This window comes from Anabrus simplex, chromosome 11 (assembly GCF_040414725.1).
Source record: "Anabrus simplex isolate iqAnaSimp1 chromosome 11, ASM4041472v1, whole genome shotgun sequence".
NCBI lineage: Eukaryota > Metazoa > Arthropoda > Insecta > Orthoptera > Tettigoniidae > Anabrus > Anabrus simplex.
Window position 1 is genome coordinate 105,045,438 of NC_090275.1, and position 144,179 is coordinate 105,189,616.

General features: G+C 39.9%; 1 protein-coding gene across 1 annotated transcript; it reads left to right on the top strand.

The window, feature by feature from the left end:
• The first annotated feature begins 34,754 nt into the window (after nucleotides 1-34,754).
• On the top strand, nucleotides 34,755-101,654 carry LOC136883362 (uncharacterized). The gene is made up of 6 exons (XM_068229619.1): nucleotides 34,755-34,934; nucleotides 41,297-41,405; nucleotides 59,789-59,874; nucleotides 67,687-67,852; nucleotides 76,044-76,204; nucleotides 100,782-101,654. Exons 1-5 carry the CDS (start codon nucleotides 34,755-34,757, stop codon nucleotides 76,163-76,165), a joined length of 663 nt encoding a protein of 220 aa, XP_068085720.1. The 3' UTR covers nucleotides 76,166-76,204; nucleotides 100,782-101,654.
• Nucleotides 101,655-144,179: the final 42,525 nt, after the last annotated feature.

Consider the following 144,179-nt stretch of genomic DNA (forward strand, 5'->3'; position numbering starts at 1 on the left):
CATTTCCTATCTCATCGTCGCCTTAAGACTTGTCTGTGTCGGTGCGGCGTAAAGCCAATTGTAAAAAAATTAGTCAAAAGTTTTTTTTCAGTTTGTCTACGTCGCACTGACACAGGCAGGTCTTAAGGCGACGATGGGATAGGAAATGTTTTGGAGTGAGAAGGAAGCGGCCGTGGCCTTAATTAAGGTACTGCCTAGTGTGAAAATGGGAAACCACGGAAAACCACCTTCAGGACTGCCGACGGTGCGGTTCGAACCCTCTATCTACCGAATGCAAGATCACAGCTGTGCGACCCTAACCGCAAGGCTAACTCGCTCGGTAAGTCAAAAAGAGGATTTAAAAGTAACTTATTCGTGCAGTCAAGGGAACATTCTCAGACTTCTCAAATAAAATCAGAATTAAAAATCACATTGGAAAATGTTATATATAGACAACTGAACGAACTGTAAATGTGCTCATGTGCTGGAAAGGAAGATCAATTTACCTTGTTGTAAGCTGTGCATGTGCTAGTGCGTGCCCTCTCTCACCGCCCCAACAAGTACAGCACTGAAGATAAAATATTTCTCCTGTCCTACTTTCCATGTATGTTGTATGTTGGGTATTCAGCCCGAAGGCTGGTTTGATCCTCCACATCTCCGCCAAAGCTATCATAGACAGCCTAGGCATCACTGAAGGGGCATACTAGGAAAATGAGGTGTGAGGTATTTTCCGTTACTTTTCTCACCGAGCCAGAAGTTGCTATTACATATCAGTCTGCCAAGCCCACTGAAATGCATGCACCAACCGACCCTATGAGCGATATTTTCACACTATTCATAGCAAGGACTGGCTGCATAAGGAATGACATTACTAGCATCGCTCATACCTCAGTCACTTTCATATTGCCAAAGCCAAGGATAAGACATAGATCAATGAAAGTAACAAAATTATTCTAGCCCATACCAGGAGACATAATGCACTGTAAACCCTACATCTCGACAGCAGATGCATCACTTTCCAATCCCGAGTAAAATGTTTTGGTCTTGTTGCTTGATCTTTAAACGGGCCTAACATCTAAGGTCATCGGCCCTTTTGTTCTTGTTATCGACCCTACAATTCGCTTCGATATTAAGCACACGAAGGGAAGCGAGCAATTTATCAACCGTGTTGTCAAGATCTGCGGGCAAAGTACGACATAAATCGATAAAAACTTGTTGAGCTGATGTTTGGTACGAGAGGCACTATACCTCGTAGAACGCTGGAGTTCTGAAAAGACGGAAAAAAGGTCGAGAACACAATCGAAGAAATTGCATTTTCAGAACTGTTTTCCCCCCAGAATATTAAAAATCATCACTTGTACTCTGTAGTCTCACACTGATACGTGATCGTTACATATAAAACACGATCAAAGATATAAGCGCCGGCGGTGCAGAGTGGGCTTTGGCCTACAGGTTACCCCGGCTGGTCCGTGGTTCGACAGCTCTGCACTCCGACCGGCCACTCGAGCAGTGGAGGGAGGGGTGGCCGCGGCTCTACGCCTCCGTAATCGGGACAGCCTACGGTGGGGATAATGGTTTTCCGTGGTATTCCCTGCTTTTCCATTCCCTGCACTACGGCGAATTCCGAGACAGTTTCTAGTTTAAGCCACGGCCGCCAAGCCTCTCATTTTCTCCGAACATCTCCCTGGCATGAAAAACGGCGTTACCGCCTAGGAGCCCCTCCTCCCCCCTTCAGGGATGGAATGAAAAAGTTTTAGTAGTATATATAAACTAGTTTTCTCCTAAGCTCTTGTTCTGATTAATTGATTAGGAGGCAAGTCCTTGGTTATTCACCTGCCTGTTGTAAGGGAGACTAAAAGGAGCTCTGAACTTTGGAGCGTGGGTGGGCGACTATGGGCCCCTGGCATTGCTTCCACGTAGTTGCGCCAGATTCCTCATTTTCTCCTACCCTACCCGTTCCGTTGGTCAACTCTTGTTCTTTTCCCATCCCGACGGTATTAGGTATCGAATCCTAGGGAGTCTTTCATTTCGACGCCCTTCGTGCCCCTTGTCTTTTTTTTTGGCTGATATCTTCATTCGAAGTGTCGGATCCCTTCCATTTTTTCTCTCTGATTAGTGTTATATAGAGGATGGATGCCTAGTTGTACTTCCTCTTAAAATAACTATCACCACCAGCACCTTAGCTGTTCATTGTACTCTTAATGTTTGTACATTGCAAAGTGGTGATGGTTTCTCAAGTTCAAACTCCTTTATTTTATTTTAGAAGAAAAATCTCCGCATACACACATCTTCATTATAGTCTGTTTGGCCTTTCAACGGTCACTCTGCAAGCCTTTGTGAATGACCTACGCACATCTGTGGCCACATTTAGTGTTGCACCTTTTATCATTAAATCAATAACATGTGAGTCCTTGTTCTACTGCTTCTCTCACCCTCCAGCGCCAAGTCAATTATTCCTCTCCTTCTACATAACCGAACTTCCTATGACTCCACGGCCCAACTCGCTGCTCGCGCACAGCTTAAGCCATCGAGTTCATTTCTATCTTAGCCTTTATCTCCACATTGCGAGGGCCCTTCTGCCAATGTTACCATCTGTGCCTACTCGATTCTCATGTATGTTAATTCCAACTCAAGATATCCTGAGTTCATCCAGATTCACCTCCGTTCGACCGGTGTAAAGATAATTTTGTTCCGGTGCTGACTTCTTTCTGACAAAGTACTGAGCTGGGAGCTCGCTGCATTAGCTTTGCTACACCTAGATTCGACTTCATCCTGGGAGAATACACACTCTAATTACTTCAAATGATCCATCTTCGTATTCTCTACTTCACATTCAACTCTCTCCCAACTTTACGGGTAGAACCCCACATTTTCAGACCAACTCATTGCACCTCTTTTCAGATTCCAAGGTTGCAGTTCAAGTTTTCAGCATAATCTGCCATTAAGGCCAAGTCATCCAAATACGCCAGACTGCTTACTACATTTCTTCCAGGGCTGTAAGCAAAGTAGTAAGAACGTAGTCCAGACTCTCGCCGGAGATCGGGCATGCGCAAATAGGATATGGGAGCGGTCAGATGGCGCTGTGCTTTTGACGGGCATCCATTTGTAAGTATTGTTTCTGTGTGGCGTTGAAATAAAGAGTGTCGATTTCACCGCTCTAAAGCATGTTTTAAAAAGTTGATCATCGTTCATGGATTAAAATTGAGGTTGTCCGTGACAAAAATCCATCAGAATGTTATCCAGAATTACGTGAAGCCTGTGGTAACAATGTACATTGCCGTGCAAATCTTAAGGATGAGATAGATAACACAACATAACTAAAGTTTGTGATTTTTAGCATTTGCGATAAATGCGAAATATGTCGAAACTTTGTCAGTGTATGTGCCTTCATCTTATATGACCCGTACGAGTGGTTTCTAGCGATTTCAAATTAGCGATAAAATGCGAAATTGATTCAAAATGCGAAATTATACAATTTATGCGAAATAGATGCGAAACTCGCAGTTTTATACGAAATAAAAATATATCTTTTTAAAAACGATGCATTTTTCTTAAAAATAAGATATATGTTGTTATTTATTTCAGGAGAAATAATTATTACGGCGCCCATTGCGATAGTAAAGCGGTAACATGCTTTGACGGACACTTCCGACCTGCTGCACGGGATATTTATAAGTTCATTATCGCAATTAGCTGGTCGGAGAGATTTATGCTCTTTGTTTTCAGCCTACCCGATTGATGTCAGATGATACCTGAAACTATTTTCTCTACATTCAATCCCAACCCATCTCCTCAAGAAAGAAAGAAAGAAAGAAAGAAAGAAAGAAAGAAAGCTATTTTCTCTGTGTAAATAGTAACTCTGAGCTGAAATACGGAAAATAAAAAGCACCTCATTTTGCCGCTCGTTGCAAACAATCATGGCGGCATCCAAGCGCGGCATGGGTGAGTTTTTTCGTAACTGGTTTGAAAATAGTGATGTTGAAAGTGGAAATGATTTTCTGGAAAGTGGAAAATACTTCTTCTTCTTCAACTGAGTGATGAAAGTGATTCCGATTTCAGTTCCGAGATGATAGTGCCAACTGAAACTACGTGACAAAACCAGAATGCAACAAGAACGAGTGAGAAGTCTAGTTTTTTTTGTTTTGTTGTTTTGCTAGTTGCTTTACGTCGCACCGACACAGATAGGCCTTACGACGACGATGGGACAGGAAAGGCTTAGGAATAGGAAGGAAGTGGCCGTGGCCTTAATTAAGGTACAGTCCCAGCACTTGCCTAGTGTGAAAATGGGAAACCGCGGAAAATCATCTTCAGGGCTACCGACAGTGGGGCTCGAACCCACTCTCTCCCGGATGCGAGCTCACAGCTGCGCGCTCCTAACCGCACGGCCAACTCGCCCGGTGAAAAGTATAGTAAAATGATACTTGGAATTATGATCTTGTTGAGAATAAGCCTCTTTCTGTAACATGTAAACCAGTTTTTGAAATTCACTCTATAGTGGGGAGGGGGTGGGTAATAATCCGAAAAAATGGACGTAGGGAATGAATTTCTGACCCCACAGTTCTGGGATCACGTTACTAAGGAAACCAATGCCTATGATTCTACATTTCTTGCTAATTTATCTGCTTCCCTTGAAACCAGTAATACTTACGAACAAAAACATTGGTTTCCTGTTACTATAGACGAGCTAAAAGCTCACTTTGCTTTGTGTATTCTTATGTAGCCTATGTGATTAATCAAATTTATGTTAAAGTGACGAAAAAATAAATGGTATGTAAGGGAATATTTCCTTTCACAAGTAATGGTAGGCCAAAGGGTTAAATCATTCAATGTGTGGAATTTCTTTCACTGGCTAAAGAGCACTGCAAAGAACAATCAAACAGCAAATACAGTTTCAAGCACCACGTTCATTCTCTTTGTGTGTTGACCCTTGATCATAGTCGGTTATTTTTGACATTGGTGTTGAGTAGTAGTTCCGTTTAAAAGTACGGTAGCGATTTATTTTATTGTCTGGTAGCCGATCAAACAGCATGCCGAAAGTCACAAATCGGGACATTTTTATGTAAGCGATACAGATGGCCTATATTGATGTGCCAACTCTGCAATCAAAGACTTAAAGAAAAAAAAAGTTTTGCAGTCCTTCCTTTGCCTTGGCAGCACTTCTGTCCCTTTGGGCCTCTACGAACAGTGTCGATGTAGAGTTGTTTTAGCAACTACAACATAACTGTAACTGATAAGCGGTCTCAAATGAAGGAGGACACCTTTTAAGCAATTGGCATGTTGTACTTTAACCATCATTGGAATTCCTCTTCCTTGTAGGTGTGTTGTACTGTGATAAATAAGTACTTTCAGAATAGTACTTTTCACTTTGAAATTGTGTTTGTAAATTTGAAAATAAGCATATTCTTGTGTGTGCGTTAATACTTCTTGCAGTCTTATGTTGATGTTTGTGTTATTTTCCTAAAGTGAATTCAAAACTGCATGACGAGCAATGTGTGATTAAACAGTATGATTTTACTCCCAACTGTTGTGTGTGCAGTTTAGCAAATTATGCCTATTTTTAACCAATTTGCTACAAAACACTAAATTTGAGAAGTTTAGATGCTACAAAACGCTAAATTGGAAAATCAAAACGCTAAATCTCGGATTTTTAAATGCTATAAACCACGAACTCTAAACATAACATATCAACTACTTGGTGGAAATGAATGAAACTGCGGTAACATGTTGTCAGAGGTTCCCCACACGTGCATAAAAACTTGGCGTGGGGTCAGCGCGACTATAGCGCCAAATGGGCCTGGTTCCACAAAACGAGGCAGTTGAAGGAACGGGACAAGACAGTGTGAATGAAGCAGCTAAAGTGCACTGTGGTGGTATTATTCATTACAACATGGCCCGGAGACAAAATGTGCATGCCTTGATACGGGGAAGAATCATGGAGAAATTGAAAGAAGGACGAAGTGTGACGAGTGTAGTCCAGGAGATTGGTATTGCTTACAGCATTGTTCACGTGCATGAAGAGCATTCCGAACCACATGCACTGCCGCCCGAAGGAGAGGAGGGGGTCAACCACGGTCAAACTACAGCAGCAGATGGCCGCTACATTGTGCAACAGGCAAGAAGATACATCAAACAGCGAGTGTAATTGCAACCAAATTAACGGGACTGCAAGGCACCCAATCTTACGTTCCACAGTGGCACGGTGACTGCATGGGGGTGGCTTGTTTGCCCGACGACCATTACGTTGTGTTCCGTTGACACCCGAAGATCGCCCGCACCGTTTGCATTTGTGCCAAGAGCATCAGGTCTGGACCGACGAAGAGTGGGGTCGCGTGTTCTTCTCATATGAGAGCGAATTGAGACTCAGTAATGATTCTAGGACTTACCCTCATCTGACGAGATGTAGGTAAGGTAACGGCGTATTCTGCCCGAAGGCAGGTCCGAACCTCCGCAGAGGTGTGCCTTAGCCGGAGTTTACGTGCGGTAGGGTGGCCAGTTCCTTTCCGCTCCTCCATTCCCTTACCCCCACCAACAGCGAGTGGCAACCCAACGAAATCTTGACCATGCCCGAAGTATCTTAACTTCGGAGATTTCACGGGATCCGGTGTTTCAACACGGCTACGGCCGTTGGCTGACGAGAAGTGGGAACACATAATACACCCAAGAACATTGTCGATCATGATCATTTTGGTGGTCCAAGTGTTATGGTGTAGAGAGGCATAATGTTGCATTGGCGTACCGACCTCCTAATCTTTGAACGGAGTACACTCACCGGTCAACGTTATTGTAACAGTGTACTCCTTCCCCATGTGCGTCTTTTCAGGAGTGCATTTGTCCCTGACAGCGTAGGTGGTGGTGCTTTTGGAAGGAGAAGAATGGCCTGCCCGTTCCCCCGGCTTAAATCCCACCGAGCACGTGTGAGAGATGTTGGGCAGACGTATTGGAGCAAGTCCACATGCACCAACGACCATCCCGCAGTTGTCATCAGCGCTGGTGGAGGAATGGAACGTCCTACCACAAGAACTCCTTATCAATCTTGTGGCCATCATGGGAACACATTACAGAGCATGAAACATCGCCTGTGGTGATCACACACCCTTTTAAGAACGTTGTCATGTCCGGGAGACTATCACGAGTCGGAATGACTTACATGGAATTTATTGTCTCTGTACAAAAGTGTAATTTCTGTTCATTTCATCGCATATTCCTTCCAGTTGGCTACCGTACCATACTGTAGCAGTTCCCCCAATGTATGGTTCAAGTTTCATCGAGCTATGTTACCCGCACTTGGCAGTGACACAACAAGTGGAAGTTACTTTCATCCTTACGTTTTTAACAGCAGTATACCTTGTATTATCGTATGGGACGGTTGCATGATGGGTCGATGTGGGGCGGAATGAGACCAACCTCCACGGATAATTCCCGACAATTCGTCGAGAGTCTACGGAAACTAGAGCACTCACGATGCCAATCTGATCTTGACGAATGGACAGCGGTGCAAATCAGCAGTCTCATTCCGTCCTATACAGTAATGCATTCCCGTCACAGGCTTCACGTAATCCTCGATAACACTGATGCATTTTTGTCAGGGGCAACCTCGATTTTAATCCACGAACGATGATCACCTTTTGAAAACATGCTTTAGAGCGGTTATTTATTTATTTATCGTTTGATGAATCTATGTACACACATGTATATAGTTCAGGGTAAATGTGCGTAGTCACAAGTCCGTAAAATACTATAACTCTAGGTCTAGCATTTTGACCCAATTAACTGCTTCATCCGATGTGCGGTGAATGCCTATCAGCGTTCCTTTGAAAGCTCGAATTGGGCAGTCAGCAACAATGTGGTGGATTGACTGAGAACATGCACCACAATCACAATCTGCAGACCTAGTCCAACCCTATTTGCACAACAGATAACCACATCTGCCTTGTCCAGTTCTTATCCGATTGATGATTCTCCACTGTCGTCTTGGAAGATCAAATCCTTGTACTCGTTTAGAAGGATTCTCAACCAGATGTTTGTTCACTACCAAAGACTGATCCCACTGGGCTTTCCATGAACTGTTAACAAGAAAAGAGGTTCTTTCAAGATCCATTGCTGTACGCCAGGGTGGTTTCCTTGATTTCAGTCGTTGATGTTCAGTGTGCGTAATATCTTGATGGATGGGTAGTTGGGGGTTGTGCTGAATGTTCTTCCAAACCTTTAGGAGAGCTTCTGATCGTCCACACTCTTCACTTCAATGCCACTCAGCAACAACACCCACCCCCTCCCCCCAGATGGCTGCCCGTCAAATGCATACTTCACGTCTTCAACAGCGCCACCTGACCGCTCCCATATCATATTTGCGCATGCCCGATCTCCTGCGAGTGTCTGTACTATGTTGCCAACACTTTATTTACAACCCTCATATCCAACTAAATCTCTCCCTGCCATTGTGTACAAGATATGTGTAAAAAAGTAGAGTGATAGACCTAATCGCAATGACAACGTGTGGAACACTGCGTGCATGCGCGTGTGAATCGAGAGGCACCACGAGGGGCGGCGCGTAGCGTTAGAAACATGGAGTGTCGGCCAGTCGAACCTAGTGTATAGTGCAATGGAGCAACGTACAAACATCAAGTTTTGTTACAAATTGGGAGAAATAGCGACGGAGACTCATACGATGTCGGTGCAAGTGTACGGAGCAGAAGCCATGTGGCGTATCATCAAGTGTTTTCAGTCCATCGCGAAAGCGTTTGAACCAGTCGTAAACACATTTTCTCTTGGAACCAAGAACTCGTTTTACCATCAACTCTACCTGTGACTCGATTGTCTTTGATTGCTATAATCCCATATTCCCTCATTACGACCAACATCTTCTTCCTAGGTACTCTGTCGATGTCTTCTCTGCATCTACGAAAATAGATAGCCTATTCCTTCGTAGCCTTATTGAGTTACTTCACTCTGGTGGCACCTCTGTGGTCTCAAGACACACTGGGTTTCATCCAGTGATCGCACTCTTCTTTCCAAAATGCATGTGAACTGCTTGTCTTGTAAATTGATCAATGAAATACCGGTATTTCGATAGTTGCTACAGTCCACTCTTTTCTCTTGCTAAAAGATAGGTGCAATTACTGCCTTCGTCGAATCAGAAGATACTTTGCTCAAATTCCAAGCTAATCATATTACTCTACGAAACCAGTTCATCCCAGCCTCCCCAATATATTTCGCCATTTCAGATCTAATTTAATCCACTCCTGCTACTTTATGACAATACAGTTTATTTACCATCCTTTCCACTTCATCGGACATAATTTAACTACCAACGTTGTCTTCCTTCTCATGAATTCCATTGCTCGGAATTTAAACAGAGAAATTTCCCCTTACGTTCAGAAGATTTTCTAAACATCCCTGAACTAGAGATTCCTTCGGATCTACATTTTCACCTGATTTACTCAAAACTGCTGTTAATTTCCCTTTTTCCTCCCTTTCTAAGATTATTACAGTCCAAACAACTTTCCTTGCCGTTTGATCTAGCCTTACAAAGTTATTTCCAAAATCTTCTCATGATTCCTTCTTGAACTCTATATTGTCTACTTAGTACTCTCTCTTTACATTTCAATGTCTACATCAATTCTCTTTGGGATCAAATTTGATACGTCGTCTACGTTTACATGTATCCTGACTTCATTATTCCACCAAGTTGATTTTTCCTATATTTATACACGGTTCTTTCAAGGGCATTCCTTTCCGTTTGTACTACAGCGTACCTATATGTCACCCTTCACTTTCTATGTCCTGAGTCTGTTTAATCTCTGTTGCTTCGATCTTTTCACGAATCATACTCACGTACTTTTGTTTAATTTCATCGTCCTGGATATTTTTCCACTCTTACCTGTTTTCAGTCAGACTTCACTATCTCTATCCCAGGCACAGTGATACTATGTGTTCTCTATCATCGAAAATCGACCGTAATACCTGTATATTGTTAAGAGATTTTCTGGATTCAAAGTCGGTTAGTCTATTATGGATCCGGTGCCTCTACTCTCTCATGTGAATCTGTGACTAGCCTCAAGCTAATCAAATGGTGGAAAACATGAAAATCCACAGCCTGTTTCCGCTCATTCGACAGATCTAGCGGCGAGGATAGGAACTGTGCCGGCTGCCGAAGTCTGTCGCATTCCTCTGGGGCAATAATTAATGAATGACAGATGAAATGAAATGATATTGGAGAGTTTTGTTGGAATTAAATATGACAGGGAAAACCGGAGTACCCGGAGAAAAATCTCTCCCACCTCCGCTTTGTCCAACACAAATCTCACATGGAGTGACCGGGATATGAACCACGAAACACAGCAGTGAGAGGCCGGCGCGCTGCCATCTGAGCCACGGAGGCTCTAATCGAATGGTATCACACCATTAAACGCGCCCCGTTCCTATTATCTTCCATATCCTCTGCATATTTACCCACCGTCTCCCCAAATATATTGACGAAATGAATATCCCTTCTGTACACCCTGAATACGAAATTTCACTCACTACTTCATCCTCATCGGCACCCACACACGATGAGCACACTGAGATGGTTCTCGTCCAAATTGCTCCAACCATTAAATAACTCGTTCACTTGGATGCACCTAACAAAAGCTCTTTTGCGTGCTATCGCTTCCCGAATTAAAAATCACATCCCAAATTCTGCCCTTCCCTTTTTAATACCTGTCAAGAACAGCTTATAATCTCATATCTCTTCCTTGTTATCTCCCCTTACCCAAACTTCATTAACCTCCCTAACACATTCTCTTCACCGACAGTCAGTTCAACATTACTTATCCCACAAGCCACACTAATAATGAGAGCACCCCCAGCTTTTTCCAAGGAGTTCTTGTTCTGTCAAATGGAAGCGGGACCCCGTCACTGCTACAGGTCCGAGGCTTGCTAAATCATTCTGAGCGTGCTCAGTAAATTTCTGTGAAGCAGGACGTTAGCCTTACTCACGCAAAGTTTCAGCCGAGAATTTTCACGCTAACGATGAAATGAAATGGCGTATGGCTTTTAGAGCCGGGAGTGCCCTAGGACAAGTTCGGCTCGCCAGATGCAGGTTTTTGACTTGACGCCCGTAGGCGACCCGCGCGTCGTGATGAGGATGAAATGATGATGAAGACGACACATACACCCAGCCCCAGTGCCAGCGGAATTAACCAATTATAGTTAAAATTTCAGACCCTGTCGGGAATCGAACCCGGGACCTCTGTGACCAAAGTACAGCACGCCAATCATTTAGCCATGGAGCCGGACACGCTAACGATTAAGAGACCATTGGTGGATTGGACTGCCCTAGCCACCTGAGCACGAAAAGGATCATGACTCAGAATCAATTCTGGGATTCGAATGAAAACTACCGAATCATTCGCTAGTCGTCAACTACCGTTACAACCAATTGTTTCCGTTTGCATTCGGGTTTTCATTCGGATCGCAAATTCCAACTGCTTCCACTAGTCAGCGCTGAAATCGGCCTCCTCTTTCGTTATGCAGTGAAGTCAAAGTCATTTATTATAATTGGATAGATATCTGACTCAGTCCGCCTCTATGGTGTAGTGGTTAGCGTGATTAGCTGCCACCCCCGGAGGTCCGGGTTCGATTCCCGGCTCTGCCACGAAATTTGAAAAGTGGTACGAGGGCTGGAACGGGGTCCACTCAGCCTCGGGAGGTCAACTGAGTAGAGGTGGGTTCGATTCCCACCTCAGCCATCCTGGAAGTGGTTTTCCGTGGTTTCCCACTTCTCCTCCAGGCAAATGCCGGGATGGTACCTCACTTAAGGCCACGGCCGCTTCTTTCCCTCTTCCTTGCCTGTCCCATCCAATCTTCTACCCCTCCACAAGGCCCCTGCTCAGTATAACAGGTGAGGCCGCCTGGGCGCGGTACTGGTCATTCTCCCCAGTTGTATCCTCCGACCCAAAGTCTGAAGCTCCAGAACACTGCCCTTGAGGCGGTAGAGGTGGGATCCCTCGCTGAGTCCGAGGGAAAAGCCAACCCTGGAGGGTAAACAAATCAAGATAGATAGATCTGACTCAAAGTTGTATAATAATAAATGCAATGTTATTATTGTGTACTTTATCAATAGACAATCATGTTATAGTTGTTATAAATACTTTCCATATACTAACCATGAACCTCTAATAATTGAACATTAATCTTAAATGATTGGGATTATTTTAAAATTAATATATGCATTATTACTTGGTCCTAAGCAAATATGATACTTTATCATTTAGTTAGTTTGCTGTATTCACATTTCTTTAATATGTGGTGGAATTGCAATAACGCGTAAACCTAACCTTCGTCTAAAATAGCCTAACATTTGTTATTTTAGGAACAAACGATCTAACATTCATTAACTTGTGGTTAGGGACACAAAATGCATGTTATTTAAAACGAAACGTAATGACCACAATTACTTTAATCGGGACATTAATTTTATCTTATTTTGTAGACCAAGGTAGGTATTGCAGTTTCCAACCTCTTCACTCGAACATTGTGTAACGTTTGTTACTAGTCTCAATATTTCCGCTTAGAGATGGGCACTATCGATTGATAACTATCGAACTAGTCGATAGTTAAAACTATCGTAACAGTCGACTACTTTAAAAAACAAGTCGACTGAATTCAGCCACAGTCCCCGTCACACATCTCTCCACGTTTCACTGTCCAGTCAGCACAAAACAAGTCGACTGAATTCAGTCGCATTCCCGTCACACATCTCTCCACGTTTCACTGTCCAGTCAGCACAAAACAAGTCGACTGAATTCAGTCGCACTCCCGTCACAGCGACGCGGAAGCGAATGGAACTATCGGTTTATGGTCACATCGGATATGTAATAATTATATAATGTTAACTGTATATGTACCTACTTAATATGGCGATTTTCTCTTGTCGTTTATGTGCTCTTTATTTCGTTACATATTTGTTTATATTAATCACGTTATTCGAAAATAAGGCATAACTATAAAATAATCTGCATAACTATAATAATCTAGAAAATACAGTAGTAGTGTGTTTGGCTATTCTCATATATATATCTTGATTGAGTACTACAGCAACGAGTTTTACATATTATTATTGTTAGCATTGTTCGGGAATAGAGTCTCGTTGTCGTCTTTCTACGTTTCACTGTCCATTTAGCACCAAGAAAGGCCATTCGTATCATGTTGGTTCGTATTAAGGGCATCTGTTTATTTATTAGCCCCGTGTACGGACGAGTGCGTAAATCGGATTTTAACCTGCGCAACTGTGAATTCCTCGATAGTGTGATTATATAATCCGGGATTGGGGTATGCGCCCAAGGTACAGTACTATTGCGGCATTTGCCAGGAATGAATGTAGAAAACCCCACGGAAAACTGCATTAAGGATATGGTATCCGCTGTCAGTGAATGGAATACGAACCTAGTATATCAAGGTGGTGCAGCTTCTTATTCCTAATGTGGAGCGGAGTGGACTCCTCGGTTGCGAACGTGAATAAATTTGTAAGTCACTTAATATAACATTAATTTTGTTCTAATGAGTGTCTATATAAGTGATTTCTAATTATTGGTAAATTGCGTTAAAAAGAGTCGAATTCGTAAAAGTACGACTCTCCTCTTTTGATATGGAAAGAACTAATTGGCTGATGATGACACTTGAAATGTGTTGAAACCGGTCCCAATAAACAGGTTGTAACTACTTTTTACTACGGAGTATTGAAAGGTGGATCCTTCCCTATAATATTGTACATCTTATTTCTCTATTCAATACGGAACAATCATGAAGTTTTTAACTTTAAATGGAAAGTTTCGACTGGAAACATTCGAATGTTTTTCATGGACTGACTCCTTGCGTTATATGAATACTTTCATTCGACTGTTCAGTCTTCTCGACAGGAGGCAATGAATACTTTTGTTCGACTGAAAACATTCGACTATTCAGTCGATAGTTCGAAGGGACTATCGCCCGACTAGTCGATAGTGGTCTTCAGTCGATAGTGCCCATCTCTATTTCCGCTTATGTCACTGCCAACAAAAGAAACACGCTACAAAAATCGGTAGTATAATGCAACAATCCACATTTCGGTAGTTACCAGCAAATGACTTGTTACTAGTTACTAGTACTACTGCAGATCTCTGCACATGGTTCTGAGGGTGTTTAGGGGTTGTAGTAAGGATGTAACGGAGAGGGCGTATAAGTCTCTGGTAAGACCCCCAACTAGAGTATGGTTCCAGTGTATGAGAACCACACCAGGATTACTTGATTCAAGACCTGGAAAAAATCCAAAGAAAAGAAGCTCGATTTGTTCTGGGTGATTTCCGACAAAAGAGTAGTGTTACAAAAATGTTCCAAAGTTTGGGCTGGGAAGAACTGGGAGAAAGAGGACGAGCTGCTCGACTAAATGGTATGTTACGAGCTGTCAGCGGAGAGATGGCGTGGAATGACATTAGTAGACGAATAAGTTTGAGTGGCGTCTTTAAAAGTAGGAAAGATCACAATATGAAAATAAAGTTGGGATTCAAGGGGACAAATTGGGGCAAATATTCATTTATAGGAAGGGGAGTTAGGGATTGGAATAACTTACTAAGGGAGATGTTCAATAAATTTCTAATTTCTTTGAAATCATTTAAGAAAAGGCTAGGAAAACAACAGACAAGGAATCTGCCACCTGAGCGACTGCCCTAAATGCAGATCAGTATTGATTGATTGACTGAGTACAAAACGTACCTCGTATATTACTACTTTATAACCGATTTTAAACCGAATGAAAACTATCGAATTTTTCCATTCGATAGTCACGCTTCACAATCGGTAGTCTACCGATAGATTAAAACATTCAATATTCCCACCACTACTCAGAATATCTCGTATTCCACAACAATTGGTATCCGGACTTTCGGATCACTTCCTACGTCACTGAGCCGTTGCTCATAGTTCACAAAATAGAACACGACTATAAGTTACACACGCCCTTAATCATAAAAAGTATATATACAGGGCGATGCCTTGATTATGATACACACTTATTAATCACCACCAACACCACCATAAGGAACGCCGTAGAAGGGAACGTGTTTGAGTTTGAGATAGTGAACCCTGGCCAGGAAACATCTCAGCCGCTGGGTATAAACCAAACTGATTTTGGGATACTTATGAATTTTTTTTGTTTTTGTTTTTTGTTTTTAGTCACCTCCGTACAGGCCATCAAGGCCCTTGGAGGAGTTGAAGGTAAAGGCTTCCACCATTGTTAACCTCGGCACTTGATGGGGTTGAGTGGTTAGCTCTACGCCCGGCCGCCTTTGCCCCCAGGAATTAACCTGGTACTCATTTTTGGTGTAGGCTGAGTGAACCTCAGGGCCATATGCACCTCCGGAAGTGGAAATCTCGTTTCTTAAATTTTACGACTTCCTGACGGGGATTCGAACCCACTCCTTCCGGGCGAACCGAGCACGCCTTTACCGCCTCGGCCAGGCAGCCCCTTACTTATGGACGTAGAATTTAGAAATTTCATAATCATCGTGTGGAGATGTAAGACCTTTATTTACCTGTGCACGCTACGAGGGCAGTCACAACAGCTGTTCAAATAGCGTCCACCAGCTTCGACAACGTTGCAGTAAGTTCTGATATATCCGGTCGAACATCTCTGACATCGTTCTAACAATGTCCTATTTGGCAGGAGATCTTCTTCAGTCCCTGCAAGTGTCCCATGACACCACAAGAAGAAATCAGATCAGGTAGCCGAGATGGCCACATAACAGAATCCCCTCTTCCTATTCACTTTTCCGGAGACGTCTGATTTAAGTGTTCTCGAGTATAATGTAAAACGTGGGCTGCAGGTGCATCATGCTCAACCCACATGCGTTGACAAACCTGCATCCTACTAAAAACATCGCTGGGGTATAAGATAGGACTGTGGTGTTTCCGGACCGGTGTTTTTAATCTGAAATTGATACATGCGCACTTTTCCAGCATTCCTAAAAGACTTTACTATCAGTACAATAATCTACTGTATAAATGAACTCATCACAGAGCCTAGTAAAGTTCTATGCGATTAAAAGCCGAATTTACTGTGATATCTTTTGGCTTCAACAGAAGTTCCGGGAATATGATGACGGAAAGGCATGTTTTTGGAACATGTGGACGTATTAGACATATAAAGAGAGGCTGTTACAAAGCAATGGCGAATAATTTTAGCGGGAAAACATTAATTAAAATTCTGAACACTGAGAAAGGAAGAGAAATAAAAATGAAACGCCCTGGACCAATAGCAGGTCATATTTCTCATAATACGAATCTTGCTAGTATTTATGGCCATAAAATTGTGTACTAAATCAGCGACCGTTTTGTTGGACGTAGATCTTGATAGGTAGAGCTATCTCGTGACATGACATTGGAATGTTGTGTGCTGGATCAGCTGCCATATTGTTGGACGTAGTCCTTGATATGTGGGGCTACCTTGTGACATGACATGGGGATGTTGTGTGCTGGATCAGCTGCCATATTGTTGGACGTAGAACTTGATAGGCGGGGCTACCTTGTGACATGACATGGGGATGTTGTGTGCTGGAGCAGCTGCCATATTGTTGGATGTAGATCTTGATAGGTGGGGCTATCTTGTGACATGACATGGGAATGTTGTGTGCTGGAGCAGCTGCCATGTTGTTGGACGTAGACCTTGATTGGTGGGACTACCTTTTAACATGGTATGGGAATGTTGTGAGCCGGATCATCTGCCATATTGTTGGATGTAGATCTTGATGGATGCGGCGATCCTGTGACATAAACATGGGAATGTTGTATGCTGGATCAGCTGCCATATTTTTGGACGTAGACCTTGATAGGTGGGGCTATCTTGTGACATGACATGGGAGTGTTGTGTGCTGGATCAGCTGCCATATTGTTGGACGTAGATCTTGATGGGTGCGGCTATCTTGTGACATGACATGGAAATGTTGTATGCTGCATCAGCTGCCATATTGTTGGACGTAGACCTTGATAGGTGGGGCTATCTTGATAGGTGGAGCTGTCTTGTGACAAGACATGGGAATGTTGTGTGCTGGAGCAGCTGCCATGTTGCTGGACGTAGACCTTGATAGGTGGCGCTATCTCGATAGGTGGAGCTGTCTTGTGACGTGACATGGGAATGTTGTGTGCTGGATCAACTGCCATGTTGTTGGACGTAGATCTTGATAGGTGGAGCTGTCTTGTGATATGTCATGGGAATGATGTGTGCTGGATCAGCTGCCATGTTGTTGGACGTAGATCTTGATAGGTGGCGCTATCTTGATAGGTGGAGCTGTCTTGTGACATGACATGGGAATGTTGTGTGCTGGATCAGCTGCCATGTTGTTGGACGTAGATCTTGATAGGTGGAGCTGTCTTGTGATATGTCATGGGAATGATGTGTGCTGGATCAGCTGCCATGTTGTTGGACGTAGATCTTGATAGGTGGCGCTATCTTGATAGGTGGAGCTGTCTTGTGACATGACATGGGAATGTTGTGTGCTGGATCAGCTGCCATGTTGTTGGACGTAGATCTTGATAGGTGGAGCTGTCTTGTGATATGTCATGGGAATGTTGTGTGCTGGATCAGCTGCCATGTTGTTGGACGTAGACCTTGATAGGTGGGGCTATCTTGTGACATGACATGGGAATGTTGTGTGCTGGATCAGCTGCCATATTGTTGGACGTAAATGATGATGTTATATATGTCTTTCGTTTTATCGGAACTCTTCATCTCCCCTGTGGGTGGAGTAAAACAAATCATTATTCGTACCCCCTGCATGTCGTAAGAGGCCACTAAGTGGGGAACAACTAATAAATCTGTACTCGCTCCTCGTCTTCTAAGCCCAAAAATATATCTATGCTTCTATGCTTTTCCGGATAGCGGAGAGGTTTACATATATATTTTGTTGTTCTCAGGCGAAGTTGATAAAGGTTGTGAACATTATGTGTACTCCAATTATCTTAGCCATAAGCAGGAAGCAACGAAGATGGAAGTGGCGACAACGCTTCCCACTAAGGGCTGGTGAGAACAATTCCAAAGTAGAAGGAATACAGTTCCGGGACCTGTGCTATGACCTTGCTTAGATCACGAGATCATACGATAAACATGAAGGAAAATAGATTAGCTAAGGGAATAATGAGCTTTAAAACAGAAGGTAAGAAACAGAGTGAGTCGAGAATATCAGGCTGGGAAATGACTTGAAGATAAGGAGCATGTAAGGGAATTTATTTTCCTTTTATTACAATTTGCTTATCGTCGCAGCGACAGAGATAGGTGTTACGTCGACGATGGGCTAGGAGTGGGAAGGAACCGACCATGGGCCTAATTAAGGTACAGTCCCAACCTTTGCATACTATGAAAAAGGAAAACCACGGATAAACACCTTCAGGGCTGCCGATATTGGGGGTTCGAACCCACTGGTAGCTACGAGACTCAAACTGCGCAGTTACTTGTTCGGTAAAGGAATTTTCCGTGATTGGGTTATGGACGTCTATATCGCCCTCGCTGAGACTTGATTTTTGAAGTTAAAACAGGCTATAATTAAATATATTTACGGTATCCGGCAAGACAAACGACATTGCTCACCTGTTGACCAAGTGAATTTAGTGTTTTGTTTGTACCGGGGGTACACCTTCTTCATCCAGTTAAACTGCGCACCTTCCATAGGGCCACCTATGTGATTGAACTCGAACTAATGTTGTGCAAGATACTTGGATTTCAACCGCTAGATGTCTGTAACTTTGGCCTAAGTGACCCCCCCCCTCCTTTGGCGGATTAAGGACAATTAATTCTTAAGGGAAAGTTTATTTTCACAGTTGGCAAGCCTTAGCTTTTGAAGATTGTTTTGTTCTTGTGTCAAGGTTGTCAACAGTTCTGCGCCCTCAATCTCTGTCAACCAATCAGACATTTTATGAATGTTTTCTCTAGCCAATTAAAATTGGGGGAGCGTAGAGGTATCCAGTCTATCTGTAAAGAGTTCTGGAAACTTCCCCTCAAAATATTATAAAAGCTGGGCACTTTAGGGCTGTGTCGTCTTCTTCATCGCTCCAGTTTGGTGAGTGCGGCGTGTTCTTCTGGGGCAAGAGGCGCAGTCCGGAAGGCCCAGCAACTCAAGGTAATGGCGGAAATTTCTTAACATGTGATAGCTCCGACAGATAGCTTGAGGGGAAGATTTCAAACTTCTTTATTATTATTATTATTATTATTATTATTATTATTATTATTATTATTATTATTATCATTGTGCTTTTACGGCCGCATTGGACCACTGTAGTCAATTTCTGTCCGGTCTTCTATGATGCTTTGTTTTTTTATTCTGATCTTCCAGTATTTCTTCATTCTATCTGATCTTCGTTGTCGTTCTTCTTCTGGAAATACTCTTTTAGTTGTTTCTTTTTTTATCACATTTTGGTAGGAATCTAACTTTACTAATTTCTAATTTCATGGTTTAAGTGTAAATTTTCGGCAAGTCTGAGGACTCTGTTCAAATCCCTGCTGGGACACATGGAATGTAAGGGAACAAAGAGTGATCATCCTCTGTTGATTCTCATTCAACTTGTTATGGGGTGACTAAAATTTCTAAACACTTAAAACTTTTAACACTGTTTTGGAATTTAATTTTTTTCATGTAGTCACCCCGGCGTAGAATAAGCTTAGACTCTGTATCATCGGCCCATAAGCCCACTTAGGGTTTTAAAAACTTCTGGAAGGAGTGCAACTGTATTGCCTCCTACCCTTTTGTTCATGGTCAATCATGTTCAGCCTTTTCCTTTTTTCATTAAGGCCATTCAGTAGGGGCACTTATTGCCCCTGGTTAGGTTTCTGGAAATGAAAGTGAAAACTGTTGAGCAGAAGATAAGCCCAAAACAGGGCTAAGTGTCTGCAAATACCTTATTTGAAGATTGTCAGATATAACCTTGCACGCCTCTTGAGAGGCTGGACTGTATTAATTTTGGAGTTCAGGTAGTAGAGCAAACAATTTCCTTATAAAATAGTGTACCTGTTTCAGAGCTGAAATGCTCATTCCTTCGTGTATTATCATGTTGATAATTCATTCTAGTTCTGTACCCGATTTTGGACTTTAAGTCATTGTTGTTGAAGCTGACGAGCTAATTATTATAACGTCATTGTTCATTCAGATCTTCTATCTATCAAATTTTAAGCTAAATAGTGGAAATAAAGTAAAATCTCAAAATTTAGTGAATTAACTTATGTTATGGTCAATTCCTTGTCCTCCCATTCACCCCAGCACCTTCTTACACGTCTGTGATCCACGATATTCCCGTCACAGTGTTGATTTCTGTAAGTATGGTTTTCAGAACTGAGTGGAAGGTATTTATCGTGGAAAATTATTTCCAGTCATACGGAGTGGCGCGTAATATGTGGATATTACCGACTGAAATGGAAACGCCACTCGAACGGGTCAGCTAATCTTTGTATTAGAAAAGTTTACCAAACACAGCTTTGTGCAGTCCATCTGGCCGTTCTACTGGACAGATTTGTTTTATTCTTTGGTTATTTTCTCTTAAATAAACTGCCGGTGAATCATCAGACATTGACAGGTCTGTAAGTTCTGTCAACTTCGAATAATCCTAAAATCATCATCATCATTTTACAGTTCCAGTTTCCCGGTTACTATTGGCGAGCCTCTTCCAATCTGTCTTATGGAGATACGTTCTCTTGTTAATGACGTTGTCCAGTGTCCTTCTCCGATCTGCAATGTCCATTTTGACGATGTCCATCCAGTGGGTTCTTGGTCTTCCCACCATCCGTTTCCCTGCCACATGTCTCTCCAAGTTAACATATGCTGTCCTTGTTAGCTCCATCCTCATTACGTGCCCAAACCACCTCAGTCTGGACATGCTGATCCGATCTAGCAATGATGCAACAATCCCAGCTTCCTTCCTAACCGCATCATTCCTCAACTTGTCCAGTTTGGTTTTCTGAATTGTGGACCTAAGGAGCTTCATCTCGGATGCCTGCGACCTTGATGTGTCTTTCTTCGTGAGGGTGCAGGTTTCAATACCATAGGTTAAGACTGGTATGAAGTACTGATTGAACGTCACCAGCTTTGATTTTGTTGGTACTTTGGGATCCCAGAGGAGTGTACGTATTTGCTGGTAAAAGTGAGAGCTCCTCTGCACTCTACACGTCACCTCCTTTGTGGCTAGTGTATCTCGAGATATTACACTGCTGAGGTATGTAAAGCTTTCCACACTTTCTAGTGGATGGTTTCCTAGCATGTTGTTCGCTGGTCGTCCCTCACTGTTTATTGCCATCACTACTGTTTTGAGTTTGCTTATCTTGAGATTGAACTCCTGGAACTTAACCTTCCATCCATTGAGTCTGGACTGTGCTTGTTCCTCAGTTTCTCCCCAGATCATAACATCATCAGCGAAGACCATTGCACTTAGTTCACCAGAGGTTTTCTTGATGTTATTATGTCACCCATGATGGTGATAAACAATAATGGGGATAGTGACTGCCTTGCTGGATTCCACTTTCATTTTTGAACCAGAATGAATGTCCGTACACAGCTGGTACAGTTCTCATACAGCATCTGAACTTTCTTCACAAGTCCCTCTGACACATTCCTTTTTCTCAGGCATTCCCATATCTTCTCTCTTGCAATGCTGTCATTGCCTTCTCAATGTCAAGGAAAACCATAAACAGATCTTTGCCTTTTTTCCAATATTTGTCCATTGAAATGAAATGTCGCAGGGCTTTTAGTGCCGGGATATCCCAGGACGGGTTCGGCTCGCCAGGTGCAGGTCTTTCTGTTTGACGGCCGTAGGCGACCTGCGCGTCGTGATGAGGATGAAATGATGATGAAGACAACACATACACCCAGCCCCCGTGCCATTCGAATTAACCAATTAAGATTAAAATCCCCGACCCGGGACCCTCTGAACCGAAGGGCAGTACGCTGACCGTTCAGCCAACGAGTCGGATTTGTTCATTAATATATGGACACTGAAGATTAAGTCTGTTGTGGGCCTGTTAGACCTGTTAGGCCTGAAGCCATACTGTTCCTCTTCAAACTGTGCCTCTAAGATCCTAAAATCAAATCACTAAATGACACTCCAATAATTACAGGCGAAGGTTTACCCTATATTGCAATACATTCTGCACTTGGCGGGTTACAAAGCGACTAACACTTTCATTAACATTCTGATGTAATGTCATTGCATGCAGCAATTTTTAATTACCTACTCTCAAGCCAGAGAGTATATACTTCATCAGATCATGGAAGAATACTATCCTCTGCCAGATACTCTTTGATACTCTAACCTTCTCCAGCTTCTGAATATAATCAACAGGTGGCAGAAGTAACATTCCTAATAACTTACATGCTGTTAATAGAAAACCGTCTACATACGTACAGAGTTGAAGGCATCAAGTCGACTAGCCTTCTGTATGACTATTAATAAAGCGCAGGGACAAACTCTTGAAACAGTGGGTAGCCTGCTTACCCGAACCAGTATTCGGCCACGGCACTATCTCGGCCAATATTGTTTGCATGTTCAGATCCAGATAGGCCCGAATGGTGGAAGAGCAGTGAATATTGTATGGAAATAAGTGATATAAGCTACATTACGAATGAATCATTATTATGTATCGGTGTAAAATGTTCCTAAAATTATTGAAAACGGGAGGCAAGACAATATGACTGCGACAGGCATTTCAAGACGCATTATCTAACCTATTTTTAACGAATGCTTGTAGTGAATACTCCATAATGTAATTAATGGTTAAATTGCATGTAATGGGTCAGGGTCCAATAGGGAGAATGTTTCTTCCTCAGCTGCTGGGGTTCAGTAGCTGTAAGATGACAACATTAATTCACTCATTCAGTCATTCATTGTCCCATTCATTCATTCATTCATTCATTCATTCATTCATTCATTCAGTTATTTGATAATGAGGACTCTCCGCAGTTACTGGTTATCCGTTACTGGGTGTGAAGAGTTTATTCATTCATGCATGCACGAATACAATTCAGCCACGCAATCATTAATTAATTAATTAATTAATTAATTAATTCATTCATTCATTCATTCATTCATTCATTCATTCATTCATTCATTCATTCATTCATTCATTCATTCATCTAGCCATTCAGTTATTCAGTTCATGCATGGTGTCCGTTAAATGTGAAGGAGAACTCTGTACAGACTAATGACAAATAAATACAACGAATGTTGCGGAGCAGGACGAGCCCTCAAGTAAGATCCTAATACGAGAAAAGCACAGGTAAATAAAGTCAAAGTTGCCAATAAACTGAGTTACTCTTTCAGGACAGGAAAATGTGTCCCTCAAGGCTCTGTGCTGAGCCCTATATTATTTGATGTCTGCCAAGAATGGATAACGAGTAAATCAATGGACAACTGGCATGGCGTTATCCAAATGCTAGGTGGAAAAATAACTTAAAACAATATAATGACTGACGACACCACAGTAACAGTTTCCCGAGAAGTTGATATGTGCAGTCTCCTTCGCAGAGCTGGAAAGGTAAGCAATGAAATGGGCTTACAAATTAGCAGAGAGATGACCAAGGTAAAAAAAAAAAAAAAGAAATGGTGTATGGCTTATAGTGCCGGGAGTGTCCGAGGACAAGGTCTCTTGATTTGACTCCCACCGAGCCCGATAGCTGCAGTCGCTTAAGTGCGGCCAGTATCCAGTATTCGGGAGATAGTAGGTTCGAACCCCACTGTCGGCAGCCCTGAAAATGGTTTTCCGTGGTTTCCCCATTTTCACACCAGGCAAATGCTGGGGCTGTACCTTAATTAAGGCCACGGCCGCTTCGTTCCCACTCCTAGCCCTTTCATGTCCCATCGTCGCCGTAAGACCTATCTGTGTCGGTGCGAAGTAAAACAACTAGCAAGATTTGACTCCCATAGGTGACCTGCGTGTCATGATGATGATGATGATGATGAAGACGACATATACAAACAGCCTCCCGTGCCAGCAGAATTAACCAATTGTGGTTAAAACTCCCGACGCTGCCGGAAATCGAATCAGGGACCCCTGAAACCAAAGGCCAGCACGCTAACCATTTAACCATGGAGCCGGACATGACCAAGGTGATAATCATCGACAAATCAAACCGGTTTAAAAACGTGAAACAGTTGAACAACTTTCAGGTAGTGAAAAACTGTCTTTATCTAGACTCACTTATTACCAACACAGTTGGCTGCACTGCCGAAATAATAATGCCTTTATCTAGACTCACTTATTATCAACACAGTTGGCTGCACTGCCGAAATAATAATGTCTTTATCTAGACTCACTTATTATCAACACAGTTGGCTGCACTGCCGCAATAAAAGAACTGGCAGTAGGCTGTCCCTACAGTAACGGCCACAGTGTTTTGAGGGTTTCTTTCGCAGACTGACTTACAAGAAAAAAGAAAACACAAATTTATTCAGTAGAACGTGGTACACAATAAATGTGGGTACTCGGTGTCTGCGATATGAGATATAGGAGATATCATTCAAGAGTTCAGGAGTAATATTACGAGCAAAAGTACGATCAATAAATGAATTGCCCAATGTTCTGGGATAGTTGCTGGGCACAACATTCAAATTAAAGAGATGTTTGAGAAAATCAACCCCCAGCTAAAGGCGCGAGTCAACACAGTGTCACCTTATAGCAAGAGTATGCGTGTGACGTCACAGATCTACCATTAATTTCCCCTTTCTTTGTAGCGGCTGTGGATTTGTGTAAATAGTGTGTATAGAAATGTCCGTGACGTCACATTAGATAGGCATTGGTCGCCAAGGATCCTGCGGCTATCGTTATCAATATTTGCGTTTCATTTACTGAAAGACATATACATGATCATTAGCTTTTTGCAAAGGGAAAAGTTTATTTTTATCTTCCAAATTAGTTGAGTTGTTTCATATTAAGAGACCAACTCCTGAAACTTCTGGCCCAATTTTAGAGTTTTATATTTCTTTCCTTCTGCTGTAAATTGAGAATACGTGATATACGTTTTAAAAGTCTATGTAGATTCTGTCCATAGGAATTCGCTATTCCTAACTCGTTATTCTAAGATTAATGATATAATCGGGAGAGAGGAGATTTGTTCTGGTTTTAAATTAATAAAATAATGCATTTCTGGTATTCTTACTGTTCTAATAAAAGTAATTATTATACTAACTAATGACTAGCGCATAACCATTGCCGGCCCCGGTGGTGAATGGGATAGCGTGCCTACCTCTTACTCGGAATCCCGGGCTCGATTCCCGGAGAGATGAAGGATTTTTACCTGGATCTGAGGTCTGGTTCGACATCCACTTAGCGTACTTGAATACAACTGAGGTGAAAAAGTGGCCTTGCTCTAGAAAGACAAGAATAATGGCCGAGAGGATTCGTTGGGTTGACCACACGACACCTCGTAATCTGCAGGCCTTTGGGATGAACAGCAGTCGCTTGATTGGCCAAGGCCCTTAGGGGCTGCTGTACCATGGTGGGGAGTATAATTCTTTATACTAAATTATTTTCTTACTCATAATGAGGATGAAAACGGAAAAAACTACATCGCATAACTATGTTGTTGTTGTTGTTGTTGTTGTTGGTGGTGGTGGTGGTGGTGGTGGTGGTACGATTCTACCTGAAAGGACGCATTTCACACAGACAGAAAGGACTGAACATCAACAGACTTGCCCGGATCTGCCATCCTCTACTGCGGTATGCAACACTGCTTTACAGAAGTGTTTGGCGGCTTGCCGAAACAGCTGGGCAACAGACTATTTCATTTAATCTATGGTCTTCATACCCTGTCACGCGCGGCTGTACAGTATGCACCGAAATGCTAAGCGAAAAAGCCGGCCACTAACGAATTGCAGTATTAAGCCATAATGTGCAATTATTTTGTCTTCATGCACCTAGTGCTGGTGACTTGCTGCCACGCACAATCGCTTGAAGGGTGGCATACACCAAGCCCCTACGTAATCCGATGTCACTGTTGTTACAAAGCTGTCTACGACTTTTTATACGGCCTACTATAAGAATATTTTGCTGTTTTGTATGGCTTACCCCTCACATACAAGTTCTAGTCAGTCATAGGACTTCAAACACGTTCAATACTGATTGATAATGCGTGTCCTGTCTATCCCTACAACAACACAAAAGACTGAATGAAGAGAGATAGATAGATAGATAGATAGATAGATAGATAGATAGATAGATAGATAGATAGATAGATAGATAGATAGATAGATAGATATCTTTATTGGCGTAGTTAAGGCTGTTAGGCCTTCTCTTACACTGAACATGGAATCAAAGCTAACACTATCGTAATTAATACTAAATATAGCGCAGTTAAACACAATCGAAATATTTTATAACAGAAATAAAATTACACCCCAGTGAGATATACATACTTACAGTAATAATAATAATAATAATAATAATAATAATAATAATAATAATAATAATAATAATAATAATAATAATAAAACAATAATAATAACCGTGCCAGGTCAGCTTGCGTGGGAGTTTGGCTCTGAACCGAGTATGAGCTAAGCATAACCCTGCGTGAGACACTGGGGTGGGGGCCCTTAAACCCGACACGACATGTTCAAATGGCTCATAGGGGAAGTTCTAGTAGATATGCAGGACAGGTGTGAATAAGGCATGCCCAAATTAGCACCCGCGGATCAACTGAGGTAAAGGGAAAATGGTCAACGGCTTGGAATGCAGAGGAGGGCATATCCTAATGGCAGATAGGACGGAAGAGCCAACTCAAATCCACTTCGCGTCTGACCTGCAGCAAGCGGTAAAGTGGTCAGCGTCTGATCACCGGAGGTGCGGTTGGAAATTCATGTTCTGGAACTCATCACTCCAGCCCTAAGAACTGGACCTAGGTCCAAACTTGTGATAATCAAGTACCACGAGGCGTGTTAGAAATCCCAGATGGTAACCAATCCACTGCTGTCAAGAACAGTAAAACCAGATTGTCGTATTCTGGGGAGTCTGAACTGACACGCAAACAGAGGGAGTCGGAGACCTTTGACCAAATTCTCCCAGACAGCAAAACCTTTTTCGGAACACTAAAATACTCTCATGCGAGCAGGAAAATTGTATGAATTAGAGCAAACCTTAAACGAACAAGAAATACAGATACTGGCACTACAAGAAACAAGACTGACTGACGAAAATACAATGGATTTCGGGAACTACAGACTCTTCAAAAGTAAAACAGACAAACGAATTCTCAAAAACACGCCACTTTTAGGAGTCACTTTTGCAATCAAGGAAAACATACTCAACTCAATAACAAATGTGAAGCCTGTAAACGATGGACTAATGACAATCACCATAAAGTGTGAAAATAAAATATACTCACTATTTAATGCACACATTCCAATCAATGAGGACAAAAAAACTGACCGCGGAAAGGTAGAGAAATCCTGGGAAACTCTAGAAGAAATAACATCCAAAATTCCTCCAAACCACGTCGACATCTCACTAGGTGACTTCAATGCGCAACTAAGCTAAGAATGAAAATACAGAAAAACAATTGAAAAATTCCAAACACATAAATGGACCAACCAAAATGGACAAAGACTAGTCGAACTCTGCGGGATATTCAACCTTAAAATCATGTCAACACACTTCAAAAAGGAACCTTCAAAAGAAATGACATGGAGATCACTGAGCACACTCATCAGCGAATTCCAAATTGACCATGTAGCAATCTCTTATTCAAACCACAGAGAAATTATGAATGTTCAAGTCAGGAGGGGTGCAAACATAGACTCAGATAGTTACCTGATAAGAATCAAACTACAGTTGAAACCTCAGAGATTCACAAAGAAGAAACCAAAGCAAAGCGAGGTCATCCCCGTCCAGGCCATGAAGGCCCTTGGAGTGGTGGAAGGTAAAGGCTTCCTCTATACGTAACCTCGGCACTTGATGAGGTAGAGTGTTTAGCTCTACTCCTGGCCGCCTTTGCCTCCAGGAATTAACCTGGTACTCATTTTTTGTGTAGGCTGAGTGAAACTCAGGGTCATGTGCACCTCCGGAAGTGGAAATTCGTTTCTTAAATTTTACGACTTCCTGAAGGGGATTCGAACCCACGTCCTTCCGGACGAACCGAGCACGCCTTTACCGCCTCAGCCAGGCAGCCCCTCTAAAGAAGAAACCATTGATCTCAAAATTTGACCCCACTAGGATCCAACCATTCCTCACAGAAGAATTAGAGAAAAAGGAGGCAAAAATTGGCAACAACTCAAAAGCAAACTGATTACAACAGCACAAACACTAATTCCTCTGCAGAAAAAGAAGAGACACCCTTGGTGAAATGAGGAGTGTGAACAATCTCGACAGAAGGCATACAACAACTGGAATAGCAGAAAGACGGAGAATAACCACAAAACATTCCTGGCAGTGAGGAAAGAGACAGCTCAATTGATAAGACAGACCAAAAGGAAATTTGAAAAGGATCAACTACTTGAAATCGCGAAAGACTTTGAGAAAAACAACACACGAAATTTCTACAAGAACTTCAAAACTAAGCTTGCGGGATACCAACAACAAAGTCTCTGCTTAAGAAAGAAAATGGAAAGTTGATACTAAACAACCAGGAAAACTGTGAGGAACTCGTCAGATACTTTAAATAATGACTGAACTCTCCAAAACCAACACAAAGATTTTTTCCACGAGAACCTGAAAATACTAATCCAAAATAATTTCCACCAAATGAAGAAGAAATCACAAGACAGATCAAAAGAACAACAAAGCATCGGGTAAGGATAGAATAATAGCAGAAGTACACAAATCAGCAAGCCCAAACACCATAAAAGAAATCAAAAAAATAACGCAAGACATTTCGAAAACAGAACAAATCCCAGTAGACTGGAAAAATGCATTAATTCACCCGCTACACAAGAAGGGAGACAAAACAGATGTTAATAACTACAGAGGAATTTCACTATTATCGGTTGCATATAAAAGTCTATCCCAATGTCTTCTTTACAGAGTACAACAACAACTAAAACCACAAATTGGAGATATCAGGCAGGATTCGGACTAGTCCGATCGTGTCCAGAGCAAATATTGAACCTAAAACTAACCGTAAGACATCAGAGAATTTATAGCAAAAATGTAGTCTGCACATTTCTTCATTTCAAAAAAGCCTATGATTCAGTGAATCGCAAATCACTCTTTCAGATACCGCAAGAACAAGGTTTAGACATGAAAACACTTTCAATCATAAAACAGACACTGACAGACACGAAGTCCAAGGTTAAATTCATGGGAGAAACCTTAGATCCCTTTGAAATCAAAACGGGAGTAAGACAAGGAGATGGACTCTCGCCTTTACTCTTCAACTGTGTCCTGGAAAAAGTTATACAAGAATGGCGCAAACAGAAATTGGTCCTCAAAATTCACCAACCAATCGCTTTAGGCTGAGGAAAACCAGCGATGGATTACCTAGCATTTGCGAATGACCTAGCAATACTAACCCGAGACATTTTAACAGCCCAAAATCAGACTGAACTCCTGAAAGAAATCGCGGAAAAAGTCGGCCTTCAGATACATTCTGAAAAGAGAGAATACGTGACCTGCAAAAAACATGGACCAAAATTCATGGAAGCAAAATGTGGTAAAATTAAAAGAGTATCACAATTTAAGTATTTTGGTGAAACAATTCCGTAAAATGGACTCGAAACAAAAGCCAAATAAATTAGATACCAAAAGATGGAAACTGCACATCGACTAACCGAAAATATCTATAACAAAAATGCATATCCAAGCATACAAAAGTGAGACAGTACAGAAGACAGAAAAGAAGCTCACAGTAAAAGAATGAAAGAAATATGGGCACAAAGAAAGGAAAATGTGCGCCTCTAAGTACTTTACGTAGTCTTAATGGGCTTATTCGCAAATATATTTATACAGGATGAAGCGAAATTTGTGCACTCGGGCGTCGCAGCGCGACTCCTCACATGCCAGCAATAAAAAAATGTATCTCACAAAAGTTCGTCCTGCGAGAAAAAGGACGTTGAAGAGCGGCAATCTGGCAACACTGTAACCACATGTAGGGTAACTACCTCTGTCAGCACGTATTAGTCGTGCTGAACAGTTGGTGAAGTGGCTAGAGTTTTGGGTTAGCAAGCAGGAGGTCGAAGGGTTCGATACATGTGACCTAAGGAACGGTGTCTTACTGTATTACAGTATGTAATGTCCGATGGAAATTAGCAAATAAAAAAGTGCGCCTCAACCCAGGATCGAACCCTCGAGCTCCTGTACGTCAACCCATGAGTCTATCTACTGCATCAACTGTACACCACGAGAAGTATGTGCTGACAGAGATACTTACCCTACATGTGGTTACAGTGTTGCCAGATTGCCACTCTTCAACTTTCTTTTTCTGCCGGATATACTCGCAGGACGAACTTTTGTGAGAGACATTTTTTATTGCTGGCATGTGAGGAGTCGCGCTGCGACGCCCAAGTGCGCGAATTTCGCTTCATCCTCTATATAATAAGTATGTCAAGTATGCCGAAGGATGGCAGTTTCACCATTACCAACTATCATAGACAGTCAAGGAATCACTGAAGTGGTATAATAAAGAAATGAATGAGGTCGTTTCACGTTGCTTTCCAATTTTTTTACAATTTACTTTACGCCGCACCAACACAGATAGGACTTACGGTGACGATGGGACAGGAAAGGGCTAAGGAAGCAGCCGTGTCCTTAATTAAGGTACAGCCTGGTGTGAAAATGGGGAAGTACGGAAGAAATCTTCAGGGCTGCCGACAAGGGGGTTCGAACCTATTATCTCCCACATGCAACCTCACAGCTGTGCGACCCCAAACCGCACGGCCAACTTGCTCGGCCGTTGTTTTCCTCCCTGAGGTCGACGTGGTATTACACATGGGCTGTCCTTACTCCCAACCACATTGTACTCGAAACTGTAAATCCATTAGTTAGTTAACACGAGAGCGGTCATAATGCTTCTCTGGAAAGATACTGCAACATTCTTTCATAATTTTAAGTTGCTTGATTAATATACATTATGTTTTTTTTTATACATACGCTAAATATTTCTGTTTCCTCCACAGACACAAGATGGTCTACGTTGTGAAGAACTGTTGTGGAATCCTGTCCCTGAAGAAAGGAACCATTCTTATTGGTGTTATACAAGCGGTAAGAAATATCCTACCAAGTCTTTTCTTATACTGTAATTGTCATAAAGGCCAATGTAGGTTTTAGGTGATGCTGGGAGTAGTAGCAGGTTATTGTATACAATCAAGTTACAGCAGTCAAAAGTTTATTAAAATGTATTAAAGTATCTGCGCAGTAGCAGTTTAACCATTTTGATTGGTTCAGACTGGTAGTTTTGTCGCATAGAAAGGCTTGAATCTCCTTCTTCTTCCTCCTCAAGTTCCCCCTGTTCTTAATTAGAAATCACTGTTCCTAATTTTCTTCTTGAGTGCGCCTTTCTTCTCCCTCATGTCCTCTGCCACACAGTCTTTCAATTCTTCCTCGGCCTCCCTCTTGCTCGTCTTCCCACCACTTGCAGACTGCTTACACTCGTTCTCTCTTCTGGTAACGTGTTCAAACAATAACAGTATTTTCTTTTGTGTCTTCCTTGATCTTCCACAACACCTCACACATTTCGCATCCTCTCATTCCGTATGTTCTCCTTCCATGTCTTTCCTACTATGCACTTCAATATCTTCATTTCTGCCACATTTAGCTCGTGGACTTTCTTCGCTGGCCATGTTTCACCACTTTCTGTCTCAGCTGACTCACAACCTATTTGAATGCCCATCCCTTCCACGTATCAATCAGTGCTTCTGTAATCTTCTTCATATTTCTCATTCCAGCCTAAATCACGTGAATTATCTTCCATTCTTCAATGATTTACGAGCCAAGATTCTGAAACACTCTGGTTGATGGTAAGCTATCCGCAAGTAGCCTAACATTTTCAAAGCTATCTTCACCTCCGAACCACATATACAGCATTCAGTCTTTCCTCTGCTAATTGTAAATCCTCCTTCCTCAAGGACCATTCATTCATTCAATCAATCAATGATCTGCATTGCGGGCTGTCGCCCAGGTGGCAGATTCCCTATCAATTGTTTACCTAGCTTTTCCTTAAATGCTTTTTGAAGAATTTGGAAATTTATTGAACATTTCCCTTGATAAATTATTTGAATCCCAACTTTATCTTCATATTTTGATCTTTCCTACTTTTAAAAGCTCCGCTCAAACTTGCTTATCTACTAATGTCATGGCACGCCATCCCTCCATTGACAGTTCAGAACATACCGCTTAGTTGAGCAGATCGTCTCCTCACTCCCAAGTCTTCCCGGTCTAAAGTTTGCAAAATTTTATTTTGTCAGAAATCACGAAGAATAAATCGTGCTCCTTTCCTTTGAATATTTTCCAGTTCTCGTATCAAGTAGTCCTGGTGAGAGTTCCATGCACTAGAACTGTACTGAAACTGGGGGCGTACCAGAGACTTACACGTCCTCTCCTTTACATCCTTACCACAAACACTAAATACTCTCATAACCATGTGAAGAGATCTATAACCTTTATTTGTTACTACCCCAATGAAGGTCTTTCCTTCAATTAACACCTAGGTACTTACAGTGGTCCTCATAAGGTACTTTCACCACATCAACAGTAATTAAAACTGAGGAGACTTTTCTTATTGGTGAAACTTACAAGATCTTGTTCCAGGTTTTCCTCATATCTCCTGTTGTTCTCATCTACAAACACAGTATCATCGGCAATGAACATAGACCAGGACGTTGGATCACTTACACCTTCAGTCAGTCCATCTCTTAAAGTGTTGAATATGTATGGACCTAGAGCTGAACCTTGGAGCAGGCCTGCCATGAAAGGGAAACTTCTTGTGGGTCCTACACTGGTTCTTACCTTGAAGTGGATTCCATCATACATCTCCATCACCACTTTTCTGGCACACCTTTCCTTTTCATGCTCATAATAATAATAATAATAATAATAATAATAATAATAATAATAATAATAATAATAATAATAATCGTATGACCTCAGCTACCGTGTGCAGACATTTCAATTTGACGCCATTTGGCTGTCTGCTCGTCAATTTCGACGTTCCGTTTTACTCTAGGCCCACTAGATGGCAGACCGAGTAAACCGAAACTCCTTTGGTGTCTATGGCTGAGATTTAATGAATTTTGTCGGGTAAACACCAAATGTGTCACCAGAAATCTTTTACATGCCGACATCGTACGACATGGAATGTCGAATGGACTTTTTTTCCGCCCTTCAAAAATCCGACTACCTCTGCCAGGTTTGAACCCACTATCTTGACATCCAGAAGCCGACACTCTACCACTGATCCACAGAGGAAGCTTTTCTTTTCCTTTTCATGCTATTCCATAGTTTTTTCTTTGTACACTATCGTAAGTTTCCTCTAGATCTATGAAAATTATGTGCAGATCATTTTTGCATCTCCTCATCATTTTTCTAACAACCGTCATAGCGTATAGGTTGTTCCTTTCCCTGGAATGAATCTAAACTTTCCTGTTCCTATCTCTTTTTATTCTGTTATCTGTTCCCAAAACTTCATGGTGTGTGATAGTAGCCTTATTTCTTCTTCTTCTTTATCTGTTTACCCTCCAGGGTCGGTTTTTACCTCGGACTCAGCGAGAGATCCCACCTCTACCGCCTCAAGGGCAGTGTCCTGGAGCTTCAAACTCTGATTCGGGGGGATACGACTGGGAAGGATGACCAGTACCTCGCCCAGGCGGCCTCACCTGCTATGCTGAACAAGGCCTTGTGGGAGGATGGGAAGATTGGAAGGGATGGGCAGAGAACGGGGATGGAAGCGGCCATGGCCGTAAGTTAGGTACCATCCCGGCATTTGCCTGGAGGATAAGTGGGAAAGACGGAAAACCACTTCCAGGATGGCTGAGGTGGGAATTGAACCCATCTCTACTCAGTTTACCTTCCGAGGCTGAGTGGACGCCATTCCAGCCCTCGTACCACTTTTCAAATTTAGTGGCAGAGCCGGGAATCAAACCCGGGTCTCCGGGGGTGGCAGCCAATCACACTAACCGCTACACCACAGAGGCGGCGTAGCCTTATTCCTCTATAGTTTATACACTGATCAGCCAGAACACTATGACCACCTACCTTCCATCGATATAAACCCGTCCAGACGATAGCAGAGTCAGCTTACGAGGAATGACTGCTTATCAGACACGCACGGTGCATGTAGTATCAGTGAGTGTGCTGTCCGTGGGTAGAACGGGGAAGGCGCGCGATCTATCTGAGTTTGACCGAGGGCAGATTGTGATGGCCCAGAGGCTCGGCACGAGCATTTCGGAAACTGCATGACTTGTTAGATGTTAGAGGAGTGCTGTGGTGAGTGTCTTCAACAAGTGACGAAACCGAGGTGAAATCACGTCCAAACGTCGAGCGGTTGGGCCGCCACCCCATCATTACAAATGTCGGACGTCGTAGGCAAGGCAGACTTGTAAAACAGGACAGGTGGCGAACTGTGGCAGAACTAACATCAGACTTTAATACTGGGCAGAGTACAAGTGTGTCTGAATGCACAGTGCACCGAACACTCCTAAGGATGAACCTCCACAGCTGACGACCCATGCATGTGCCAAAGTTAACATCACGACAGCGGCAACTACGGCTGAAATGGGCACGTGACCATCGTCACTGGACGTTGGCGCAGTGGCAGAGCGTTGCATGGTCTGATGAATCCTGATACCTTCTTCATCTTGCCGAGGGGAGGATGCGAATCTGTCGTCTTCCAGGGGAACAGCTCCTTGACACCTGTACTGCGGGACGGAGACATGCTGGTGGCGGCTCAATTATGCTCTGGGGAACATCCGCGTGGGCACACATAGGTCTAGTAGAGCTCGTGCAAGGCACCATGACAGCCAAGAAGTATCGTCAACTGTTTGCAGACCACGTACACCCCTTCATAACGATCATGTTTCCCAACGGCAGTGGCATTTTTCAACAAGATAATGCGCCGTGTCACAAGGCCAGGAATGTGATGGAGTGGTTCGAGGAACACTGTGATGCGCTGGCCCCCCAACTCGCCAGATCTTAACCCGATCGAACACCTCTGGGATGTGATTGAACGTGCTGTCAGAACTCATCCCCCCCTCCCCTCCCTGGAATTTATGGGAATCAGGTGACTTGTGTGTGCAGATGTGGTGCCAACTCCCTCCAGAATTGTTTCCAGGTCAAGACGCGTCGCCGCTGCTATCCGTGTCAAAGGTGAACATACCGGCTATTAGGTAGGTGGTCATAATGTTCTGGCTGATCAGTGTACATTTCTGGATTCTTCCCTTTGTATATGGGAAGAGAGTTTCTTCCTTGTCTATTGGCATCAATACAGTAAAATAGAATTCACACCCATCACCCAGTTCCCTGAGTGGAACAGCGTAGCTCCGACTCAATGGCAGACACTTTTCAATTATAAGAATCTTCCAGCTGGCTTTGATTTGCCCCGTAAGACATGGGTAGCCCTGAACAGAGTCCGTACTAACGACGGGAGATGTGGATCAATTATGTTTAAATGGGGTATGAGTTCTTCTCCAACCTGTGACTGTGGTGCAGTTAAGCAGACTATCGACCATATTGTCACCGAATGCAATGGAAGGGCATTTGCTGGATCCAGCCAGGACTTTGTGGTGGCTTCTGCTGAGGCCATACATTGGCTTGAGAATTTAGATCTAACTCTTTGAACCCTTTTGCTTGCATGATTGTTTTCAATGTTATAATGTGTATATCTTGTAATTTTGTATTTAATAGTTTGTACTTGCTGTTCATGTAGCTCTCTACCACTCCTTCCAACAATGAGGATGTTAATCTTTAGTACTACTTCCTTTAGTGCTCTCCATGTGTTACGCAGCCACACTCACTCACTTATTGGAGGAATCAGGCAAAGCCTCAGTTTATGGCGGACCCTCTAGCGTTTACTCCATTCTCCAATATATCACCCCCTCCCCAAATTTGTTCTTACAAAACAAAATACTTGCCAGGTGCCCTTTCTGCCCCAAGCCCCCAACTTACAGGACCACAGCTGCCATTGTCTTAGTTGATCAGCAGGTGCTCATTAGATCAAACCTTATTCACACCTGTCCTGTATATCTACAGGAGCGTTCCCTAGCAACCATTTGGGGCATGTCGTTTTGGCACTGAAGCTCCCAGTCTCATATTGCTCCATGTAGGTTAAGACCAACTCTTACTAGATTCAGCATCAAGGCTTATTAATGAAAGAGATCGGGATACATCCCCAGATTACAGAAGAAGTAAAAGGACTAGTATATGTTTTCAGTGATATTACAAAGCCTTATTTCTCCAAATTTTATGACAGTAGAAATGAAAGTCACAACATCGTGAATAAAGGTAGGATTTGAATTTCGGTTAACATTTGTCAATGCACCTTAACTGGATCACTTTTTATTAATGTTGATGAATCACTTTGTAAGAGATGTGTTAGTTTCACCTTTTCAATATAAATTGTAATATTCATTAAATAACCAAGGATAACAAGTCATGTTAAAGTGTAGGACACGTTTCGTTCCTCTTTTGCAATGTCTTCGCCGAGCAAGTTGACCATGCAGTTAGGGTCATGCAGCTGTGAGCTTGCATTTGGGAGATGGTGGGTAGGAACCTCACTGTTGGCAGCCCTGAAGATGAGGTTTCCCATTTTCACACAAGGCTGTATCTTAATTATGGCCATGGTTGCTTCCTTCCCACTCCTAGACCTTTCTTATCCCATCATTGATATAAGAGGTATCTGTATCGGTGTGATGTAAAGCAAGTTGTAAACTGGGACGTCTTCAGCTACACATATGAATAAAAAGTGCACTGTGTTGCATTAAAACTGAAAGTTTGTCAAAAAATCCACCCATTGTCTGAGGTGTACTAAATAAATATGTGTGAACGAAGATGCCACTGCACTATAAAATACAGCACTGTCACAAGACACACGTAGCAACATGAGAAATACCGATCTGTTTAATTCGTATGGAATGTTTTTATCATTGAAGTTATATGATTATAACACGACTTGTTATCCAAGTTGGAAGCAGATATCAGCCATAGCATCTATACCTCAGAGAGGGGGCTACAACAGCATCTGCTTCCTATGTTAAGGGTGGCTGATGAATAGCCTGAAATAGCATCAAGGAAGGCAATGGGAAACCATCTCAATTCATTTTCCCCAGGATACCATGTTTGGACCTGCCGAAAGGAAGAACAACCTATGATGGTAATAATGATGATGATGATGATGATAATTATGTTTTCCTTGGTCATTTAATGTATAGCACAATTTCTATTGAAAAGGTGGAACTAATACATTCCTTAAAAAGTGATTAGTAGACATCAACACAGAATTCATAAATTAACATCCAGTTATTTTACATTTTATGGCCTACATTGGACCACCTTAGTCAATTATACAAAGGATTTCTTGATTTTCTATCAGCCCAATATGTTTCATTCTGAGAGATGCTGCCTTTCTTTGTTCTGCTGAAAATACCCTCCCATTAAACCTTTTACTGACCTTGGTGTGTAGCCTGGTGTGTGTGTCTTAAAGTATCTTTATTTTTTCCATTTTTTTTTTTTTTTTTTTGAGATTGTCTATTGTTATTTGTAGTTCTTTAATATCCTCCTTAATCTTCATGACCCATTTAATCTTGGTCTTGCAATTCCATAATTTTTCAATTCTTCTTCTGCTAATTCTGGTGTCAGGTGTTCTGATAAGATATCCAAAGAATGATATATGTTTTTTCCTAATCGTGCTCAATATTGGTTCAATTTAATTAAAAACTCTTTTATTTGATGCTATTCTCCACTGTCCATTAACTTGATACTGTTTATTTAAATTAGCATCCAATATTCTAAATGAAATTACAAACTTCAACTCAATGTAATGTGGTCAGACCTCTTCTGGTTCATCAATAGATTTTCCCACCCATTTTGGAGTCCAGCATCACATTGTGCTCGTGAGAAGATAGGAAAACCACACAGTGTACAGGACACCAGCTCATAGCGATTGTTGTCTCAATGAAGACACAAGCCATCACTTTAAACAGAGAAGAGCCTTGATAAGGCAGTATGCCAGGAGCAATCACTGTATTAAGGCTAGAGTAGTGCTTTTGTGAACACATGTGTGTATGGTAGTCTGCAATTACATCACGGGCAGAAAAGTGAAGTAATGAGCCAATGTGATTTTAACGTAGACTTATGTTCCTCGAAAACAGGTACATGTAAAGAAACATTTTTAAAATGCTTTTAGTGTTTGGGTAGTTTTCAAGAAATAGTGCTTGAAAGTAAGGCAGCATTTGTGCTAAATATGTGGTGACACACAAGATGGCACTGTGTTGACTCGCTCACTCAGGTGGAGGTCAGCTGTCGTTGTGAAAATGTTGTGGCCAGGTGTATAGAATAACAAATTTAATAATGGGAAAGTAAGGTTTGATTAGGATTATTATCCACATAATATTTGTCTTTTATTTTTAATAAGTAAGTCTATGCAGGTGATACTGGTTTGGTTGGTGAGTCATCTCAGGAGGTTGAAGCAGTCTTGGAATGATGGCGAGTAATTTTAGAGGCAAATGGATTAAGAATAAGTCGCAAGAAGACAGAGTACATGTTATTCAACTTTACGCAGCCAGGGCAAGCGGGCCCACACAACACTGTCTTCCTTGCTGGGGAACCACTGATGGTAACCGCCAAGTTGTAACATCTTGGATCAGTCATCACAACTGATGGTAATGTCGACGCAGATGTCAAGCACCGCATCAGTGTTGGTTGGATGAAATGGTGGTCTCTTGCTGTGTGATAAGCAGATGTCAGTCAAATTAAAGGGCAAAGGGTACAAAAGCACTGTCCGGCCTGCCCTCACGTACGGCTCTGCATGTTGGGCAAGGCAGAAAAAGCATGATCAGAGAAGATGCGAATGTTGCGATGGTCGGCGGGAATTAGTCTGCATGACAAAGTGTGCAATGAACAGTGTGAGGATCCTTAGCGATTTCGCTGACAATAATGAAGATTATTAAATGAACAGTTTTACATTATTTACGTTTTAATTTGGAACACCCACTGACTCAAATATGTATTAATATTATGTAACAAGCATATATTTAGCCGGCCCCCTGGTGTAGGGGTAGCGTGTCTGTTTCTTACCCAGAGGCCCCGGGTTCAATTTCTGGCCAGGTCAGGGATTTTTACCTGGATCCGAGGGCTGGCTCGAGGTACAGAATTGAGGAGCTATTGGACGGTGAGGTAGCGGTTCCAGTCTAGAAAGCCAAGAATAACGGCCGAGAGGGTTTGTTGTGCTGACCACATGACACCTTGTAATCTGCAAGCCTTCAGGCTGAGCAACGGTCGCTTGGTAGGCCAAGGCCTTTCAAGGCTGTAGTGCCATGGGGTTAGGTTAGGTTAGCATATATTTAGGTTATGTTAGCTAGGAGGTCTGTAAAAATGGCAGCTCATTAAAAAGATCTTAAGGAGAACACTGCAAATACCATAGTTCCAATGTAATTTAAAACAAAAACCTTCACAACCCACACAGTATGAACCAAAATATGGATCACTCAGTATTAGCTACTTCTGTGAATGATAAAATATGGATATGACTAATTCACTCGCATCAGCTAAGTTTGTAATGTTATCATCATCACAGTGGCATGCACTGAACCCCATCTACCCCAGCGCTGCTGGGGAAAACATTTTTGATTTACATTTTCTTATTATTCCATAGAATGTTTCTTTATCAAGTTAAATACACTGAAGACATCTAAGTCAAGGCAAGTACAGCTGTCTCGATAACCTGTTTGCTCTACTGCAGTTTCTTTGCCAGCACGAAACCAGTCCAGGTCTCTCCAGCGAGCTGGGCTCATTTCGCCGGTGCAAAAGGGAGCTACCCCAGCAAAAGTCAAGTTGTTTGGTTGACGTACCATGAGCTTTAAGCTTCCTTTTCTTGGGGAGGTGGGGTGATAGCTACTGGCCTCGCTCGAGATTCACAGCGTCTTACAGCGGGGGAGCAGCTTGGGTACATGTCAGTCATAATAGTTAACACTCGAAGTGTTCAGCGCCACACACACGAAGCTACAGGACAAAAATAGTGTAGACACTTGCACGTAGTCTTGCTAATAAAAACAACCATTTTATGAAATCAATTGTAATAAATATATATACGGTATGAATATTTTGAATTTTGTTTGGGAGCGATTCATTGATGGCACGTGTAGAGGATGTTTTCTGATACACGCCGAAAAATAATTAGCTTGCCCAGCATGAACACTGAGCCAAGCGCAAATTACAAAACATGTTGTATTTGGTTGCTCTGTACGAGTAGGTTTGCCAGTAATGGTGGTATAATGTGAATTTTTGTAGCATTCCTCTTGGATTAAAGGTGAAGTTTTTGCAAGTTATGCATCATTCTTTGTGAATATAACAGTGGTATAGGTCATGAGGAACATTTTCTCTAGTTTGTCGTCGTTATACCTATGCTCAGTAAGCTAGTGAAACTGTAAAACTTTGGCGACGGTAAAATACCTGCTAAATTTTGCTCATTCAGTTTAGGTTACACTTTTTAAAGTTAAAAACAAAAAGTTAGTGACAGTATATTTCTGTGAAAAGCATCACTTTACTATGGCGAAGCGTCAGCGGGTGAAACTGTAAGTAAACAGTTTAAAATTTGCTGTAGCTGAAGTTATGATGGTGCTGACACTGTCGTGGTTACCAATTAGGAAATATGTGTGAGTATGCGGTTGAAAATTCAAATGAGATATCATTTCATAAATTCTTTAATACCTGATTAGTTGTTTGTCATATGCCCTCTTATTTATCGAGTGAGTTTATAAAAGAGTAATGTTGGCTTTAGAGAGAGAGGAGGGAATGCCATTGCTTCTTCTTCTTTTTTTTTTGTTTTTTTTTGTTTTTGCGGCTGGTTAATGAATCTGTTCATCGCATACCACTGCATCATCCTTTCCCTTTATCCAGCTACTGCTATGTCGGGTCATTTATGGCATTTCTCCACCTTCCTCTCTATTTCCACTATTCCTCTTTCATTATTTTGTCCGAGTCCAGGCTTCTTCTTCTTCTTGCAGTCCTCTTTGTTGAATCAATCGACCTTGTCTAGGTCTCCCTCTCCCTCTCTTGAACTTCATATCCATCATAACTTTTGGTATTTTTATCTCATCCATCCTCTTTACATCTACTATCAATTCTCTCACTTAGGTATTTTATTGACTAAGTTTGCAATGTATTATGTCAAATCAAATCATGAATCTTTGTTTGTTCTAGATCTTGGGCTTCTGTTTGATGGTCAATGAGGCTCGATATGCAGTTGAAGTTAAGGTTTATAAAGAGGACAACTTCGGCGTCCCGTTGCCTTCACTCCATTATGATCAAGGTATGATCTTCATGATTTAAGACAAACACAAAATGTATTTCAATAAAAACTACAAAGACTGTAAATAAAGTAGTCCAGACACTTGCAGGAGATCGGGCATGGGAGCGGTCAGGTGGTGCTGTTGTCGGTGTGTAGTACACATTCGACGGGCATCCAGTTGAGAGTGTTGCTGCTGTGCAGTGTTAAAGTGAAGAGTAGCAATTTCGCAGTTTTAAAGCATGTTTCCAAAAGGTGATCAGCATTCATGGATTAAAATCGAGGTTGCTTGTGACAAAAATGCATCAGAATGTTATTGAGGATTACATGAAGCCTGTGGTGAAAACGCATTACCGTATAGCACGTTTGCACAATGGGCCAAGGCGTTTAGCATGGATTGGAATGAGACTGCAGATTTGCCCCACATACGTCCGCTGTCCGTTCCTCAAGATCAGATTGACATTGTGAGTGGTATTGTTTCCTTCCGTTGGGATCCACATCAACTCACCGATCTACAAAAATGGCACCAGTACGCATTGGCTGATATCCACCTGGACAGATACCGCAATGAAGGTGACGCATTTCTGCAGTGTATTGTCGCCATTCATGCGACGTGGGCACAAGCCTATGGGCCTGAATTAAAGCATAAATTGAATGAATGGGGTCAGTGGTGGTGGTGGTGGTGGTGGTGGTGGTGATTAGTGTTTTAAGAGGAAGTACAACTAGGCAACCATCCTCTATATAATAATCAGAGAGAAAAAATGGAAGGGGTCCGACACTTCAAAAAATGAAGGTATCAGCCAAAGGGAGACAAGGGCCACGAAGGGCATGAAAATGAAAGACTCCCTAAGCCTCCATACGTAATACCGTCGGGATCTGAAAAGAACAAGAGTTGACCAAGTGAGGTCGGATAGGATAGATGAAAGTGAGGAGCCTGGCACAAGTAAGTGGAAGCAATGCCAGGACTGAGCTGAGGGTTCCGTGGTCGCCAATCCACGCTCTAAAGTTCAGAGCCCCTGAGGCCCCTTTTAGTTGCCTCTTATGACAGGCAGGGGGTACCGTGGGTGTTATTCTACTGCCCCCACCCACAGGGGTGAATGGCGTCACGTCCAGAGAAATTTCCACAGAAACCCAGTCAGGCGTTGTGGCATACGACTATGAAGTGTTATTCTTACGCATGCAAACTGTCAACAGTTTCCAATTTCTGGAGCAACATCTGCATCTGGCTATGGGAAGCAAGCATCCACATTTATTGTGAGACGATCGCCCTATTGTGTTGCAAACAGTGAGAAGCTCTTATTGCAACGGTAGCGTTGGGAGGTCTTGGAACACACTTTGTACTCACCAGACATGAGTCCTTGTGACTTCAACCTGTTTCGAAAGTTGAAGAAACCCCTCCTGATGTGGCATCTATACTCCATGCAGTAGGGTGCTCCGTCATAGTCATCAACAGAGAACACCTTGTCAATGGTCCCCTATGGCTTCCCGACATTTGGCAAAAGGTAGTAGACTTTGTAGGTGATTACACTACAGGAATGTAATGCAATTGTACTTGTCATCTATATACAGTATATAAAAACAAATCGGTCTGGAGCGATCTATATATAAAGAAATAAAAATGAAAATAGACGTCAATTAATACGGCACTTCTAGAAATCTCAGAAATTTGGTACCGGAGAAGCTAATGACCCCAGAATCACTAGAAAAATCGAAAATTCTCAAAATTCCCCAAAGGGGACATGATGGGGGGCTTCAAATTTTGGGCTAAGCATAAGAACACAGTCGTATAATTTTTCCAAAGCAACAACCTATCGGTTTCGTGGACTAAAAAAAATTTGTGATTTTCCTAATGTTTATCCCCCTTACCCCCAAATCAAGATCACGGCACAATCTGCCAGACGAGCTAGAAAATTTGAAATTTGCCAAAATTATAGCTTTTAGCCTTTATCCAACGGAAAAATTCTAAGATGTTCAAATTTTTCACTTTTTACCTGCAAAAATATCGAAATATGGAGGCAATTTTAATGACTGTGCAGACATTCCTTTTGAGCTATTTGTTGGCTAAACAGTAAGTTGTATCACAAAATGGATGGTACAATCTCCGTTCAATTGGAGTGATCTACAACTTTGGTCCTATGACATTTTGTCGTATCTCTCTCCCTTATACGTTAGATTTGGCTGTATTTCTGGATTGTTCATAAATTTGGTGATTTTTACATGCATATTTCATTGTTTGACACACTTATAGGAAAGATAGAGTCATCAAGTTTGGTGCGCACAATGGCACAATCAAACGCCATTCTACCTTATACATAAGTATGCAAAAAATAATGTAAAGCATTAAAAATGTACTCAAATTTCACGCTATTCAAAGTTTTGAACTCAATTTAATCCATAAATTTGGGAGACATGAGAAAATATTTTTAGAACCAAACATGTAGAAGGATAAAGGGGGCGCAGATGGTGCAAACTGTTTGTTAATATGATGTACCATTTAGGAGTAGTGAACCTCGAATTGGAGGGCTGCACTTTAATAAATTTAATAAAATCTCAATTACCGCACGTAAATTAATTTATTTAGAAATTCGTATACGATGTAAAAAACCATGGCAAAGCCCGGGCATTTGCTAGTTTCATTGAATATTGTGTTCTATCAATATTGCCACTTCTCTCTTTACAGCCCTTGTAAAATGAGAGAGAGGTTCCTTTAATTCAGCTAGGTGAATTAATGCAGGTCAAACTAAGAGTGTGGCTTGTAGGCTTATACTTATATTTGGAGTTGGAGTATATTTGAAAAGTTAAATGGAAATACAAAACTGAATTAACTATAGTAGAATAGTTACTGAGACAAAGTATTATTAAAAAATGAAGAAATAGAGGATCTGAATAAATATATTTTTAAATAACCATGCTTTTTCGTTTAGTGATAATAATTTTGTATTTCTTAAACTAGGGCCAACAGGTAATGTTTTGAATTCTATTAAAATAGTTGGTCTTATATTCTATCTATATATAGGCTTACACATGAATTTCATAACTGTGTACTCCTACACAAGGCCACACATAGGTCAGCCGAGCCAGTGAGAGATAGGCAAAGGAGTAAGAACTCGGACACTTCTATTATTATTATTATTATTATTATTATTATTATTATTATTATTATTATTATTATTATTATTATTATTATTATTATTATTATTATTATTATTATTATTATTATTATTATTATTATTATAGGTGCAATGAGTATGGAATGAAAATTAGCCTTTTGAAGAATAAATTGATGTCAGTAGATACGAAATTAAACAGAATTGGATGTCAGATTGGTGATACAAAGCTGGAACAGGAAGATAATTTCAAGTATTTAGGTTGTCTGTTCTCCCAGGATGGTAATATATTAAGTGAGATTGAATCAAGGTGTAGTAAAGCTAATGCAGTAAGCTCGCATTTGCGATCAACAGTATTCTGCAAGAAGGAAGTCAGCTCCTGGACGAAACTATCGGTCAGTTTTCAGACCAACTTTGCAAAAGCTGGGTGGACTCAGGATATCTTATTCATAAGTTAGAAGTAACAGACACGAAAATAGCGAGAATGATTGCTGGTACAATCAGGTGGGAACAATGGCAGGAGGGTACTATGAATGATGAGATAAGGGCTAAGTTAGGAATGAACTTGATGTACGCATAAACCGGCTTCGGTGGTGGGGTCATGTGAGGTGAATGGAGGAGATAGGTTACCGAGGAGAATAATTGATTCTGTTATGGAGGGTAAAAGAAGTGGAGGGAGCCCAAGACGACGATGGTTAGACTCATTTTCTAACGATTTAAAGATAAAAGATATAGAACTAAATGAGGCCACAGCACTAGTTGCAAATAGAGGATTGTGGCGACGTTTAGTAAATTCAGAGAGGTTTGCAGACTGAACGCTGAAAGGCATAACAGTCCTTAATGATTATGTATGTGTGTTTGAGTCATCAGTCCATAGACTGGTTTGATGCAGCTCTCCATGTCACCCTATCCTGTGCTAACATTTTCATTTCTACATAACTATTGCATCCTACATCTGCTCTAATCTGTTTGTCATATTCATACCTTGGTCTACCCCTACCGTTCTTACCACCTACACTTCCTTCAAAAACCAACTGAACAAGTCCTGTGTGTCTTAAGATGTGTCCAATCATTTTATCTCTTCTTCTCGTCAAATTTAGCCAAATCGATCTCCTCTCACCAATTCGATTCAGTATCTCTTCATTCCTGATTCGATCTATCCATCTCACCTTCAGCATTCTTCTGTAACACCACATTTCAAAAGCTTCTATTCTCTTTCTTTCTGAGCTAGTTATCGTCCATCTTTCACTTCCATACAATGCCACGCTCCACACAAAAGTCTTCAAAAACATCTTTATAATTCCGATATCAATGTTTGAAGTGAGTAAATTTCTTTTCTTAAGAAAGCTCTACCTTGCTTGTGCTAGTCTGCATTTTATGTCCTCCTTACTTCTGCCATCGTTAGTTATTTTACTACCCAAGTAAGAATATTCATCTACTTCCTTTAAGACTTCATTTCCTAATGTAATATTTCCCACGTCACCTGTCTTCGTTCGACTGCACTCCATTACTTTTGTTTTGGACAGGTTGTAGATAATTCTTCGTTCTCGGTATCTGATTCTATCATCTTCAGAATCATAAATAGCTTGTTCCAATCAACATAATCGAATGCCTTTTCTAGATCTACAAATGCCATGTATGTGGGCTTGTCCTTCTTGATTATGTATGTATGTTGTTATTATTATTATTATTATTATGATTATTATGATTATTATTATTATTATTATTATTATTATTATTATTATTATTATTATTATTATTATTATTATTATTATTATTATTATTCACAAACTTCATTCTTACCAATTTTTTCTAATATTTTCTTTTTCTTTCTAGATTTCTCTTACCTTTAAACTACTCTATAACATACAGAACCATTAGACCAACCCAGCAATTCAACTTTTTCATTTTGAGAGCATTTTCTACTGATTCAGCTTATTTCTAACTTAATATCAGAACATCAAGAATAATAACTCATCAGCTAAGTAGTGGACTATCGACCAGTGTTTTTAATTGAGTATTAGCTGTTACCCGTAGCTTTGCTCTCATGAATTTCATAATTCGACAAAAGTAATTGTTCCTCCGTACTGCATTAAGACATTATCTGTAAATCCCTAAAATACAAAAAACCCACTGAAAAATTGAAATTCATTTACCCCAGTACCTCTTTGTAAATCATGTTTTTGGTATTGCTTTTCGGGGCTAAGATGACCAGGCTTCTGGTAGAGCTAACTCTGAAACATGCAACATAGAACTGTAGAGAAACAGACATCTCTCAAGTTGAAAAAAAAAAAGGGAAAAAAATGAGGAGATTCCAAATACCAATTTCCACTTCTGTAACATCTTCAGTTTTTGAGATAGAAGTTCTCCCGCACCTATGTGGCTATTCCAAAAACAAAAAATATGTGTTCCTTCATTTTTAAAGGAGATTCCAAGTACTAATTTTCACGTCTGTGACTTGTTCAGTTTTTGAGATAAATGTATCATCATAAAAACTATTCATCTCCTTCTTCACATCTTTCACCCCCACCCCCACCCCAACAGGTTTTCCAAAATCAAGAAAAGGCATGTTTATTTATTTTTAAAGTAGATTCCAAATACTAATTTTCACATTTGCAACATCTTCAGTTTTTGAGATGTAAGTTCTGCCCACTTAAGTGGCTTTTCCAAAAACAAAAAGTTCATGTTCTTTTATTTTTAAAGGATATTTCAAATACCTTATTTCACATCTGTAATATCTTCAGTTTTTGAGATATAACTACCTCATAAAAGAATGCAACTTCTTCTTCACTTCTTTTCACTCCACCACTCCACTAAGTGTACTAGGAGATCCCAAATAACAGTTTTCACACCTGTAACATCTTCAGTTTTTTGAGATAAAAAGGATTCAACCCCTTATTCAGTCCTTTCCACCCCCCTTAGGTGGATTTTTCAAAAACAAAACAGTTTGTGTTTCTTTACTTTTAAAGCAGATTCCAAATACCAATGTTTACATCTGAAACATGTAAAGTCTTTGAGATGTACGCACTTTAAAAATTCACCCACTTTTTCACTTCCTTTCAACCTCCCTTAAGTGGATTTTCTGGAAACGAAAAACATATATTTCTTTATTTTTGCAGGAGATTCCAGATACTGGTACCAAGTTTTACATCTATAACATGTTATGTTATTGAGATATACTCATTTTAAAAAACTCATCCCCTTTTCCTCTTCTCTGCATCCCTTAAATGGATTTTCTGAAAACCAGAAACTATGTGTTTCTTTATTTTTACAGGAGATTCCATGTACTAATTTTCACATCTGTAACAACTTTATTTCTTGAGATATAAGTATCCTCCTAAAAAGTATTCAACCCCTTTTCACTTCTTTTTTACCCCCATCAATGAGATTTTCTGAAAACAAAAAAATAAATGTTTCTTTATTTCAAAGGAGATTCCAAATATCAATGTTCAAGTCTTTAAACGGTTAAGTTTTTGAGATATAGATATACTCACTTTTAAAATTCATCCCCTCCCCCTGTTTATCCCCTTACTGATGCAATATCCAACAATCCTTTCTTAGTGAACACCTATACTGTAAAATAAATATATCCTTAAAATTTCATTTCTTTAAATTCAATAGTTTTGGTTTGGTGATGATGAGTCAATCAGGATATGTTATTTATATAGATTTAACAAGGTCCAAAAAACTACCATCATGATCCATAAAACAATGCAACTCATATTAACTTTATAATCTTCTCTGTAGACATAACATTTTATTTATAAATACACATTTTAAGTAGGCCTGTTGAAGTGTATACTGGTATTTTTAATTGTGGCATTTGACTGAGTTCTTATTGTATAACTCGAGAAAGCATGGGTTACATCTGAATGGTAATGGAAAAGCAACTCTCTGTAGACAAATTGCTACAATTATCAACAGAGATTTGCAAACTAATCTGTACTTAAGAAAACCCATACCACTAAACTGGCACATACAGGGAAACTTGCCAGAAAACCCAGACCCTTAAATCAAGATCTATGTACAAGGATCTGGGTTCCAGGGAGGTTCTCAACTCACGAGTCAAACGTTACCCAATTGCAACAGTCAAGTTTTAGCGAGGAAGGAGGTCTGAGATTGTTCTCGGTAAACTGTCAGAGTGTAGTAAATAAACAATTAAAATTCAGTACATTGATGGACTCTTATGAGACGGATGTGGTGATAGGAGTGGATTCGTGGTTGAGAGAAGGGGTGGGTAATACAGAAGTATTTCCAGAAGGGTATACAGTCTATCGTAGAGACCGAGGAGATAAAAAGGGAGGGGGGAGGGTATTTATTCTGGCGAAGGAAACTTATTGTTCACGTGAATGGTTTAGTAATGAAAGGGATGAAATATTAGGGATAAAATTAGTTTGTGATAATATGAAGGAGGTGGGAATTATAGGAACATATAGGCCTGGAAGAGAGGAAAGAGACATGGAAATATTTGAAAAAATAATAGATTATACTCATAAAAACAATAATGATACGGTAATAATTGGGGGAGATCTAAACTTGCCTGAAGTTGAATGGAATGGAGCTGCAAGTGAAGCCCATGAACAGAAACTGGCAAATAAGTTAATTTGGGAGGGAGGATTTACACAAGTAGTACAAGAACCAACTCGTCTCAATAACTTGCTAGATGTATTCTTGGTTAAACCATGGGAAATTGTTGATAAAACTTAGGTAATTGAAGGAATAGGTGACCATAAGGCTGTAATAATGGATGTAGGACTCGTACCAAAAATGCTTAATAAGAGGGTCACAAAAGACAAGAAATTATACAGAAAAACTAAAGTTGATGAATTTGGGACTTACCTTAAATCACAATTCAGTTGTTGGATAAGTGAAGGGAATAATGTGGATACACTTTGGGCTAAATTTAAAGGAATCATTTGGGAAGGAGAGAAGAGATTTATACCTGTTAAGAAGGGTAAAATGACCTCAGACCCTGTTTATTATACAAGGGAAATAAGAAAATTAAAAAGAAAATGTAGAATAGTAAACAGGAAAATCAAAGAGGGTAGGAAGAATAGAGAAACTAGAAAAAAGCTAATGAGGGAACTGAATAGAGTGAAAAAGGAAGCAAAAGAGAATTATATGAATGGCATTCTTCAAGAGGGTAATGACCACAAAGGGAAATGGAAAAAGCTGTATTCATATACACTGACTGACAGAGCAAATGCAACACCAAGAAGGAGTGGTCAGAACTTTATGCCAATTGCAGGGTAGACTGACGTCACTGAGGTATGCTCATGATGTGAAATGCGCCGCTGTGCTGCGCACGTAGCGAACGATAAATGGGACACGGCGTTGGCGAATGGCCCACTTCGTACCGTGATTTCTCAGCCGACAGTCATTGTAGAACGTGTTGTCGTGTGCCACAGGACACGTGTATAGCTAAGAATGCCAGGCCGCCGTCAACGGAGGCATTTCCAGCAGACAGACGACTTTACGAGGGGTATGGTGATCGGGCTGAGAAGGGCAGGTTGGTCGCTTCTTCAAATCGCAGCCGATACCCATAGGGATGTGTCCACGGTGCAGCGCCTGTGGCGAAGATGGTTGGCGCAGGGACATGTGGCACGTGCGAGGGGTCCAGGCGCAGCCCGAGTGACGTCAGCACGCGAGGATCGGCGCATCCGCCGCCAAGCGGTGGCAGCCCCGCACGCCACGTCAACCGCCATTCTTCAGCATGTGCAAGACACCCTGGCTGTTCCAATATCGACCAGAACAATTTCCCGTCGATTGGTTGAAGGAGGCCTGCACTCCCGGTGTCCGCTCAGAAGACTACCATTGACTCCACAGCATAGACGTGCACGCCTGGCATGGTGCCGGGCTAGAGCGACTTGGATGAGGGAATGGCGGAACGTCGTGTTCTCCGATGAGTCGCGCTTCTGTTCTGTCAGTGATAGTCACCGCAGACGAGTGTGGCGTCGGCGTGGAGAAAGGTCAAATCCGGCAGTAACTGTGGAGCGCCCTACCGCTAGACAACGCGGCATCATGGTTTGGGGCGCTATTGCGTATGATTCCACGTCACCTCTAGTGCGTATTCAAGGCACGTTAAATGCCCACCGCTACGTGCAGCATGTGCTGCGGCCGGTGGCACTCCCGTACCTTCAGGGACTGCCCAATGCTCTGTTTCAGCAGGATAATGCCCGCCCACATACTGCTCGCATCTCCCAACAGGCTCTACGAGGTGTACAGATGCTTCCGTGGCCAGCGTACTCTCCGGATCTCTCACCAATCGAACACGTGTGGGATCTTATTGGACGCCGTTTGCAAACTCTGCCCCAGCCTCGTACGGACGACAGACTGTGGCAAATGGTTGACAGAGAATGGAGAACCATCCCTCAGGACACCATCCGCACTCTTATTGACTCTGTACCTCGACGTGTTTCTGCGTGCATCGCCGCTCGCGGTGGTCCTACATCCTACTGAGTCGATGCCGTGCGCATTGTGTAACCTGCATATCGGTTTGAAATAAACATCAATTATTCATCCATGCCGTCTCTGTTTTTTCCCCAACTTTCATCCCTTTCGAACCACTCCTTCTTGGTGTTGCATTTGCTCTGTCAGTCAGTGTATTAGGAATCAAAAAGGAAAAGTAATCCAAATTCCTAAAATGGTAGGAGAAGGGGGTGAACACTATTTAACAGATACTGAGAAAGCAAACCTCTTTAGTAGGGAATTCAGAGATTCAGTAGAAGATTGTCAGGACTTGGAAACCATAACAGAAGATAGAGAGGGAGAGACACACAGGGAAAAAAGAAGCCTCTCATTCAGAAATGAAGATATTTTCAGAGAAATCCAACTGCTTCAGCAAGGAAAAGCAGCAGGAAGTGATCAAATTACTGGGGAGGTATTAAAGACAATGGGGTGGTATATAGTGCCTTATTTAAAATTTCTCTTTGACTATGTCATAAATAATAGTGTAATACCAAGGAGCAGGTAGCAGGTAGGACAGGTAGCAGGTAGGGACCCTCTTCGGAGGCAGCCCTACCCAGGGAATGGCGCCCCTGCCTATGTGAGTCCCAGAGCACACTGACCCGGTGTGTAACATCTGGTATGGGTCCCAGCTCAGGGTTACGAGTGAAGACCTTAACGGCATCTACGGCGGAGAAGGTGGACTTCGGTATGGCAGAGATGGCGGAAGGGGCATACCCGTAGCGTCTGTACTCCAGAGGAGCAGCTACGAAAGGCGTCTGTCTCCATGTTAGGGGCGGCCTAATTTTGAACCTGGCAGTAGGTATAAAATGCCTTTGGGTGTGGCAAGCCCATCGTAACAATAGCCTATATGGACAAAGCAGATATGGTGCATCGGAAAAGGTTAGGGCGTCCCCTGCTAAAAGCGACGCGCAGCTCTTCAGGTGCTGGGGGAACTGTGAAAAATGGGCAACCAGCACCAAACAACATCAAAATTGCAACAGTTAATGTACTGACACTGACGGGAAAGACAGAAGAACTGGTTGACTTCATGATAGAAAAAGATTTAGCCATACTTGGACTGTGCGAGACCAAGAAGAGGGGTACAGGGGAGATCCCTCTGAGAGAAGGATACAGGCTGTATTACAGCGGAGGACCTGAAGCAAAAAATGGAGTGGCCATCATACTTAGAAGAGAAATCCAAGAATATCTGGAATATACAAAGTACCTCAGCGATAGGATGATGATGATGAGAATCCAGTTTGAAAATGGCGTGAAAGATCTATTTCAGTTGTATTCCCCACAAACTGGTTGCATAGATGAACATCTAGAGGACTTCTTAGAGGAAGTGGAGAGACAGATAGAAGATAAGGAAGTACTATTGATGGGAGATCTAAATGCACAAGTTGGAATGGAAAGACAAGGAAAGGAAGATGTTGTAGGGCCCTTTGGATATGGAAATGTAAATCCAGAAGGCGAGTTGTTGGTGGATTTTTGCATGAGGAATCAAATGATTGTTGGAAACACCTGGTTTAGGAAGAAGAACAGTCAGAAGATTACAAGGTATGGTTGGGGAGACAGACAAACAAAGACCATGATTGATTATATAATCATAGAGAAAGAACACCGGAAGAACCTTGTAGATGTAACAGCCATGCCTGAAGAAGCCTTTGGTGAAGATCATAGAGTTGTGATAGGAAAATTGAAAGTTGGAAACATTGAAAATCCCCACTTAAGAAGAGAGAAAAGAATTAAAGTATGGAAGTTGAAGGAGAAAAGCATACAAGAAGAATTTCAAAGGGAAATAATACCCTTGGTACCCAGGACAGAGGTGGGGAATGTTGAAGAGGAATGGAAAAGTTTTAAGGAAGCACTGGTTGGATAAGCAGAAAAGATGTGTGGTAGAACATCAGGAAATGTGAAAGACAAAGAAACACACTGGTGGAATGATGGGGTAAAGATTAAAGTGAAGGAAAAGAAAATGGCATGGAAAGCATGGAAAACATCTCAGACTGAAGAAAGTAGAAGAAAATATGTGGAGGCAAAGAATTTGGCCAAGAAAGTAGTGGAGGAAGAAAAGAGGAAAAGCTGGGCCTTATTCACACAGAAATTGAGAGATGATACGCAGGGCAGCAAGAAATTACTGTATGGTATCTTAAGAAACAAAAAGAGAGATCAAGTAAACACCAGATTTGTGAAGGATGAAGGTGGCATAATTTTAACAAAACCACAAGAAATAAGAAAGAGATGGAGAGAGTATTTTCAGAAACTGCTGAACATAAGAACGGATGACAGTCATTCAATGGACGACCAGGAAAGGCAATTAGTTGATGAAGAAATGGATAAAGAAATTACAATGAATGAAATTGAAATGGCATAAGAAAGATGAAGAATGGAGAAACTGCTGGAATAGATGAAATTTCAGTGGAGATGATAAAGGCAGCTGGAGCTGTAGGCCTGCAGTGGACATATCGGATTCTCAGGAATGTCTGGGAGAATAAGGAGGTCCCTGAGGGTTGGCAAAAAGGAATAATCATCCCAATTTTCAAGAAAGGTGATAAGAAAGTTTTGAAGAACTACAGGGGAATTACTCTAATATCCCATGTTGCTAAGATAATGGAAAGGATACTGGAAAGTAGAATAAGGTTGAGGGTTGAGAAGCAGATACAGGAAAATCAGTTTGGTTTCAGAAGTGGAAGGTCAACAATAGAGCCCATTTTCATTATGAGACAACTAATGGAAAAGCATTGGGAGTACTGGAATGATATGGTGATGACATTCATTGATATTGAAAAGGCATATGACAGTGTCCCCAGGAAGAAAGTTTGGGACAGTCTGGTGCAAAAAGGAGATCATGGCATTGTATAAGAAATGTTGTAGTTGCGTGCAAACACAAGTTGGCAGGACAAGTTGGTTCAAAATAACTAGTGGGCTGAGACAGGGAAGTGTTCTATTACCAATCCTGTTTACAATAGTAATGGATGACATCATGACAACAGCAAAAGCAGCATATGGAGGAAGAGAAATGAACATGATGTTATTTGCAGATGATATTGTGATTTGGGGAGAAGAGGATATGAAGGTTCAAGAACAGTTGAATGTGGTGAATGGGAAGATTGAAGAATGTGGATTGAAAGTAAGTGTAGAAAAGAGTAAAACTCTTGTTATGACTAGAGGGGAGAAAGAAGGGAAAGGTCAGATTAGACTTGCAGACAAGCCCCTGGAAGTAGTGGAAACGTTTAAATACCTGGGGAGTGAAGTAATGGAGAATGCTCGACTGGATACTGAGATTAGTAAAAGGATTCAAGCTGGAAGTTGTTTCTATCATAGTGTAAAAAACATGTTATGGGAAAAAGATGTGCCAATGGAAGCAAAGGATACTATGTACAAGATGTATTACGTACCCATAACAACTTACGGAGCAGAAACTTGGACAATGACAAAGAAGGATGAGAGTCGAATACAGGCAGCCGAAATGAAATTCTTGAGGAGTATGATACAGAAGAGTAGAAGAGACAAAATAAGGAATGAGAAAATCCAGGAAGAAATTGGAGTGGAAAGAATGAATGATAGAATAGAGAAGAGCCGACTAAGATGATTTGGGCACATAAAGCGAATGAGCGACGAAAGAATGCCAAAAAAGGTAATGGAAATGCAAATCCAAGGAAGGAGAGGCCATGGACGACCACGATTGAGATGGAAGGATACCATCCAACGCAGCATTATAGAAAGAAACCTGGACTGGGACACAGTGTTGGAGGAGGAGTGGTGGAAAGACCGAAGAAAGTGGAGAGGAACCATATTTGCCCCTACCCGGCTACAGCTGGATAAAGGGAAATGATGATGATGATGAATACCAAAGGAATGGAAGGAATCTATAATAATACCAATTTATAAAGGAAAGGGTGATAATAGGAAACCAGAGAACTACAGACCAATCAGCCTGACAAGTATAGTTTGTAAAATACTGGAGAGTTTGATAGCAAAGTACATCAGAGGGATATGTGATGATAAAAATTGGTTCATGAGGAGCCAGTATGGATTTAGAAAGAAATTTTCTTGCGAGGCACAACTGGTGGGATTTCAGCAGGACATATCAGATCAGTTGGATTCAGGAGGCCAGTTAGATTGCATAGCCATAGATCTTTCCAAAGCCTTTGATAGAGTGGAACATGGAATATTATTAAAGAAATTGGAGGGAATAGGATTGGACGTAAGGGTTATACGTTGGATAAGAACATTTCTAAATTCAAGGGTTCAGAAAGTCAAAGTAGGAAATAATATATCACACGAAGAGAAAGTTTGGAAGGGAATTGCACAGGGTAGTATAATCAGTCCACTACTTTTCTTAATATACACAAATGATTTAGGGATCAATATAACATCAAAAATAAGATTGTATGCAGATGACATAATTGTTTATAGGGAAATAAATAAAATTGAGGACTATTCATAATTACAAAGGGACCTTGAGAGTATCTAACAATGGGTTGAAGAAAATAATATGAAGGTTAATGGAGGCAAATCAACTGTAACAACATTTACAAACAGGAGCTTTAAAACTGAATTTGAATATACTTTGGATGAGGTAGTTATCCCAAAAGATGGGAAGTGCAAATACTTAGGTGTGAGATTTGAAAGTACTTTGCACTGGAAGGGTCATGTTAATGACATTGTTGGGAAAGCATACAGATTGTTACATGTCATAATGAGGCTACTTAAAGAATACAATGAAGAAATAAAAGAAAAAAGTTACTTAAGTATGGTTCGTCCACTATTGGAATATGCAAACAGTGTTTGGGATCCTCACCAAGAATACCTAATAAAAGAAATAGATAGTGTGCAGAGGAAAGCAGCAAGATTTGTAACAGGGGATTTCAGGAGAAACAGTAGTGTATCAGAAATGTTAGAGGAACTTGGGTGGGAAACTGTAAGTAAGAGAAGGGAGAAAACTAGACTTATAGGATTATATAGAGCCTATACAGGAGAAGAAGCATGGGGAGAAATTCGTGAGAGGCTTCAGTTGGAAAATAATTATATCAGCAGAATTGACCACAAGTACAAATTTAGAAGGAATTTTAGCAGTAGCGATTGGGGGTAAATTTTCATTCATTGGGAAGGGCGTGAAGGAGTGGAACAGTTTACCAGGGGTAGTGTTTGAACCTTTTCCAAAATCTGTACAGATATTCAAGAAGAGAATAAACAGCAACAGGGAAAATAAATGAAAAGTTAGAGGGCATTAGACCAGTGGAGGCTATTGTAAATAAAAAATGTGTGTGAAAAAATTAATTCCATCCCCTGGTCCATGAAGTTTGGACAGCCAAAGTAGGGGACTGCCTGTAGGGGTGAAGTACAGTGGGGACTTCGAGGGCATTGGGACCGCTACGGTAGCTGTGAAGGCCCTTCATGAACTCTGAAAAGTGGTGGCAAAAGGGGCTCTGGTTAAGACGCAGCAGGTCGTTATGCTACTTAGGTTCCAAAATGGGTATATAAAAAAAATTGTAAATAAATGCAATGTAAATTTTAATCTTATACCAGTTTCATAGTATTATTTGAAGTAATTCCACATACTGTATATGAGTTGACTATGTTTGTAAGTATAGGAGAAATTATAAATATAATTTTGTAAACAATATAAATTTATTAAAGATGATCTGTTTGTTTAATAGAAAAATTGTTAGCATAAATTGTGTATTATTGTATTCTAGAAAAATTTTCTTCTTCTCTTGTTAATTTAAAATTTAGTACTTGACAATAATGTATTTTAGTGTACCATTTGCCGCCAAGGTAGACACATCATTTGCAAATAAAGGGATTTTGATTTGATTTTGAACACTGCGTAGAGGATTGGAAGTGAATCCAGGCTTTTAGCATGCAAACTTGCTCTCGTACTATCTGCATCTCACAAGAAGTCATGGCAGCTTGTCAGTATGGCATGAGTAACAGATACAACACTAAGCTACAAACATTAGTCATGACTAGGTCGCGGATTTTAAAAAAATGCATATGTGCATATTTTTAACATTAGTGCATAAACAGGCATATTTTTCTCCTATATGTGATCGATTATCTAAGATTTCGGAATGAAATTAAAAATCTAATAAACTATAATCAAGTGAAAGTTGTAGTTAAATGTATTTTACTGCATGTGTTCGTGAAGCAAAATGCGCATTTGAATCTGAAACTGTATATAAAGATGTCAGTTTCATCCGTTGTGCATTATTCATCACTTTCGAAGGAGATGAAGGGCGTAAAAACTTGTGGTGCACCCCTATACGAATACCTTCAGTTAATTTGAAACACTGTTAGTTCTTTAAATAGTGTCCCTGGTGAAAATGGAGAAAATTTAAAAGGAAACTGAGTGTGGTGTTGGACTCAAACCTAGACCTGAAGAAATTTCAATCCATAAGCAAATGCATAAGTGGAATCAGGCAGTCTTTGCCAGAAGAACGTTCTGATCAGTCAGTGCACTGTACAAGTATTGACCAGTTACGTTACGTCTGCCGATGTAGAACAACCATTTTCAGTATATAATTAATTCTGTCCTACTGAGAAAGTTTGAAAAAATTGAAAACCTGTTGATAACCTACTGCCATGCATCATTCTGCAAGGAATGTAAACCAATTTAACATTGGGTTAAAATTAAATAATGCAATTGGTAAATGTATTTTGTTTTATTTTTAGTACATATTTTTGTGCATATTTACAGCATTTTTATTGCATATGTGCATGCATATTTTTGGAGTTTTTAGTTCATATGAATCCAGGCCCTGTCACGGCAGACAGTGTGAACTCTCTGAAACAGATGCATGTTCACTTTTAACTTGTTCATATGCAGTACTTGTAATTATAGCAGGCTAAATGTGTAACTAGAGCACAGTTGCGCTACCACTTTGAAGTTTCAGAACAGCACTTCATTTCGCAAGAGTAACCACGAACAGAACAGATGCTCACTATCAGGCCTTGAGTCTTGAGATAGGCACATGTGCGGCAGCCAGGAGGCTTCTCGTCTGATGACCATAGTATGCTGCCGACCAACATTCTGATGGTGAACAACCAATGGGACTCAAAATGTGGTGGGTGGTCTTACATTGACCTATTTTCACTGAGGCCTCCATGATATGCACTATCCATGTATCTTGGTAGGTGTGTTATTTACCAACTGATGAGCCCAACTTAGCACACTGGGGTGCAACTGGCAACCAGGAATGAGTTAGCTGGAAAATTTATAATGTTCAATAAGGGACCAACTACATTGGTACTATTTTCACTGAACACTCCAATCCATTTCCCCTTGCCTAACAAAGAAAAACGTGCTTTCACATCCAGAGCTAAAACTGATGATGGTGATTATTGTTTCAAGAAGAAGTACAACTGGACATTCATCCTCTATTAACACTAATGAGGAGGAAAATGGAAGAGGTCCAGTCATTTTAAGAATGATGCTATCAGCAAAAGAAAGACAAGGGCCATGAAGGGGATGAAAATTAATGTCTCCCTGGGTCTTGCAAACTTAATACCGGTGGGGGTCAAAAGAGAACAAGAATTGACCAAGGGAGGTCAGATAACAAAGATGAAGGCAAGGAGCCTGATGCAAGTTAAGTGTAACCAATGCCAGGCTCAGAGAGGACGTGTGGTTTCCAAGCCATGCTTTGATATCCGCTCTTGTTTGATGTGAAAATTGCAAACCACAGAAAACCATCTTCAGGACTGCCAACAGTGGGGTTCAAACCCAATATCTCCCGAATGCAAGCTGATAGCTACGCGAACCAAACCACGCAGCCACTCACTCAGTTCTTTGAAGCAAATGCTGGGGTTGTACCTTAATTAAGGTACAGTCTTCCTTTCCTTTCCACTCCTAGCCCTTTCCTATCCCACTGTCATCATGAGACCTGTATGTGATAGCTGCAGTTGCTTAAGTGCGGCCAGTATCCAGTATTCGGGAGATAGTAGGTTCGAACCCCACCGTCGGCAGCTCTGAAAATGGTTTTCTGTGGTTTCCCATTTTCACACCAGGCAAATGCTGGGGCTGTACCTTAATTAAGGCCATGGCCGCTTCCTTCCCACTCATAGCCCTTTCCTGTCCCATCGTCGCCGCAAGACCTATCTGTGTCGGTGCGACGTAAATCAACTACAAAAAAAAAAAAAAAGAAAGAAAGAAACCTGTCTGTATAAAGACGTTAAAAAAATTGTAAAATTTAAAAAGAAAAATGAAGAAAAGCTGAGGTCTCAGTCAGCAAAAAGAAAACTGAATATCCATAACTTGGTAACAGCTATTGGGTAATCAACCTACCAGTATTTCATAGGAACTTAGTTCTTTTTTAAATTTTTTAATTACTGCTGTACTGAGAATGCTATGAACATCATGAATATCATGGATGTATGGAAAGAAGACATTAATGTTCAAGAGAGTTTCTCATCCTTATATTACCTATGAATCCTGCAGTTCTTCAGATGGATCATTTGATGACATGAGAATAACTTAGAGAAAATTATTCTTCACAAGGTTAAAGTTCACACAAAGGATAGCAGCTGATCCAAGAATTAGTAGTAGACTGAAGTTCTTTTCATTTATTGTCATTTTTAAAATGTCATACCAATACAGAAAGGTCTTACAGCGACAATGGGATATGATAGAGCTAGGACTGGGACAGAAGTGTCTGTGGCCTTAATTTAAGTATAACTCTAGCATTTGAGCTGCCAGCTATGGACTTCAAACCCCCTACTCCTGAATGCAAGCTCGTAGCTACATAACCCAAATGAATGCCAACTTATTCGGTTTTGTTAGTTTGTTTAAAGCTTTTACAGTGATAATTTCCTAAATCCTTGAACTTAACATAGCATGCTTACTTCCAGAAAGCAGAGTGTTTCATCTGATCCTGTCCATTTCTGGTGCCCTCAACATGGTGCTCAGCTTACTGCTCGTGCATGGAGCTAAGAATGTGAGTGTCACTGGTCTTTATTTATTATTAGAACATAGAATTGTAAATGAAGGGAAGAGGAGGCTGCAAGGACTTGAAATGAATGATCATAACAAAGGTCTATTCCATAAACATATTAAATGTTCATTTCAATATTACTTAAAATAAAGTGTTCATCTAAATTTGTTATAATTTCAAATAACAAAATTTAATTTTCCAGAAGGTAACCATAATTTAATTTCAATGATCGCAAGTATTAAAGTGTTCATGCTCCTTCAGCTTTTTCAGTTGAAGGGCTTATTTTTGAAGTGATGTAACTCCACTCTTTTTTAATTTCAAGCTGAATATGCAAATGTATACCCATAATAGTACTTTATCATATGGAAATGTATTTATTTCCAAAGTGGAGTATATCTTGGCTAAAATAACATCTAAACATTGTATTTATTCCCATTGTCACCTAACTACTCATTGACTTTATTTTCAAATTGCCACAAGTCCATACCACCAATAGCCTGGCGCAGGCATATCACGTGACTGCTTACTGGTTGTGGTGAGACTTCGCTCTTTTGCTCATGGTTTTGCCCTTTTTCTACTGTTTCTGTAATGTTGGTGCAAATGGCAACATCTGATGAAGAAATTGAGAGGCAGGCAAATTGCTACGCATGGGAAAAGGGACCAATTACCTGCAGAATGGCAGAAAAATAAGGAAAAGTTGAGAAGATATCGAAGTGATGGTTGGCAGCAGCCATCATGTGTGGTCATAATGTTCAGCTTAGGGAATGAATAAGACAGACTGTGCCAGGTATCATCAGGCTTTTTATGAACTCAAAAGCAAGGGTTGGAAGCTTTAAGTAAGAGAAGGGAGAAAACTAGACTTATAAGATTAAATAGAGCCTATACAGAAGAAGAAGCATGAGTGGAAATCCATGAGAGGCTTTAGTTGGAAAATAATTGTATCAGCAGGGCTGACCACAAATATAAAATTAGACTGGATTTTAGCAGAAGCGATTGGGATAAATTTTCATTCAATGGGAAGGGCATGAAGGAGTAGAACAGTTTACCAGGGGAAGTGTTTGATCTGTACAGATATTCAAGAAACGATTAAACAGCAACAGAGAAAAACAAGTTAGAGGACATTAATTTGATCTGTGCAGGTTATTGTATATAAAGAATTTTTGTGAATAAATTAATCCATCCCCTTGTCTATGGGGATTGAACAGCCGAAGTAGGGGACTGCCTATAGAGATGATGTACAGTGGCGACTTTGAGGGTGTTGGGACCACTACCGTAGCTGTGAAGGCCCTTCAGGAACTCTGAAAAGCGGTGGCAAAAGGGGCTCTGGTTAAGACGCAGCAGGTCATTATGCAAGTTAGGTTCCAAAATGGGTACGGAAAAAATAAATAATGTAATAAAATCTTATAACAGTTGTATAGTATTATTTGAAGTTATTCTACATATTGTATATGAGTTGAGTATGTGTGTAAGTACAGAAGATATTGTGCGTAGAATGTTGTAAATAATTTATAAATTTATTAAGGATGAGTTGTGTGTTTAATAGAAAATTTTTTAGCATAAGTTGTATAGTAGTATAGTATGTTCTTGTTTATTTTTTTTAATTTAAAAACATAGTGCTTGATCATAATGAATTTATGTGCATCATTTGCCACTGAGGCAGACAACTCATTTGCAAGTAAAGTGATTTTGATTTGATTCGATTTGATTTGATTTGATTTGATTTGAAGTAGAGCAACACAATTTCATATTGAGTGCAGTATGCTAAAAGGTAGCGTGCAACACAAGACAAGATAGGATGACAGCTTTCTATTACTTACAGTGCATAAACATGTAACTGCATCAACGTTTAAGTGTGTTGTAAAAAACATTTTGTAGCACTTTACGGCCACTTTAAATGGCGTGCAATTTGTGAATAAATACAGCATTTGTGAAGTATTTGATAAAATATGTCATTAAGCATTATATCTGAAAGTAACCTAGTCTACACTGAAGAATCCACAGCATGTTACCAGTCATTGTTTCGGATACTTCGCATTTATAGCTCTACTTTAGTTTCAAAATGATGTAAATCCAAGAAACCACTCCCAATTTGGAGGTAGGCCTATCCTTTGCACTAGAATTTTGGCCACCATGACAAGCAAATTTTGTTTGAAGTGATGTATATGAATAGAAAAAATTGGAATCTCCATCTTATTAGCACTCCATTTGACGAATGCAATTTTATAGACATCTCCTACATATGAATCAAGTAAGGCTGACTCAAAAACTTGTTACACATTTTGAAGGGGAAAAAAATTGTTCCCAGGTGTTTTATGGTGATACCTGCTGATATGGAGAGAATGGGCATTAGTCATGAAGACATCCAAAACAGTAACTACTTTCGACAATGAGTTTCAAACTTCAGAAGCTTCCGAGAAGGAGGAGAAAAGAAATCTTCAACATTGAGTTTTTCAGAAGAAAGAAGGAAGCAGATCCAGGTGAGGGAAAAGATGATCCAGGATACCATGGTTGTTACCCCATGGTCCATAATGGACAAAATTGAACAGAAGAAGAAGCAATCCGTTTATTAAAAAATGAATTTCCTGAAAAAATGTATTTCTTGGTGATACATCACTTTGAAAATAAGCCCTTCAATTGTGAAATTACCAGCATTTTGCTCCAGAGTGACTGCAGGCTCATCAACAGGATTTCCACACCTTCCTGGAAAGCTGGCAGCTAGTAAGCTGAAGAACCCCTTTGTCATTATTCCTTACTGATCAGGAAGATAACAAATGAGAAGAAAATCATGAAGATATGATCACTCAAAGAATGAGGAAAAAAATTAATCAAAAAGAATGGATTAGCTGCCTGGGCCTCAAATGTTTTAGTATCACTGAGCCGGAAGAAAACCAAATGTGATAATCTACAATGTTCTAAGTCCCTGAAACTAATGAACAATTGCGGTAAACTGACTGACTGTTGTTAGGAGTTGAGCTGTGCTGTCTCTTCTGTTGTCAGTCATCTTGACTAGATGGCATAGAAATACTACCCCATCAAAGACGGGTATGACAGCTCGCCTTCTTCTCCTGCTCTGAGGAGGGGTCTGCTACTTTGTCTCTATGTCGCCATTTCGTACAGTCATGGGTTTGGCCAAGGTGTAGGCCTGCAATCCTGAGGTTACTGTGTTCCTACTGATCCTTTACCATCGACTTTGCAGTGCAAAAGCCCTATTTGCCACAGTTGATTCCTCTGCTCGAAGTACATTATCATACTTGTGCAGACAGCTTTTCCTCATCTCTATGATCGGAGTCACTGCATACGTCCATGTACTTCTTCGTTTGTTGTATGATCAGGCCATACATCTACCACAGCATCTTTGTATCCATCATAGTGAATCGTTGCTCCACTTCCTTGGGAACTAGCCAGTGTTCATCCCAAGGGGAACAACTGGCTGAATCACAGAGCAGTATATTTTTGTCAGCTAGTTATATTATAGAAATATCTTTTTTTTTTTTTTTTTTTTTTGCTAGGGGCTTTACGTCGCACCGACACAGATAGGTCTTATGGCGACGATGGGATAGGAAAGGCCTAGGAGTTGGAAGGAAGCGGCCGTGGCCTTAATTAAGGTACAGCCCCAGCATTTGCCTGGTGTGAAAATGGGAAACCACGGAAAACAATCTTCAGGGCTGCCGATAGTGGGATTCGAACCTACTATCTCCCGGATCCAAGCTCACAGCCGCGCGCCTCTACGTGCACGGCCAACTCGCCCGGTTATAGAAATATCTTTGTAATTGTTGATAATAGACACAGAATGAGAAGTAATCCTATCCCAGGAAATAAAATTGCTGGCAGCAGCTGCTGTCAAATTATCTGAAGCACTCCAGTGAGGTTGGGATCCTTTCATCCTATTGTGCTTGACCTATATTCCTACTCCCATATCATCTGTATTCATCTTTTCCATGTATTCCTATCCCTTTTCCTATGTTTATCTGGCTTCATTCCCATCCCACATCAAGAATGAAGATCTGTCACGATGGCCTCTCAGTGAGTGTCAATGCCCATCCTCCCTATGGAGCTGAGAAGTAGAAATGAGCTTGTCAAGGGCTGAAAGGAACTGGAATTGATGAGGAGACAGTGACAGCATTGACAAAGATGCAGCGATGTAGAAAAATAAAACCACTACTATCCTTAACCATGAATATATATGTTTTTACTTAACACAAATACAATATGATCAGTGGCAGCGGTGGTTGATTTAACTCATTTCCGAGTATTTAACTTCTTCCAATAAATTCACTTCTGTCTGTGGATGCACTTTCGATGGTTGAACAGACCAATTCTATCTAGCATGGAATAAGCGTCCACACAGATTGCACAGAATTGTTGGAGATGGGTGTGGTTATGCTGCAAAGAGTTTTTGTGCTTCCCTCCTGGCCTCTTCACATTTACATCGTTCCCGTTCAAACAGATTGACAGCAGCAGGGATGGTCTGTCGCCATATTGCATGGTCTGGAGCAAGCGTATCCCAGATTTGTGGATTGAGACCTGTCATCTACATAGTGTGCTTACGCTGGTCCTTGTAGCGCCTCATGGGGGCTCCACGAGGTCTCGTGCCAGAACAAGGTTCACCGTACAGGATTTGGCATGGAAATCTGGTATCACTCATCTGACGGACATGACTAATCCATCTAAGCTGATGGCCAATGATGGACGATTCTAATACTCTTGGCATATGCTTTTTCAAGAACAGCAATATTGGGGACAGGGTCTTCCCTCTTGATCCTATGGATGGACCAAAGTTTTTGCTGGTGGAAACGCTCAAGCTTTTTCAAGTCACGCTCCAGAGTTCATGTAAGTCAACACACATACAACAGCAAATTTCCTCAGTGACTTGGAATTTTTGAAAGATTATTTACAAGTGATAAGCACGATGTAACTTCAATCCAGAGTTCTCAGGTCATCACATGTGATAACACTTAGAAATACACTGACTGACAGTGACAATGCAACACCAAGGAGGAGTGGTTTGAAAGGGATGAAAGTTGGGGAAAAAACAGTGTCGGCACGGAAGAATAATTGATGTTTATTTCAAACCGATATGCAGGTTACACAATGCGCACGGCATCGACTCAGTAGGATGTAGGACCACCGCGAGCGGCGATGCACGCAGAAACACGTCGAGGTACAGAGTCAATAAGAGTGCGGATGGTGTCCTGAGGGATGGTTCTCCATTCTCTGTCAACCATTTGCCACAGTTGGTCGTCCGTACGAGGCTGGGGCAGAGTTTGCAAATGGCGTCCAATGAGATCCCACACGTGTTCGATTGGTGAAAAAATGAAATGTCGTATGGCTTTTAGTGCCGGGATATCCCAGGACGGGTTCGGCTCGCCAGGTGCAGGTCTTTCTATTTGACACCCGTAGGTGACCTGCGCGTCGTGATGAGGATGAAATGATGATGAAGACAACACAGACACCCAGCCCCCGTGCCATTGGAATTAACCAATTAAGGTTAAAATCCCTGACCCGACTGGGAATCGAACCCAGGACCCTCTGAACCGAAGGCCAGTATGCTGACCGTTCAGCCAACGAGTCGGACTGTTCGATTGGTGAGAGATCCGGAGAGTACGCTGGCCACGGAAGCATCTGTACACCTCGTAGAGCCTGTTGGGAGATGCGAGCAGTGTGTGGGCGGGCATTATCCTGCTGAAACAGAGCATTGGGCAGCCCCTGAAGGTACGGGACTGCCACCGACCGCAGCACATGCTGCACGTAGCGGTGGGCATTTAACGTGCCTTGAATACGCACTAGAGGTGACGTGGAATCATACGCAATAGCGCCCCAAACCACGATGCCGCGTTGTCAAGCGGTAGGGCGCTCCACAGTTACTGCCGGATTTGACCTTTCTCCACGCCGACGCCACACGCATCTGCAGTGACTATCACTGACAGAACAGAAGCGTGACTCATCGGAGAACACGACGTTCCGCCATTCCCTCATCCAAGTCGCTCTAGCCCGGCACCATGCCAGGCGTGCACGTCTATGCTGTGGAGTCAATGGTAGTCTTCTGAGCGGACGCCGGGAGTGCAGACCTTCTTCAACCAATCGACGGGAAAATTGTTCTGGTCGATATTGGAACAGCCAGGGTGTCTTGCACATGCTGAAGAATGGCGGTTGACGTGGCGTGCGGGGCTGCCACCGCTTGGTGGCGGATGCGCCGATCCTCGCGTGCTGACGTCACTCGGGCTGCGCCTGGACCCCTCGCACGTGCCACATATCCCTGCGCCAACCATCTTCGCCACAGGCGCTGCACCGTGGACACATCCCTATGGGTATCGGCTGCGATTTGACGAAGCGACCAACCTACCCTTCTCAGCCCGATCACCATACCCCTCGTAAAGTCGTCTGTCTGCTGGAAATGCCTCCGTTGATGGCGGCCTGGCATTCTTAGCTATACACGTGTCCTGTGGCACACGACAACACGTTCTACAATGACTGTCAGCTGAGAAATCACGGTACGAAGTGGGCCATTCGCCAACGCCGTGTCCCATTTATCGTTCGCTACGTGCGCAGCACAGCGGCGCATTTCACATCATGAGCATACCTCAGTGACGTCAGTCTACCCTGCAATTGGCATAAAGTTCTGACCACTCCTTCTTGGTGTTGCATTTGCTCTGTCAGCCAGTGTATATACATAATAATTGACAACTGATTTGTCAAGCAGTACCAAAATAAATGAACTATTACAACTCACTACATAGCATTAATTGAACTCACTGAACTTCAACTTCTTCAATTTCTGCTTATGCAGGTCATTCACAGAGCCTCTTCCAATCTTCTCTGTTTTCTCCCATTCTATCGTTCATCACTCTCTCCCACTGTAGTCCTCTCCAGTTTACATCATCCTCCACCTGATCCCTCCATCTTGTTCGTGGTCTTCCAATTGGTTTTCTTCCAGATTCTGTCCATTCCAGAGCTCTTCTTGGTAATCTTTCTTGTCCCATTCTTTTGACGTGGCCAAACCATTTCACCCTATTTCTCTCTCACCTACAACTGATTGACTGAATTGAACTGTATTCGTACAAAATGCATAGTGGGTCACGATTGATCCGCTATCATGGTATCAATATAGCTGATCTATGTTTACTCATAGCATAACATCAACAGCACTACAACTTCCTGAACTTTCATGACTCACTAACTCACTTCATAATACCAACATCTCACTAACTGACACTATTACACACTCTTTATATATATTCTGGCTATGCTTCTGGATAATTCTGCTTTCTTACAACATACCATTAATAAGAGATACCTGGAAGGTTCTACAGTTAACATCCAGAAATCCTTGGTAAGTTCCTGCTCTAGAATTGTCTTGAAACAACTTTGTCATTACCACATATTACTTAAGGATAGCTAGAACTACTTAGAATACTCTACAGATGTCCTTGTTACATCAAGATTCCAAGGTTCATATAAGTCAACGCACATACAACTGAACATTTCCTGAGTGACTTGGAATACATAAATGATTATTGAGAAATGATAAGCATGATGTAACCTCAATCCAGAGTTCTCAGGTTAAGACACATACAACTAGAAGCTTCCTGAACAACTTAGAGCACATGAAAGATTATTTACATTTAGTAAACAAAGTCTACATGAGCAAATGTATATCACTAAACATAAATCCATAACCTAGCCTGTAACATATGGAAAATTGTTTTCATTTATACACACTCATAACCTAACTTGCATCAGTGTATGGATATGGAGGACAAAATATGACTTCTGGTATAAGTTTATTTCAGCCTGATACCTATCAACTGTTTGCAGGAGAATCCAAGACTGATGAAGCCATGGTTAACACTGATGACCTGTGTGACCATCTTCACTGTCCTCGTGTTCCTATTTTTCATCATCCGAGCAGCCACAGAGGAAGGCTTTGGAGTTTACTTGATCTACTCCTTCAGCTCACTCATCTTTGTCCTGCCTAGCATGGGTGAGTTTCTTTCTTGACTCTCTTCATAAAATTGTTGATTCCGATCAATTTTGTTGAAGTAAACTTTCAACGTATCAGGTCACAACCAGTACATATCGCACTAGTGCGATCTGAACTCACAACCTCCCAAATTGGCTTGAAACAGGTGACTTAGCTCTTAGAGGGCAGAATTTTGTATCAAAAATCCCATAACAGGTTGCCCATGAGTGGAATTTAATATATTAAATGGTCAGAGATCCAGATTTATAGGCACAAGTAGTAATAAACAAACTCAACAAATGGCAGTAAATTATACTTTTAGTTCTGGCTGGAAGGGAAATCTTCAAATAGAATTGTGTTATCTCCCTGCTAGCATTTTACAAGTTGTGAGAGGCTATCATGTTCCGTCAAGCATATGTCACGAGTTTTGAGACTGGCTTTTTGTGATTTATATAGCTATTTTGCAATGTGGTTAGTAAGAAGAGAATCAGTGAGCAATAGATTGCTTCCATTTTGGACTCAACAGATGTAGATATAAGACTCCAAAGACCTAAATTGAAGTAGTGAGCCTTCTCAGTGCAAGAGCAACTCAAGTGCCCTGGAGAACAAAAGATGACGAAAAGACTGACGTGAGTAACTTAGACACAGGACCTTCAAGTATCATTCTGATATTCAATATTTATCAGGGACCAATTTTATATTTTGACATTCACTATTTTAGGATACCAAAATTTTGACATAATTCACCAGAAAGCAGTCCGCCTCCATAGCATAACGGTTAGTGTTATTAGCTTCCATCCTCTGGGGCCTGGGTTTGATTCTCGGTACTGCCAGAACTTTAAGAATGGCAGGAGAGCTGGTATGTGGTTGGAATGGTACATGCAGCTCACCTCCATTGAGAGTGTGCCTGAAAAGAGCTGCACCACCTCAGGATGAGGACATGAGTTTGCATTTTCTTTTAACCAGAAAACAGTAATTAAAAAAAAACAAATGGAAACAACAGGTAACAACTAAAACCAGAAGATGTAGAATCAAAGATTTATCATCTCCAAGGGATTTGATTGGCGTAATAAGTTATTTGTGGAATGAGTCTTAAGCCTTTTATGCGCTAACATGCTGCCATGAAAAAGTCTTTGTGATGGAGTAAATCCAATATTCAAGGTAAATCATTAATATTATGTACATATGCATATTTATGGCTAGTGTTCAATAATTTTGGGTGAGTTTTAATTTGTCATATTTCCTGTCTGCGTACAGTGATAAAACACTTCCGCCCGTGTAAAGTTATACACCCTCTACAGGTGCGATGGCAGCGGTGCGAGACCTATATCTTAGATCAAGGATGGTGAACCTATGCCACGCATGTCACTTGGTGACACGTGAACACGATTTCAGTGGCAGGCCACATGAACATAACGTTTTATATACGTCTTGTACTACAGAACATACATATCTCATAGTGTTGGCCGTATAAGAAATAAATATCGAAAATCTAAATACTAGTTCCATCCGGACGTGCAAAATGGCAACACTGCTACATGGATAGGTCCGAAAGTCTAGTGAGATAACAGTGTCATTTTCTGGTGGTTTTGTATACGGACCTCGCAAACATTTTTCGGTGCTGAAAAGAACAGAAATTTAACAAAAGTAGTGACCGGATTTTTCAAGAACAGTGGACAGTGGAATTCGGACTGATAGAACGATGTGTTGCCAGTGTTTGGAAACAATAAATGTTATCCCTCACATCTTATGTAAAGTGATATTTCAACACTAATCACTCAAATGTTTGGGTTCCATGCCAAATGCAGAAAGAAGAGAGTTCGTGTCACAAAATATTGAACATTACTCAAAACAAACTAGTTCTTTTGTATCACCTTTTCGGCCAAGGAATAACATCAGTGCGGCTGTTTCAATCTGTCTCACTGCGTAGTACAGCATGCATGGGAAACTGCTTTCTGACGGATAGTTCTTAAAATAAACTTCCTTATTGATGTCAGACACATTGTTTGAAAACTTCCCTAACAAACAACAAATAATTAATGGAATGAAAGGAATGCCAGCCAGCTGAACTGTTGTTAAGGATAGAATAATAAGAATGAGTGATGAAGTTTCAGAGCAATTGAAAGCTAATTTGGATAACTCCCAGATGTATGCAGTACAGTATGTTTTGATGAAAGCATGGATATGACCTTACAAGCAAGGATAGTTGTTTTCTTCTGATTTCCTTGTGGAAATGTGATGAGGTAGAAATTAGTTAAATTGCTGAGCATACAAACTATGACAGCATGGAAAGATAATGAAGCTAATGGAGGATGTGAAGTCCACTGGCACAGATGGGTCTCATGGCGACGATGGGATAGTAAAGCTTACGAATGGGAAGGAAACCGCCGTGGCCTTAATTGATATATAGCCCCAGCATTTGGCTGGTGTGAAAATGGGAAACCATGGAAAGCCATCTTCAGGGATTCCGACAGTGGAGCTCAAACCCACTATCTCCCGGATGCAAGCTCACAGCTGCGCGCCCCTACCCGTGTGGCCAACTCACCTGCTAATAATATTTAATGACGAAGTGTGTTACAATGGGGCTTATTATTTATTTATTTATTTATTTATTTGTTTATTTATTTATTTATTTATTTATTTATTTATTTATTTATTTATTTATTTACAAATAATAATATGTATTCTCAAAACTTACGTATTTAAAAAATGTATTATTTGCAGTATTTGCAAAATACGACCACGGAACATGCAATCAAATGTTTTTACAAGACATATATCTAATAAATAAATAAATAAATAAATAAATAAATAAATAAATAAATAAATAAATAAATAAATAAATAAATAACATTTTATGAGACATAATTAGGAATTTGGAATGGAAGTCGCATGGGAGGGGGGGGGGTATTGTAGAGTGTAGCCATTCCTTAAAGGAAAATAATAAGTGGCACAGTCAACAGTTGAGAATAATAAACCATACTTAAAATGGCACACTAGTTAGAAAAGGTTCGCCATCCCTGTCTTAGATCCTGTCCAACAGAACAAATATGATCTAAGCCACCATTTGGATCCCACTGATCTCTGGTTGCTGATTTTTGTTCCGTACCTAACATCACTTCGATATGTACTGGACATGACCTAATATGTTGAAAGTTTATTTAAAGTAAAATGCTGTTGTGAAAACTATATATTTATCCATTTTCTTATCTTTCCAATATAGTTCTCAGTGGTTTTGTTTATTACTTTTTGGCTGTGTTCAAAAAATAGGTTTCCAGCAAGAAACTATCTTATTTTCACCCTTGAGAATATCAATTAATCAAAATTGATAGAGTTCAGGCTTTTCAATCTTCAACAATCCAGCATTTTACCTCAGTGTGGCAGCGAGCTTGTTAGTCGGGTATTTTCAAGAGTCCCATGAAGTTTGTCTTTGTTTAAATGTATTGTCCAGTATGTTCAAATCTAGGGCCTGCCTCTGTGGATCCGTGGTAGAGTGTCGGCCTCCGGATCCCAAGATAGCGGGTTCAAACCCGGCAGAGGTAGTCGGATTTTTGAAGGGCGGAAAAAAGTCCATTCGACACTCCATGTCGTACGATGTCGGCATGTAAAAGAACTCTGGTGATACATTTGGTATTTACCCGACAAAATTAATTAAATCTCAGCCACAGACGCCCAAGAGAGATCCGGTTTACATGGTCCGCTAGATGGCAGACAGAGTAAACCGGAACGTCGAAATTGACGAGCAGACAGCCAGATGGCGTCAAATCGAAATGTCTGCAAATGGTAGCTGAGGCCATACGATTATTATTATTATTATTATTATTTTCAAATCTAGGCAATTAGAAAAAGTACCTATGCATTGGATTGTGATTCTAAAACTATCCCTAAGTGTTCACACTAAAGATTTGGAAATTGTAATTGTAACATTTTACGGCCACCATAGGACCACTCCAGTCAATTAATTTATCTCTTCTTTGCTTCCAATATTTCTTCATCCTCTCAGATGCCGACATCCTTTCTTCAGTTAAGAACACTCTACCTTTTGTCCTTTTGTAACGGATCAAACACCCAATATAGATAATTAACAACAGTTGCACGCTGGACGCCAGGCTTCGAAATTAAATGTAATTTGAAACTGAATTTAGATCTAAAAAGTACTAAACTTAATTTAATGAGACTATCCCGGTCGTGGGGTATAAGGATACTTACCATTAAATACCATGTGGAAAAACATAGGGAACCTACTAAAAAGTCAGTTATTTAACGATGTAAAAAGAAAAAAGTTTTATTCCAAAAAAAGATTAATTTACGTAAAAACGAGTTTTTACCAAAATTAAAAAATTACTGACTGAGATTACATTTCAATACTACACACGTGGACTTGTGATAACAGGGATAACTCATGCTCACTGGAGGTTGATATTCGTTGTCTGCTTCCGTGGTTGATCATTGTCATCCCTCTTCCACCAGCATCATCCTTGGCATCTGCTTCATGGAATGGATTCTACCCTGAATTTATCACTCCCTATTGTGCTGAGTACCAAAAACATAGTACCAGCCTTACAATGTGAAATTCCACATCGGAATTAATTGAATAGAGAGAACGGAAAACATCCAGTCTTTCTATATTATATGAACTTGTCTTTCTAAATAATCTGAGTAAGTCTCACAGAGCCGATAAGAAATGTTGAATATAAGCACATCGTAAGCGATGCACTTAGATAGCAGAGTGACTCTAAAAGCCCGTGGACTACCTGAGAATGGAGACTCAAGAAAGCTGGATGCAGAATCAGACTCAGAATCAGAATGATTTTCACCATGTCGTGTAGATCTATATAAATCCTCTTCATATTCCCTCTTCCTCCCTTGTCACATGACATCTCATTCCAATGAGAGCTGATATACGTCATCACCCTGTCGATATATAGATGAAGTGTCTGTCCTTGACAGAAAAAGCCCTCCTGATAGGAGCACGTGATATGGGGTAATTTAGCGTCCCAACAATGAAATTATGAATCTTCCTCTTGCTGTTGCATATATTTCCAAGAACCATCCAAAATTAACCTTCCTGGACTATTGCGAGACACCAAGTGCAAGACCTGTCTTGACATTACCACGGAATATTCTAATATATTACAATTAAAAATTATTTCTCGTTCTTACGTACAATTACATAAATGATGATGATGGACGTTAATAATGAATAAAATTACATATGATGCATGATACATATATATACAATTAATTCGGGTGCGGAATCAAATTATGTAAATGTCGTGGTGACCACGATTATTACACTTTTATTAATTTGTGTTACGGGGTTTTGTGGATTTGCAGAGGTGAAAGAAGGTGCTGGGTGGAATAGGTCTCAACATACGAAATTAAAGTTAATTTAAAACTTTAACCAAGGTTATATTTTCTTTTCAAAATCAACAGATAACAATAGAATAACAGGTACCAAGTAGCAGGAAAACAATTTAAGAAATTACAATAGTTACAAGACTTGGGCTTCGAGCCCCAAGATTAATTTCTGAGCTCTCAGCTCACCACCACCATAGCTACAGGGCAAAAAAACCCCTTAAGTACAAGGAGCACTTGCTCCTAATTACAATGTTAAGAGGGAAAGAGCAGACCAGCTCTCAATTTTACAAGCCTATCAAAGGCTACAACAAACTTCTTTCCTAACTGCCCTTAAGGCACACCAAGAAACAGGGGTATTTGATACCCAACCTACAGGGCCTTTACATGAGGAAAATAAAACATCAGGTTAAGTTACTGGCCCATAATACAAAATAGAGACGAAACTTGCACTCCTAATACACTTTTGAAACCTACTTGGCACTAGGCCGCTTACGCAAGGGCTAATCCCATACTAAGGAGGTGACACGATAAGAAAACTTTATTACATTACGAAGAGAAGAAAAACGGTTATGAAAACGTAGTCACCTCAAAACAATATGAGTGGGAGCTTGAGAGGGCTAGGCACTCTCTATCCCAATTTATAGATAACCCATTGAGCCCTGCATATTTGTTGGATTGAAACTGCATTGGCGCTGGGATTATTTTGGAGGAAATATAGTGTCGCTTCATATCATGAGAAATTTCTTAGTTACAAGACCATTAAAGATTTAAATATACATGAACACAAAAGGCTTCCATTCCACAAACTGCGGAACAAGGAATACAGTAAAACACTTTATTTTATTAGCATCACGGGACCGTAGGCCTACTCAGTCCGCCTGCTGAGCAGTAACCCAGTTTTCTCTTTGCACTTTCTCTTCGATTTCCACATCTATTTGTTATTCGGGAGCATTGCTCACACTAGTACTAATATTACTACTAATTTCACTGAAAAAATTACATTCCTAATTATCATTACTTCCTAAAGGGTTATATATCTGTAAATATCAGTTCTATACTGGCAGCCATCTTGTTTACAAGCAAATCTGAAAGGTAGAGATAGCCCACTTCAAACTAATATTACCAAGCACACTATCGATACATATTACCAAAGAGCATATAACATTGCAAAGAAAGAGTCACTACACAAATCACAAATGCAACTCACTCTGCCATCTCTTGAGGAAAAGTATAATTACGTAGTAAAATGAGACAACGGAACAGTTCCGTGGTCCGGCGTTTGGTCCACCAAGACGAAGCACGGAATGGTTCCGTGGCTCGGGCCCAATGAGTTAAAGAGACGAAATTTTACCAAATGTCTATTACATTTTAAAGATAGGTTACATGAGAAAAGTTTTGAACCTGCCCTGAGGGTTAAACTGCTGAGCTAGCAAGAAATAAAGTTATTAAACGGCCATTACCTTGTGGATGAACTGCTGCCCGAAGAAAGAGGCGCTTCCCGCCCCCTGCTACATAATCACACACTAAGCAAGATGTCGATGAAGTGGCACCGAGACAAGAAAATCAGCAGATTAAATACCCTCGTGGAACATTCGAGACCTTTCAAGAATGAGTACCCGCACCCCCCTCAACTTTATTGGATAGCTTAAAGCAACATCTCCATATCGGAGAAGACATATGTTATTGGTCAAAAATTAATTAAAGAAATTCGGGATTGGCTAAATTCAAAACAAGCGGAAAGAGAAGGGTTATACTGCCAACCCAAAAAATGACTGAAAGAAATTTAACAAAGAACAAACTTATGAATACAAAATTTCTTCATAAAAACAGTTCCTTCACTTCGCACTAGGGTGCACAATTATAGTTCTTAAGTAGTGCCATCTAGAAGAGAATGTCCACACTTCTTGCTACAGAGCAAACAAATACGAATCGAAATAGACATAGTTCAGAACACTTCAAAATTTACAGTAGAGGCATCTTCCAGGAAACCTTTGATTTAATACAGTTTTTAAAGTTCAGAATTTCTCCTGTAGAGAGGTTTCAACTGGCGCAATATTTAAATTCGCGGCGTGGAGGTGTACCGCCCGGTACAATTTGGTTTGTAGTCTCACATGTGAGTCGTTGAGAATCTTTATTTTGTCTGTTTTGTTCTTGAGTTTGTTTAAAGTTGTTCAGACCATAGTTCATTAATACCATATTTCATATCTGTGATCCATTTAATCCCGGTATTGCTATTCCATCATTTTTCTACTAATTCTAGTTTCTGGTGTTTTTATAAGATGTCCAAAAAATCAGATGCGCTTCTTTCTAATTTTGCTCAATACTGGTACGATTTCCTTATAAACTGTGTTATTTGAACCTATTCTCAAAACCAAACCAAACCCCATGGCACTACAGCCCTTGAAGGGCCTTGGCCTACCAAGCGACTGCTGCTCAGCCCGATGGCCTGCAGATTACGAGGTGTCATGTGGTCAGCATGACGAATCCTCTCGGCCGTTATTCTTGGCTTTCTAGACCGGAAGCTATTCTCCAATGGCCATTAATTTGATATTGTTTATTTATACAAGTTCTAATTATTATCCTTTATATCATAAGTATTTTATCTATTTCAACTGTATTAGTAGTTTTCAAAATGGTGACTGTTTTATAATGTCTTAATTTTGCTGCAATCGATAAGTTTTTTTTTTTTGTATGTGTTTTATGTGACATAATTTGCTGTGTTTAATTTATTTCTTCTATATTGCCAGGTTGGTTTTTCATTTAGATTACAAGTTATTATTTCACCTAAATACTTAAATTTATCAAGAATAAATTATAATTATGGCAATAATTTTCTGTTATCCTCTTCCAGTGCTGACTGCATACTGTATCCTGGTCGTGCAGAGCTTCAGGAAGGAACTAGTGGAAGCTGTGACACAATGCTACACAGAAACAACTTGTATTACCAAGCACATCAGTCCCGAATCAGAGTAAAGTGCAAGAATTCCTCTTCTCAAGAAGATGTATGACCAGGTGAGTCATTACACTGGTGCTCAAAAATTGATTCTGTTTGGGAAAAAGAGAAAATCATCAAGGGATAGCCATCCTTAGTCAAGAGTTACTATGAAGTAAATCGAAGAATTAGTTTGCAAGTAAATGATCATACAGTAAAATTTTCTTAGTTATGAATAGGTTTTGGAAGTTTATGACCTAAAGAAGGAGAATATACAAGCAAATATGCTCAAAAAACTAGCTAAATATGACCAATAAAAGGTAAAATACGACTTACAGAATTTTGTGATAGGTAACAAATATGACATTATTATTATTATTATTATTATTATTATTATTATTATTATTATTATTATTATTATTATTATTATTATTATTATTATTATTATTATCATCATCGTCATCACATTAATTGCTGTACTGATATGTAGGCCTAACTTAGTCTTAGAATTATCTGTCTGTAGTATTATTTCTTTTTAGAATTTCTATGTCCTTTTACGTTTACATTTTTATATTTTGTTTATAGTAGTTAAGTGTAAGAGAGAGCCGTGAGCCCTAACTTCGCCACAAATGTAAGTCAGGAAATAAATAAAATATGACAGTATCATTAAACGTCTTAAGTACAAAAAAAAGTGATTAGTGACAATACAGCAGACAGATTAAATCACGCAGGCTGACAGAGCTACATATGCAGGGGCAAATTTAACTAATGCAACACCTCTGGGCCCAAATAATTTTGTGCCACCTTCCTTAAACTTGGTAATTACTATTATATTTGTATAATAAATAAACTAATACAGTAGAATGCCTCCAAGGTAAAATATCAAATGTTTATACCATTAAAAAATAATAATAATATGGCCACGTAGAAGCAAAAACCTCTTCACCGGAAATACCCCCACAAACTGGATCAGCCACATATCGACAAACCTGCATCACACACTTGGCTGACCTGCTCTGATCTTTTCCCAGAAACAAAAGGGTTTGTTTTGGCCATCCAAGATCAAGTAATTGCTACATGGAATTACCGTAAATTCATCATGAATGATCCAACAGTTGTCACAGACAACTGCCACTGCTGTTCCAGAACTGCAGAGAGCCTACAGCACATCACCTCTGGCTGCCTACACTTGGCCAACACTGATTGTAAGCACCGACATGATCAAGTAGCTAAAATCATTCACCAGAAACTTTCTGTAAAATGTGGATTTCTTCAGTCATCAACTGCATATTGGAAATACACACCTTGAAAACTCTTCATACAAACTTCTATGGGACCGAGAAGTTATAACCAATGTCACGCTCAGCAACAATAGGCCAGATTTCATTCTAATTGAAAATCAAAAAGATCCGCATCCCTTATAGAAATTGCTTGTCCACACACCTCCAATCTGCAAACAAGATTAGCCACAAAGATATCAAAATACACAGAACTGGCAATAGAAATACAAAGCCTGTGGAAACTAGAATCAGTTATCACAGTTCCAGTAGTAATATCTTGTACTGGAGTTATTCCAAAAAGCTTGCACAGTTCTCTGGCCGCATTAAACCTGCATCATCACACATACGTTGAACTACAGAAAGCCACACTCCTGAGCACCTTTTACACTGTGAGAAATTTCTAGGAATGACCTTTCCTCTGAGTTAAGCCAAACAGCATGAAGTTCCAGGCCGCAGTTCCAGTAATACTAAAGAACAGATTCCCAAAACAGGGAGATAAATAGTTGTGTGGTGACATCATCTGTGTATATTCATTGTATAAATGTATATGTTGTAATTATTTCTGTTGTAAATATTTGTAGATATTTGTACCTACAGTTTCATATTCAAGAGGGTGACTCCTTGCTTAGGCCGAGTCAGCCCATTATGTTACTGGCACAAGCCGAGCCTTCCTAAATAATAATAATAATAATAATAATAATAATAATAATAATAATAATAATAATAATAATAATAATAATAATAATAATAATAATAATCCCATGGGGGGTTTGCCTGTTCCCCTATCGGGCGCGTCCCAGGTGGCGGATCGGGGGGCTCGCCGGACTTGTCCGGAGGGCTTGAGGGAAATAAAATACCTCTCGCGGACCAAAAACAGGCACAGTCAGAAAACATCTTGAGGCAACCTCTGAGGCTCAATACCTTAGTTGTAACTATGAGATTGACAAAGATCAATCTCCCCATTATCTTCAACTTACTAGCATGATGGCAACGTCAGTTAATGATACTACTACCCCAGGCCCTAGTATTCATACTAGGTTTTCTCGGTCATCGGATTCTGGGGGACCGAGAACATCATGCGGGAATGTATCGGAGCTTCCCAAATCTCTTCGCCCAAAGGAAAAACATTTTATTGGCACTTTAAACATCAACACGCTTCGCAAAATTGGAAAGTTGAAGCACTTAACAGACACATTAGACCAACTCAACATCCAAATTCTGGCACTCCAAGAAACTAGGTACAGTGACGAAAATCATTTTGAATCAGGAAACTATAGAATTTATAAAGGTAAACCAGCTACCCTCCTCCCTAACAAAATATTACAATTTGGCACTGGTTTTGCAGTGAGAAAAAATATCACAAATTCGGTATTATACTTTTCATCTCCTTCTGAAAGAATTTCGCTAATGACAATCAAATCAGGAAACAAAGCTTATACACTAATCAATGCACATGCACCTACAAACAATTACAATCAAAAAGACCCACAGAAGGTAGATGACTTCTGGGAATTACTAGAAGAAACTACAGCCAAAGTTCCAAAACATCATGTCAAAATTCTGCTGGGGGACTTCAATGCACAAATTGGCAAAGAGAAGAAATTTAGGACCACTGTAGGACTTTACCCTGCTCACAAAAGAACCAATAAAAATGGAGAACGTTTAATTGGCTTCTGCAAGAATTTTGATCTAAAATTGATGTCAACCCATTTCCTGGCACTTCCACAAAAGAAAATGACATGGAGATCCCCGAACATGCATTTAGGAGAATTTCAACTAGACCATGTGGCTATTTCCAAGAAAAACCAAAAAGAAATTATGAACGTTAAAGTCAAAAAGGGAATTATTGACTCCGACCACCACCTATCTCTTGTTAAAGTAAAGTTTCAACCCAACAGGAAGAAAACCAAAACAATCAGGAACCCAAGAATCGACCCTGAATTTCTGAGACAGAACTCAGACAATTTCCTTGCGAATATCTCCAACGATGCTCCTTCAAACTGGCTAGAACTCAAGGACACACTCTTGAAAGCTTCACAAAACATCAGCAATCCCCCAAGGAAACGCAAACACAGGTGGTGGAATGACACCTGTGACAAGGCCATAGAAGTCAGAATTAGGTCCTGGCTAAACTGGAGTTCCCATAAAACTGATCAAAATCGTGATGAATTCTTCAAAACACAGAAACAAACCTCAAAAATCATCAGATCTGAAAAACGAAAATATGATCAAAACAGACTGGTAGAAATAGAAGATGATTTCAAGAAAAACAATACACGGAACTTCTACAGAACATTCAGAGAAGAATTATCCAATTACCAGGCACCTAGTCTCTGTTTCAAACGTACAGATGGGACTTTGGAAACAAGTAATAAGGGAAATTGTGAACTCCTAGCAAACCATTTCATGGACCTTTTAAACTGTGAATCTCCAAAGGAACAATTCACCTATGAAAAACCAACACCTAATCCAGATTCAGAACCCCCCACATTACAAGAAGTCAAACAAATAATCAGAGATTTAAAAGACAACAAAGCACCAGGAGAAGATGGAATAATCGCTAAAATGTTGAAAATTGGTGGTGACAAACTGGCCCAGAGTATTCAAAAAATCTTACAGGACATTTGGTTTTCTGAAGAAATTCTGGAGGATTGGAAATGTGCATTGATTCACCCACTTCACAAGAAAGGAGACAAATCAGATATTAACAACTACAGAGGAATTTCTCTCCTCTCACTCGTATATAAAATCTTCTCTAAAGCTCTACTTAATAGATTAGAGAAACAAACAGACCACCTGATTGGAGATTATCAGGCTGGATTCCGAAAAGGGAGATCCTGCGCAGAACAAATCCTAAACCTAAAAACCATACTACAGATTCGCAAAACCAAACAAACAGTAATCATCTTTGTTGACTTCAAAAAAGCGTATGATTCCATAGATCGGCAGACCCTGTTCAACATACTAGAGGAATTTCAAGTCGACAGGAAAACGAGGGAATTGATTAAACAAACTCTGACCAACACAACATCAAAAGTTAAGTTCTTGGGAGAAATTTCTGAACCGTTCGAAATCAGAACTGGCGTCCGACAGGGAGATGGACTATCCCCACTACTATTCAATTTAGTTTTGGAAAAAGTGATTCGTGAATAGAGAAAAGAAACTAAAGGTATAAACATTGGCAGACTTCTTAAAGACAAAATTCACCTTGACTGCTTAGCTTTCGCAGATGACCTTGCGATCCTTTCAAACAACAGACAAGAAGCAATCCAATCCATAGAAAAGTTGAATGAAATAGCCGCAAAAACCGGACTTCAAATTTCATTTGAAAAGACGCAGTTTATGGAAGGAACTAAATCAAGATTCGACAATCAACCATTAATCACCAACTGTGGAATAATTTCCCAAGTAGACAAATTCAAATATCTAGGTGAAATTATTCAGCCAGCAGGGTTAAATCAGGAAGCTAACAAAGAAAGAACTGCTAAACTGCAAAGGGCTTACAAAATCACATGGAACAGATACAACAAAAGATGTATATCAAAAAATGCAAAATTACGACACTACAATACAGTCATCAAACCAGAGGCACTTTATGCATCTGAAACACTGATCATTGGCGGCAGGTCACAAATGAAAAGCATTGAGAAACAAGAGAGGAAAATTCTCAGAAAAATCCTAGGACCAAAGTTCGAAAATGGAATTTGGATGAAAAAGAAACCACACGAAATTTTTCAATTCACAGAAAAAATCACAGATACCATCAGAAAGAGACGACTAAAATTCTACGGACACCTACACAGAATGGATAACAACAGGCTGACAAAGAAAATTCTAAATCTAGCTCTAACCCTGAAAATCCGCAACAATTGGTTAGCAGAAATTCATGAAGATCTACAAGAAATGGGTATTGAGGACGAAACCATTCAAGATAGAATGAAATTTAGAAGCTTAGTAAACAAACATAAATTTGCAGAGAAACCAACAAGAAAAAATACAGGCTGGACAGAAACACGCAGAAAGGAACACAGTGAAAAAATGAAGAAATATTGGGAAGAAAAGAAGAAGAAACATTGTGCAAAATAAGTTCAAACGCGCTCCACAGCTGGGCACAATGAATCAAAAAAAAAATAATAATAATAATAATACCGGGCAAGTTGGCTGTCCGGTTAGAGTCACACGGCTGTGAGCTTGCATCCGGGAGATAGTGGGTTCGAATCCCACTGTCGGCAGCCCTGAAGATGGTTTTCTGTGATTTCCCATTTTCACACCAGGCAAATGCTGGGGCTGTACCTTAATTAAGGCCACGGCCACTTCTTTACCACTCCTAGGCCTTCCCTATCCCATTGTCGCCATAAGACCTGTCTGTGTCAGTGCGACGTAAAGCAACTAGCATAAAAATAATAATAATATTCTTATTTATGAAGAGGTTTTGGAAGTTTATGACCTAAAGAAGTTCAAAATATGCAAGCAAATATGTCCCAAAATCTAGCTAAATATATATATATATATATATATATATATATATATATATTTTTTGCTAGTTGCTTTACGTCACACTGACACATATAGGTCTTATGGCGATGATGGGACAGGGAAGGGCTAGGAGTGGGAAGGAAACGGCCGTGGCCATAATTAAGGTACAGCCCCAGCATTTGCCTGGTGTGAAAATGAGAAACCACGAAAAACTATCTTCAGGGCTGCCGACAGTGGGGTTTGAACCTACTATCCCTCGAATACTGGATACTGGCCACACTTAAGTGACTGCAGCTATCGAGCTCGGTTATTATATATATATAAATCGCTGGGGCCATCAAGGACCACGTTAATTCTTGTTGCATTTGACACTGAACTTGGCCTTCTTTAGAGCCCAAATTTCCCTCATTCTTTGTGAGTGGGCCTGCTTACGCTCCTCTGTCCAAGGGGCACCGTGTCTTCTCTTCGGTTGCTCGTCTCGGTTTAGCCCGTTCGTCAATATTTTCTTGCGGAAGAGATCTCTGTTAAAGGCGTCTTCAGCTGAGATATGTAGCATTTGCAGGTCTTCTTTGGTATTTCTAAACCAGGGAATTGTGGTTTTGGGGCTTGAATCAAAAAAGTGAAAGATTTCTTTAGTTAACTTTCTTCTGTCCATTCTTTTCAGATGACCGTAAAATCGTGCCCGTCTTTTTCTGATTGTGTCGGTAATTTTCTCTATTTTGCTGTAGACTTCCTTGTTGGATCTCTTTTGATGGATTCCATTTCTGTACTTTGATCCCAAGATTCCTCTCACAATTTTGCGTTCTCTTTTCTCCAGTTCTTCAAGGAGTCCTTTGTTGGCATTTAGAGACAGGGTTTTAGCTGCATATAGAACTACTGGCTTCAGAACTGTTTCATAGTGACGTATCTTGGTGTTTTGGGAAAGGCATTTTTTGTTGTAGATTGTGCGGGATGTTTGGTAGGCTATTTCCAGTTTGCGTACTCGCTCCTGAAGTGCTTCTTTGTCCAGTCCATTTTTCATGATGATCTCACCCAGGTATTTGAATTTGTCTACTCGGGTGATGTCCCCGTATTTTGTATGGAGTTTTGGGGGAGCCTCTTTGATGTTAGTCATTACTTCTGTTTTCTCAAACGATATCTGCAAACCAGTTTGTTCGGCAATTTCCTTTAAAATTTCAACTTGAGCTCTAGCGGTTTCTATGTCGGTTGAGAGAACAGCAATATCATCAGCAAATGCTAAGCAAATGGAAATTCTAAGTTCCCATAGAGGGAATTAGATGCTAAGCAGTCTGTTGCGATCCCCTTGAATTTGGTTCCTATTCTCAATGGACAATCTCACCCGCCAGGTTCTGATGATCTTTTCAAGAACACAGTTGAAGAGTATCGGGGATAGCCCATCACCTTGTCGGACTCCTGTTTTGATGTCAAAGGAATGCGAGAGACATCCGTGGAACTTCACCTTGGATTTTGTATCGGTCAGGGTGGCTCTAATTAATGCCAGCAGTTTCAAATCAACTCCAAATTCATTTAAGATGTTTGGCAGGACTTCCCGGTCAATGGAGTCGTACACTTTCTTAAAGTCCACAAAGACAGACACATACTGCTTGGACCTTAGTGTACAATATCTGATGATCGTTTTGAGATTTTGGATCTGTTCAGCTGTTGAGCGACCTTTTCTGAACCCTCCTTGGTATTCACCTATTTCATGTTCGACTTGTGCTTCCAAACGCTCCAGGATGGCAAGTGATAGAATTTTGTAAGTCACGGACGGGTAACAAAGATATTCCTCTGTAGTTGTTGATGTTCTTCATGCTGCCTTTTTTGTGTAATGGATGGATCAAAGCTATTTTCCAATCTTCGGGTAGGGTCTCCTTGTTCCAAATTTCTTCTATTTGCTTTTGCAAGATATCAAGTGATTCTTCTGGGGCATATTTCCATAGTTCTGCTACTACTGAGTCTTCCCCCGACGCTTTGTTATTTTTGAGACGGGCAATGTGGCACTTGATTTCATCTCTGTCGGGTGGTCTGGAATCTGGGTACCTGAGTAAGGGTTCCTTGGTCTCAATGGCGCTTTGCGGTTTAGAGCAATTAAGTAAATTCTTGAAGTAATCTGCCAGAATGCTGCAATTTTCTTCATTTGATGTCGCCAGTGTGCCGTCCGTTCGCTCAAAGCATAGAGATGGTGGTTTATAGCCAGTGAGTTTGCGTTTGAAGGCTCTGTAGTACTCTCTGCTTTCATTCTTCCTAAAGTTTTGTTCTACCTTTTCAATGAGAGATTTTTCGTATTTACGTTTCTCAGTTCTGAACACCCTAGCAGCTTGGGCACGTTGGGTTTTGTAGGTTTCCCAATCATTTTCTGATTTCGTAGAGTTGTACTGTTTCCACGCATTGAATCTTTCTTGGAGGACTGATTCGCAGGTACTATTCCACCAGGCATGCTTTTTGCTTCTCTTGATTTCTGCAATGTCTTTGGCGGCCTCAACAAGGAGACTTTTGGCGTTGTTAAAGTCACAGTCATTTGGTCTAGCCTTCTCCTGGAACTCCTCAAACCTTTGCTGAAGTTTATCATTGTCGAAGCGTGTGATCTGTTTGGTTGTCTTCCTTGTGTTTGCGGGAATTGGTTTGAATTTGATAAGAGACATATAATGATCTGAGGCCACATTGATGCCTTTCTTTACCTTTACATTCATAATCTCAGGGCTGTTTCTCCTGGAGATCACAACATGATCAATTTGGAACTCTCCGAGAGCTTGGACGGGAGAACGCCAAGTCATTTGCTTTCTGGGTAGATGGCGAAAGTGGGTGGACATGACCTGCAGGTTGTGATTTTCGCAAATGGTCACCAGTCTTTTGCCGTTGGGATTGGTTCTTTTGTGAGCAGGGTAATTTCCTATAACTTTCTTGTACTTCTGCTCATGACCTAGTTGGGCATTGAACTCACCCAAAAGAAGCTTGACTATTATTATTATTATTATTATTATTATTATTATTATTATTATTATTATTATTATTATTATTATTATTATTGGAGCCTCCGTGGCTCAGACGGCAGCATGTCGGCCTCTCACCGCTGGATACCATGGTTCAAATCCCGGTCATTCCATGTGAGATTTTTGCTGGACAAAACGGAGGCGGGACAAGTTTTTCTCCGGGTACTCCGGTTTTCCCTGTCATCTTTCATTCCAGCAACACTCTCCATTCTCATTTCGTAGCATCTATCATTCATTAATATATCACTTTGGGAGTGGCGACCCCATCGTAATAACAGCCTATATATGATTCATTCATTACATCCCTGACCCGGTCACTGACTGGAAAACAGGTTGTAGGTTTTATTATTATTATTATTATTATTATTATTATTATTATTATTATTATTATTATTATTATTATTATTATTATTATTGTATTATCTCCAGAAATATCTGCCAGTGAATCATGAGACATTGATAGGTATCTAAGTTCAGCCAGCTTTGAGTAATCATAAAATCAAATCATTAAATGATCACTCCAATAATTGCAGGTGAAGGCTCACCCTAATCTGCAATACTTTCTGTACTTAGCAGGTTGCTGAAAGACTAACATTTTCATTAATATTCTGATGTAGGCCTATGTGATTTTCTTCCTAAGTAGGCCTAATGTTATTGCATGCAACCATGTTTGATTATTACCTGTCAAGCCAGAGAGTATACACTTCCTCTGATCACAGAAGAATACCATTCCCTGCTAGATACTCTTTGATTCTCTAACCTTTTCCAGCAACAGATGGCAGAGCATTCCTAATAACTTACATACTGCTAAGAGAAAAAAGTCTACGTACAAACAGACCCCATCAAGACATACACCTTATACATTGTTTGGGAACACCTATCAAAGGGTAACCTAGCTACACTAGAAAGAGTGAAGGCCGTGTATTTTAAAAAGGTTCTCCCCTTCAAGGCTACCAATAAGCTCATAAGACAACCGTTCTATACATAAGAACTGCAATTAATTTTCCGTCATTATGGTCGAAGTTTAATGTATCCTCTATTTGCTGGGATATCCGTTAAGCAGACCTTAAGGTCCAGCAGCCAATTTCGTTGCTTACTTAGCACCACCCAGGAGACACGTGTAGGGTAATTTAAGGTTATACCTAAGGACGTAAAGAAATATGTATTTATCTGTATTTATAATGTAAATAAATAAACTGCAATTAAAAATACCATTGCCTTCTATATCTGAATACCAAGTTTAACATCAAGAACTGCAGGATAAAAATGTGAATATATGGATGGATTTTTACCAAACAGACGGCATGATGATGTCAGAATGGATGAATTCTGACTACGAACTGCAGCATAAGGTGTGTCATGTTAAATGTTCATAAAACCATTGAAAAGGGCAGGCAAAGCAATACGATTATGACAGGCATATCAAGACGAGTTACCTGACCTATTTATAACGAATGCTGTGCAAGTAGCACGGTTCCTCTAGTTATTCTTACGCCAACTGAGAGACCAGACAGCTGCGAACTCTGCACAATTCGCTACCACATAATCACAATGAGAGTGGAAATTCTAATGTTCCGTTAACCACAGATTTCCGTGCTTCCAAACATTGAAGACAGTTGTTGCAAATTGGGATGTCCCTTCAAAACGTTTTTCAAGGGGCACAGAAACAGATCGTTGGCTGCAGGAATAAACCAGATATTCATGTTTTATAATGTCTTCATTTAAAAGCTTTCTTTCAAACAGCACTTTTGTCAGAAATCGCTAATTGTCTGGATACATCCCCATAGAATTATAGTAATTGTTCTGAATCTGTTTCACTCCACTTTCAGCATAGTAGTCAGTAGTAACAGTATTCATGAGTCAAAAATAAGGGTAATTGTTTGGTTTAAAATACCTTCTCTTGGTACTAGATTGTCTTCACGATTTTCACTTGCAGTTCCAACAACAGACCTATGGAAACACAAATTAAAGTGACGATACACTCATCAAAGTTTTCTGTGCTGGTACCATAATTTTTATTTTCTTCAGTGCATGAGAAATTGTTTCAGATATAATTTGGATCCTGTGGAAAACAAGTCTAATTTTGGTGTTTGAGAGAGCAATTCACTTCCCCTCCTCTTCTTCTCTTCTGCTAATCTGCAGTTGTGTCACTTACCATAATTGTTTACGACCATCCATATTGTATGAATAATAACACAGTAAAGGTTTCCACCTATTCAATACTATTATGTATTTACAATATTTTAAATTACATGGAACTAGTTTCGACCCACCTAGGGGTCATCATCAGCCATATTAAAGCATAAACAACTCTTGTTGAATCCTAAAACATGTTATTTTAACGGTAAGAATCTTATGGATTTAAAATTTATAAAGTGAAGTGTGGTGATGAAATGAGAAATGTTAGTGTGGTACAGGTGAGTAATAATTAATATATTCCTCGTATTATTATTAATTATTGTGTACATAACATGAGAAATACTTATAAATGCTTATAAAAACTCTCCAAAAATTAATAAAAATGACTTTCACACACTTCTCTGGAACTCTTGGTATTATGAGTTGTCACTAAGTGGTGTTGATTTACCCGTATACAGAACTGAGGTAGCTGTGTTTCAACACTGAGGTGGTATTTATCATATAACCAACAGCTTTCACATAAGTGGAACGAAAATTCCGTTATTCCTAGTTTGGAGCTTTCACTTTTGAATACTACAAAAGTGCATGTGTTCTAAAAACTCATCTTCAAACTATTAGACCTTTTCATTTTTGCTTCCCCATAAATTTGCTGCCCTGGTCCCAGGCTCATAAGGTCCATGCTGTACATACATATTCACATTAAATAGCATTACTGCTGTTTCCTTGACTTCAGATGCTTTACAAAAGAGAATTGTTTCATCAGTACTGAAGATCTCTTCACCGAACTCTTTCATATAATTTCTTAATTTTGCACCTTCACTGTACTTCACTTTAGATATGATAGGGTTCAGTGTAGTGCTAGAAGTGTGACCAATCTGTTGAAATTCATTGGTGGTGAAAGGGGAAGACAGCTGTAACTAGACCCATCAAGGATGAAAAAGCAAAGTCATCTCTGTACAGGCCATGAAGGCCTTTGGAGGAGTGGAAGGTAAAGGCTTCCACTATCTGTAACCTCAGCACGTGATGGGGTACAGTGGTTAACTATAAGCCCGGCCGCCTTTGCCCCCAGGAAATAACCTGGCATTCATTTTTGGTGTAGGCTGAGTGAACCTCAGGGCCATGTGCACCTCTGGAAGTGGAAGTCTCGTTTCTTAAATTTGACGACTTGCTGACGGGGATTCAAACTCTACATCCTTCCGGGTGAACCGAGCATGGCTTTACTGCCTCAACCAGGTAGCCCCACCATCAAGGATGAACTGAATAGAGTTTCCTTGTTTGCTAATTGCTTGTGAGCAAAATATATCTACTGAAGTGACATCCTCCTCATACATCAGCTCCTTCTAGGTATCAGGTCTTCTAAATCTGCTAGCTATCTGTCCTGAGAAGAGAAAGAAAAGTATGTCTACTACAGTATTTGGAAATCCTGTGCTCAAAACTCAATACAGGTAACATGTACCTTGTTAAAACGATGCCTCATTGTAAACAAAAGTGCTCAAAATTTAACAAAATATGTTCTTATATAATTAAAATGAGCTAAATATGACCAAAACAATCAAAACAGCCAAAATATGCATTTATAAGCAACACAAAATTCCTTCAAACGGGGTCAGGGACACGTCACTCACACTTATTTTTCATTTTTCTGGTAAAATGAGCTCAGGAAAGAAATGCGACTTTTCTTTAACATATTAAAATTATACAATTATTTTATTTATAACCACCTATTCAATACACTCATTGAATTGTAATATAATCATGAAAAAGCAAAGTCATCTCCATACAGGCCATGAAGGCCTTTGGAGGGGTGGAAGGTAATGGCTTGCACTATCTGTAACCTTAATTATGAACAAGAAATTGCTGCAGGTCTAAAATTTATATATGATCTGTCCAAAATTCTTTCATTTGAACAGTCATGAACGTATACTTTTCAAACAATTGCAACACAGAAAAGACATAAAACCCCTGAGCTTTTAACAGTGCAAAGGACGTGAGTGATGTAAGCATGGTCTTCAATAAGGAATGATTTGCCTTTTCTGTATATTTATTAGCATCACACTTGGATGATGATGATGATAATGATGATTTTCAGAGAGTTGGCAGGACTGTATGTATATTACAATTTCTGCTTCAAAGTAGGCTACTTAGGGACAGACATTTTCGGGTATTGGAACACACAACTGTTAATACTACTGCAATGAAAACTGCTGAGCCTAAGAAATGTTTCTCGACCTTAAAATGCATTAAAACGTTTTTTAGAAATAATACAGGATTTTCAACAAAGGACATTTATACCCAGCATTCAGCAAAGATAGACATGTGGATTAAAAGCATCGCTCTTTTTTCTTTTCGTATGTATGTCAGACGATAATTGGTTATTGCATATACTCTTCAGCAATCTGTTGTACATTCTGGTCAACTGTATGAAAACTAAATTGTGTAGTTTGATATCTATGTGCAAAACAAAGGCTTTGCTACAGCTTAGGAATAGTACATTATTTGAATGACACTCCACAGATGATCACTGGACACACATGTCTTTGTTGTAGGGCAGACAATCCATATTACAGGAAGGTTTTTAATTGTTTTCACTATGATGCAATTGCCAGAGAGTATCACGAATGAAACAATCTATATATAAAATTATTTTTGTCTGTACATTGATCAGAATTTTAAAAAATTGTATTTCTGCATCAGTCGTGTCCACAGTAACAAGGAAATGCAGTTTTTTATTTTCGTCATCTCTGATTGCATGTATATATATGTACGCACATACACAAGAAAATGACTGATGAGAATTTCATGAAAATCGGTATGTAAAGTACAGGAATGAGGCACTACAGTCTAGATTATAAATAATTTATTCACGCTGAATGAAATGGTAGTTTAGAGGAAGACCTGAAATTCAATTCTCAAATATTGATGTTATTCGTGTTAATATCAATAAATACTGCATAAATTAACTAAAGTTATATAGAATTAAATTTCCAATTATTTATGTTATACATTTTTACCATACTGGATATGATAACAGAGATATTTGATGAATTTTGATTTTTGTTAGTAAATCCATAGCAATGCTGAACCACAAGAAAATGGGAGACAGAATTTAATGAAAATTGGTATGCAAAGGAATAAGGCACTACAGTCTAGGCTATAAATAATTTTATTCATGCTGGATGAAATGGTAGTTTAGGGGAAAATGCATACATACATACATACATTATCATTATAGACTGTTATGCCTTTCAGTGTTCAGTCTGCAAGCCTCTGTGGAATTATTATACGTCGCCACAACCCTTGATTTGCAACTAGTGTTGTGGCCTCATTAAGTTCTATACCTCTTATCTTTAAATCGTTACAAACCGAGTCTAACCATCGTCGTCTTGGTCTCCCTCTATTTCTCTTACCCTCCATAACAGAGTCCATTATTCTCCTAGGTAACCTATCCATTCGCCTCACATGACTCCACCACCGAAGCCAGTTTATGTGTACATCTTCATCCATCGAGGTCATTCCTAACTGAGCCTTTAGCTCCTCATTCCAAGTACCCTCCTGCCATTGTTCCCAACTGTTTGTACCAGCAATCATTCTTGCTACTTTCATGTCTGTTACTTCTAACTTATGAATAAGATATCCTGAGTCCACCCTGCTTTCGCTCCAGTAAAGCAAAGTTGGTCTGAAAACAGACCGATGTAAAGATAGTTTCGTCTGGGAGCTGACTTCCTTCTTACAGAATAATGTTGATCGTAACTGCGAGCTCACTGCATTAGCTTTACGACAACTTGAATCAATCTCACTTACTATATTACCATCCTGGAGAACACACAACCTAAATACTTGAAATTATCGGCCTGTTCTAGTTTTGTATCACCAATCTGACATTCAATTCTGTTGAATTTCTTACCTACTGACATCAATTTAGTCTTCGAGAGGCTAATTTTCATACCATACTCATTGCACCTCTTTGCAAGTTCCAAGATATTAGACTGCAGGCTTTCGGCACAATCTGCCATTAAGACCAAGTTGTCAGCATAGGCCAGACTGCTTACTGCATTTCCACCTAACTGAATCCCTCCCTGCCATTTTTTATCTTTCAACAGATGATCAACTACGAACAGCAAAGGTGAAAGATTACAGCCTTGCCTAACCCCTGTAAGTATCCTGAACCAAGAACTCATTCTACCATCAATTCTCACTGAAGCCCAATTGTCAACATAAATGCCTTTGATTGATTTTAATAATCTACCTTTAATTCCATAGTCCCCCAGTATCACGAACATCTTTTCCCTCGGTACCCTGTCATATGCTTTCTCTAGATCTACGAAACATAAACACAACTGCCTATTCCTCTCGTAGCATTTTTCAATTACCTGGCGCATACTGAAAATCTGATCCAGACAGCCTCTCAGTGGTCTGAAACCACACTGGTTTTTCATCCAACTTCCTCTCAATGACTGATCGCACCCTCCCTTCCAAGATGCCAGTGAGAACTTTGCCTGGTATACTAATCATTGAGATACCTCAATAGTTGTTGCAATCCTTCCTGTTCCCTTGCTTATAGATAGGTGTAATTACTGCTTTTGTCCAATCTGATGGTACCTTACCAACACTCCATGCTAATTTTACTACTCTATGAAGCCATTTCATCCCTGCCTTCCCACTATACTTCACCATTTCAGGTCTAATTTCATCTATTCCTGCTGCTTTATGACAATGGAGTTCATTTACCATCCTTTCCACTTCCTCAAGCGTAATTTCACCAACATCATTTTCCTCCTTCCCATGAGCTTGGCTGTTCACAACACTACCAGGATGATTTCCTTTTACATTGAGAAGATGTTCAAAATATTCCCTCCACCTCTCCAGTGATTCCCTGGGATCTATTGTGAGTTCACTTGAATTACTCAAAACACTGTTGTTTTGCTTCTTTCCTCCCTTCCTAAGATTCTTTATTACTGTCTGGAAAGGTTTTCCTGCTGCTTGACCTAGCCTTTCCAGATTATTACCAAAATCTTCCCACGACTTCTTTCTGGATTCAACAACTATTTGTTTTGATCTGTTTCTTTCATCTACGTACAAATCCCTGTCTGCCTCAGCCCTTATTTGGAGCTAAAATTTAATTTTTAAATACCTATATTATTGGTCCTATCGAAAAGTAGTGTATAACAAAAGTTATAGAGGATACAATTTCTGATCATGGGAGTAATAAAGGAAGGACTCCCTTTATATTAAATGCCTTAATACAGTGGAACCTCAATTATACGTTCCCAGAAACTACGATTTCCCCTATTATCCATCCAATTTACGTGGTCCCGCGAGCATCCTAATTAAATAACGTTGTAAAAATCCCACATTATCTGTTCCTCGAAGAAACGATTTCCCGGATCAACCATCCAGAAATTTCGGTCCCATCAATGCTAAATCCTCGATTGCGCGTTTTTCAAGAAAAGGTATTTCACGAAAGGACAGCTACGGCATACTTATGTATCATGATGTTAACATCCCGTCATTGCGGTAATTTGAGGAAGTAGCCTACTGTACTGGAAAAGCGATCAGCAGTGAACTTGCATAAGGAACCATCTTAGCATCGCATTCGGATGGTATTGTTTAGAGAATCCTTGGAAATCATAAAGCAGCAGTTGATTTATTTATGCACATTACATTAAAAAACTTTGTATCATTTTGCACTCGAACCAACTTGTACAGCGAGCATGCTTTCCAGTTGAGCTCAAGGTCACGAATAGCCGTAATTTCGGAAGTGTTATTGATAGTTTTTCTCTTTCCAATTTGATTGTGATTAGTGACGGACAGAATTGAATATAATGCATTAGAGAACTTCAGAATCGATACTTATATTTGAAAACATATTCTCGAGTTCAACATAACCTTAAAAGTCGATGTAGGCCTAATTTACACGGTACGAGATTTCCATCAACTGACTATGAACAGTATACCGGTGACCAAATTACAATGAAAGATAAAATAAAGGGGATTTTGCCATCATGTTGGACACTTTTGTATCTAATGTGCTTTATTTTATTAGATTAGAGAATTAAAAACTACTTGTGGTAGACTGTTGTTTGGCTTGGCGTTACGGGTATTAGATTTTTCGAAGAGTTTGGTTGATCAAAGTTGCTGAACTGAAAGAAGTTTTCATAGGAAACTGATGAAGTTTCCCCGGTAAAACTGAATGCAAAGTTTCGAGATTTTTAAGTCGCGTTCCGGTAATTAATCTTTGAAGCTGGCTCTGCGGTCTAACTTGCCTGCCTCTTACCCGCAGGGCCTGGGTTCAATTCTCTGGATATGAGGGCTGGTTGCAGGTTCACTTGGTTCTGCGATTACCTTTAATTGAGGAGCTATTTAATGGTGAGATGGCGACCCCGGTCTAGAGAGCCAGGAATAACGGCCAAAAGGATTCATCACACTGACCATGCATCACCTCGTAATCTGCAGGCCTTCGGACCAAGCATCAGTCGCTTGGTAGGCGGAAGGCCCATTGGGGCTGTAGTTTGGTTTGGTTTAAGGGTGTTTGTAAGGTTATTGTACATATTTCATTTTTGTGATGTTTAGCCAAATTGTTGATGGTTCATTCGTTCCCGGATTTTCCGTTTTCTCGTTTTTTTTCCGTGACTCCTCCAAAAATGGAGAATTGAGGTTCCACTGTATCACAGAGTCATAAGAAAAGTAAATGTGAGGGCCTACAAATTGAAAGCTCATAAAATTGATCAACAATGTCATTACATTGACCATTGTTATGATGTTGCTTGTCTCTTCTGCTGCCACTCATCTCTAGTAAATGGGATTACTGCTGCATCCCGAATAAGTTAGATAATTTTGCACGTGCTATATGATAGTCCCATCAACAATGGGTACTACAGCTAGTATACACTATGGTTGCCATGGCTTGAGGGCCACAGACCAAATGGTTATTCAACTACTGATCAAAAGCCCAGAAAATATACAAGTTTGCAAATATCCCACACATCCCTGATATTTTGAAGAATTCTTCTACCCCAGGTTTTGCAGAGATGCACTTTGGTCCAATCAATCGTCAATAAATCATCAATGATCTGCATTTATGACCATTGCCCAGGTGGTAGACTCCCTATCAGTTGTTTACCTAGCCATTCCTTAAATGTTTTCAAAGAACTTCAAAATTTATCAATTCCTGCTGCTTTTCTAGCTTTAACTTTTGTCATCATCATCACAACTGTAATTGATGAATATTATGTTTGTTCCATATTGGCTGTAACTAATAAAATAATTATTCTTCTAAATGGAAAGTTTTACGAGGGGGGATATCAAATATAAATGGGTTTTCATATTTTATTTAAATTCATTTTTTGAAAAACACAAGGCAATTACAATTTATTTTTCCATATATTTTCCTGCTTTGGAAATGCATTTGTAGCAGTGTATGGCCAGCTCTTTGATACCCTCATCGTAAAAAGAACAGGGTCGTGTCACCAGCCAGTTTTGCACGAAGTCTTCCTCACTCTCGTCATTGTCAAATCGTTGCCCTCATAGAGCTTCTTTAAGCGGTCCGAACAAATAGAAATCGCAGGGCGATAAATCTGGGCTGTAAGGATGATGATCAAGTGTAGTCCAGTGCATTTCCTGTAGCTTGGACACAGTTAGAGCTGCAGTGTGGGGCCATGCATTGTCGAATCGGTCTCGTCTTTTGTGGCGATATGCAACCCTCGCCTTGTTCAACATCTCGCAGTAGTAAGCAACATTGATTGCATCGCTCATGCAAAAAATCAATCGGCAAAATGCCTTGCCAATAAAAAAAACCGTTGCAAGAACCTTGCCAGCTGACAGTCGAGTCTTGGCTTTCACTGGTACTGCCTCCCCTTTCCTCCGCCACTCCTTACACACGTGTCCTTGACAATGTTTGATCACCGAACTGTGCAGTCAATCTGTGGCAAATTTGTGTTGCTGTAGCTCCTTCACGAGCAAGAAATTTTATAATTATGCGTTGTGCAGTGGAGGGGTGCACCTGTTACTCCGACATCGTGAGCGTTACTGACGAAACGGCAGGAAATATCTATCAGCATGCTCTCCCCAATCCTGACAGTCCTGCCTAAGCATAGCAGAAGCGCAGGACCTGTTCTACCAACTGTTGATGTTCAGGAACAAAAATCCCATTTATGTTTGATATCTTCTGTAAGTACTGAATGGTGGAAAATATAAAACACTCCATTTAAAGGAATAATTATTTTATCAACAACACAAACTGATTTACTTATTTCTGAGTATCTTGACCCCACTGACGTTATCCTTGCTCGTTACATCTCTGCTGTAGCTTCCCCATCCCAGACGATCTTCAATTTTCTTCACAGCATGTTGGAAAGATAAGCCAGTGATATTCTTCACTTGTCCTGTCCTTCCCTGTGGTCTACTACCCTCAGCCTTCCCTTCCATGATAACGTCTCTAGATTTTCTCCAAGTCGTCTCACAATGTGTCCAAAGAACTGCAGTATTCTTTCACCGATACGAGAAGAAAAGCATTTTAAAATCACCTCTTGAAGAATGGACACATTGGTTCTTCTCTCGGTCCAAGGCACGAGAAGTATTTGTAACTTAAAAAAAAAAAATATCTTTGTTGTCATAAGTGGATTTCAGTACTTTGCTAGAATTAGTCACTTCCTCTATTTGGATGTTATCCTTACACTCAACTAACTACCTTTATATACTGCTGACTGAGTCCGACTCGTTGGCTGAATGGTCAGCGTACTAGCCTTTGGTTCAGAGGGTCCCGGGTTCGATTCCCAGCCAGGATGGGGATTTTAACCTTAATTGGTTAATTCCAATGGCTCAGGGGCTGGGTGTGTGTGGCGTATTCAACATTAGAAATCATCCTAGGTAGGGCCCTCATCTTCACAGACATGCAGGTTGCCTAATAGGCCGTCTACTAGAAAAAGACCTGCACCAGGCCTCTCTGGAGGCCATACGCCATTATTATTACTGCTGACTGAATACTTCTGTCTTCGTAAGTCCTCATATACACACTCCCCCTAGTTCATTAATGATCATTGGGATGTCCTACCTAGAACCTGTCTCTGCTTTAAGGTATCTATACATATCCTTTCATTGTTACCTAAAATTGATACGTCTGTCAATGATATTTGTCACTAGAAAATGTACCCATGCTTCACTACTGTATTCTACATTGTATACGGATTTCTACACGTAGTGAGAAAGATTATATTAAATTGTGTATCTTTTAACATTATCCAAGAAACACCATAGGGAGGACCGTATACGTTGTTTCAGGCGTACGGTGCATGTTGGGAGTATTGATGATAATGGCAGGTCAACATTTCCTACTGCTGTTCACAGTCGAGTTTGGGAGTTTCTATTATAATGGTATGCTCACTTGCCTACCACCATTCACAATCGAGATTGGGAGTTTTCAGTATAAAGACAGGCCCCTTTTCCTAATGCCATGCACAATCAAAATTGGAGAGATTTGATTATAATCAAGAAATCCAGCTCTATCTAATGTATAAGGCTTCGAGATACAACAAAAAGTCATAGGACCATAGTTGTAGTTCTCTCCAAATGGAGCAACATTGAACTATCTGTTTCATGATATGACTTACCGTTCAGCCACCAAAAACCCGAAACATAGGTCTGCACCGTCAATAAAATTGCCTCCATATTTTGATATTTTTTGGGGCCAAAAAATTACACATTTATACAGCTTGGAATTTTTTCTCAGAAGAAAAAGTGTCCAGGTTTCGGAATTAGCACTCGCATACATACCGAGAAATTAAGAAAGTCAACATTAATTGAAGATAGGATAATTACTGAGGACAGCTGGATAGGACAAATATGTAAATAACAAGTGGAGGCTGCTCATATTTCAACAGTACTGTGGACTGTAGGCCATTATTATGCACCGGAAGGTGTTTTATGGCATCTGCTATAAATATTACTGTATCTCTGTACTACATCTGTTCTCTCCTTTTATTACTTGCCTCTGCCTTGCCTCTTTAGGCATAAGTAGTAACATAAGTCACTAAACTGTTATATGAGTTACAGATTTAAGAAAGCGGTAACAGAGGAGAAATTCAGGCGCAGGGATTCTTAGATAAGAAGGTGACTTATGTTACTACTTATGCCCAAAGAGGCAAGGCAGAGGCAAGAAATAAAAGGAGAGAACAGATGTAGTGCAGAGATACAGTAATATTTATGGCAGATGCCATAAAACACCTTCCAGTGCATAATAATGGTCTACAGTCCGCAGTACTGTTGAAATATGAGCAGCCTCCCTTAGGGTTATTCAAAGACAATTGTAACCATCAAGGGTATTCTGCAAATATCCTGCAGAATGGCCTTCTACCCAAAGAACAACCATAAGTTTACAGAATTAATGATAAAAATATCATTATGTTACTTCCCTGCTGGCAAGCAGCTAGAGACGTAACCATCTTAACCGGAAGGTTTGTTGTTGGTCACTCAATGCAGAGCATGAAACCTGCAGAAAATAGTAATTTTCTCCATCATTTGAAGAGTAAGCAAAATTATCTACATAACAAAAGTTGTTTAAAATGAAGAGAAATTTCAAATACGGTCTACGGATTTTACAGAAAATCAATAGTATAAGAGAAAATTGATAAAACCTGTTCTGGTTTTTGTATATTAATTCAGTGGTTTTTAAATTATATGCATACTTAAACCTACTCCTGGATGTGTTTGGTCAAGATCTATCCAGCCGTTTTGCTGTGATGGTGGAACAGATGGACAGACAAACAGACAGACGGACAAACAGACATGAAAACTAAAAACCACTGATACGGTTTTGAGTTGGATAGAAATCTGAAAAATTGGCAAATCAAATGAAATTACAGATAGCGGACCTTCTATAACTTTATTTATGTAGATTATGCTATCCTTAGCTGACTTTTTTGCTAAATTCAATTTCCTAGAAAGCTCCTTTAGTCACTCCTTACTCCTACAACCATTTCTAACTCATTTCCTTCTAACCAGTACCTCCTTAATCTCTTTATTTTCCTGTTATAACATAATAACAGTACCTTTAAAGGTAAGTACAGTACCTGTTTTGATACTCCTCAATAATTGCTTTAAACCTGCCCCATAGGCTGTTTACATATTTACTTACCATTTTCCACTGAAATCTCTTATGAACCATATAGTATTGCCTAATAGTCATACTTTTACAACCTTCTATCACATTTATTCTTAACTATGACAAAAACAGCTTCACGATTACTTATACCATATACCACTTCAGTTTCTCTATCAAGTTCATCTGGTTTTATCAGCACCATATCTAGAATATTTTCCCCTCTAGCTGGTTCCATCACTTTCTGATCCAGCTTCCATCCTACATTAACTTTTTTTTTTTTTTTTTTGCTACTTGCTTTACGTCGCACCGACACAGATAGGTCTTATGGCGACGATGGGACAGGAAAGGCCTAGGAGTGGGAAGGAAGCAGCCGTGGCCTTAATTAAGGTACAGCCCCAGCATTTGCCTGGTGTGAAAATGGGAAACCACGGAAAACCATTTTCAGGGCTGCCGACAGTGGGGTTCGAACCTACTATCTCCCGAATACTGGATACTGGCCGCACTTAAGCGACTGCAGCTATCAAGCTCGGTATATTAACTTATTGGTCATGGTTTCTGTCATTTGCATTACCTTTTATCTGCACTTTCCTTCTGATACCCCCCTCTTAAGGTACTAATAACAGTCTGAAAATTGGCACAAATATTTTTCTAACAATGAGCTAACAACTGTCACTTGACTGTTTGATTTGACTCAAAGACAATTGAAGGGCTTATTTCCAAAGTGCTAAAACTCCACTTTTTTTGGATTTCAAGCTGAATGTGCAAATAGTACTAGATCATGTGGAAATGTATTTATTTCCAAAGTGCCGCAAGTCCACAGGACCAATAGCCCGGCGTGCACCTATTACGTGACCACTTACCGGTTGTGGCGGGACTTCGCTCTTTCACTTGTGGTTTTGCTGTGCGCAAACACACCTTGCTGAAAAGAGGTAGGAAATGTTTTTTTTCTTTAACTGGAACAAAGACCATTGTGCAATGCATTGAAAGAAGACAAAGTCAAGGATGTTAAGCGACTCATTGATAAACTGGATGTACATGAAGGACATCCTGCCATGGCATTTTATGATAGAATGCTTTCTTCTACTTCAACTGCTAAATATTGAAACCAGCAGGTGAGTTGGCCATGCGGTGAGGGCCACGCAGCTGTGAGCTTGCATCCGGGAGATAGTGGGTTCGAACTCCACTGTCGGCAGCCCTGAAGATGGTTTTCCATGTTTTCCCATTTTAACACCAGCCAAATGCTGGGGCTGTAACTTAATTAAATAAGGAAACAGCCACTTCCTTCCCACTCCTAGGCCTTTCCTATCTGTGTAGGTGCAATGTAAAGCAAATTAAAAGAACTTAAAATCATTCCGTATTGATAGTTTTCTCTTTACAAAGGACAGGATTTATTGCATCCTCCTATTCAATACATATATATCCATCTTTAGATGGAGTAATTCTGATCAAACATTTTTGGCTCATTTTTGAGCCATCTTCAGTGAAAATGATAAAAACTATATGATTAATGTTAAAAGAATGTTATTAAGAAAGATGATGAGAAAGAATGTATAAAAAAAAACATGTGCAACATGATGAAGTTAATACAATATGAGGTAGCAGCAAGGTTGAGAACTTGTTAGTCTGAAAGTACAGTATGTCACACTAAAAAATGAGGATGAAATCACAAAAATAAAATTTGAGAAACTGTCTATCTTCATTGAGTCACATGCTGAAAAAGTCTAGAGGGCAACAGAAGTACGAAAACATATTTCGAGAGGAAACAATTCCATGTGTTGCACGTGTAACTTGGTAGCGGAAACCGTCAATAAAATCCAAATCTGTAATGGAAAACGTGCATGAGTATATGTGAGAAGCTTGGGCTAATAGATGAGAGGTAAATGAAAAGATAATTTTAGACTTACTTATTAAATAAACAGCCCCTGACCTTCTCAGATTAGAGGTCCCCTTTCCACTGGTCATGCTTGTAGCTGGCTCAGCTGTGTTGACAAGGATAGGGGAAGAAGTGAAAGGAGTGAGGGAGGGAGGTGATAAGCCTACAATGCCATGGGCGCCCATATGAATGTTTGTAGGAGGGGGGGCCTAGAGTTGGGGTATGTAGTATTTTTAAAATTTTGGAAGATGAATGGCGGTAGAATAACACCCACAGTATCCCCTGCTTCTTGGTGGGGGGGGCGGTATGACCACTTGTACGTAATACCGACTTTTAAATCATTTTCTTGAAAGAAAAACACTTGACTACATTAGATTTTTGCCTTTCCCTGAGAGCTAGGGGTGGGCATGGTCGCCCTTGTACAATGCAAGAAAAATAAATTTAATTTATCAGAATTACTCCATCTAAAGATGGATATATATATGTATGTATTAAATAGGAGTACACAATAAATCCTTTCTTTTGTAAAGTAAAGCAAATTGTAAAAATTAAAAAAAAATTGAAACCCACAAAGAAAAACATTATGCCTTCAACTCTAAAGTAATAATGATTAATTAAAATTAATGGGTTCATGAACTTCTAGAAACTAAGTGTTCTTGCATACATGTATGGAGTAGCACGACTGTCAAAGTGTTTAACAAAAAATAATGTTAAATATTTCCACCCCCCATTCCTAGCTTCCTATGTATGAGCATATTCATCTCATTTCCATAATGTCAATAAAGCATCTCATCTCTGTTCCAGGAGCTTGGTGTCATTCAGCTACAGAGTATACTGTATGGAAGCTGTTCTACTGTCTGCTCTTGTGATACTTATATTATTATTATTCTCTTTTGCCTATTCTTGTTCTGTTGTCACTGTCTGTCCAAAGATGTCATGTTAGATATAAGGTAATGTTCATTTTAAATCAGCTAAAGAATGAGTGCAAAGATAATTCTGTCAATTAGAACTGTTCACCAATAATCAGATACTTCCATTCAGACATGTGTTTGTGCACCACAGACTTTTCTTATGAGAAGATTCAGTCGAAGCTAAACTATTTCTCATTCAGAATTTATTCACAATGTACAATAACTATGACCTTCTGTGGCATTACAGTGGAGAAGTAGGAAACATGAATGTCATTCTTGCTGGAATTTGACTTTAAAAACTCTCAAAACTGCAAATGCTTAGGTAAATTTAATGATATCAAAATCTGGAATAAGAAGTCACCACTATGTGTGTTGAGAATCTCTTTCTGTGAATATACAGTAACAAACTATTGACCAATAAACCAAACCAAATCCCATGGCACAACAGCCCCGAACAGCCATGGCCTACCAAGAGACCGCTGTTCAGCCCGAAGGCTTGGAGATTGTGAGGTGTCGTGTGGTTGGCATGACAAATCCTCTTGGCCATTGTTCTTGGCTCTCTAGATCAGGGCCACCATCTTACCATCGGATAGCACCACAATTGTAATCACATAGGCTGAGTGGACCTCCAACCAGCCCTCAGATTCAGGTAAAAATCCCTGACCTGGCAAGGAATTGAACCCCAGATAAGAGGCAGGAATGCTACCCCTACACTGAGGGGCCAGTGATTCACCAATAACATTCTTAAATCTTTAGGTAGTGGTGAAGAACTGACCAATGAATTTTAAGAAATATTCTGGGCTTTAAAGCTTCTGAGTTGAGTTCCTTCATGGGAATTAGGAATATAATTGGATCCTGATCCAGAAACTCAGAAAATGTGTTCCATATTCATTGTGATGCCTGCTGTGAAAGCCTAAGGTGTTATTTAAAAGCTGTTCTAGAATTTAAATGACAACCCATGAAGTTCTGATATTTTCCGTTCTGAAATATTTCAGTGATGACAAAGAAATAAGCAGCTGAGATGTGGGTATGGAGGAAAATGACAACAACGAGCTGGACTGAGAGAAAAACAAATCTGGAATAACTAAGAGAAGTAAATTTGTTAAAAGAAATGGAAAGAAGGAAAATAAAATTTACAGGACACACCATTAGAAACAATACCACCAATATACTTGAAGACAAAGTACTAGTGAAGACAAAATGAGATTGGCCTAGGAAAAAATACTTGGAAGAGATGGTGGTGGTGATTGTTTTAAAAGGAAGTACAACTAGGCAACAATCCTCTATATAACACTAATGAGAGAGAAAGAACGGAAAGGGTCCGACACTTCAAAAAATGAAGGTATCGGCCAAAGGAAAACAAGGGCCATGAAGGGCATGAAAATTAAAGACTCCCTAGGCCTCCATACGTAATACCGTCGGGGTTGGAAAAGAACAAGAGTTGACCAAGGAAGGTCGGATAGGATAGATGAAAGTGAGGAGCCTGGCACAAGTAAGTGGAAGCAATGCCAGAACTCAGCTAAGTGCCCCGTGTTCACCAACCCATACTCCAAAGTTCAGATCTCATGGAGCCTCTTCTTAGTTGCCTCTTACGACAGGTAGGAATACCGTGGGTGTTATTCTACTACCCCCACCCACAGGGGAAGTTGGAAGAGATGAAGTAAAAAATGAGATTCAGAAATGATGTGATGATGACCAGAGCGGCGCAAGACAGAGACGAATGGTTGTATCGACAAAGCATTGCCTTTAGGAATTAATGCATGAATGACAAAGAAATAACCCATAATATTTCCAAACCCAAACCGCACGGCACTTAACGCCCTTGAAAGGGCCTTGGCCTGCCCAGTGACCGCTGCTCAGCCCGAAGGCCTGCAGATTACGAGGAGTCGTGTGGTCAGCACGACGCATCCTCTCGGCCGTTATCCTGGGCTTTCGAGACCAGGGCCGCCATCTCACCGTCAGATAGCCCCTCAATTCTAATCACGTAGGCTGAGTTGACCTCGAACCAGCCCTCAGGTCGAGAGAAAACCCCTGACCTGGCCGGGAATCGAACCCGGGGCCTCCGGGCGAGAGGCAATCATGTTACCTCCTACACCACGGGGCCAGCTCCCCATAATATTTGGTTGTCATTAATAAAAAAGTACTGACCCATATTGACCGCAGAATTTTGGAAAACAAGGATATTCTGATATTTTAGTGATGTAGAACTGACCAAACATTTCTGAAATTTGTAAATAGACACAAAATATTGACCCATAATATTCTAAGTAAATTATATTAGGCAGTTTTCTGAGTAAAGTGTATCTAAGAAATTCTTAACTGATAGACAGGTATGGAAGACCTTATCACCTATCAACTTTCCATACATTACACACAGTTCCACTTCATTTTCTTCACATTCACATGTTTTTTTATTTTGTTATATTGTACAAACAATTGCTAACTTAGAGTCATTGATATTATTTTGATAATGTTTATGTAGAGATGAATGTTTGTTAATCAACTAGAAACATTGTCATTAAGGCTTAGTCTTCAAAATAGGTGTTTTCAGAATGGAATAAACAAATGCACGAATATAAAGCATCAAAGATAGGAAACTTGGAAAGTGGATAGAAACATAGAATACAATAACAGGCAGGCGTGGGCAGAAAGAGGAACAGAGGAACAGAAAATGATTGTCCTTGCAGTAAGGGACACATTCACAAAAATCATGTGAAAAAAATTTCACATTTTTACTTTTTTTTTTTTTTGAACTTACACAAAATGGAAGCCTTTATGTTCTACTCCTCCAAGGCCATTGTGACCAGTACACAGACAGCTTTGTTTTGTATTCTCTTCCCACAAACTAAGTATAGTATCTCTTCACTTGTGATACAAACCACTCATCTCTCTTTCAGTATTCTTCTGTAACAATATGCTTTAAAAGTTCTATTCTCACTTCTGTGCAAATGATTGTCCATGTTTCTCTTCTGTGTGATGCCACACTCCACAAAAAAATGACATCACCTTTCTAAGTTTGAAGTGATTACTTCATTAACTTTCTTGTATTCAGAAGTCAACTTTGTAAAACAAACATTATATTGTTCAATTAAAATGGTAAGAGTTCAATCACACATTCTATACACTTGTGCACAAAGCATATATCTGAATGGGATGAATTTGTATCTAGTACAATTACCAATGCACCACTGATGAGGGTCCGAGATACAACACTGCGTATGTTTGTTTACTAATGAGAGATGACATTATTTTATGGGGATTTATAAAGCTGTAGTTGCTGCAGTATTTTTGAACACATATTGGCTTGTTAACATATCATGCTCAAGACCTAGAGGAAGTTACGATAAATAACAAACTGGGAAGTCCATACTCAGGCAAGCTGAAATGCTTGTGCCGCCCAAGCTCTAATACACCTCACCACCATGATTCTTATGTTTTAAGTTTGGTTACTGCGGAAATGTTCAACATTATTTTTTCCTACAGTATTGTTGTTTGGTTTGCCATCCGTCAACTAGTTAGAGAATTATTACAGAAAATTAGAGAGAGTCGTTATTGTGTGACAAAATTGACTTCTCATGCCATCTTGTTAGAAGGTAAATGAGGTAGTATTATATTGTTTAGTGTACTTATTCATGAAATATAAAATGAATACGAGTTCTTTGAAATGTCCTTCTGTTTGTCTGAATGCTTCAGATTGTACTACACAATGACTAACTGTGTAAACATATTATACAGATATACATATTATGCAGATATTTTCTTACCATAAGTTGACATTGCTTCAAATAAATTTAGAAAATGTAAATATTAGTGCTGATACTTAACTCTTACTTCCTAAACAACCTTCATGATTGTCCTTTCAGAATATAGTACGAAACACATTCACAAAAATCATTTAAAAAAAATATGTTTGGAATACTCATAATAAAGCCTGGATTTCTGGGCCCAAGAGGTGAAGAAATACCTGATCTTTTCATGAAAGATACAGGAAAAGACAAAATGACAGCAAAACATGTTGCCAAGAGTCATATGCCATTACAGGAACTAAACCACTATAGAGTGTGACTTGGGTTCAGTTGTGCTGTTAGGGCTTTAGAGGGCTGGAATGTTTCTTTAAAGAAGGAACAATTTTATTGGATTTGGTAGATCAAAGTAGGGGTTTGTTAATGCCAGAAGATAATAATTGAATGAGTACAGAACATTTACCGAAACAGTGAAGGGCTTAATCTTTCAGTCAGCAGAATAACAAACCACTGAAAATTTGCAGCTATACAAACCCAAAGACAGATTATCCTTAAAGTCTGAATTTCTGTGACCTAAAATCTCTTGAAATACATACGCATTTATGCATTTAAGAAGTCTGAAGCTTTTCGTGAAACTAAACAAGTAATTTTGAGATTATAAACATTTAGACCCATTACTTGGTTTGAAAAATGAAAAGTGGGCGTGAAAAAGTAGTAAAATATCTCAACCTGTTTATGAGATTTTACGAATGTAAGTTTAAAAAAATAAAGTCAAACATGGTACTTCACTTCAGTCTGTTTTGAAAAGAATAGTAGCCTAGCCTACTGTGGATGGACTGACTGTTGATGAACTCAAAAACAAAATCCACTCTGTTAGAACACTTACATGAATAAACTCAGGAAGATAAATAGTTAAAAGTCCAGCAGTAGAGTGGAAGAAATTAATAAACCAAGAATTTCTAGTTCAGTGTTGTTAATTCCTTCCTGAGGAAAATAATTTTCAAAAGAGAAAGTTATTCAGATGTGGTACAGGTAAGTATAAATTTATTAACATTTACCAAATATCACATTAAGATACAGTTAGATTTTCTCTTCAGGTTCTTCAATAGTTGGGTAATTCTGTAAACCTCTGAAATAAAATGTAGAAAGTAATACTATATTCACTGGTGTCTCTGTGTAAACAACCATCCATGTAATTACTTATATGAAATCAGTTTCATCAAATTAGTTGAAGAACCTAATGTTTCCTTGAAAACTAGCCTTAAATAATATACTTCTCCATTACTGGAGGCTGGCCACAATCACAGCAAAGTCTGCATGATGTTGGGCTGCACTCATCAGTCTACTCGAATCTAGTCCTGTCCAGTCTCTTAAGTTCCTCAGAATGCCAAGATGAAACAGTGAAAGAGGAATCCATAACAGTTAGAATAGAAAGATCAAGTTTGATATGAGAATGGAATGAAATGGACCTAGAGGAAGAAAAAGTTGCAAGTATTTGGCACTTTCACTACCAGCTGCCTTAGCATTTTTTTTAAACCACCTACTTGACTGCTGAATTCTACATTAGCACATATTAAAGAAATCATTATTGAAAAAATTTACAAAAGACATAACATTGTTTTTCTCACTGTTTTTATTTATACACATATGTATGTCAAATGTAGGAGCTGATGGACGGTAGAAGGAAACTCGGTCATTGTTCCTGTCCAGATTATTAGTAACCTTTCCAGTGCATTAACTGCACACATAATCATGCTCACTTTCACTATCTGAATCTATACGATCATCACCTATCATTATTGTGCAAAATAACACACATTTCTTCTTTTGGAATTACTCTTTATTGTTACAAAATTTACTCAGTTGAGGCTTTGTCTACAACACATATCTTATTTCATTCAGTTTGAGAAGTGCCAAAATTGGCTTGTAAACAATGAGTAAAATTGTACAGCGTTGACAAAAGAGCACACTCGAATCATCTACCAGAAGAAAAAGAAACTTCTAGGTAGAACTTTTCTGGTCTCCTAAATCGCAAGCATATCAGAGCGTGCTACACCAAACAAGCGCTAAATGACTGTACTCCTCTACGGGCCGAAGAAGATGCTGTCCTTGAATGACCATACTCCTCTATGGGAGTGAAGGTGTTAAGGAGGCTTAGGGGTGAGAGGACTCAAATGGAGAAAGAGGAGAACAGGGTGTGAGCAGACAGAAGACAGTGGAGAGGTATATGTTAATATAATATATTTAAAAAATTATTTTAACTTCAACCTATTTAATACAGTGGGGCATCATCAGTCATATGAATAGGCGAAACATGTCTAAACTATTTTAAAGATGTTTAACTAATAGGTTAACATCTTGTACTGTATTGAATAGATTGAAGTTAAAATAAAAAATAAAAAGTTATATTATATTAAGATTCTTTCAATACGGAGAAAATGATTTTCATTACTTGTAATGAGGTATATGTTCCCAACAGATCAGGTCAAAGGCTGGAAACTGTTCAGAATGATGATAATGATAATGATGATGATGATTCTGTGGGACACCAACATTGTCTCAAAATATTCAAAGAGCCTAAGAATATCCAAAGCCAAGAAGAAAAATGTATTCCATTTACTCAATCCTGGAGTAATCACTTCTGAACATTGGCACTTCATTGAAGACATGCCTACAGAGATGATGCAACTTGCAATGAGGAAGAAGAGGAATTTTTATGAAATATTTCACACACATTAATTAATAACTGAACATTGATTAATCAGTTTAAATTACTTCTTTATATCTTGTCATGTTATTAAGAGAATGTAAAGCATTTAATAATTAATGATGAAAAGAATGTTGAAACCAATTCCTATTGCACACACAAGTTCATGTCCTGAAGTTCACTTACACATTGTCAGCGTCAAATATTGCATATCCCAAATTTTCATTAAAACAGGATTCTTGTACTGATGCACAGAAAGGTTGTACAACTGTGGAAACACAAAGAATTAATCTATACATCAATAACACTAGCTACACTCTGAAAACCGTGAAAGTAGTAAGTGGAACGTAAAGCCAATAACATTATTAATACTACCTACAGTCATAGCATTTGTGGTAATGGCAAATAGAAAAGCTTTCAATTGAGTTTTCTCGAAACGATTAATTTTGGATATACAATTCATTGATATGCACTATCTCTGTGGCAAACAAAGTGTATATGCTTTGCGGCATACAAAATGTTAAGCAAATATATAAGATATCTTAAGTGTAAACAATTTATTTCCCAAATATATATGTCATCTTCATGCCAAAGAAAATGTGTATATATATTATGCTGTCTTTGTTGCAAAAATACTGTCTAGCAAATATATTTCCTATCTTTGTGGCAAACAAAATATTTCAAAAATATAATAATTATAGCAATGTTACTGGTTTTATGTCCCATTAACTACTTTTATGGTTTTTGGAGATGCCGAAGTGCTGGAATGTTGTCCCGCAGAAGTTCTTTCACGAGCCAGTAAGTCTACTGTCACAAGGCTGATGTATTTGAGCACCTTCAAATACCACGGGACTGAGCCAGGATCGAACCTACCAGCTTGGGCTCAGAAGGACAGTACTCTACCGTCTGAGTTACTCAGCCCAGCTTGACAATATATATAATGTCTTTGTGGCAAACAAAGTGTTTAGCAAATATATATAAGGTATCTTTGATCAAATTAAGTGTTTAGCAAATATATATAATGTCTTTGTGGCAAACAAAGTGTTTAGCAAATATATATAAGGTATCTTTGATCAAATTAAGTGTTTAGCAAATATATATAAGGTATCTTTGATCAAATTAAGTGTTTAGCAAATATAAGACATCCCTATAAAGTCGATGTGGCCTGGGCAACTTGTGATGAGGAAGAAGAGGATTGTTTATAAAGTAAAAGTAAAAAGTGTTTAACCAATGTGATGTGCTATCTTTTGGGCATACTAAGTGTGTAGCAAATAAATAGGCTATTTTTGTGCCAAACAAACTGTATGTGTGTGTGTGGTATCTCTGTCGCATGCAGGGTGCTTAGCATATTATATACTATTTTTAAGCTTCATCAGTGGATCAGCTGTAGAGTGTCGTCCACTGGATTCCAAGATATTTGGTTCAAACCCAGTGGAGTTGGTTGGATTTTTGAAGGGCACAAAAAGGTTAATTTGACAATTCATACTGTACGATGTTGGCAGACGATGGTAACAGACCTTTAATGACACATTTGGTGTTTGCTCAATGAAATTAATTAAAACCCAGCCACAGATTGTCCAACTGAGATCCAAAGCAGAACATTAAAACTGACATTCAGGCAACCTAGATGGCATCAAATGAAAATGTCTGAATACAATAACCAAGGGAACATTATTATTATTATTATTATTATTATTATTATTATTATTATTATTATTATTATTGGTTGCTTGGCTGAGGCGGTAAAGGCATGCTTGGTTCATCCGGAAGGACGTGGGTTCGATACAGAAAGTCGAAAAATTTAAGAAACGAGACTTCCACTTCTGGAGTTGTACATGGCCCCGAGGTTCACTCAGCCTACAGCTAAAATGAGTACCAGGTTAATTCCTGGGGGCAAAGGTGGCCGGGCGTGAAGCTAACCACTCTACCCCAGTAAGAGCCGAAGTTACAGGTAGTGAAAGCCTGTATCTTCCACCCCTCCCAGGGCCTTCATGGCCTGTATGGAGATGACTTTATTTTATTATTATTATTATTATTATTATTATTATTATTATTATTATTATTATTATTATTATTATTATTATTATTATTATTATTACTACTTACTATCTTTGTGACAAACAAACGTTTTAGAAAATGTGTTTTTTGGTATAAGGAAGAATATACAGAATACTTCTAGGTCTTGACATGATACATATGTTTGAATGAAAAGTATTTGTGCATGGTAAAGGATAGAATTCAAAACCTGATTAGTAGGTCTAATATATTATTTAAAAAAAACATTTCAAAGTTATTTTTCCTGATGAAAGAGATTAGCAGATCCTAGTGAAGAGTATTAGAATTAGCCATGGAAGCTCTTTTAAAGTAAGTGCTCAAAATACTTCCTATTTTGCTAATTCACTGATGTAGGCACGGTCTATATTCCTCTTTTCTTTCCTACATTTAGATAGGATCTATGTGAGGAATAATTACAAACAGTGAGAACTTACTCTCTGCATTACAAGCCATTCAGCACCAACAGGAACAGTAGATATGGATTCCGAGAAATTTTTAAAGGAATTAAAAAAAAGAATTGAGAAACTATTTTTGTCTTGTATTAAGCCTGACAAGGTTGTAACTGATTACCAAATTTCACTTATTCCTAGTTATAAAAAGTTATTCATGAGATAATCAATGTATTACAACAACTCTCATTCTTGACCTTATTTCTATGATTAATCATCTGTAATAAGACTTAACATAAAATATGCAAATAAAAGTTAATTTATTATTGCAAAATAAAATCTCTGCTAATGGAAATCAAAATGTTACTACTTTTCGATGAAAATAGTACTTTATCTCTCTAGTAAGATACTGAGAAACTAACATACTTGCCTTCATTACTCTTTGTTTTATTTGCCCTTATCTCAAAATTAACTATTAAAACCAATAGTATTTAGGCTAATGGAACTTTAAACTCTCATAGTTCAAAACAATGATGAACTGCTTATCTGACATGAACTTTATACTGGTATTTAATAAGTAGCCTATGTAGTGTGAACATTTCAGCATCAAACTGCAGATTCATCTATCAGTTGAACTGGTTTCCAGTCGGCAGAGATTTCAATACTGTATTTATTATTATTAAACAGTATCCTAATTATTGTTAAGTTATAATAATTTTTATCAAATAAGATTATCTACTGTTAAAAGATACATGTATATTTTCTATAAAACCAGAACTGTTCAGTATGGAAACTTCCATTACGTACTTCCAAAAAAACTTCCAATGATATATTAATTCTTGATTGTTGTACCATACTGCAAAATTTTGAACTGTCTTTATATGTTATAATCAGAAAGTTAAAAAAAAAAACCAAAAAAACAAAGAAGAGGTACTTGCATAGAGCATGCATGTTTTGCACAATTGTTGCACGGTCTGTGAAGAGACCAACTTTAAACATTGTAAAGTCACTTTTTGCACTATGAAGTAGTAAAAGGTGGTCATATACTTCAGAGAGAAAATAAATTAGCTACATAATTTTTGTGTATGTTTGAAATCATGGTATTTTGGAAACTTCTGAGATACCATAAACGTTAGAGACTAGAGCTTTTAATGTGTATCTTTAATACTGTATACAGCAGTGACCACTGATATTAATAGAAATTCCATAACTAAATTTTATAACCACTCATTTTTATCAAAAACTGCCATTCTGTGACAGTAATTAAAACTTCTGAAAGATGCTAAGCCCAATTCCAGATCCTAATTTTCTGCACTATAAAAGATTGAATTATTCCTTGATGTGTTTTCAGTTTTGAATCATTTAGAATATTGCACTGAGAACTTTGTAAGAACATTGAGGGTTTATAAAATCTGGTCATGTGTTTAGCACCACTTTTGTGCCAAATTAGCATATATTTTATATTAATGGCTTGCTGGATATGGTGAATAAATATTGATTAATATCAGTAGATGTGTCATCTTCTGATAGAAAATATAAGTATGGAATATCATACTCAAGTTTCTTCAATGTGTAATTTAAGGGGGACCTACACCTTTGAACATAGAAAAATGGGGTACCAGTATATTAAACTTTTTTTCCTGCAGCAAAGGACATGAATACTAAAAGGAAACTTAGTATGACAAACATACTACCTATTCCTTAATAATAAACCTATATATTTAGAACTCATTTAAACACTATGCGATTATATATAATTAATTATTCAAAACGGTGGTGTATCATGGCCGCTATCTTGCCATTTTCTTGATAATTTCCAAACACATGAATATTTTCCTGCAATTCTTTTTTATTATGATTAGTAATGTTATAGCTACAACATGTACTAGAATCAGTGAAGTCCATCAAGTATAAATATGTTTTTCGTGAAGTTATTTTCAAGTAGTCAGTTTTTCATTAATTTTCATTTTTCTTTATTAAATATACATGCTTGCTAAATTTCATCTTGATATCTTGAAAGCTTTCAGAGTTTTCAGGAAAACGGTTACTGATGAAGGGCTTGCTTGGGTGGCAGGGTTTCATGTTTTTTATCATTACTCCAAAAGTACTGGAGATAGTAACAAAAACTTGCACTGTTATAAAGAGAAAAGTTCAATTTTAAATGAAAGAAATAAATTTAAAAATCTCTCATCTGGTTGGTCAAAGGTATGTGTATGTGTATAGTAGCTCATTTTCATTTGCATAGGCCTAATCCTTTATCGTGCCGAAACCTCAGAACACACAAAACTATAGGACAGAATATAGCCAAACTTAAAGAACATATTCAATCTGTTCCAACAGACAATACGAATTTGCAAATTTTGCAAATCAGAAATGAAAGGTAAAATGTACACGATCTAATAAAACATGTAGCAACTAACAAACACATAGCTGTAACTGAACATTTCAGCAGAAAATGGAAAACAAAACTTAATTTCAAATCTCTGCCATCAGTTTTGGACAGAAAAAATACAGAAGCAAAATTGGCTTCCTTGCCTCGTCCCAGTCATGATGGAACTGCCTCTTGCCTACTACCAGTGACAGTTGAGTTTTCTCATTACATTGGCAGGGCCTTTGCCTGTCAGTCACAGTCGAGATGGGAGTTTTGGCTATAATGGCAGGCTCCTGCTTGCTACTGCCAGTCATAAAGCAGTTAAGGAGTTTTCATTATAATGGCACATCATCTTTCTTACTTCCAATCACAGTTGAGTTGGGATGCTTTCCTTTCAATGGCAGGCCCCCTTTCCTACTTCCATTCACATTCCAGTTGAGGAATTCTCACTATAATGGCAGGCCCTTTCCCTTCTGTCAGTGAAAATCAATTTATGGCATTTTCATTATTAATAACATTATACTGAAAACTCCCCCTCTTGATTGTGACTAGCTCACATGCTATACTGTCGGTTACATCTGAGTTGGGGAGTTTTGATTATAATGCCATGCACCCTTGCCTACTGCCAGTCATATTCAACATAGGTAGTTTTGATTATAATGGCAGGCCTCCTTGCCTACTGCCCCTCACAATCGAGTTGTGGTGCATTCATTATAACAGCAGGCCACCTTGTGTGCTGCCAGTCACAATCAAATTAGAGTGTTTCTGTTATCATGGCTGGCCCCATTGCATACTGCCATTCATAAAAATCTTGGGTAGTTTTTGTTATAATGCCACTGGCAGTTGAGTTGAGGATTTTTAATTATAATAGCAGGCCCCTCTCCTCCAGTAGTGAGTTTTCATTATATTGGTAGACCTGACCCCCTTACTGCCAGTCAGAATCTAGTAGTAGCATTTTCATTATAATGGGAGTCCTCCTTGCCTACTGCCGGTTTCAATCAATCTGGGAAGTTTTCATCACAATGGCAAGCCTGTTCCCTACTGCCAGTCAAAATCAAGCTATGGTGTATTCATTATAATATCAGGCTCTCTTTTCTAATGTTTGTTACAAATGACTTGGGGAATTTTGATTATAATGGCAGGCATCCTTACCTACAGTCAGTCAATTTGAGATACAGAGTTTTGATTATAATGGCAGGCTTCCTTGTCTACTGCCAGTCACAATCGAGTTGCGGTGCTTACATTATAATAGCAGGCCCCTTGCATACTGCCAGTTATAATTGACTTGGGGAGTTTATATTACAATGAGAGTTCTCCTTGCCTACTGCCAGTCACATTCAATTTAGGAAGTTCACATTGTAATGGCAGGCCTCCTTGTCTACTGGTAGTCACAATTGGGTAGGGGAGTTTTCACTGTAATGTCAGGCACTCTTGCCTACTGTCAGTCACATTTGAGTTGGGGAGTTTTGATAATAATGGCAGGCCCCCTTTCCTACTGTCAGTCAGAATTCAGCTGGGAAGTTGTCATTAATGGCAGGACCCCTTGCTTGCTGCCAGTCACAATTTCATTGGGGTGTTTTCATTGAAATATCAGGCCTTCTTGCCTACTGCTAATAATAATTATGCTGCTGATTTTTCATTATAATGGCAGGCTCCCTTTCCTACTGCTAGTCACAATCAAGTGGGGAGTTTTCACTATAATGGCAAGCTCCTGCTTGCTACTGCCAGTTAAAAAGCAGTTATGGAGTTTTCATTACAATGGTAGTTCATATTTCCTACTGCCAATCACAGTCTAATTTGGGAGTTTGATTACAATGGAAGATCACTTCTCTACAGCCAGTCACTATCGACTTGAGGAGTTTTCATTATAATGCTGGTGACGGTCAAATTGGGGATTTTAAATTTTAATGGCCTATTTAATTTAATTTCCGGGTTGAACCGTGTAGTACTTGTACGCATATCACGTACAGTTTGCCGACGTTTCGAATACATTGCAGTATTCTTTGTCAAGGCGACTGAAATACCCCTACTCGATCCGAGGTAAACAGTCTCCCAGGCAGAAATTACACTACTAGAGTGGCCTTGATCTTGGCCTTTTATATCCTAGCCTTTCTGGCTGACGTAAGCCCTGGCTGTCTCGCGAGACTTCTCGAAAGTATTTGTCACAGCCAGGTAGTGGGGGCTTGCCCGCGCTGTTATGTAATGGGGTTGCGGGCCGTGTGTTTATGTTGTGGTCTGTATGTCTTAAACTATGAATGATAGGCATCCAGGAATTACTGATTTTGTATCCTTCTTCTAAATTTATGTTGTTCGGATGTTTCTTGATTTCGATAGCCTCGCGGATTTTCCTTTCCAGATTCCAAGGGATAGCTGCTAGGATCTTGGTCTTGTCAAGTGATATTCCGTGCCTAGTTTCGTAGGAATGCTTGGCACGGAATATCATTTGACAAGACCAAGATCCTAGCAGCTATCCCTTGGAATCTGGAAAGGAAAATCCGCGAGGCTATTGAAATCAAGAAACATCCGAACAACATAAATTTAGAAGAAGGATACAAAATCAGTAATTCCTGGATGCCTATCATTCATAGTTTAAGACATACAGACCACAACATAAACACACGGGCCGCAACCCCATTACATAACAGCGCGGGCAAGCCCCCACTACCTGGCTGTGACAAATACTTTCGAGAAGTCTCGCGAGACAGCCAGGGCTTACGTCAGCCAGAAAGGCTAGGATATAAAAGGCCAAGATCAAGGCCACTCTAGTAGTGTAATTTCCGCCTGGGAGACTGTTTACCTCGGATCGAGTAGGGGTATTTCAGTCGCCTTGACAAAGAATACTGCAATGTATTCGAAACGTCGGCAAACTGTACGTGATATGCGTACAAGTACTACACGGTTCAACCCGGAAATTAAATTAAATAATTCTTCACACCGTGGAAGCTTCACTTTTAATGGCCTAGTTTTCTACTGCCAATCAGTTGAGTAGAGGAGTTTTTATTATAATGGCAGGCTCCCTTGTCTACTGACAGTCAAAATTGAGTTTGAGTTTCCATTATAATAGCAGGCCCCCTTGCCTACTACTAGTCAAAATCAAGTAGGGAGTTTTCATTATAATGGCAGTTCACCTTGCCTACTGCCAGTCACAATTGAGTTGGGGAGATTTGATTATAATAGCAGGTCTCCTTTCCTACTGCCAGTCAGAATGCAGCTGAGAAGTCATTATAATGGCAGCCCCCTTGCCTGCTGCCAGTCAGAATCAAATTGGGGTGTTTTAATTGAAATGGCAGGCCCTCTTTCCTACTGCAAGTCATAATCGTGTAACTGAGTTTTCATTATAATGTCAGGCCCCCTTTCCTATTGCCAGTCACAATTTAAAAACACTAATAAATAGAATTTGGTGACAAGCAATCTGAACAAAAGTATGGAAATGAAAATAGACACAGTCAGATCTTTTTCTCCGAAGTGATGCTGTATAGTTTTTGTGGGTTTATAAGAGGTCCAAATTAGTTTTTAACATCAAAGCCTGTGAAAGTATTGAGGGACATCTTCGAGATATTAAGGAGATTAAATGGAAGTCGATGTGTATAAAGAGATTTCTTCATATTAAGGTTCTTAGAAGGACCATGTACATACAGTATATATTTTCAATAATAGCCCTTAAGGGGTATTTGAAGTATTTTCTCAACGTTCGATGTTGAAACTTAATTTGGAATTTCAGAAATTGACTTTCTATATGTAGATGAGTCAACAGATATAACTGTGTATAAGTTCCTGGCCATGTCTATTTGTCATTTCAGCATGGAAAAGGACAAAACTGTGTCCATGTTTTTACGCATAATTGAACTTGAAAAGTGTGATGCTAAGGCTATTGTAGAGGGACTGAAAGAACTGTTACTAACACTGAAACTAGACCCAAAGATCAAAATTGTTTGCAACATTTTTGTAATGCTGATCCTTTTTTTGGAAATCACTGAGAACAAATCATGCTGCCTTTCTTTGGAAATTTTCCAGTTCATGTATCAAGTAATCCTGGTGGGGGTCCGATATACTGGAACCATACTCTTACTGAGTCTTATCAAAGACTTATACGCTCTCTCGTTTACATCTTTACTGCAGCCCATAAATACCCTCATAGCTATATGAAGGGATCTGTAACCTATAATTACGAGCTTATTAATATGATAAAGTAAACTCGTGTCCTCATCCCGAGGTGGTGCAGCTCTTCTGAGGCACACCCCCATTGGAGGTGAGCTGCATGTGCCATTTCAACCACATACCAGCCCTCCTGCCATTCTTAAATTTCTGGCAGTACCGGGAATCGAACCCAGGTCCCCGAGGACGGCAGCTAACAACACTAACCATTACGCTACGGAGGCGGACATTAATATGATTACCCCTAAATACTAAGTATGCGTAAGTACTTACAGTGATCCCCGTGAGGTACTATCACCCCAGCAACACATTAATTAAAACTGAGTACCGGTATAGCCTGACTTTTTGTTCCATTTATCACTGTACCATTGTCTGCCGTTCGTCTCACAACAAGGTCAAAGTTTAGTCACTATCTGTCGCTCATAATCCTGCACCACTCAATACTTAAAAGATATAAATATATATATTAGAACATGTTCAAGTCTTATGTGACCTTCTTCAGCTATTAATTAGAACATGTTTATTTGATAAATTGTTGTGTTGTTATGGAAACATAGGTATATAAAGATTCTGAGAGTTTTTATCATAAATTACAATAATTAATAAAGATGGAAAATAATTTTTTAATAAAGAAAAGAATATATAATAAAATAATAAAATACCAAATCAAAAGTGAAGTTAGGGGTGAAACATCAGACATTTGACATTAAAACTGGACTACGGCAGGGAGATGGGCTCTCACCGCTATTATTTAATTGTGCTCTAGAAATGGTAATGAGGGAATGGTTTAGGAAATGTCCCCCCAAAATAAAGATTGGCTGAAAAATCAAAACAAACTGCCTGGGTTTCGCTGATGATTTAGCATTACTAGCAGTGGACATAAAAGAAGCAAAATCCCAGATATCAGAACTTCAAAACATTGTAAATAAAATTGGCCTCAAAGTATCATTCGAAAAAACATAAATTATGCCCCAAAAACCAACACAGCTAAAAGAAGTTACCAAAAATGGTAATGAAATCAAAATAGTAACTCTATTTAAATATCTTGGAGAAGTAATAAAACATAACCTAAATGAAAAAAATCTCACTCCAAACAAGAACAAATAGATTAGCTAAAGCACAAAAATTAACATGGGATATCTACAAAAAGAAATATCTATCAATAAATGCAAAAATAAAACACTACAATACAGTTATAAAACTGAAAGCTACATATGCAGCAGAAACACTTTTTCACCTGGATAAACAATCAAAGACTGACAGACTTCAGAAAATTGAAAGGAGGATTGGAAGAACCTGCATCAACAAAAAATACCAGAAAGATGGGCAGTGGTGGTTAATACCTAACAAAGTTGTGTACAAAGAGCTAGAACCAATTACAGATACTATGCATTAGAGGAGACTAGGATTCTTTGGACATATCATGAGGATGCATGATTCGAGACTTCTGAAACAACTAGTACAACACAATCTTGTCTCAAAAAATACCACAACAGGATGTAAATGGATCAGAGAAGTAAGAGAGGATCTGAAGGAAATAGTCCTTACCAACAGAAGACACAAATAAGATAAAATTGAATACAAAACTCAAGAATACAAACCTCCGCTTTACCCTTTCACAAAACAAACCAACAACACGCATATTTTCAACTGAGGAAAGAGCATGAGCATCTGAAGAAGTACTGGGAGGACCACAAAGCCCGAACAATCCCTTCAAAGAGACCTGAATGATGGACTGACTAAAGTGATCCTATGTGGTCATAAAAAAAGGAGGAGGAGAAGAAGAAGAAGAAGAAGAAAATAGATAAATCCAAAGATATGTTCATATGATACTTTTCAGACAGGAAACATGCGTTTCGTATGGCCTTTCTTAAGGTTAATAGAAACTTCAGGACTGCTAAACAAGTTACTTACGAGCAACGCATGTCAGGCCGACTGGCCAGTAATTATTTCCTTTATGTTTATCACCCTTTCCTTTGTACAATGGGGCTACAATTGCAATTCTCCATTCACTTGGTATAGCTCCTTTGTTCAGAAACTACTCAAATAAATAATTCAGATATGGCACTCTATCCCAACACATTGCTTTTAGTATATCCCCAGAAATTTTACCAATCCCAGCTGCTTTTCTAGCTTACAAACTTTGTATCCTTTTGTAAATGCTTTATTATCCTAGGTAAATTTCAGTACTTTGCTAGTATTAGCCTCCCCTTCAACTTGGATATTATCCTTATACCCAACTAACTTTACATACTGCTTACTGAATACTTTTGCCATTTGTAAATCCTCACCTGTACAAAGTGTGATTCATCTTGTCTCATTACTCAACCATACCAGGAAAATTGCCTTGCTTAGGAGTGACCTTAAACATTCCTCAAAGGTGTTCATTTTGCAACCAAATCCTTCACTGTAATGTGAGCAGACACCAAAGTACATGCATCTCCATCACATGCAGTTGTTGATCATGCTTTTCTTTTCTAGTCCAACATTTAGGACCATGCAGAAGAGTAGGGGAGGTGACAGTTTTATAACATCTTACCCTTCAAGTAGACTGAAATCTGCCAGCTGCACATGACTCCATTTGGCACATGCAGTTTCATTCAACCAACATTGATGAGATTTTCAACATCAGCATCTGATGTGGCATCAGCAGTGATGACAAATCCTAGATACTTGAATTTCTCTGTCATCATTAGTGGTTTGACATCCAAGAAGCTTTACTGTGAATAAGACTGTGGTCCAGGGTAAAAGAAGAGGAAGAAACATTAATCAGTGAATTTAGATTAAAAGTCAAATGAAAATATGAAAATTTCAACATTTGGCTGCTTGGTTTCAGAGATATGAGAGATGAATTTGACAATTTTAGCTTTGGGAATATGCAGCATCTGAAATCCCCTTTACAAAAACACTCAAAGAAGAACAACTGGGGCAGGTCTTAAACCCCTATCATGTACGGCACAACAGTGCACTCACTGGTCTGCTACGGTCACAGTATGTACGGCGCAATGGTGTGCTGTGACATTTGAAATGCCTGCCACGTGGATTTCATAAAATGTTATTTGCTTTATCATAAGATGGGAGGGAGACGCAACTCTCGGCTATACTTGGAGCTATCTATTATTGCCAGGAGAAGTTGCATATATTCACAGTCATTTATTTTTTAAAACTCTGCACATGTGTTTCAAGTTTATTTGTAAACATGGCACGTCTTGGTAGAGTTGTTGGTGATCCAGAAATAATTTACTCATTATTAATGGTCGGAAGTAATACAGAGTATGAGTTTTCTGTAACTCCAGTAAAGATAGTGACACTATTAATGCAATTCATATTAACACATTCACGCCCGTGTCTGAGTTATTGCCTATAGCGCGTGACCATGCTGTGGACCGTATCCGAGTTAGCCCGGATAAGCGCAACCTTGAACTCGAGCCGTTCCTATGCAGCTGGGAGCTATTTTGGTCACAAATATGTGCGAGAGAGATGAAAGTAATACCCTTATGAATGTTTCTACTCACCGAAAACCACATGGCCACGGCGATTTTCCCTCCCAATGCACTTTCTTTGTTTTGTTTCTGAAGGTAGCCTAGGGCTCGCACAACTAGCTGCGTACTTGGTTTGTGATTGCACAAGCGTGTGTATAGTCGCGTTCTGAAGTATAACCGTGGCGTGTAGGGACAATATAAATGATGCAAGTGATGCGAATTTATAAAGCACAGTTTTTCAGCTGCTTGAAAATTATCTTGGCCAGGGGTATACAGTCTATATGGACAATTATTACAAATAGCGTTTGACTCGCGAAACAATTACGGGAACAGAACACTGCCGTATGTGGAACAATACGGTCGAATAGGGGTGTACAAAAAGATCTAAAGGAACACCAGGCAATTCTCAAATGGGGTAAAAAGTGAACCCGACGTACAAGTACAGTCACCTCTCTCCGAAATCTCAGCTCCATCTACGTCATCAGCTCCAAGTCAACGTCCTGAATTTTGCCGTCAAACATGGCACCAGCCAAGGATCCATCATTTAGGTTAGATGGGAAGAGAAAAGAGTTTCCACCATCCAATATAGACAAGTTCCCCTGAAGAAGGTGCAAAGTGTGTTTCAAAAATAAAATTATTAGTGAAGCACGCTATTTTTTGGAATGTTTAGTGTTCCCATTCACCCAGGAAAGTGTGACATTACCTACCACATCCTACAGAGATACTAGAGGACTTCATTAAGGTATGTGGAAAATTTTGTTTCCATATCTTGCTCAGTTTAGAACTTATTGTGAAAAGAATTTGTTGTTGTTTGCTCTGCCACGAACAGCTGGAATAGTTGGGTCAGCCCTTTAAATAGCCGGTCAGATGATGGGCGTGAATGTGTTAATAAGCCAAGAAATTCGAATGCATGGGGTGACTTCTACACAGTCGCATTACTGACGTGCAGCTGATCAGGGATAATCAAGTTAGCATATGTTTATATTATTTATCTAATATGTTATTGTGCATTTTTAAATATTTTTTTGCCTGCCTATTTGGAAATTATAGCAAAATTCATACGATACCGCACTCAGCACTGGGAGTAGACTAGAAATAAAGCACGCCGTGGGTGCAGCCTGGAGTTTAACAGTGTTACACTTGATGGATTATACTTACGTGTTTGTTCATATTGAAACTCTTCCATTCTTGTTATGTATAGTCAATGAATCAGTAATTTAAATGCTGCATCTCACAAAATATCCAATATTTCAATACCGAGACATGTTTTTGCAGGATGTTATAACATGATGACTGAAATGAACTATGTGACCACCTTTATAAAAGCTGTTATGCACATGGAACTGTAAACTGTCTCATGCTTTGTACTTGTGTACTGATTGTTATTGCTCTCTTTGTGTACATTTATTGAAATATATATTCTATGACTGTTTTTATGTTTTATTTCTTTTCCTCTTCCATCTTTATTGTCCTCAACCAAAAGTATTTATAAATTACAGAGTTAGAGTCTACCCTTCCTTCTGTTCCAAACAGTAGCAAGTTTCTAACAGATAGAACAAAGTTGGTAGGTTAAAAATGCTCATGGGAGGCCTGAGAAGAAATAGATGCAGAAGAACTAGAATTTTAACTAAACCTACAGCACTGAATTAGGTGGGTGAAGAAAAAATTGCACTCTTGTCAAATATGGAAACAGCGGAATGACACATGGTCATTCTTCCTGGTAAATACCACGAGCTCCGTCTTGTCGGGATTAACTGACAAGTCCGTGTCGTGGCACCATCTTTCCACCCTACGTAGGAAGCTCTGTACGAGCTCTGAAACCATACTGGGGAAATTTCCCACCGCCATCAGGCTAATGTCATCTGCATAGCCTTGGGCGTAAATTCCTCCAACATTTAACCTGGTAAGTAGTTCATCCACTACCACACACCATAATGTTGGTGATAATACTCCTCCCTGTGGACACCCCCTGTCTATATTAGCTCTCAACATAACTGCGTTGAGGGTAAACAGAACTTGACGGCCCTGCAGCGAGACCATAATCCATTTTATGAGCATCCTGCTCACTCCTCTTCTCTCTAGACTAAGTTCTATGGAGCCCAAAGATGTGTAGTTAAAGGCCCCTTCTATATCTAGGAATACAACCATAACAAGTTGTTGCTAATCCAGCACTCTCCAGCCTGGAAACTAGCTGGTGTAGTGCCGTCTCAACCGACTTCCCTGGTTGATATGCATGTTGATGAGGATGCAGGGGACAGTCTCTTAAAACTTTCTCCCTGATATGTCTATCCACTAGTCTTTCCAAGGTCTTAAGAAAGCCTAAGACAAGGCTCTCCCTACCTATGGGTAAATACGCTACTGTTTTCCAGGCCGAAGTATACGCAATACTGGCCTGTGCTGTATATATATGGAACATGCCTGGACACAGAAGATGCATCACTATTTGCAGCGATAGCCAGGCAGCGTTAAAAGCACTATGTGCAGTTAAAACAACATCAAAAATGGTATAGGAATGCCAAAGGATGTTAGATCAGCTGTGTGAACTTAGCTCAGTTACCCTATTATGGGTCCCTGGGCACACAGGTATCAGTGGAAATGAAGAAGCTGACAAACTAGCGAAACAAGGCTCAAAAGGTCCTTTCATAGGACCAGAGCCCTTCCTGGGAGTGTCACTCCGAAGCGTGAAATTCGTAATATCCCAGTGGACAAACCAGTCTCACTTAGACATTTGGAAGATGTTAACTATAGCAAGGCAGGCACGTGAACTTATCAAAGGGCCTAGCCAAAGTTATAAAAAGGTCCTGATAAATTTGAATAGGACCAGAATGCGAACGGTAGTTGGACGGTTGACAGGCCACAATACCTTACAGAGACACCTACACATCATGAAAATCAGTCAGGATCTGATGTGTAGAAGATGCGGTAGGGAGGAGGAGACCTCCGCACATGTGTTATGTCAGTGCGAGGCTCTTGCAAGCACTAGACATCGATACCTTGGCTCACATTTCGTGAGCCTGGAAGACATCAGGAATGCCAACATCCGGACACTGGTATCCTTTATAGGAGCACTAGGTCTGGACTAGGCAAACCTGTTCAAGGGACACAAAGGGTCTTCACAGACCTACGTGTGGAGCCCTGCGAAGGCAGGGTTCACCCATTCTTTATCTATCTATCTATCTAACCCAACATGAAGGAACATTTTATCATATCATCATCATCATCAGCAGCAGCATCATCATCATAATAAGTGTTTTTTATTTCATTTATGCCAATTGTTGAACCTTTTTCTTTCCGAAGATGTTCCGCATTAGGAATGAAACATGCACGTTTTAATACTGTAATTGGATTTTAAGCTGGATTATGTTACATAATTACATAGACTAGCAATAAAAGAACAAATAAGTATTGGAAGGTGGGATTCTCCATTCAACCTAACCTTAGTTGCGTTGATGCCAATAGGGACAAAAAATCAGATTTATAAGTTGCATTATTTCTTTAGCCTTCATTGGTACATCTTTATTTCACATTTACCTCTGTACCAGGTGGTAAAAGGCAGGGGCGGTGCGTGGTATTGTTGCAGGGTTGCACAATTCCCAATAATTTTGCACTTCATTTGTCATCTTTTCTTCTAATGTTTCAGTTTAATAAACCTAAAATGTATTCGAAAACATGTTAAAATCACCGTCTTCGGTAGTTCGCTGTATTAATGATTCATAACGGACCAACAAACACTGCTGGTTTCGAATCAAACTCAGGGGGTTTGCTTTCCTACGGCAACTTCCTAGCAGACAGCGCGGCGCAATGTACCTCAGCAGAGGCGAGTCTAAGCCTGCACAGCATCAGGTAGCATGCTCGCCAGTATCGGTCTCAGGGAGTTGCACAAGACTAGCAAGTCCCCTATTGAGAAACAGTTCCAAATGACCCCGTTAGATTGCTCTACTCTGCGGAGATTACTTCATTCCTGCTTTCACTCCTCTCGCAAAGGTAACTCATTTCCATTTTTTTTAAATTTACAAATTTCATTTACGTTGCACCGACGCAGATATGTTTCACGGCGACGATGGGATAGGAGTTTGAAGGAGGCGACCGCAACTTTAAATAAGGCACAGCCACAGCATTTGCCTGGTGTAAAAATTGGAAACCGCGAAAAACCATCTTCAGGGCTTCCGACAGTGGTGTTCGAATGCAAGCTCACAGCTACGCGACCCTAACCGCACAGCCAACTTGCTGGGTAATTTCTTTTCCACGCCATACCAGACCACCCATTAACATCATCTTGCTTCCATGAAAAAATGGACGCCAAATTTTCAATTCAAGGAAGGAAAAAGTAACTGTGCCAGACTGGGTGGCTCAAGACGGTTGAGGCGCTGACCTTCTGACCCCAACGTGGCAGGTTCGATCCTGGCTCAGTCCGGTGGTATTTGAAGGTTCTCAAATATATCAGCCTCGTGTTAGTAGATTTACTGGCATGTAAAAGAACTCCGGCACCTCGGCGTCTACGAAAACCTTAAAAAGTCGTTAGTGAAACATAAAGCCAATAACGTTACTATTAAGAGTAACTGTAGTTACAGTGTATTGTAATTGTAATTGCCAGATATATTACAGTTTGAGAAGGAATGTAGTTCATTACATAACGATAATAATAGAGTTTCTTGTTATTTCTGTAAGCTATAAAAATGTGACACTGAAAATGTTGGTGCAACACCCAGCTTCAAATATCACCAGCCGCCACAGGTAAAAGGCACTCCACACTTGTATCATCCTACTAATTTCCATATCCAGTCTTCCATTTTCTGTCAGTTCACTTCCCAAGTATCTGAAGTGTTCTACTATTTCCAGTTCTTTGTCACCAATTTTGATAGCTCCTTTTTCTTCTTTATTCCTCTACTTAGCACTACTGTCTTGCTCTTCTCCAGATTGATAATCATCATCATCACCATCATATCATCATCATCTGGAGCAGTTTCCAACCACAGGCTGGGTTTGCTTGGAACATAAGCCTCTCTGTCGTTTTCTGTCCATCCACCACTTCTCTTCTCTCACTGTCGTCCAGTTCCCTCCTCTTGCCTTAATTCTCTACTTTACACCTTCAGATATCTGTCGCTCGGTCTTCCTCTAGGTCTCCTTCCCTTCAACTCCATTTCTTACATCTTTCTTGGTATTCTCTCTTCTCCCATTCTCCTAACATGTTCATACCAATGCAGCCTTGATTTTTCTACCTTTTCCTGTAGGGGTATCTCATTTATCATTTGCCGAACTCTCTCATTTCTTACTCTGTCAATTTTTATTAAACCTACTTGACACCTTTGAAACTTCCCCCTCCTTCATCATCCACATTTCTGATCCATTCATCAAAATTGGCACAAAATAAGTCTTGAGATAATTCCTTTACATCTCTGTGGTACATCCCTGTTCCATTTCAATCTTCCCACACTCTCAAAATATCCATTTGTACATCTTCCTCTTTCATTGATTCCCATCCTGTTTCCTCCATTTTCTTCAATAGCACTTCCCAGGTATTTAAAGCTTTCAGGTCTTTTCAACTGCTCCCCTCCTAATGTCATGCCTTATATGCTCAGTTCTTGTTTCGTGTCATTACCAGCACTTCACTCAATCCCCATTGTTCAATACTTCTAGTGAGTGCATTCAGCTGTTGTTTTTCCTCCTCCTCATCTTCTCTCCAGATCACAATTTCATCTGCAAACATCATTACATTCATTCTTGCCCTCTATAATCTTCCCTTGCTGGCTTTACGATGTCATCCATCACCATTATCCTTTAGCCAATTCCAAATCATTCTGATGTACCCACTATTATCTTCACACAGCTGTACAGTTATTTGTGGGAAAGATATGGTACTGAATAACTCAGAATGCAGGAGATAACCTATCTGTTTAAACATGGTAATGCATGAAGATGTGGAGATTGTCCTTGTCCATAAATAGTTCAAATTTGGAACTTATCTTAATGAAGTTCTCCAATAGACCTTCTTCTCTCCTTACCAGATTAGCATAGAGCGCAAGGTGGTGTAATACTCTGTTGTTGGCGTGAGTCCAGCTGGCTAGTTAAGTTTCTGTTAGGCCTGATGACCTTAGATGTTAGGCCCCTTTAAACAACAAGCATCATCATCATCATCATCATCATAATGAAGTTTCTGTTACATCATGCTCCAGTTAGGTCAATGTTACGCTGAATTGTACTTTTAGGTCCAACCCTTGTCCTGTTCCTCTATGGGGCCAGGTATAAGTTTAGATGAATCTTCATAGCGAGTTTTTATCACCGGATGCCCTTCCCGATGCAACCTCATCAGTTAATAAGATGCGGTTGAAACCCGGTGCCGGCACATAGTTTACTTCTATCGAATAGCACTACAGGGTCTACCCAAGGCTTTACATGTTCCTCCTTCTTCTTCTTCTTGTTAATGTGCCATCTTCTAGCAAAGTTTGGTGGTCAACATGGCGATCTTGAATTTGGATGCAGCGACACGGAACAGAGACATCGTGTCCAACCCATACCAGTCTACGAGGTTCTTCATTCATAGAGTTCGTTGTCTACCAGGACTCCTACATTCTTCTATTCTTCCTTGTATAACAAGCTGCAGGATTCTGTACTTATCATTCCGCATTATATAGCCGAAGTATTCCAGCTACCATCTTTTAATAGTCAGCATGACTTCAGTCTTCTGTCCAAGTCAATCCAACACCTTGGAATTCCGGGTTCTGTCTGTCCACGAAATGCGAAGCATCCGTCTGTACACCCACATTTCGAATGCTACCAGTCTTTTACAGAGGGCTTGAGTAAGTGTCCAGCCTTCTATTCTATAAAGTAATGTGGGAAAGATGTAGGCACGGACCAGACGGAGCCTTAGGTTTAGTTGTAGGTTGTGGTTGTTGAGCAGTTTCTTCATCTGCATGAAGATGCTTCTCGCATGTTCAATGCGGACCCATATTTCTTGGCTGCAGTCCCATTTCCTCCGATGGACAAATCACCATCAACAGCGTCACATGCCCTCACTCCATATGAACACTGCAGAGAGGTTCGGAATTTAATCCAGGCTTTTGGCATGCAGTCAAATGATTAGAAATTGTAAGCCACCACCTTCCCAACCCTGCACGCAAACATTTTGATGGTGAATTTTGTTTCGACCAACGGGACTCAAACCAGCTAACAACAGTGTCAGACCGTATAGACTTTGACGCCTTAATGATGATGGCCACCAGGTGGCCTATTATTATTATTATTATTATTATTATTATTATTATTATTATTATGGTATTTTCATTGTTTTGTAAATGATGTATGGGTTCTATAATGGGCATTTAATGGGCTGGCTATTTTACCGGTCATTTTTGTTATATTATCACTTTCTGTTAATGTCAACGCCTTTTCTGGAACTGTACTTGTAGTTTATTGTTATGAGTACTATTACAGAATGCCATATGAGAATTATTGAATGGGAATATAAATCTGGAATAGGTAGATCATTTTAAGTAATTAGGATGTGTATTCTCCCAGGATGGTAGTATAGTAAGTGAGACTGAATCAAAGTGCAGCAAAGCTACTGCAGTGAGCTTGCAATATTCTCAAGAAAGAAGTCAGCTCCCAGAGGAATGAGGTATTACATTGAAAAACAACAGAACGCAGTGTGAGATTCAAAGTCATCTCTGTACAGTTCTTGGTGCAGTAATGGATGAAATGGACGAATGTAGTGCCTGGATGGAATCAAGTACAAGTACAAGTACAAGGATTAAACTACATTACTTCCTTGTCTCTTAAGATCAGGATGACTACCAATGAGATCCAAACTCACTCTTGTTCAGCTAGGCCTCAGCAGGTGCTGATCTATCTACCTAACTCTGTGGCTCCAAATATTTTTGAAATGAAAAATCTAGTTGTACAGGAATGTACCCATGTCAGGGGTTCACACAATGTGAAGGTATGAACAATCCAGAAAATTAAACAGCCATCTCTTTCATCACAAATTTACACTTATTAAAATGGAACATGTCTGTTTTATCTAATAAACCGAAAACTAGAGATACAATTAGTGACAACAAGATCAGGAAGCACATTGTTCAATATAGTTTTTGCCAGCCTATTTGTCACTTTTTAGTGCGAACATCAGTCTCTAGTTATCACAGTCCATCAACAGTTCCACCTGGTGGCCATGGTTGTTAAGACGATGAAGCCTATATGGTCTGACACCGTGGTTAGCCGGTTGGAGTCCCGTTGGTCGAAACAAAATTCACCATCAGAATGTCGGCTGGCAGGGTAGGAGAGGTGGTGGTATACAATTTTAAATCACTTGACTGACTACCACAAGCCTGGATTAAATTCCAAACCTCTCCACTGTGTTCATATGAAGTGAGAACATACGACTCTGCTGATCATGATTCGTCCATCGGATGGACACGTAAAGCTTTGGTGTTATTCGGCAGGGTAATTCTACGTTCAGCAGGCTGCATATGGCACTGCTCGAATGAATTCACACAGATTTAACAAACACCATATTATGCCTCAATGTCACAGATGTTACAAAGACCATTGGTCTGGATGGGTTTGGTCTGTTTAGTGACAAGACCATTGGACTGGATAGATTATGTCTGGCTAGTGACAAAAACCATTGAGCTGGATAGATAAGTTCCAGCTAGTGATAAGACCATTTGGCCGGGTGCATTCTGGGGGTGAAAATCCCCATATTAGAGATGCGATGCGGACCTCAGGCCTCTAGTATCCTGCATGATAACACCATTAGTCTAGATAGGTTAGGTCTGGCCAGTGACAAGACCATTGGGCTGGGTAGATTAGGTCTGGCTAGTGACAAGACCATTTGGCTGGATAGGTTAGGTCTGGCTAGTGACAAGACCACTGGACTGGATAGGTCACATCTGGCTAGTGACAAGACCATAGGGCTGGATAGGTTAGATCTGGGTAGTGACAAAAACCATTGGGCTGGGTAGATTAGGTCTGGCTAGTGACAAGACCGTTGGGCTGGATAGGTTATATCTGGCTAGTGACAAAAACCATTGGGCTGGATAGGTTAGGTCCAGCTAGTGACAAGACCATTGGGCTGGATAGGTTACATCCAGCTAGTAACAAGACCATTGGGCTGGATAGGTTATATCTGGATAGTGACAAAAACCATTGGGCTGGATAGGTTAGGTCCAGCTAGTGACAAGACCATTGGGCTGGATAGGTTAGGTTCAGCTAGTGACAAGACCATTGGGCTGGATAGGTTAGGTCCAGCTAGTGACAAGACCATTGGGCTGGATAGGTTACATCCGGCTAGTAACAAGACCATTGGGCTGGATAGGTTAGGTCCAGCAAGTGACAAGACCATTGGGCTGGATAGGTTAGGTCCAGCTAGTGACAAGACCATTGGGCTGGATAGGTTACATCTGGCTAGTAACAAGACCATTGGGCTGGATAGGTTATATCTGGATAGTGACAAAAACCATTGGGCTGGATAGGTTAGGTCCAGCAAGTGACAAGACCATTGGGCTGGATAGGTTAGGTCCAGCTAGTGACAAGACCATTGGGCTGGATAGGTTAGGTCCAGCTAGTGACAAGACCATTGGGCTGGATAGGTTACATCTGGCTAGTAACAAGACCATTGGGCTGGATAGGTTAGGTCCAGCAAGTGACAAGACCATTGGGCTGGATACGTTAGGTCCAGCTAGTGATAAGACCATTGGGCTGGATAGGTTAGGTCCAGCAAGTGACAAGACCATTGGGCTGGATAGGTTACATCTGGCTAGTAACAAGACCATTGTGCTGGATAGGTTATATCCAGATAGTGACAAAAACCATTGGGCTGGATAGGTTATATCTGGATAGTGACAAGACCATTGGGCTGGATAGGTTAGGTCCAGCTAGTGACAAGACCACTGGGCTGGATAGGTTACATCTGGCTAGTAACAAGACCATTGGGCTGGATAGGTTATATCCGGATAGTGACAAAAACCATTGGGCTGGATAGGTTAGGTCCAGCTAGTGACAAGACCATTGGGCTGGATAGGTTAGGTCCAGCTAGTGACAAGACCATTGGGCTGGATAGGTTAGGTCCAGCTAGTGACAAGACCATTGGGCTGGATAGGTTACATCCGGCTAGTAACAGGACCATTGGGCTAGATAGGTTAGGTCCAGCAAGTGACAAGACCATTGGGCTGGATAGGTTAGGTCCAGCTAGTGACAAGACCATTGGGCTGGATAGGTTAGGTCCAGCAAGTGACAAGACCATTGGGCTGGATAGGTTAGGTCCAGCTAGTGACAAGACCATTGGGCTGGATAGGTTAGGTCCAGCAAGTGACAAGACCATTGGGCTGGATAGGTTACATCTGGCTAGTAACAAGAGCATTGGGCTGGATAGGTTATATCCAGATAGTGACAAAAACCATTGGGCTGGATAGGTTATATCTGGATAGTGACAAGACCATTGGGCTGGATAGGTTAGGTCCAGCTATTGACAAGACCATTGGGCTGGATAGGTTAGGTCCAGCTAGTGACAAGACCATTGGGCTGGATAGGTTACATCTGGCTAGTAACAAGACCATTGGGCTGGATAGGTTATATCCGGATAGTGACAAAAACCATTGGGCTGGATAGGTTAGGTCCAGCTAGTGACAAGACCATTGGGCTGGATAGGTTAGGTCCAGCTAATGACAAGACCATTGGGCTGGATAGGTTAGGTCCAGCTAGTGACAAGACCATTGGGCTGGATAGGCTACATCTGGCTAGTAACAAGACCATTGGGCTGGATAGGTTATATCTGGATAGTGACAAAAACCATTGGGCTGGGTAGGTTATATCTGGATAGTGACAAGACCATTGGGCTGGATAGGTTAGGTCCAGCTAGTGACAAGACCATTGGGCTGGATAGGTTACATCTGGCTAGTGACAAGACCATAGGGCTGGATAGGTTATATCCGGATAGTGACAAAAACCATTGGGCTGGATAGGTTAGGTCTGGCTAGTGACAAGACCATTGGGCTGGATAGGTTAGGTCTGGCTAGTGACAAGACCATTGGGCTGGATAGGTTACATCCGGCTAGTGACAAGACCATTGGGCTGGATAGGTTACGTCCAGATAGTGACAAAAACCATTGGGCTGGATAGGTTAGGTCTGTAATTAAATGAAATAAGTTTCATAATGATATATCCGTATTGAACTGTGATTACAATAGAGTAAATTAATGTATTATTTGGGTCCACCTTTTCATTACAAAATGTGAATAGTTTAAATTACATAAATGATTAGGGACTAGTTTCAACCTAGTACTAGGTCATCGTCAGCCTACAGCAAAATTAAAACACAAAATATCTAAGAAATTATGCTGGCTCCTTTAAGATACTGGTATCCAATTGAAGAACCACTGAGCTGAAGTCATGTTGTTTATTTACGATTAAAGACCAGTGCGTCATGTAGGATTAAAAAGTTGATAGGGATGGAAAATTTTCAGTTGTTGGTCAAGGAATTCAACATATGCTGGCTTCTTAAATTTGCTGCTGTATATTCGAAGAACAACTGAGATTAAGTTATGTCATTTTTTAAGATATTCATAAACGTAAAAACACATGGATGCTGGAAAGGCTCTTCAGTTTTTTTTTTTCAATTAATGATTAATGTATGTATGATCAGTCCTCAGCCCGAAGGCTGGTTGGATCCTCAACAGCTCTGCCATTAGCTGTCACAGATGGCCTAGGCATCACTGTAGGGAAATGAGGAGTGAGGTAGTTTCCCGTTGCTTTCCTCACTGAGCCAGAAGTTTCTATTACCTATCAGTCTGCCAAGCCCACTGAAATGCATGCACCAACCGACCCTATGAGCCACATTTTCACACCATTCATAACAGGAATTGGCTCCACATGGAATGGCATTACTAGTATCGCTCATACCTCCGTCACTTTCACATTGTCAAAGTGAAGGATGACACTGAGACAGGTCGGTGAAAGTAACAAAATTGTTCTAGTCCACATCAGCAGACATAGTGCACTGTAAACACTAGTTCTCACCAGCAAACGTATTAACGATTAATATTAAAGTATCCGGACACCCCTGAACCCTAGATGTCACGAGAGGCAGACCCACCAATATAAAAGGAGTTCAGAAGTGTAGATATGGGATTCTCCACCTGAACAGTGTTTACATTTAAAAGTACATTATGAGTGCAGGACTAGTTTTGATCCTCTGTTGGGATCATCTTCAGCTGCTAAATGTATCAAGACAGAAATACATTAAAATATAAATATATTATTTAAGATATGTACAGTTTTAAACTATGGTGATAATAACACCTGTTAACATCCTCATCACATATGTCAGTTTGTTGAAGATTCATTTTCACACATAGTTGCAGCAGTTTACACAGAGTATTGTTGATTCAAAATTCACATGAACAGAATTTAATATATTTCTATCTTGATATATTTATGTTCACAATACATTTAGCAGCTGAAGGTGATCGTAACAGATGATCAAAACTAGTCCTGCACTCATAATGGACTTATAAATGTAAATACATATACAGTAATTAACACGATACAAATTTCATTCCAACAACACTCTCCAATATCATTTCATTTCATCTGTCATTCATTAAATCATTGCCCCAGAGGAGTGCGACAGGCTTCGACACCCAGCACAATTCCTAACCTTGCTGCTAGATGGGGGCTTCATTCATTCCATTCCTGACCCAGTCGAATGACTGGAAACAGGCTGTGGATTTTCATAACACTATATGAGTACTAATTAGGTGGAGAAACCCAAACCTAGAATTGTGAACTGCTGAACTATCAATAAGGAAATGAAATTGATAGCATATGAGTATAAAAGGAGGTGAGGAGTATTGTGTTGTCAGTAGAGAAAGAGTGGTCGGTTAGGAGAGCTCAGTGACTCCAAACGTGGACTGATCAATGGATGTCACCTGAGTAACAAATCCATCAGGGATATACCAACCTTTCTACAGCTGCCCAAGTTGACTGGTGGTTGTGTGACTGTGAAGTGGAAACACGAAGGAACAACCACAGCTAAAGCAAGACCAGGCAGACCTCATTTAATAACGGACAGGGACCACTGAGCATTGCAGAGAGTGCTTGTAAAAAATAGCAAGCAATTAGTAGAAGGAATCACTCGTGAGTTCCAGCAGTCCAGCAAGCACAATTACTGTGCGTCGGGAGTTAAAAAGAATGGGGTACAATGGTCAATCTGCTGCTCATAAGTAGAGTCCAGATGTTTAGTTAGTTATAGGTTAGAATGCAAACTTACTGAAGCGAGTAACAAGTATGAGGGCTGATCAAAAAAGACCGAGATGGATTTTTTCCTGTAGGTTCTGTGATAGTTTTCTATATGTAACATAAGTATTTGAAAGGAGTGGGTATTTTTAATGTATAATGTCCATAGACAGCACCACTCTCGTATCAGTAGGTTGGTAGAAATGCTCTATTGTGTAGGCGCTATGTGCATTTCACATACCAGACAGTGGAGGTGACGCGAGAGGAGCAGTACAGCACAATCAAATTCTGTTTTCATTTGAACCATACAGCCAGTGAAACTTACGAAAAGCTGAAGCAAGCGTACAGTGCACTACCTCGTGCAACAGTGTTTAGGTGGTTCAAGGACTTCAAAGAAGGCCGACTTGTCTGTGTTAAGCAAGGTGGGCCTCGTGTTTCGGCTTCTGCTGTGACTGAAGTCAACATCAATACAGCTGCTGTGATTGTCTGTGAGGATCGACGGAGGAAGCACATTGTGAAGAAACGACCGGAGCTTTCTCGGACTGGGTGGTGACTTCATCATGACAATGCACGGCTTCACGTCGCAAATCAAGTAATGCAGTTTCTGGCTCAATTCAACTTTACTTTTGTACCGCATACACCTTATAATCCTGATCTTGCACCCTGCGATTCTTTATTCCCATCACTAAAGGCAAAGCTTAGGGGCATTCAATTTGAGAAATCTGAAGCAGTGCTCGAGAAAAGTGAGGCGATTCTCAAAGACCTGACAAAGAATAGTCTGCAGCATGTGTTCAAGGATTGGCAGAGATGCTATAAAAAGTTCATTGAAGTAGGAGGGGACTACTTTGAAAAAGATCATGTAAACATTGAAATTGAGTAATAAACATCTGTGAAAAAAAATCAGTCTCAGTCTTTGTTGATCAGTCCTCATATATTCTAGCCTGCACCATGGTTACGTTGTGGGTTTTGTATAAACATAAAGGGTATAGTCAATCAGAAACCCTAAAATTTATGTTCTACATGACTGAAAAATGGGCTAGTCAACATTTCCTAATACACATACATATCCCAAGTCATTCCATCTTAAGCGATGGGTAAAACATGGGCTAGTCACTTCCTAATACACATACATATCCCAAGTCATTCCATCATAAGCGATGGGTAAAACATGGGCTAGTCAACACTTCCTAATATACATACATATCCCAAGTCATTCCATCATAAGCGATGGGTAAAACATGGGCTAGTCAACACTTCCTAATACACATACATATCCCAAGTCATTCCATCATAAGCGATGGGTAAAACATGGGCTAGTCACTTCCTAATACACATACATATCCCAAGTCATTCCATCATAAGCGATGGGTAAAACATGGGCTAGTCAACACTTCCTAATACACATACATATCCCAAGTCGTTCCATCATAAGCGATGGGTAAAACATGGGCTAGTCAACACTTCCTAATACACATACATATCCCAAGTCGTTCCATCTTAAGGGATTGGTGAAAAATGGGCTAGTCAACACTCCCTAATACACTGCTGGAAATAAATACATATCCCAAGTCGTTCCATCTTAAGCGGTACCGTAGGTAAAAAATGGGCTAGTCAACACTTCCTAATATACATACATATCCCAAGTCGTTCCATCTTAAGCAATGCGTAAAAAATGGGCTAGTCCACACTTCCTAATATACATACATATCCCAAATTGTTCCATCTTACGTGATAGGTAAAAAATGGGCTACTTCCTAATAACCAAATTAATTTGCATTCTAACCTAATACTGCCTAAAATCTGGACTCAAACAATAAGCCAAACATTTCTGTAGTCACTGCTAAGTGACACTTGAGGTGGTGTAAAGAGTGATGCCACTGGACAGTGGACGAGTGATTTGAAGTGATGAATAATGGTATACCCTGTAGCAATCCTATGGAAGTGTTTGGATTTGGCGAATGCCTGGAGAATGTTACCTGCAATTGTGTGTAGTGCTAACAGTGAAGTACAGAAGAGGTAGTGTTATTGCATGGGGGTGTTTTTCGTGGTTAGGGTGTGGTCCTCTTATTGCGCTTAAGAAAACTCTAAATGCGGAAGGATATGAACATATTTTTAAGCATTGTGTGCTGTGTATGGTAGAAGACCAGTTCGGAGATGATGACTGATTGTATCAGCATGACTACACATCCTGTCATAAAGCTGCATCTGTGAGGCAATGGTTTGTGTACAATAACATTCCTGAAATGTAGTGACCTTCCCAGAGTCCTGATCTGAACCCAATGGAACACCTTCGAAATGAGTTAGAACATCAACTTCACTCCAGACTCCACCTTCTCTGGTTTCAGCTCTTGAGAAAGAATGTACTGCTATTCCTCCACAGACATTCAAACACCTAAAAGTGTCCCCAGCAGAGTTAAACCCATGATGAAGGCAAAAGGTGAACCCACCCCATACATATACATAATGAGAGCAAAAAGACCAACATCCTCAGGCAACATACTGTATAACTTTTCACCTGTATAAATGGATACAGATTGTGGACAGAGTTAGTTTTATGGCACACTTTCAACTGTACAGTCAATTAAACACATATGCCAGCGACTCCTTGGGTTTTTTTTTTTTTTTACATAACATATGACAAAACAGCCCTACAACCAAAGGTACTCCTTCCACCCCGTCAACATCCACGCGTACCAACCACAGTTTATTTTACGTGGGCCCTCTCCATCACATTACCACAGGCTTCAGGAGTACCTCGGGCTCAACCTCAAAGACATTACTGACCTACGGTCATGCAAGTATACTTGCGCCTTGCAACATGTACCCATGGTCTTTGGATGTTAAAAGCTTAGCGTGAAATTTAGAAAAGTTGTATATATACCCCATTATGGCAATCCACATCACATACGAGTGTTAAGCTATTAGCAAGCTATTAGCCCCAGTTAAGAATTGCTGGTAGATCTAAAACACTGAACGTAAGTTGAAAATTAAAGTCTGAAATTTTCTTCACCAAACGAAAAGGAAAAATAATTCATGCCATAAAGGGTTAACATGCATTTTGTTTTTTGTTAATTTTTTATTTCAACGATATAACTTTGATTGATAATTTATGCTAAGAAGGTACCGTACTTAAGAGCGTGAAAAAATCATGTACTTTCACATAAATAAATACATAAAGAAAGAAATAATCAAACAATGACAAAGAGATCTACATACATATTACATAATAAATAGCCAACTTACCAACTACATAACCCATTGTGTCATCATCAGTCATATCAAATACAGTAGAGACAATACGCGACACTGAGCGAGATATCGAGGTACAGCTATTGGAGCTCATTCTAGCGAGTAGACCTGAGAAGTACTGATTCTGTCCTAAGAGCACGTGTATTTTTGTCTGAAATTTTTGGTGTTATTTATGCTTTTTCAGTGAGTTGGCATAATTAAATAGTAGCGTGTGTCATTCCTTGATATCTCCTCTCAACTTGAGGGGAAAGGTATGTGCCGTGTTTGGCTGCAGTAATTACGAAGTAGAGAAAAAATGCGCGGTCGTTCTTCAAGTTCCCTCGTGACAAGAACATGTAAGTAATATTGTGTTTGTATATATATTCTTCCAGTGACAGAGATTTTTATAGTACTTCATAATCTTCCGACCTGCTCGACACATGTTTTAACTGGCTTAAACTATAATACGCATATTTTATTGTATAGTGCAGCAGTTAACCTTCAATACCGATGTGTTGTTGTAGGTGTGATCTGTAGGTTTTGAAATGTCACAGAAGCGATTTGGATAAAGTGTACAGGAAAGAAGGGACGTTACGCTTGTATAAGAATTATAAGATTTGTTCAGATCATTTCCAGGCCAGCGACTTTAAAAATCCTCAACTATACAGCCAAGGGTATGTTACATTTTTACTCTAATTGTACGTAAATATTCCTCAAAGCATCACTATCGACAACATTTTCAAACTTTTCTTTCTTTTATCCCTCTTCTCAGATTAAAGCCGAGATTTTATAGATTTTCTTTCTGTTAGTAGGCTTCATGTTAAGAGGAAAATTGTCCAGCTATTAAATGTTAATTCACTGCATCATATGTGTAAGGAATGTGCCGATATTTTTATTGACAAATGTCTTAATGTGATCATACAATGTTTTTTTAAATGAGAAAAAAGACAAATCCAACTGTAAAAGTTCAGACAGGTATGCTAAAGCTAAAAAAGTAATGCATAAATGGAAGATCAAGCCATTTCACAGCAGTCCATTTCACACCTTGTTTATATGTCTTAATTTGAGTTTTTGAATAATAACCTTTTAAATAATTCTTCATTCATTTATCCAGAATTGCTTTAGCAACTTCGAAGTTAATATCTCAATACCACTTTCTTTCTAGACGTAATTTATTTATCCATTTCCGTATATACATTTCCATTGATATTTGAATTTAGCGCGATTTGTTCAGGTCAAGTCACTAGGAGCGCCACCGTCGAATTGTCTCCCATTTTAGCAAGGCAAAATCCGTAAGTGTCGTGTATTTTCTCTACTGTATTTGGTCATATCCATACTTTGACAGATACTGACGTACTTGCCTTCACTGAAAAGAAAGACATGCTCGGTTTAAAATTAAATATCAACTTGTTAATGATGCAATCTTAAAAATATATAATTTTTATGGAAGTTGAAGATCTAGGGCTTTGGTGCTAAATTCAACTAAAACAGACACACTGGGCTGGACATGAAAGAGGATAAGTAAATAAATAAAACTGTCATGCTGCGGCTGTCCTGGTCTCAGTTCTTAGGAATATGGTAAGATAATGAAATTTGGATTACAAGCAGCAGGTTTTCTATAAAAACACCCTGAAGCTTGGTTTCAGGTTAATGCCGTGCAAAATTGACTGTCCCAATGGAAAATCGATCACCGGTAAAGTCTAGTGATGATCACAATTTGTTCACCTCGTTTGAAGTAATCTGCACAACAAGAGCCGCCCAGTCACGAATTTACAAAGTACGAAACTATTTACATGTGCTTAAGATAAGCCTTTTCCGTTCTTAGTTTGCTTGGTCTCCTCGTACAGGCATGGTGAACTGACGCGGGAAGTATCTGCATGAAAGCTCAAATACAGTTGTTGGAAGTGTGTGTATTGTTCTTTTCATGTAAAATTATGCATTTGATCAAATGAGTAACTTCAAGTTTTCAATACAAGTGTAACTCATAAAAGACAATTGGAAACAGATTGGAGAAAGTTAAATGTAAATTAATTTATTAAATTTATTTCATTCTTGAGACTTTACAATGGAGTAGCATCATTCAGGAGGTGTTGAGTGTTGAGCATCATCAAAATACAGCAGTGGGCAACTGAAAATTTCACATGAAAAAAATGAAAATTGAAGAGTTTTGGTGATTTGTTGGCAAAATGTTCAAGTATACATGAAATAAGCGGGCAAAAGGAAACAGAGAACATATCAAACTACAAAGAGGCATCCCACAAGCCTAAAACAACATCCATTGAGCTAGTTCGTCGCAAGACTGAGACGATGCCTCACTGTCTTGCCTACGCCATGAATTGTTGTGAGACTAATACCTGTCCTGTTGACTCAGGATGGGACAAAGATGAGGACCTACCTGATCATAGGCACCATCTTCAGTGCCAGAACTTTGATCAGACAGAATCCTGCTCCACCTGTTGCAAACCAGAATGTGATATTTTGCTGCGAGCAAAGAAACAAGCAAACAAGATGGTAAACTTTCAGTTCCAGAAATAACTCATGCTCAAATTAAGAGGATCGTACATGTTACTTCACGAGTGAGTTCACTCTCATTGGTAAAAACCGACAAATTGTCCCACAACTACAAACAAATGAAATATGTTGGAAGTAACTTATGTTTAGTTACACAATTTTAACCTCTGACCCCGCCCCAATACATAAGTTTTCACCAAAGGTATGGGTGTGGGTATAATGAAAGTTTCAATCATATTCCGAATGTTCAGCTCTTTGTTGAATACTTATTGCTTGAAGATTATTATTATTGTACCGGGCGGTACACCTCCACACCGTTTATTTAAAAGTTGCGCCAGTTGAAACTCCTCTTCTGGAGGAAGTCTGAACTTTATCTACGGTCTTAATTTCCAAATTTCTCAGAAGATGTCACTACCTGGAAATTTTTGAGTTTGTGAACTGTGTCATTTTCGACGTACTTTTGTCTTGCTTGTATTAAGAAGTGTGAACTTTCTCTTCTAGAGGACACTACTGAAGATCAACAATAGTGCACCCTAGTGCGGAGTCAAAGAACTATTTTGTTGGAGAAAATTTAATTTCAGGAGTTTGTTCTTTGTTAAATTTCTTTCTGTCATTGTTTAAGTTGGCAATATTTACCCCTTTCTTCCCCTTGTTTTGAATGTATCCAATCACGAATTTTTTCAATTAATTTCTGACCAATCTGGTGTATCTTTCCCCAACTTGAATCTGTTGCGGGGTCCTACCCAATAAAATCTTTGTGGGAGGGTGTTTTCTTTCCCCTAACGCCTAGAACTTTCTGCGAGAGTATTTAAACTGCTGATTTTAGGGTCTCCGGCCACTTCTGTTCCATCTTTCAGTGTATTAAGTACATAGCAGGAGGCGGGAAGCGCCTCTTTCTTCGGCAGCGGTCAACAATAAGGTAATGGCCGATTAATAAATTTTTTTTTTCTTTGCCAGCTCAGCAGTTTAACTTTCGGGGCAGGTTCTAAGCGTTCCCCTATGTAACCTTTTCCTAAAATGTAACTTCTCTTTTCTTCTATTCTCTTGTAAAGCGACATACTGGGATAAAGAGTGTTAACCCTCTCGAGCTCCCACTCACATTGTTTGAGGTGAACTTATTTTTCGCAACCTATTCTTCAGTAATGTAAGTTAGTAGTTTCTTAAGTCACCTCTGTAGTATGGGATTAGCCCTTGCATCAGTGGCCTTAGAGCCAAAATAGGTCTTAAAGACAAAGTGTATTAGGAGTGCAAGTTCGCCTCCTCTCAAATTGTGATTTTAGAGGTCATGTATTAACTTTCTTGTCATTTAACAGACCTCAGTAGATTGGGTATTTTGCTCCTGTGTATATGTCCTTTGAGGACGGCTTAAAGGTGGAGTTCAGAGTGGCCTATGATAGGCTTGTATTTTAAGGGGAAGTTGCCCTTTTTGAAAATTGTGTTTCTGCCTCAAGGAGGCTTTTGGATGTAATTGGAAGCCGGTGTTTCTGGCATGTTTGGGGGTTTTCGGCCCCTTTGTTGTATGGTGTTCATTGTAAGGTTGGGCTCATGGCTCAAGAATTATGTTTCTGACTTTTTGAAGCCCCAAATGGGGTACCTGTGTAAATGTAATTGTCAATCGTGTTTCGGCTACTAAGTACCTGTTCTATTTGTTGTTACCTAATTTTGAAAAGAAAATATAACCTTGTTAAATTTTAAAATTAATTTCACTTTAGTAGCTTGAGACCCCTTCACCACCCAGCACCTTCTTTCATGCATAACTACCACCAAAACACGGTAACAAGTGGTAGCAGAGCGTGGTTGAATGGGTCTCAATTTAGCCCCTTTTGACGGCTAAACTCTGTTTTGATCCGAACTCTAACCATTTTCTCAGTTGCTGGAAATTTTTTTATTGAGGTTTTTCAAAATTTTTCTGTTATCATGCCCGGCCCTCGCGATGTTCTCCTCCTTAACTACTTGCGCAAAGAGGAGTTGATCTACGAATTAACTATTAGAAACGTGCAATCTGGAGGCACGGTTGCTATCGATACTAACAAGCTTAGAGACTCTCTTGAGTTGCCCATTTCCATCCCCAATTTGGGAGAGAAAGAAATTGATGACTCTCTTTCCACGATCGTCGAGAACATTACTGGGCTAGCATCGGTCGTTAGTTTTTTTGATGAAAATGATCCGTCTCCTAATCAAATTAAGTGTGTGCAAGGCAGGCTATATCATTTTTCAAATAGAGTTAATGATCTGTTGTCTCTAAAGGTGAATGACGTTCAGAGGAAGGAAGCTAATACGCTCCTTGAAACTATTTCTGAATTGTCTAGTAAAGTCACTCAATTGTTAACTGGGGAAATTCCTCCCAAATCTGATCAACCCACCATAGTGAATGTAGGTAGCGAGGAAGAGTCTCCTAAGGGAGAAGTAAATAGGAAAACCCCCACTGCTCAAACTATCTCTGCCCCATTGGACAACGAGCCTGAACGCCGTGCATCGTTGAGTAACATCCGTTCTGAATTAACTTCTTTGCCCCTGAAACCTCTACCTACTATGTCACCCGGGTTTAGCAGCTTGCCTCATCCATTGGCAATGTTGCTAAGAGGTATCTCTAAGTTTTCTGTCAACACCACCAGTGAAGTTATTTCATTTTTAAGATTTTTAGTTGAATTTCAGGATCACGCCCTTGTGTTTTCTCTTTCCCCTTGTCAAATTTTACAAATAATCTATCCTTATGCTATTGGTGTTCTCTCAGATAAAATAGTAAGAGCTATTGCTGAACAGTCATCTATTGAAGATTTTCACGCACACTTGCTTGCAAATTTCATTCCTGCCCGCGCGAGGTCATCTCTGATTCAGAAATACTATTATCGGGTACAGCGCTTGGATGAAAACTTGGCTGATTTCATACAGGACATTAAGTTTTATACTAGGGTGTTTGCCCTTCATTTTCCTGAAGATCAGATTGTGCAGGCTATTGTAGAGGGAATTTCACCTCCCTATAGGTCATATTTGTGTTTCGCGGCGTGCCCGCAAACCTTCTCGGAACTTGAAGCGTTGGCCGTCTCGGCGGAAGGAGTTAGATACGCCGATTCTTTGCGTGTCGCGAAAGAACCCCCGCCTTCCTTTAGTAACACTCGGCCTCCACCTCGCCGAACAGTCAATCCCCGTAAATGTTATGCGTGCGGGGCGCCTGACCATCTGCGCAATAAGTGTCCTCTGATCAAGTCTAGTAGGGCAAATAATGAAGCTGGTTCATCACAAGGCTGTTTTAAATGTGGGGCTTTCTCACATATCGCCAAGAATTGTCCCAATTCGAATAGCACCCCCTCCTGCTCAACTTCTGGGGTAACTTCCAACAACAATCAAAAGTGACTAGTGGCTTCGGCTGAGTCAACTAATTCATCTTCCCGAGGCTCAGCCCCTGGTAAGCAGATCGAAAATTCTGGGAACGTTCAATCTGCTAATCTGTCCTTTGAATGCCCCAAAGAGTGTCTTAAGATTGCGGCGGATACCCCCGCACCTGTTCCTTTCCTTAAGATTGAGGTAAATAACGAACCTATAACAGCTCTATTAGATTCAGGCAGTGTTTGTTCCATTATTTCGGCTGAATGGTACTCGAAATTGAAGTCTGTTTGTAACCTACCTGTCTATGACTCTTCTCCTGTGAAATGTGTTTCTGCTAATACATCTCCATTAGAAATTCTAGGTTCCTTACTGGTCAAAATTCGTATTTTTAAATTTACATGGAAAATTAAATTGTTTGTGGCCAAGCAATTGTCTTGCCCCATTATATTGGGAGCTGACTTTATTTCTCACACTGGTCTTGTGCTCGATCTCCAGTCTAGGTCGTGCACATTCAAATTTGCTTCTAGTTGTAAAATTCCACTATTAAAGTGTAATTCTGTGTCATGTTCTTCTATTTCGCCTACCCAGGATGAGATGTTGTTAGACCTTAGACATCTACCTGAGGAGCAGGCTGATAGTATTCGCAAACTGTGTCAGTCGTTTCCCGAGGTATTCTCTGATACTCTTGGCGTTACTGACCTGATCGAATACAAAATTGAGGTCACGGATTCGATTCCTGTCCGTTTTCCACCGTATAGGCTATCTCCACCTAAAATGAAGGCTCTGAAAGAAATCATCGATCAGATGTTGAAGGATGGTATTATTAGGCCCTCTAAGTCAGCGTATTCTTCGCCTATTTTTCTAGTCCCGAAACCCCAAGGGGGCTTCAGGCCTGTAATTGATTACAGGGCTCTCAATCGGAAGGTGGTGTTACAATCTGTGCCCCTTCCCGACCTTCATTCTTGCTTTTCATGGTTTCGTAAGGCCAAGTTCTTTACTATCTTGGACTTGAATCAGGCCTATAATCAAATTCCCCTTGCTGAAGAGTCTAAACACCTTACAGCGTTTGCCACGGACTGGAATTTATACGAATACAACCGCGTGCCTTTCGGGCTCCCCACGGGGGCAGCTGTGCTCACTAGGCTACTAGATAGGGTCTTCTCCGACATCAAATTCGAGTACTTATATCACTACTTGGATGATGTCGTCGTGTTTTCGGAGACCTTCGAAGAACATCTAGATCATCTGCGAGAAGTTCTGAATCGCCTTCGTAAGGCTGGGTTAACTGTCAAGTTGTCCAAGGTCGCTTTTGCTAAGCCCTCTATGTCATTCCTAGGGCATATTGTGTCACCTGATGGTGTAGCAGTCGATCATTCTAGAACACAGGCCATCCGTGATTTTAAACCTCCCAAGGACATTAAAGGTATCGCCAGGTTCATTGGTATGGTGAATTTCTTCAGAAAGTTCATTCCTAACTTTGCTAATAGAGCGGCGCCATTGAACCTTCTTCGTAGGAAAGGCATCAAATTCGAGTGGGGACCTTCTCAACAAGCCGCTTTTGAAGATCTGAAATTAGCTCTCTGTAATGCCCCTGTCCTTGCTATGCCTGATTTCTCAAAGAAATTCATCGTCCAAACGGACGCGTCGTCGTCGGCGGTAGCGGCAGTCCTTCTTCAAGAGACTGAACTAGGGAGGCGACCCATCGCCTATGCATCTAGGACTCTATCGGCTCAAGAAGCCAAGTATTCCATCTATGAGCTCGAAGGGTTGGCAGTCTTATTCGCCTTAGAAAAGTTCCGTCTCTATCTGGAACACGTCAAATTCGACCTGGAGACAGATAATCAAGCATTAAGCTGGGTCTTAGGTAGACCGCGTCGTACTGGTCGTATAGCCCGTTGGGCCATCCGTATTTCTGCCTTCCAATTCAATGTCAGGCATATCCGAGGTACCGAAAATGTTGTCGCTGATGGACTCAGCCGTATGTTTTCAGACGACGTTGAGAACCATGAACAGGTCGACAGTCCATCACCTCCCGAGTCCATGCTATCTGAGGTTAATGCCATCCTAACAGATGTTCCCATGCTGTTTAGGGA

Bases quoted from the DNA above. Each gene is read 5' to 3' on its own strand.
- LOC136883362 (XM_068229619.1), top strand. From the start codon at position 34,755: ATGCGAATCTGTCGTCTTCCAGGGGAACAGCTCCTTGACACCTGTACT. The intron at 41,406-59,788 runs GTATGATCTTCA...GCTTACTTCCAG, and splicing joins TTCACTCCATTATGATCAAG to AAAGCAGAGTGTTTCATCTG. The intron at 67,853-76,043 runs GTGAGTTTCTTT...ATCCTCTTCCAG, and splicing joins CTTTGTCCTGCCTAGCATGG to TGCTGACTGCATACTGTATC.